Source organism: Mauremys mutica, chromosome 1, assembly GCF_020497125.1.
Source record: "Mauremys mutica isolate MM-2020 ecotype Southern chromosome 1, ASM2049712v1, whole genome shotgun sequence".
In the NCBI taxonomy this organism is placed as follows: Eukaryota; Metazoa; Chordata; order Testudines; family Geoemydidae; genus Mauremys; species Mauremys mutica.
This window is the reverse complement of record NC_059072.1, coordinates 187,009,220-187,153,398: the sequence shown is the minus strand read 5'-3', so window position 1 is coordinate 187,153,398 and position 144,179 is coordinate 187,009,220. Positions and strand designations below refer to the sequence as shown.

The 144,179-nt window shown below is 42.5% G+C and overlaps 3 protein-coding genes across 6 annotated transcripts in view; 1 reads left to right on the top strand and 2 right to left on the bottom strand.

Moving 5' to 3' along the window:
• LOC123361926 (multidrug resistance-associated protein 1-like) overlaps nt 1-44,377 on the bottom strand; it is a 56,543-nt gene extending 12,166 nt beyond the window's left edge. The window contains exons 1-20 of the mRNA XM_045002147.1: nt 44,273-44,377; nt 40,188-40,249; nt 34,592-34,733; nt 32,411-32,568; nt 28,250-28,427; nt 27,000-27,254; nt 23,968-24,033; nt 22,485-22,622; nt 21,239-21,385; nt 19,024-19,108; nt 18,829-18,895; nt 17,509-17,635; nt 15,644-15,820; nt 13,494-13,661; nt 11,696-11,882; nt 8,388-8,460; nt 7,766-7,826; nt 6,378-6,597; nt 5,661-5,815; nt 78-233 (exon numbers count right to left, since the gene is read on the bottom strand). Of these exons, the coding sequence (XP_044858082.1) occupies nt 78-233; nt 5,661-5,815; nt 6,378-6,597; nt 7,766-7,826; nt 8,388-8,460; nt 11,696-11,882; nt 13,494-13,661; nt 15,644-15,820; nt 17,509-17,635; nt 18,829-18,895; nt 19,024-19,108; nt 21,239-21,385; nt 22,485-22,622; nt 23,968-24,033; nt 27,000-27,254; nt 28,250-28,427; nt 32,411-32,568; nt 34,592-34,733; nt 40,188-40,249; nt 44,273-44,338 (2,688 nt within the window). The 5' untranslated portion in view covers nt 44,339-44,377. The remainder of the gene's footprint in view (nt 1-77; nt 234-5,660; nt 5,816-6,377; nt 6,598-7,765; nt 7,827-8,387; nt 8,461-11,695; nt 11,883-13,493; nt 13,662-15,643; nt 15,821-17,508; nt 17,636-18,828; nt 18,896-19,023; nt 19,109-21,238; nt 21,386-22,484; nt 22,623-23,967; nt 24,034-26,999; nt 27,255-28,249; nt 28,428-32,410; nt 32,569-34,591; nt 34,734-40,187; nt 40,250-44,272) is intronic.
• A 12,166-nt stretch (nt 44,378-56,543) lies between these two features.
• Nucleotides 56,544-70,063, bottom strand: RBM11 (RNA binding motif protein 11). 4 transcript variants are annotated; one of them, XM_045002142.1, is made up of 6 exons: nt 69,951-70,063; nt 65,667-65,709; nt 63,490-63,609; nt 61,035-61,113; nt 59,295-59,388; nt 56,552-57,249 (listed from the first exon to the last, which is right to left on the bottom strand). In XM_045002142.1, exons 1-6 carry the CDS (start codon nt 70,050-70,052, stop codon nt 56,917-56,919), a joined length of 771 nt encoding a protein of 256 aa, XP_044858077.1. In that variant the 5' UTR covers nt 70,053-70,063; the 3' UTR covers nt 56,552-56,916. The 4 variants fall into 4 exon arrangements, with proteins under 4 accessions (XP_044858076.1, XP_044858079.1, XP_044858077.1 ...); XM_045002143.1 differs by lacking the exon at nt 69,951-70,063 and adding an exon at nt 67,962-68,098 and having other exon boundaries at nt 56,556-57,249; XM_045002141.1 differs by lacking the exon at nt 63,490-63,609 and having other exon boundaries at nt 56,544-57,249; nt 65,547-65,709.
• A 6,615-nt stretch (nt 70,064-76,678) lies between these two features.
• On the top strand, nt 76,679-116,044 carry LIPI (lipase I). Its single transcript, XM_045002140.1, has 10 exons — nt 76,679-76,940; nt 80,409-80,785; nt 82,581-82,689; nt 85,262-85,363; nt 88,076-88,165; nt 90,340-90,507; nt 91,617-91,712; nt 101,861-101,972; nt 103,596-103,769; nt 114,940-116,044. Exons 1-10 carry the CDS (start codon nt 76,862-76,864, stop codon nt 115,025-115,027), a joined length of 1,395 nt encoding a protein of 464 aa, XP_044858075.1. The 5' UTR covers nt 76,679-76,861; the 3' UTR covers nt 115,028-116,044.
• Nucleotides 116,045-144,179: the final 28,135 nt, after the last annotated feature.

Sequence of the window (144,179 nt, the reverse complement as noted above, 5' to 3'; positions counted from 1 at the left end):
TTTGTTTCAGTCTCTCTCTCTCACACACACACACACGGAAACTACATATCTCTCGTTGTAAAGTTTAAGCAACTTACTTGGATAATAAAATACAGGTATCCAAGGGGAATAACTACCAGTATGAAGAGAGGTGAAGCAGACATGATTACTAGAATGGTTCCAATAACATCTAGTGTACAGTTTAACCAGGTCCGTAAGTAGTAATGGAAGCGCAGATCAATGATAAACACGTCCTGTGACATTACACACAAAAATTAGTTTTAATGTCTCCTTATTAAAACTGTAGACATTTCTCAAGAAGCTGTCCTTAGACTCTGAACTCAACCAACCAAAATCCTTTACTGCAGCAAAAATTGTTGGGGGAAAAGTTTTGGTGACATACTGATATACAATGGATTAATTTAACATATTGTAGTCTGTCTAATACAGGGGTCAGCAACCTATGGCATGTGTGCCAAAGGCGGCACGCGAGCCGGTTTTTAATGGCACGCTGGGGCCTGCTGGGACTCCAGTGTGCCATTAAAAATCCTGCCAGCACAGCAAGCCGCAGGGTCCGTGCTCCCGGGCTGGAGCGTCCGGCCGAGCGCAGCAAGCCATCGGCCCCTCCCCCGCCTTCCCCCCGTTCCCCTGGAGCCCTGCCGCCGCACGCGCAGCGTTCTGGGGGCTGGGGCTGTGCACTCCCACGGGGCAGCGCTTGGCTCCGTGGGGAGGGAAAGACGCTCCCCGCTCACCTGGAGCCCTGCCGCCGTGCGCGCAGCGTTCTGAGGAGCAGGGCTGCGCGCGCGGTGGCAGGGCTCCGGATGAGCGGGAAGCCTCATGGTAAGAGGTCCGAGGCTGGGGGAGCGGGGAAGTGTTGGATAAGGGGTGGGGGCAGTCAGGGAACAGGGAGCAGGGTGGGTGAGATCCCAGGGGGATGGTTAGGGGCGGGGGTCTCTGGAGGGGGCAGTCACGGGGGGTTGGATGGGGCATGGGAGTCCCAGGGTCTGTTAGGAGGTGGATAGGGGTCAGGGCAGTCAGAGGACAGGGCGCAAGGAGGGACCTGGGGGGGGCAGTTAGGGTGGGGGGGTCTCTGGAGCGGGTGGTCAGGGGACAAGGAGCTGGGGAGGTTGGATGAGTCGGGAATTCGGGGGGGGGGGGGCTGTCAGGAGGTAGGGGTGTGGAGAGGGGTTGGAGCAGGCAGGGAGCGGGAGGGGGGTTGTATGGGTCGGGATTTCTGGGGGTCCTGTCAGGGGGTGGGGAGCAGTTGGATAGGCATGGGAGTCCACGGGGTTCTGTCTGGATGTGGGGGTGTGGATAAGGGTCGGGGCAATCAGGGGACAGGTAGGGGGTAGGGTCCTAGGGGGGCAGTCAGGGGACAAGGAGCAGGGAGGCTTAGATAGGAGGTGGGGTCCTGGGGGGCAGTTAGGGGCAGGAGTCCCAAGAGGGGGTAGTTGGTACAAGGAGCAGGGGGGTTGGGGGTTCGGAGGGGGGCAGTCATCCAGCCCTCTACCTCGAGCCCTGACCCCCCCACACACCATGCCCTCTGTCCTGAGCCCTGACCCCCCCATACATACACACCCCTCTGCCCTGAGCCCTGCATCCCCACACACATCCCAGGCCCCTGCCCTGAGCCCTGTACCACCCAGTCCTCTGTTGACTCCTTCACCCCCTCCATGACCCCAGCCCTGACTCTGACACCCCCACACATACCCAGACCCCCTACCCTGACATCTGCACCCCCCTCACATGCCCTAGCCCTCTGCCCTGACTCTTGCACACCCCCACATCCCATGTACCCTGCACATCCCCATCCCCACCCGCACCCTGAGCACCAAACGGGAGCTCCTGCATCCCCCCCTCACATTCCCACCTGTACCCCTCACACCAAATGGGAGCTGCCCAGGTAAGTGCCCGCACACCCAAACCTCCTGCCCCAACCCTGAGCCCCCTCCCTCATTCTAGCTCCTGGCCAGACCCTTCACCCCCAGCCCTGTGCTCAGTGCACTCCCACCCTCAGCTCAGTGCAGAGAGGAAGAGAATGAGCCAGAACCAGGGAGAAGGTAGGTACCCACTGTATGTGGGCAGGGCCGGGACCCCAGACCGGCAGCGGGGTGAGCGGGTCCGGCAGCCGGGATCCCAGCTGGCAGGAGCCGGTGGATGGAACCCCTGAGCAGCAGTGGGCTGAGCCGCTCAGCCCACTGCCGGTCTGGGGTCCTGGCTGCCAGCCCCACACAGCCTGCTGCCAGTCTGGGGTTCTGGCTGCCAGATCCTTCCCAGCTGGGGTCCCGGCTGCAGGCCCCGCTCAGCCCACTGCCGGCCTAGGTGAACAGAACCCCAGACCAGCAGCGGGCTGAGCGGACCGGCGGCGTAAGATCAACATTTCAATTTAATTTTAAATGAAGCTTTTTAAACATTTTGAAAACCTTGTTTAATTTTACAATACAACAGTAGTTTAGTTATATAATATATAGACTTGCAGAGAGAGACCTTCTAAAAAAACATTAAAATGTATTACCGGCACGCGAAACCTTAAATTAGAGTGAATAAATGAAGACTTGGCACACCGCTTCTGAAAGGCTGCCGACCCCTGGTCTAATAGTACAAATACATATAATTCCTCACATTTCCCATCTGAGCTTTACTCAGTAGACGTTAGAAGCTTGTTGCTAAAATATCAGACTGTTCAATAGTTGGTGAGCATGCTCTGTAGCTTAACGTGCCAAACTGAACTGCCACAGACAAATTCATAGTGGCAGCTATTGCTGCTTTCCCCTCTCGAAATACCCGTATTTTTCCGTGTATAAGACGCCCCCATGTATAAGACGCCCCCACTTTTCTAACCCCAAATTCAGGTTTTTTGGTTTTTTTCCCCCCTGCTTTGCCGCTCCAGCCATGCCCCAGGTTTTTTTTGTTTTGTTTTGTTTCCCTGCTTAGCCCCTCCGGCCACGCTGCAGGTCCCTCCCCCCCGCTGCTCCGGCTGCGCTGCAGGTTTTTTTGTTTGATTGGTAGGGGTACAGGGAAGGAGGAGGGCCGTGCGCCCAGCTGGTCTCCGGCGGCGGCCCTGCCCGGTTCCTGCCGCGTCCCTCCCCGGCCGCGTGACTCCTGCCGCCCGGCTCCCCAGCTCCCCCGGTCCCCAGCCGCCCGGCTCCCCGGCTCCCCGCATCCACAGCCGCCGCAGTGCCCGGACCGCACTACCGGAGCCGGGGAGCGGGCAGCTGGGGAGCCGGGGAGCCGCCCGGCTCCCCAGCCGCCCGGCACCCCGGCTCCCCAGCCGCCCGGCACCCCGCGTCCCCGGCTCTCCCGGTCCCCAGCCGCCCGGCTCCCCGCGTCCACAGCCGCCGCAGTGCCCGGACCGCACTACCGGAGCCGGGGAGCGGGCGGCTGGGGAGCCGCCCGGCACCCCGCGTCCCCGGCCACCCGGCACCCCGCGTCCCCGGCCGCCGCAGTGCCCGGACCGCACTACCGGAGCCGGAGAGCGGGCGGCTGGGGAGCCGGGGAGCCGCCCGGCACCCCGCGTCCCCGGCAGCCCGGCACCCCGCGTCCCCGGCTGCCTGGCTCCGGTAGTGCGGTCCGGGCACTGCGGCGGCTGCGACCCCACCTACCCGGATGCCCGGCTCCGGACACTGCCTGGCCCCGTGGCTCCGGCCGCCCGGCTCCCGCCCGCAACTCCTGTCCTGGCCCCGCGCTCCCAGCTCCAGCCGCGGATGGACTGTAGCGCCGCCAGCCACGTGCAGGCAGCGCGGTAAGGGGGCAGGGAGGGGGTGTTGGAGAGAGGGCAGGGGAGTTCCGGGGTGGGGGGGTGGATAGGGGTTGGGGGGGTCAGAGGGCAGGGAACAGGGGGCTTACTTCCGTGTATAAGACTACCCTCAATTTTTAGTCTAAGGATTTTAGGAAAAAGTATAGTCTTATACACGGAAAAATACGGTACTATTAGGCAAGAGAAGGCATATGAGACTGGGAACCAGAGACCGTGAATTCAACTCTCAACTTTTCTACTCACTCCTGTTATTTCTGTTCCTTTTATAATCTGTATTATTAATCAAGGCCTCATAACCCACTGAGGTTATAAAAGCTGGGAACAAAACCCTGATTCCCATAAGGCAGATCCAAGTCTCATTTACTTAGCCACACCTCCTCTCAGAAAGAAGGTACCGAATCTAAGTATGCGGTTATGATATCTGTTTGTGCAATATGCATCCTTCACATATATACATCCTCCAGTCAACAGAAGATAGCAGCCTATCAGCAATTGCACATCATCCTTTAGCTCAAGTAGCAGACATCTATGGGCAGTGCTGAAGCTTGTGGGTTCAAACTGCAGTTATGAGAGGAACGGGGGGCATTACAGTTATATGAAATAGAATTCTTTTGTTTTTTTTAAAAATGTAAGATGTTACATACAAAAAATAAAAATTACAAATGTTGAGGTTGCAAAGTCATGCCCTCAAAAGTTAGGAAAAGTCATTCCCTGAGCACTGTCCATTCTGTGCATTGAAAGAAGTATTGGGCCGGGGCTAGATGGGATCCTAACTTTGAGAGCTTGAATTTCACACCTTAGTTTGTCTGTAATCTTTTATATCAAGTAGCAATGCATTAGCAAGATATAAAAATTATAAACTTTTAAAATCAGTGGGACATTTCATTTCATATTCTTTATGAAAATATACTTATGATATGAAAATGACATAACTGAGATATACTTTATGCAAGATGGCATATGTAAGATATCATTGGAAAGGTTATGATTTACTGAATGTGATTATCTAATTTGTATGCTTTTATCATTTCTGTATCTGATGTTAGGAATATTAACTATGTATTTCGAATCTGTTGCTTTGGGTGTCACCCCCAACCAACCTTCAGGTTCAACAATGGAAAAGCCAGACAGTAAGCAATTTCGTTAGTGAAACAAGCTTAGCTTGCATGTTTTGCTTTGTTTGCTTAGGAATCTGCTTTGTTTTGCTTTGTTCTGTCTGTTATCTCTTATATTCACTTAAAATCCACCTTCTGTAGTTAATACATTTATTTCTCATTTATAATATAACCCAGTTTATGCAAATTATAATTGGTGGGGATAAGAGGCCGTGCATACTTTTCTCCATATTGAGGGAGGTGGCAGATTTCAAAAGATACCTTTGGGTCTGTACTCCAAGGGAGGTAGACACCTGAGTGCTGGGGCAAGTCCCTTAAGCTGAGCATTCCCAGAACTGATCTCAGTGTCTGTTTCATTCTGCAGTTGGGTGTGGCCCTGCCTGTGTGTGTGCTGGAGGAGACTTAATAGCCTGGCTCAGCAAGACAGGTAAAAGAGGTGCCCAAGCTGGCATAACAGGCGGGCTCAGTGGTATCTCGGCTCATCAAATGGCATCCTAAGTGGGGCAACCTATCACAACCAGACTGAGCTCAACTCAGCTTACCACCTCTAGGTTGCAGGACTGTGCTCTGAGGAAATCACGCCCAGTGACCATGGACAAAAACAATATTAAAGGGCCTTCAGCTGATAAAAGGTACTGATGATTTTTGCAGGAAAGTATTCTGTGGCATTTGTGTAGGCTTCTTTTTATACTGAAACTGATGTCTATTATCTGGTATTACTCTTTGATTTTTAAAAGCATTACATGGCATTAAAGTTGTAGTTCTTTACTGTACATTTTCTAAAAAATGTGGACATGTTTTTCCTTTACCTTTGTGAATCTATTGATGATCTGACCTACTGGATTAGTTTCAAAGTACTGGAGGGGAAGGTGCAGCACGCTGGCTAACATGTGATTATGCAATGTCCGAGAAGCACAGAGGGATCCCCGAGTAAGCACATATGCACCATAGCAGACCAGAAGACCTTAAAAATGAATGAATACATAAATAAATAAAACAATGTCATGTGGGTTTTTTTGTCCAAAGTCATCGCACTTCAGCCTGGTAGGCCCACTATAAAGTTTTGTTTTACATAAGCATCTGTTCACATCTTATCCCTTCATAAACAAGTCTATTCTACCATTAGCAGGTGCGTGGGATTCCTGTTAACACTAGCCGTGACATGGACACTGACATCTAACCCCACAAAAATAGTAACACCTCCTTAGCTAAAATGTGCACTTGTTCATACAACAACAGTGACTTGGTTCCAAGGACAGCCGTATTACAAATTAGTCTAATCTTCCTTTTCAATCATTCCTTCTCTTTACAGCTCCCTAGCTTGATCCTTACCATTCCCCCACACCAATGTGAAGTGATTCTAGTTTGCTGCTATACACACATCTGATTACAGAATAACTAATATAGTTTGTCTTTGTATTACACATCTGCAGTCTCCATTACGGATTTAACAGGATGTAAAAGAACCCCAGGCAACTAAGTTTTGCAAATACAGAGAAAATAAAGTCTTGTATGTTTAGCCTTACCTTGTATGAATCCCAAAAGCCCATAGACACCAAGTTTATTGTTTCTTAAGTGTTTCCACTCTGTGTAATCCTTATTTTTTTCTTCTTCTGCTGACCAGGTGCTAAGCCACAGATTTTGTCCTACAGCTACTGCATTTTGTCCTAAATAAGCTGCTAGGGTTAGCCATACCCATATCCAGCCAAATGCTTGCAGGTATTTCAAAATAACTGACATTGTCATCTAAATACAAGAAAAGCACAGGAGTTACTAAAAATGTCACCATGAAAGGCAAATTACAGTAAATGAACTGAATATACTTATTTCTTCAGACATTTATATAAATATGAAATCCAATAATTTAATCACATGCAGTCATATTTTGAGTCTTCAAAAATCTATTTCTCCCAGAAATAATTTTTCCCCTTATAATAAAATTTGTCAGCTGTACAGGGAGGGATACCTTTCATATATGCTATGGAGAACATTAAAAACAAAATTAAGGTTGCAAAATCAAGCCTAAAAATGTTAGGAAATGCTAGAATTAAGGTTGTCTAAGTACCCACAACTTGCCCCCTTTCTGCGAATGCATTATAGTACAATAATTAATTACATGATCATATACTACTCTTTTCAATAGGACCCCAGTCTCATTTAGGCATACAGGATCAATGGTGCTCACTTAATAAGCAATTATTCATTTGTTTTCACCTCACTAAATAATGTGTGCTGTTGACCTTATTTACTTCAAACCCTACTCTGAATACAGAATTATGAATTTTTCTCATGGTCTTTCCTATGATGCTCGACGCTACAGAAATATTTATTGATTAATTTTGATGACACTGAGGGCATCATCCACATTTTGCAGATTGAAAACTGAGGCACAGTCAGATTCAGCTCAAAAGTATCCAATAATTTTCTGAGCCTAATTTGAGACATCTCAGACCTGATTTTCCAGACTACTTAACAAGATTTTCAGAGGCTTATAACTTGACCAAATATGGGCAGATTTTCACAGTGATTGCAAAAAGCAAATCCCTGACACAAAGACCACCCTCTTGTCAAATTTCAAGCCTCTGCTCCAAAACATGGAGGCATTAGAACTTTTCAAAGAAAGGGTCACCAGAATTATTTTTAACATGGGCAAATCGGGTTATTCTCTAGCCCTGATCTCAGAAACAGCTGAACTATTTGGCTGATTTTTTCCCAAAACATTCACCTTGAGGCAGATGCCTAGTATGGAAAATTTCAGTTAATGTTTGGCAAAGCTACCAATAACTGAAAACTGGGTCTTATAATGGGCAATGTCAGGAAATCTTAATAGGTGGTGCTACCAGCCCTGCCTATAATTGCTTTAATAGATTACATGTATATAGAAAACTACAAAGGTAATTTATCCAATGCTTACGCTGCCAGTAGTAACATTTTCTTTCTTCATTGAGAATGCTTTGGTTTCTTCAAAGGAAGAACTGCAAATAACAATGTTAAATGTAATTTAATCATAAACATGAAGTGAAACATCAAGAAAAACACATACACCGAATCAATCTTGAACAAAAAACAGGTCTGTGAATTCCTCTTCCTTGAAAATGCCACAGTGTATTTCCAAGCCCTTCCTTTTTATCATTAAAATGCTAGCATAGCCAGACACAATAACCATGACTAATGCAGTGTCTTAAGTGCACACAGCGCTTTACAAACTTGCAAATAGATGTCCGCCCCTAGGAATTTACTCAGCTATCAAACAGAACATAGAAGCAGTCTGATGTACATGAAAAAGCAAACCAAACCAATGCTAGGGAGCAGCATGAGTGCAAAGGACATTAGAACAAACAAAGCCATATTCTTATGTTGCTTATGAACGGATGGAGTGGAGATGATGCAAGCAGCCCCTCCTCTAGCCCAGATTTGCACCCAAATCTTGCACTGTGCACTCCCTAAGTGCAGGAGGCTGGAGTAGTTCTAGTATCACTTCAACTACCCTCCCCAAATCAGAGAGTGGCCATGTACTGCTTACTTTCAGTACCTACCTGTCTTTATGCCTCAGGAGCTCTTTTTGAGGCAGAGTATTGCCTTTTTGACTCTCTTTCTTTAAAGAAGACACTAGAGTGAAAAAATGGAAAATACTTTTTTCAAGTCTTTATAGTTTGTTCAGACAGCTACAATAATTAAGAAGTGAGAAATAAAAAAGGAGAGAATGCAGATGAGGTGTAAGTGGGGCTGCTCTATAACTATATATGAATACTGTATATTGACCTGGTTATTTGGATGTTTAAAGCCCTTTTGGGGGCTACCTAGTGTAAGAAATGCCTGTGTTTAGACTCCTGCAATAGTTTTGCAGAAAAGATGGAGGGCCAAATTCTCTGCTGCTCTAACTCTAGTGAAGTGAAAGGAGTTATGCTAGCAAAGAACTTGGCCCAGAGATTCCAAGAAAATACATTCTCACTTGATGAAAAATTATAATTCCTGCCCTCCACCCCACCAGCTCCCTCAAATATTAAGATGAGCCTACATCTCAAAATATTTTCATGTCATAGTCAAAGATGTTAGGCAGAGTGTTTTGTTGTTTCCCATGTTATGCTAATACACCTCTTCCCCGATATAACGTGGCCCATATAAGGCAGGTTCGCATACAAGGTGGTAAAGCTCTGACACGCTGCTCTGAGTAGCGTGTTAAGCGTGCTGGGCCAGGCCGGGGCTGAGGGGTTTGATAAGGGGCAGAGGGTCTCAGGGGCGGTCAGGGGCTCCCCCCTCAAGGTCTGGGGGACAGGAGCAGTGGAAAGGCACTTTTGGGGGCCCCACAGTCCCAGAGTGGCCCGAGGGATTAGCGGGGGGGGAGGGGGCTGGGAGCAGCCCGCTCTGCTTCCCTCACCCTGGCCCCAGCTGTGTCGCTTGGGGGAGGGGATTTGGGGGAAGGGATCCCCCCTGCACTCACCGGCGGCGGGAAGCGGAGGAGCCCGGCCCCAGCCCGCTCCACTCTGCCAGCTCCCAGACGCAGCGCTCCACTTCCTGCCGCAGGTGAGTATGGGGGGCGTCCTTTCCCCAACCTCCCAGCGCTCACCTGCAGCAGGAAACGGAGCCCTGTGGCTGGGAGGTGGCAGAATGGAGCAGGCTGGGGCTGTGTCACTCTGCTTCCCGCCGCTGGTGAGTGCGGAGGGTGTCCTTTCCCCAACCTGCCCACACTTACCGGCAGTGGGAAGCGGAGCAGCCCAGACCCAGCCAGCTCCACTCCGCCAGCTCCCAGCCGTGGTGCTCCACTTCCCACCAGGCAGGTGAGTGCAGGACCTTTCCCCAGCTGCCCCCCAGCGACATGGCTGGGGCTGGGGCAAGGAAAGCGGAGCGGGCTGGGGCCACGTCGCTCTGCTTCCCGCCGCAGGTGAGTGAAGAGGGCATCCTTTCCCCAACCTCCCCGCACTCACCGGCAGCGGGAAGCGGAGCGCCGCAGCTGGGAGATAGCAAAGTGGAGCGAGCTGGGGCTGGGCTGCTCCGCTTCCCGCCGCTGCCGGTGAGTGCCTGTCAGGGGACAGTGGATGGGGTCGGAGCAGTCAGGGGATAGGGGGGTTGAGTGGGGTCCTGGGGGTGATTAGGGACAGGGGTCTCTGGAGGAGGCGGTCAGGGAACAAGGAATGGGGGGGCCAAAGCAAGTTTGATATAACGCGGTCTCACCTATAACACAGTGAGACTTTTTGTCTCCCGAGGACAGCGTTATATCGGGGTAGAGGTGTATCAAGAAAAAAAGTAAAAAAAAATTGCAGTGATAATATGAAATTGTTTCTTTTTGGTCTTGCTGTCATTTAAGTCAATAAGCCTGTTAAAATAAAACTGTTTTCTGAATACATCTGTTGTGCTGAATTCACCTATAATTTTGTCCATATACCCTTTATATCCATTCACAGCCATGCTTCTACTGCATGCTACAAATGAACATTCAGAAAGGTATTTGCCTAGTCTAGGATATTTGTATATCTGTAATATATAGTAGCTGCTTTTTAAAGTTTATGTATTAATTATCTTTACTTACAGCTGTCAGGAGTGTCCCCTTAGAAGTCTGACAATAATCTCTCTGTTGAACCTGACCTATTTCATTATGCAAAAACTGATTTGCTTCCATCTCACTATCTTTCATAAATATATCATTACCACAGAAGTCTTGCTAACCAAAAAACATGCCAATTTACACAATAGCAGCATTTTTTGCAATCTGAGAATACAATTATTGTTTAACTACTATACAGAAATAGGAGATACAAAACAAGGAATTGTTTGTTTCTCAGCACTAGAGCAATACATTAAAATAAACAAACAATAAACTTAGAAACTTTCCATATAAAGTGTTTCCCAGCAATATTGTAAGAACTGTCAGCTAGGTAAAATGTTAAGCCTAAACATCTCTCTGAAAAGTGCAGAACACTTTCTTTGTATATTTGCAAGAGGAAAAGAAATGCTCTGAGGTTGACAATTCCTATGCCATACTTCACCATAACATGTTCCATAAACTTATGGAAATGGAGGGGGGTTTCTAATGTAACACCATGTAGATTAGTACCAGCAAGTATTACTGTAATAACTAAAAATGGCAATAAAAGTCAGAATAATTGAAGTGTCAGATAAATCAAAATGAATCTTTGACTAAAGTCAATTAGGAGTTGACAGGACAAAAAAGCATAAGCTGAAAAAACATGGAAGTTTCCCGTTCCAGGAATTACTTATATTCAGATAGAGCCTGGTCACATGAGGGCCTTTAGGTACCTGAAGTCAATGATTTACTACTTCAATAGTGCCTGAATTTTATTCCAGTTTGTAACTTGGAATCTCAGCATCTAGACCAGGGGTCGGCAACCGGTGGCTCGCGGCTCGCCAGGGTAAGCACCCTGGCGGGCCGGCCCGGTTTGTTTATCTGCCGCGTCGGGAAGTTCGGCCGATCGCGGCTCCCACTGGCCGCGATTCGCGGTCCCAGGCCAATGTGGGAGGCAGGAAGCGGCGCGAGCCGAGGGATGTTCTGGCCGCGGCTTCCTGCCTCCCGCATTGGCCTGGGACCGCGAACCGCGGCCAGTGGGAGCTGCGATCGGCCGAACTTGCCAACGCGACAGATAAACAAACCGGGCCGGCCCGCCAGGGTGCTTACCCTGGTGAGCCGCGAGCCACCGGTTGCCGACTCCTGATCTAGACCTAGCTGAATTCAAACAACTGATAGAAAGGTGAAAGGCTTTGTATCCCTTTACCAAATCCTTGTGCTATTCAATCCCCTAAGGAAAAAAATTCCTTAGCAACTGATGTAGAAAGGTAAAACTAGGTTTTAGGAAAACATGGTATATTCAAAAATATTATATGTGCTCACTTTTCATTTGAGGTGTCTCTTCACTTTTATTTTCTGCACTGAAGACTTGAAGCAGATCAGCAAAGTTAGCTCTTTCTGAGAGCAGCTCTTGGTAGGTCCCCATATGTGCTATCCTGCCGTATTCCATTACAATTATAACATCTGTCTGAGGCAGGAGTGTCAGGTTATGGGTCACTAAAATACGCGTCTGAAAAACACAAAACATTTTATTTTTTACCATATGAAAATGAAGTGTGTACAGGGTTCTTTTTTAAAAAAAGGAGAGTTGCATATGGAATTGTCTTAGGAATTTATCTAGATACCTCTTTTAAAGCAACCAACTAGATTTGAAGAAATTGTTACCATTGTTACATACTACAATACACTAATTATCAAATTACACATTATTATGCTGCTGTTGCACATGTGGTTCTTAAGGCATGTTGTATCAGCTTTACAAATAAAAATACTTCAGGTTTAGGGAAGGCTCATTTTTAATGATAACAGAAGACCATGAAAACTCGAGTTTCTTAGTAAGAGTCCCTCTAAATACAACTTAGTATCATATCTATGTTGATAGCAGCCCTGTTCATCCTGTTTAGGCATCTATCACTACTAGTGTTTTCAGTACTGGAAACTCCTTTTTCAGGTGTTTATTACCAATAAAGCAAGTGAAGAAGAGGAGGGTAAGAGGGAAGTAAAAAGAGAAACATCTTCACTTCCACCAATCCATGAATTCCATAGGTACCAGCTAGCAGTAAATAATCTGCATAAATCAGTAATATTGTGGAAATTTACTTTTCACCAAGATATTTGAATCTTTTAACAAATTTTAGATGAGAAAACTCCGTCACCTGTCCACTCTTCCTCGGGGATTCCTTTGGTCACCAGAAAACCTTTTTGCCACTCACAGTGGATGCAACTTCCTATCAAGTAAATTTGGAAGTTGAATCTAGACAAATTCAAACTAGAAATAAGGTGCAAGTTTTTAACTGGGGCAGGTGGGGGTGTAACTAACCATTGGAACAACTTCCCAAAGGTTGTGGTGGATTCTCCATCACAAGCAGTTGTTTTAAAAGATATGCGGTAATTCAAACATGAATTATTTGGGAAACTTCTATGGCCTGTGTGTGATGCAGGATAACTAGATGATCGCAGTGGCTCCTTCTTGCCTCAGAATCTGTGAACCTTAGGTCCTCCTTTCAGCCAGGTGAAGGATCAATGGTGACCACAAGGCCCTTCCTCCCTCCTCACAGATAGAATCCACAGCACTCCTAAAATCTCGGCCAGCTAATGAGCAAGGGCCAAGCTGGAAGCCCAAATATTATATGACTCTCTGTGACTGTATGGGTACATCTGTACTGCAATAAAAGACCCTTGTTGGCCAGTCAGCTGACTTAGGCTCCTGGGGCTAAAAACTGCAGTGAAGACAGTCAGGCTCAGGCTGGAGGCCAGGCTCTGAAACCCCACAAGGAAGATGGGTCTCAGAGCCTGGGCTCCAGCCCAAGCCCAAACATCTACACTGTGCTTTTTAGCCCTGAGGCCCGCACGCCTGAGTCAGTTGCCCCAGATGCTGGAACTTGGTGCCGCAGGTTTTTTATTGCAATGTAGTTGTACCCTTTGAGACTTCCAGATCAGCCCAGGTTAAGTGTTGACTGTGTCTGTGTTCATAAGCCTGCTTGATATGATTCAAACAGCACAGTCAGCGGGGCTTCTGTTTTAACAAGGTGCTCGCTCTCTTTACCGTAACAAGCCCACTCAGACACGATTGAAGATTTTCAATTTGCCTGTTGTACTATGTGAAGACTGATTTCTTTACCTTGTTTTTTAAGAGCCCCGAGGGCCCAATCAGCTTCTCGAAAAGATGCTTTCCAACATGTACATCTACAGCAGACAAGGGGTCATCCAGAAGATATAGGTCAGCATTACTGTAAACAGCTCTAGCCAGATTCACTCTCTGCTTCTGCCCCACACTTATATTCACTCCCTAGGAAAAGAAAAGCATTATTAGATCAAACCAGTCAAGAGAGACACCCATGATTTACAGTCATTCTGAACCAGCATGTCTAGCTCCTATCAGTTACACTATACCACTAAGTGAAAATAGACTGTGTAAATCACTTCCAGAGGAGATACCACATATGAAACATATTTATAGTAGTTTTAATATATGTATATAATTTATTTTACATTCTTCTTCAAGGTTATAGGGTTAAAAGTAATTGTTTACAGCTTAAAACTGCTGTTGTAAGTCAACTGTAGAGCATGAAAGTACAGACACAGCTTTACTTCAAAAGAGGAACTTTTTAGAAGTGGCTATAAATCCCCTTACAGTTTTACAAATGTCCACTTAGCTTTATTTGAAAGAGTTTACAATCATGCTTTTTCCATTCTGGTTCCCTCGCTAACTTCGATAGGAGCTCTAGCAAACTCCCAAGCTTAGAACTAGAAAAGGATATGGATGTATTTTATACAGTACATCTCCTTTGTGACAAACATATGTAACCTTTGAAAAAACAAGAGTGATTTGTGATAGGTGAAGTATCTGCATGATTGTGCACAAGTTGGGAAAAGGGGTAGAGAGAGGAAAACAACATTATGGATTAAGGAAACTCTCTCCAGCTTGATACTAGTCCTGTAATAGCTTCATGTATTTTACCTATAAATAAAATAAGAGGTCCTGGACTAGGTGTACTTCCCAACCCTGTAGTTCTAACTAATGGGAAAACATTCTACTACCATATGTTACAGGCAAAATATTGTAATTATTGTACTGCTTCTATGAAGAGTGTGTTTATCTAATACACTAAGATGGCACCTTTATGATAGTTTCTTCCTTCTCTATCTTACAAAAGATCAAAAACATTTTTGTAAAAATAGTCAGGATTGAGATAAATACAGGAGAAATAGAAATAGTTTCATAAGAGGGTGCAGTAACTTATTAGCATGCCTCTCCACTAAGCCTTAAAGGAAACCTGCAGATATAAAATGCATACACTTAAACAGTTTTTGTTTAACATGCTAAATGTCCCAGTTAACCAGATTAAGGATGTATGGGTGGCTGACGTTAGAAACATAAACTTTATCCCTGATAAGCTTCTGGCTCCTGCTCTCTGATCTCCCAGCATTTTCTATGCAAGTTATATTACAACCCAGAGATCCGAAAGAGCTGACATACAAAGAGGGATCAGCTTAGTGATTTTTTTTTTTAATAATTACCTAATTTTACAAAGTTTTTTATAGAAATATTTTTATCCTCTATAAGAGGGAAGCACTGGAAACAATTAGCAGAGTAACAGTGACAACAACAATAATTACTCCATCATTTTTTAAAGTCAGTTTCATAAAGTTTGTTTGGACATTTTTGTTTTACTTTTTTAAAGGGGCTAAAACAATTAAAATTAAAAGATTAAAGACACAACAGTGGTATCTGACAATTTTTCCGGCAACATATCCAGGCAAACAAGGTAGATTATGGAATGAATAACAAAATCCAAAACAAAATAGAGATGGAGGTTTTCAGAAGCAACCAGCATTGGCCTAAGTCTGTTCCCACTGATTTCATTTGGGGCAGAGTTAGGCCTTTCCAGTAGTTTTCATGTTTGATGTCAATTAAGCTACATCTACACTAGAGAAGTTACAGAAGCGCAGCTGTAAGATCTCTCATGTAGCCGCTCTATGCTGATGGGAGAGAGCTCTCCTGTCAACATAATTAATCCACCCCCAACGTGTGGCGGTAGCTATGTTGGCAGGAGAAGCTCTCCTGTCGACGTAGCGCTGTGCACAGTAGTGCTTATGCTGGCATAATTTATGTCACTCAGGGGGGTGGAATATTCACATCACTAAGCGACATAAGTTTTGCTGACATAAATGTAGTGTAGACATAGCCTTAGCAAACTAAATGCATTTGGAAGATATTGTGACCTAGAGCTCAGCTGAGTGACTGCATGTGATGTTACAAGTTCTTACCCTTTCTCCAATCTCTGTTTGATCCCCATTTGGTAACTGCTCCAAATCTGGTAGTAGAGCACAGGCCTCCAAAACCCTCTCATAATATGGCCTGTTCAGACCTGATCCAAAAATAATATTTTCTTGCAAAATGGAATTCTGAATCCAGGCCTGCTGGGAAACATAAGCCACTGAACCCTAAATAAAGAGAAAAGGCAAAATACTCTCATTTGGACAGTTCTACATGTGGTAGGATAGCATTTTAAGAACATCTCCTGTTCAAATTATATTTCAAAGTAAAGTCATTGGTTATTACTTCTAAATATTAGCACAGTCAAACTGTTAGAATTCTAAAAAGTCAAATGTTCCAGATCAAGCTGTTGAAGATACTGGCTGAAATACTATACATGTTATGAGCACATGTGCACACTATACTCTGTCACCCTTACACGCATTGAGTAAAATCTTACTCATTGAGTAGCCTCACTGAGAGCCATTGGACTTCTTGCATACTAAGGTATTACTCAATGCACATAAAGGTAGCAAAACTGGACCTGTACTTAGTATGTGGCAAATACAGGAAGATTATGTTTTGGTTTAACTTGCACTTTTTAAGTAAAACCAGTTTTGAAGCATTGCTCAATTGGAATAACAAGGTGAAGTACTGCTTAATTGTGGACACTCCTGTGATTAGTTACACAGTGTCTTTATGTATCACTGATGATCCAGCTGGATAAAAATGTCAACCACTAGAAACTAACATGGTTTTATGGGAAAGGAGTGATGATTTTAAGAGCTCCTGACTATATGATCATAGTGGATCCTTCTGATTTAAATGCATAAATCTATGAAAATCTATTAATTTTATTAAGAAATATGATGAGATTCATTGACATCATCCTCCACCCAATGAATCCATACTAACTCTTCAGTAGCATACTCTATATAGTTCCCTGACCCAAAGAGGGCACTCCTCACCTTTTTTTTGTTGTTTTTTTGATTTCCACTAAAATGTACTAAATTTATTCGCTTACTGTAAATTAGCAAGAGACTTCAGACTCCTCTTATTTAAACATTAGTGAATGGCAATATGATCTAATGGATTTACATAGGAATGGAAGAAAAGGACTACCAAATTCTAATCTTACTTCAAAGTGACTCAAACTCAGGAGTTACTTGACAACTCTGCACTTATCAGTATTACGGTGATTGGTTAATCTATTTACAGTGTTTGGAATGATAAATATTATTATTAGTGTGGGCTATATTGAGAGATGATCTTTCTGCATAGTTATTTTAGCCTAATATAAGCCTCTTTAAATTCTATTTTATTGTGATGGGCACTTGGACACTTCTCTCACTCTGTTCAACCACAGAAAAAGTTTATGCCAAGGGCGCTGTTATCATTCAGAGGGGCAGAATGAACTTCCTTCCATCTCTGCCCACAACTCACTTTCTCCCATTTAAATGGTTTCTCTCCTTTCTATGTGTAAGCCATTGTGAAATGGCTGACTGTCTCCTGCAAAACTATATCATTGCTCCAAATGAGTTATGGTTGTATCACTCTTCTAAACCAGCCTCTGTAGGATGTGTAGGCTTGATGCATGACCTTAATCCTAAGGATTTTTGCAATGAATAATTATAGATTTACTAAAAATGAAGACTAAATCATATTAGTTTTAGTGTAGGTGGCTGTGAATCAGTTAACTTGACAAGCAACATGAATGCCACCCAGTCATTTTTTCAAAGGATCCAATGGTCAGCATATTAAAAGAAATGCTTCCATTGTCAATATATTTTATTATATTCACAAATAAACCATCTTCTGTAAAACAGTCATATTGTAATAGTGTAACTGCAGAGACAAGAAATAAAATCAACTTTACTTTTCTTTGGACTGTTCCTTCAAACTTGTTCATTTCTCCAAGAATAGCAGAAAGGAGAGATGATTTTCCAGATCCAACCTGCCCCACAACAGCAACTAAAGAGCCTTCCGGGATCTTCATGTTCAAACTGGAAACATTTAGGAAGACAAACAACAGTTATCCTCTATAAACACTGTACTGTGTATAGAGTAGAATCCTCTTTAGTGGACACTGAATGGTAAAAATACAGCCTACTCTACTGTGATTGAGGAGGTGAATATTTCAGTTTGGATACCTGTGACTAGAGCATACTCTAGAGCCCTGAAAAGCTATGGCCGTAAGGTGACTGTAGTGTCTCTCTGAGTGTTAAAAAGTCACCATACACTATCAGTTGCAGAATCGGGGCAACAGTGCAGTAGGAAGCCATCGCACAGTACAAGATTAACTGTAAGAGACCATGTAAGTTGCAAAAGGAAAACAAAAACACCCTGTTTGATTTGTAGCTATTTTCACAAATGCTTTCAGGGGGCACAGTGGTCCGGCTCGTGCAGCTACATGGAGGTACTGGGCCATCTTGTGCCTTCACGTCCCTGTTCTGGCTACCTGCATCACGAGTAACAATGCGGTAGAAGAAGCAGGATCTGTAAGGGCTCCACATTCAGTCCCTGTGCAGGTGAGTTAATGGAGACAGAGCAGAATCTTGGCCTCCCTCTTCCCCCTACACATCTGGTCACATAGCAGTGCCAGCACCTCAGGAAGCACGCGCTGTTCTGAGTTTATTCTATTTCCTGAGTAGTGGGGAGATGGGGAATACTGTGGTCTGGGGAGTCAGTCTCTTACCTTGCTATTCTGGGACATCACAACATGCTGCACCTTGCACTAGGCAGACTGTAATGTCTTCATCTAGCCCAGGGGTCGGCAACCTCTGGCACGTGGCTTGCCAGAGTAAGCACCCTAGCGGGCCGGGCCAGTTTGTTTACCTGCCGCATCAGCAGGTTCGGCCAATTGCGGCTCCCACTGGCTGCGGTTCGCCGTCCCAGGCCAATGGGGGCGGCGGGAAGCCGCGGCCAGCACACCCCTCGCCTGCGCCACTTCCCGCTGCCCCCATTGACCTGGGAAGGAGAACCGCGGCCAGTGGAAGCCGCGATCAGCTGAACCAGCTGCGTCGGCAGGTAAACAAACTGGCCCGGCCCGCCAGGGTGCTTACCCTGGCAAGCCGCGTGCCAGAGTTTGCCGACCCCTGATCTAGCCAAAAGCTATGTAAACTCAGCCCAGCAGAATGTGATGCCTGTACAGATTCTTGTTCAAAGTTACTTCACAAACCTAAGACTTGATTCTTACTTATTTAAGACTGAAGGTCCAGTCTTCTCCCATCGGAAAGAAGCACCAATAAATCCCACAGCATGATCTGTTGCAATAAAGAGAAATCAACAATAAGTTACAGAGGCATCCTCTCAGTTGATATTGCAGGCTAATCAATTTGTTCCTGCAGACATTGAATAACAACAACAACAACAACAACAAAATCCTGCTTACTTCCACTGTAGTTTGTGTCAACGTCTTGAGGGTTAAGGTCTTCAGAATATAAAAAATCCTCTAAACGACTCAGAGAAACCTTTGTCTGTAGAATGCACAAACATTTATGCTATTTGAGTTTTTAAGCAATTCTTCATATATTCACCAATAAAGAAGCATGTCTATTAATTTATTTTGAGATGGGCAATGACGTTCTTGGCACTAAATAGAAAATGTTTTCCTTATGTACGTTCATAAAGGTAGCTGCAGATTTAGGCCAGTGGTCCCCAAATTGTGGGGCACATCCCTGTAGGGAGGCATGGAGGAATGTTCCAGGGGGCATGGCGGGGCCTAGGCCAGCCCCCAGAGGGAACAGGGAGGGAGGGCCACCCAGCCCTTCTCTGCCCCAGTATCTGCTCCAACCCCACTCCCAGCCCTGCCCCCATGCTCAACCTCAGCCCCGATTGCAGCCCCAGCCCTGACCCCAGCCAAGACTCCATTCCCAGACTTACCCCAGCTGCGGCCCCAGCCTCGGCCCCCTTACCCCTATCCATGTTCCCCCGCCCAAGCTGTGGCCCCATTCCCGGCTCCAGCGGGAACATGGACAGGAGTGTAGAGGAAAATTTACAGAGGGCCTTTAGATCTTTGGTCAAGATAGTAGGCCTGAAGTATTAGTTGAGCTTGCTTCTGTGTGTAAGGAGCATGAGGAGGCAAAGTGGAAAGGCCCCAAACACAATTAGCCATAGCCAAGCTTGTTAAATATAACTGCAATGGAAGCATTAGAAAAGTCAAACCACAGAAGAACTAGATTGGGAATAACAACAACAGGACAAGCCAAATAAGGGAGATCATTGTTTCTTTTCACTTTTGACCCGCATTAAATTTTGCAATGTATTCCAAATAAGGTAATTAATACAGAAGTATGTGTAATTAGTCTGTGGTTTTAAGCTTTAAAAGGCTTGCATGTTCCTTGAATTGGGGGGCAGCTACTGAGAGCTATTACCCCCCTGCGCTCGTAATCAATAATGGAGCCTCAGGCTGATCTGATCCAAACTCAACGTGTGGTCAATTTTCCACAACAGGGGCAAGGAGGGGCGCAATCCTGAAAAGTTTGGAGACCGCTGGTTTAGGCTGACAGCAGTATTCATTCAAACACCACACCCTGTTAGACAACATTGATGCTCATGTCCCAGTGGGAAGTAGGCTCTGCTGACTCACAAAGGTTATGTCTTCACTGACCAAAAAAAAAAAAAAAAGTGCTTTAGCTATTATTCTACTGGAAAAACATAGTGGAGACAATGCACTTTAGTTTTATTTAAGGTAAATTAAGCAAAGTCAACCACAGGTTGGGGTATAGTGCTGACCTGCTAGCTACCTTGTGGCAAACACTACGAGTGACTTGTTTCCATGCTCGTTAGTTATCTTGCTGTTTAAAAAACACCCACGTGTCAGTGGAGACAAAGTCTGAGACAGGTGGTTTGTAGATTAGCTCTCTGGAAAAGAGAGAGAACATTTAGCGTATAAACTGAGCAGTCCTAAGGCAGCAGTCAAGCTGGGGGAGATTGAGCTCAATTTTGTTATAATACTGCTAATTTCTAGGTTAATAAAAGCAAACCCCAGGTTGAGTTCTGATTCAGCATAGTTTGTTGCCCACATCTGACAACAGGATGGAGAGGGCATCTGTTTACAATGGCCTTGCCACTTTACAAGAAACTGAGCGACATACAGAAACAGTAGATAGAACACAAGTAGAAATAGGAACAGTACTCATGCCACCTGCTGGTCATTCCTTATTATAAGTTAACATACTTCAAAAGAGACTATACAGGCAAGTTGCATCTTAGGCACATTTAACATGTGCGAATTCAGCTTTGAGCAGTCAGCAAAAACAGGGGAAAAAACGAAAAACAACAATATAAAAACTGCATCTGTAGTGAGGGTGATTCTGCCCGCCATTCAACTCAACGAGTGTTTCACTATACGCAGTTTTCGCTTTATGCGCTAACCGCGGAACAGAACCCCACGTAAGATGAGACTTGCCTGTACTCTGAAACCCCTTCCAACACCAGTGCCTCTCCCGCCCCATAAAGACATGAAAATTTCAACAAAATATAACTAGAAATAATCAGGTGGTTTAACCTTCATCTAAAAATAAACCACATGACACTGGAGATTAATAAAGGGCCATAAATGTCATCCTTTTTTGACACCTATTCATATTTGGTTTAGGTTTTACCTGGGCTACGGCAGAGATCACTGTTGGCAAATCAAACAAAGGCAGTCGCAAAATATTAAACAAAGAGATAGATGTAAAAACTTTAGTTGCAGTTAGGACATTCTCTTCATCCAGCAGAAAATAGACTCCAAATGTAGCCAATGAGACCTTTAAAAAAAAAAGGGAGGGGAGGGAGGGGAGATGAGGTGATTATTTTTCCATTACTTGTCCCATCCTGCTTAGTTTTATTTTTCAATGATTCCTGCTACAAAAATATGATGGTAGCAATTAAGAGCTGGATGTTGACTACAGCTTAAAGCAATAAACTGTGCTACTATTCATGAATTAAAACTAACATACTTCTGTCTACAGACTAAATACAAGCTCTTATATCTTGTGGTATAAAATTCCATTTCATAATTAAGTTTGTACACAGATAATATTCCCATTGGATTTCCATTAGATTTCAGTCTATGTGAAGGTCTCAGTAGTCTCCATTTGTTGTTAGAACTGGGCAGGAAACTTATTTTTGGTTCTGAATTGGGACAAAAAATCAATCTCAAATATTTATGGACAGACAGTGTGAGGAAACATTACATTCAGCGCACATGAAACAAGCTAATTTATAGTAAATATAATTTAAAAATGAAAATAGTCAAAACTGATTTTGTGTCAGTTTTGACTATTTTCATTTTTAAATTTTATTTACTATAAATTAGCTTGCATTTCAAAATGAAAAGTCATTTTAAACTAAAGAAAAGGACATTTTTCTTTCAAAAATGTCAAAATTGGAAACTGGCAACTTTGAAATTTTTCCAGTTTTTTTCCCATAAGAAGTGTCAAAACTGACCCTCTCTCATGAACAGTTTTTGTTTCAATGAATCGCCACTTTCTGAAGAAAAATATTTAAGTCGACAAATTCCCAACCAGCTCGAGTTTCAGGCCCCTATCTACCTTATTAAATGGTCATGAGAGATTACCTAGGTTTTACTATTCCTAAACACATCTGACATTCTAATAAAGGCCAAATTCTCTGCAGCTTTAAATGGACAAAGCCACTGAAGTCAATGAAGCTGCAGCCAAATATATATCACCAAAGAATTTGGACATGTACACATTGCATGGGTGCTCTGAAAGTCACGTTAATTAACATAGGCATTTCACACAGAATGGGTATATTTTAAAGGCTTATGTTTTGTTAAAGATAATAAAAAGGAGAAAAAGAGTGATAGCTAGCTACAAAAATGGATATTGTTAAGTAACACACCATAAAAGGAATACAGGTTAAAGTTAGCATGGAGAAAGTTGTCAGGTACCCAGAAGACTTCAGAACATCTATTTCATGTTCTCGAATTTCCACAACCTTCTTCTGATATGAAGGTTCCCATGCATAAAGTTTAAGAATCTAAATACAAATAAATAGAAAATTACATCTTAGTAAATCAACAGCAGTGATCATGATTGTTAAAATGAGTTTAAATTCCAAAAATTTATCTGAAAATGTTGAATACAAAAGTGTAAATATCCAACACTTGCCCTTTCCAGTGGATAGCTTCTACAAATAAAATATTGTCCAAGCAAGACCCAATATAACCCAAAATGAGATTCATTATGAAGAATGCTATAGTGTAGCCACCTTGAGCTCTATACATTTCACGGTGCCCATTTTGGTGGATTACTTATTATTCCAGGTTACTACTATCAGCATTCATCCCCTATACATTTTAATTTATTAAATTTATCCACAGAGGTGCCACCATCTGACTTCATTGTAAACCTCTTCTATCACTTACTGATATGGGAAAGTATCAGTATGGTAAGCCACACACTTATTTCATGTTCCTGGTGCACAGCATGTAAGACTGATCATCTCCAGGTGATGTGCTCAGATAATATTTTTATTTAATAAGGAAGTAAATTTAAAGTGTGGCCAAAGGACTCCTAAGGACACCTGAAAACATCCTTTACTATTATCCAGAACACCAGACAGAGGAATTACATATACAAGTAGGGCCTAACCCTTTAGCTATGTGAGTAGTTTAATTGAAGCAAGTGTGCCCATAGAATCTGGAAAGAAACTCTTGGGATCCATCTACATGAAAGATACGATATAAGGTGGTAAAAGAACACAAAATGCTGAAGAGAGGGAAGGTCTCAGGCTTTGTATTGGCAAATAGCTGCCAGTCCATCATACTAGCATTTTCATGATGAAAATATTCTCTACCTTACTTGCAACCAAGAAGTAACATATTAAAGTGTATTATATACATTTTATAGCAGCACCAATGTCTATGGTTAGAAATCCACAAACTTCAGAAAAATGTAGAATTAACTGTGAATAATTTGAAGTACTGGCTAGATTTAAAAATTGAAGCAGCATAAATGACAAATAGATTTTCGGAAACAAGAACAAATTTGAAACACTCAATATTGTTCTTCAAGAAAAGTGAAGTTTTAGTGAAGATTTCCAACCATCTAATGACAAACTATCTGTGCTGATTAAAAAATAAAACAAGAGAACAAGATCAAAATATCATGGATAATCTATATTTTATAATCACATCTCTTATGTTAATAATGCTTTAAATAACCACTTTAAGTAGTTATATAACAGAACATATTTTCCCCTAAATTGTTCTTTCCTACATTATCAGCTGAAAGGTTCAGTGACAAAAACCCTACTTTTCTGAATAACATAGTCGCTCATCTTATTAGGCAGAACAATGAAACTCATTAGCTGTTTGTATTACCTTTATTCCATGCAAGATTTCATTTAGTAGCTTAACTCGTTGATCTGTATTCTTCATTTGGCTTTTCTAGTTTAAAAAAAGAGAGCAATGCTTACAATTTTTTAAAAAACATCAGAGATTCAAACATACTTTGTGTACTTCAGACAGTGAACACTGCTACTACTCGATTATTGACTCTCTTGGGAAAAAAAAATACTTGTACTTAGGGTGACCAGATGTCCCAATTGTATAAAGACAATCCCGATATTTGAGCCTTTTTTTTAATATATGGGCTCCTATTATCCCCCCATCCTCTGTCCCAATTTTTCACACTTGCTATCTGGTCATCCTACTTAAACTGTACACCTTACATTGTCAAATGTACTTCACGTTCGGTGTCTGACATGTATTATACCCAATCAAATAATCCATTATATGATAAAAGGATTGGTATGTCCTCTCTAAGGCCTGGTCTACACTGGGGGGGGGGGCGGGTCGATCTAAGGTACGCAACTTCAGCTACGTGAATAGCGTAGCTGAAGTCGAAGTACCTTAGCTTGAATTACTTACCATCCTCACGGCGCGGGATCGACGTCCGCGGCTCCCCATGTCGACTCTGTACCGCCATTCGCGTTGCTGGAGTTCCGGAGTCGACAGGAGCACATTCGGGGTTCGATATATTGCGTCTAGATGAGACGTGATATATCGAACTCCGAGAAATCGATTGCTACCCGCCGATCCGGCGGGTAGTGAAGACATACCCTAATAGCACTTTTTCTTTAAAAAAAATCATCTTGATATTTTGTAATACTTCCTGCAGCATGACTACAGTAATAACTGCATTTCTTAGATTCTAATTAAAAGCTTCATAATTAGAGTTTCAGTTTTCAGTATTCTAGAATTACAAAATAGATTAATCTTAAAAATGCTTAAACATCTAAACTATGATTTATAAAAAAAATTGTGATGTTGATTCCTTAAAGTCTTGACTAGATTATTCACCATATTTTTCCATGGAGTAGTAACCATTTACCACTTGATCTTACTTTAATAGTCACTCACAAGGAGTCAAATCCTGCTCACCTACCACATGTACGTAGTCCCAAAAAACTGATTAAACTATTTCTGTGACAAAAGCAAACAGAATTTGGCCCAGTCTGATTTGTGAGATGTGAAGGAATACTTAGGTTAAAGAGCATATTTTGAAAAATAAATTCCTTTCCTCTGTTACTGATAACATCTTTGATTAGTAAAAACTGAATTTTTAAAAAATCCTCTTCTTACTATTTATGCTATATTTAATTGTGTATTTCACTCAACTTGCACAATGAAAACATGCTAGTCAGTTTCTCTTAGCATCTTTCACTCTCTGGTTATTAGGATACTTTGGCAGAACACTTTGGGTTGCAAAGAGTGGCCAAGATCACTGCACTCTCCCTCACCTTTCTTCTTTTCCTTTCACATCACTGACAAGATCTGTATGGTGAGGGGAACTTCTGTGTAAGAATCTGCCCTCCCCCTTCCTCCTGGTGGAGGTCAGCTGCTTCTGTGGCACTGTTTTCACAGACACATAGGCCAGACCTCTCCAGAGGTCCATGGCCCTCACTGCATGAGCAGCTGGAAACAGGGTATGCTGGGGAATACAAATAGCTTCCCTTATAGCCCTGTAAAGTTTCCTTGGAAAAGATAATAGTTTGCGGTGTTTTTATTCTTTCTGTGGAGCATGGGCAGCTGTGGCCAGGGGAAGTCCATGATAAAACAGTGCCAAAGGAAATGTGGTATCAGGGAGCCAGAGAGAGGGGTTCTGGAGGTTAGGATGTTGTGGAGGCAGGATTCAGAGTGGGTCGTGCAGCCTATTCTGAGTATTGGGGGACTAATCTGCCCCCCCCCCACCTCAATGGGATGGTGTAAGTCAGAGCATGAAAGTGAAATCTCTGTGAGAGGATCCTCACAAAGGTCTCTTTCCCTCCTGCACCTTTTAGTACAGACCATGGCCGGATAATTTCATCTCTGCTGAGGAAGGTCACTTATTCCACTTCCCAACCCCCACTTTAATTAATTATAGTAATCATGGAAAGGTTTGTAAAAGCTTTTTTGTTAATTAAACCTAGATTTAGGGCCTAAATCAACTGTGTATTATTAATTAAAATGTATTGACTTACTGGCACACTCACTTCTGTGACTAACTCTTGTCAGTATTTCACACTGTAAGCAGAGCGTCTGGTTTGTGGTGTTTATCTTTAGGCATATGATTTTTTTAAAAGACCCGCTCTTTACTGACAGAAGTGAAGGCATATAACACCTAGGTCAACATCCTATGCTCCTGGGGATTAACTCCCAAAAACATATGGGCTACCTGTCCTATTTCCTTTTCCTTCTTCACCCCTAAAGACAACTGTGAACAGGGAAAAGACTTAGGCCCAAATCAGTTGCTGACTCAAAAGCGCTTCGGATGCAAATGGGAAAAATCAGGAAAGGGTGTGGGGGGGAAATAGTTGCCTATATAAGACAAAGCCCTGAATATCGGGACTATCCCTATAAATATCGGGACTATCCCTATAAATTCAGGACATCTGATCACCCTATTTAGCACTCTACATGGGTGCAGCAGGTGTAGGATGCGGACCTTTGGATTTTTGACTTCCATTTTATTTAATAATAAGCTCCTGAAAACACACCTTACTATTTTGTTGGTATTTTAGTCAGTTTTAACCTAAAACCAGAAATCCTAACTATTGCCCCAAATTTGCCAACAATGAGTTGAATAGGATGACTTGTGTGTAAAGTTAAGCACATGCATAAGTGTTTGTAGGATCAGGGCCTATAACACTTCTATAGATAAACAAAATCTCTTCTCTTTATTGTTTTTTGTTTATAGATAAAGTTTAGTGATCTAAATATTGATTGATTAGCTATCAAAAGCTCCCCCTCCAACAAAGAGAGCTGTGACTTTGGTTATTTTGTGCCTACATTAGTTTTACACTCATGTTTAAAAAATCAGCTCTTCATTGTAACACCACAATTTTGCCAGCATTTACATTCAGATTTCTTACCCTCAGCTGTTTTACTTTTGCAGCAACAAAAGCATTTATAGGTATAACCAAAACGAGCACTGCAACACCTGCTAGCACTGATGGGCCCAGTTCTTGCCAGAGAAAGACTATAGCCATCAGGATCTGAAAAGGTGCTGACCATAGAAGGTTGAGGTTTACAGTCAGTTCCATAAGTTGTTGGGCATCTGCTGACATCAAATTAACAATTTCACCAGTTGTATATTTTCTCCGTGAAGAATTAGCTAAGCTTAAAGCCTGCAACAACAGCAAGAAACCAAAGTGTACGGTTATAAAATGAAGTAAAAAGATGGAGTAAAAAAGAAAGCATCTTTGCCTCATTTGCTATCACTACAGTACAGTAAATACTTTGTAGCTCACAAACTCCACATAGACCAGCTATAAAGATAACTTCTCTATCTCCAGCTTTGAGCTTTGTTAGCACCTAAGCTCCCTTGCCCTGAATGAGACAGGGCCCACTACATGTTTTACTACAATCTGGTATTAACTATGCACATATTTGCAGAGTTCACCTAAAACATCAGGTGAAAGTTATTTTAAAAAACCACAACAGTTCCTAAACTATTGTGCATACTGCAGCTTTCAGAGTAGCACTGCTGTGCCAAACCCAATTTTCACTAAAATGCTGAAGATCTCAACTTTCTCCCCTAGAGAGGAGATTTCCTGGCCAAAATTTCAGCTTTCTGCTCCCACCACTTCAATGCTAGAGCAATTTAAGGAAAGGTTGCATAAGTAGTTCTTATTTTTAAAAAAAGAGCTAGAGATGGAGGAGAATTCAGCCTTCTTTTTGCTCAAAAATGGATGAATCATTTTTGTTCAAACTTAACACCACATACATGCAGACACAGGCACAGCCCTCCGCCTTTACACACAAACCCAGGCTGGAAAATTTCAGGTTAAAAAAAAAAAAGTTTCAGAGAACAGTAAGCAAGTGAAAAAGGGGGTAGCTCCCAATCCCGCAACCTGCCCTGCGCTGGCAGACCCCTATATCTTCACAGATTTTGCACTGATGCAGCGCTTCCCCCATTTAATTGTAGGATGGGACTCTTAGAATGGAAACATGAAATTTTAACTTCAGCTGTTGCTAGTGTTCCCGTTATAGTTCAGGCATCTTTATTAATATTCTCATTAATCTACAACATCTTTGTTTTTGTAGCACTTCTTCTATTTTTCAAAACTGAGACAGTTGCCCTTTTTAGAGGTTAGGGGATAATGTCAGAAGAAGCAGTTACCTTTTTGTATAGCAGGCCAACAGCAGCAGTCTTAATTTTGACAGCGGTGAGCATATTGAAACGCTGGTATAACTGATGGACAAGTGTCTGCAAGACAACCACGACAAGAAGAGCAGTGGCATAGCCGTATCCCTTCCAGTGTAAATCAGAGTGATTTTCAAACAAAATTATCATTTCCCTAAAAATGAAGGAATACAAAGTTTTAAAATCTGAGCATTAATCAACAATATGCATCTGGCAAACGGGTTCAGTAAAATTGATTTATTTACAATCCGTGTAGTTATTATATCCACTTTGCACAGGTCGAAATGAGTCTAAAAGGTGCAAGACAGTGGAGAACTAGGATACTCAAAATGGGGGATGGATGGAAGAGCATTCATCTGTGTGCTACTGTGCTGCCTTTGAAACAATTCTCAAATGCTGTTTCACGGAGAGGGACGTTGCTGCTGATTTCACTGGTAACGGAGCACAAATACAGGGTGGTTAAAAAAAATCTACCTTTTTTTTGTTAGAAATATAGAATAAAAAAAAATCAGTATTTGCCAAATGGAAAAGGATAACAAAAATCAGAAGTCAAAATTAAGTTTTGTTACTAGCTTGAAAACAGACTACTACTAACGGGTGTAATAAACAATACAGAGCAGTGTTTCCTAAACTTGTTCCACCACTTGTGTAGGGAAAGCCCCTGGTGGGCTGGGCCGGTTTGTTTACCTGCTGCGTCTGCAGGTCCAGCCGATCGCAGCTCCATCGGCCCGCGCCACTTCCCGCAGCTCCCATTGGCTTGGAACAGCGAACCACGGCCAGTGGGAGCTGCGATCAGCCAGACCTGCGGATGCAGCAGGTTAACAAACTGGCCCAGACTGCCAGGGGGCTTACCCTACATAAGCAGCGGAACAAGTTTGGGAAACACTAATATAGAGTAATTGACGGTGTCATTCTAACATTTCCTTTCAGACAATCGCAGATACAGCTCTCAGCCAGGTTAATTTTTAGCACAAATTGTTCCATAGCTGAGGGTGGCAGCCGCAACAGTCTAAAGGTTAACACTAATCGCTTATGTTCATAAATTCTCTGATAACCAACCAGGTGAACAACTGTGTTAAACACCTTCCCTTTGTTGATAAAAATCACTTCCTTCTCTCCCATGGCAGAGTCATTTTCAGTCTTCAATTAAACCTGAATTGTAGTTATTATATCACAAAACTTCCATGCTTTTGTGACTGAGATGTAGGTTTTTCTTTTTGTTCAGCTGCTCCAGCAAACAAGAAAAATCTACATCTAAGCAACAAAAGCATGGAAGTTCAGAGTTTTGACTCTGAATTTAAGCTAACACTTAATATGTACCTTTTGAGTTAGTCTGAGCATCAGCCTTCAATTAGCTTTGCATTTCATTTCTTTTTAGTTCTTGATTCAGATTCTAAATTTTGAAATTCTTAAACACAGATTGCACAGTTGGGCTTCCCTTCGCATTTGTCACAGTTCCTGGGCTAACCACCCCTCTGATCCCCCTCTAAGTACACTCCCTCTCAGTTCTCAAGCCCCTAGCAGTTGCCTGCCTCTTAGGATGAATCACACAGTTCTCCCACTCTCAGACCAGGCATTGCACTGCAGTTCCCTGTGTATCAACCATGATTACCTTAGGGTTCCCACCTTGGTAATATTTAAAAACCAAACACTCCAACAAGAGTGTCAGATCCTCCCCTGCTCTGCCTCTTCCCCCGAGACCCCACCCCTGCCCTGCCTCTTCCCCCAAAGCCCCGCCCCGTCCACTCCTCTTTCCCCCTCCCCCAGTCACTCACTGCTTTTCCCCTCCTACCCCCCGCCACCCGGGTCAGAAGGGACTCGCCTGTGAAGCCAGGGCTGGGAGCTGCAGCTGCCTGATGCAGGTAGGGGGCGGCCCCAGCTGAATAGGGGCTGGCGCGAGCGATGACCCAGAGCAATCCCACCGCCCCCACCTGCAATAACTGGACTTTGGGTGTCCAGTTAGTAGATGTGACCGGATACCGTCAGGTCCCCTTTTCTACCAGACTTTCCAGTCGAAAGCCGAACACATGGCCACCCCAGATTGCCTCAGCAGGTCTGATGTACCTCCAGACCCTACAATTCTGTTCCTTCCAAGAATAATGACAGATTAGATCAGACAGTTTTTTTAAAGCAGAGTATTAATTATTAGAACAATAGATTTCTCTCTGAAATGTAATGGTCAAAAAAACAAAAAAACAAAACAAAACAAAACAAAGGCTACACTCTTGCCTGTCTGTTCCTAAGGCTTAGCATTCCATGGAAATGGGGAAAGCTCCAACTCTTTCAGATTTATCCTCAAAGTCTCTCTTACTGTCAGCCTGTCTCCCCTTGGGCAGCACCTGAAAACTAACCCCTCACTTCCTCTCCAGAGAAGGACTTTATAACCGGTTTGCAGTTTGTTGGAAATAGGACACAGGATCCTTGAGGGTAACACTTTGCCCCATTGTGTTTCAAGTGCCTGGATGTTCTTGTCTGGACAGCCATTGTATTGCCTTCATGCACAGACCCCACTGAATTTTAACATTTTAGGCATACGATAAACATTCCACTACCTCCAATGTAAGTTAAATCAATTCTGACATTCAGGAAATTCTAATAAATCCATGCTAGTTACACAGTAACTTTACCTCACTGCCCAGGTCACATACAGCATTCATAAAATTGCTACATCTCAGTATTCTTAGATCATTACATAGCAGTTTCATGACTGTCACAGCATTTTCACTTCAAGCATTTTTTAAAAAAGTTACCAGTCACTTCATAACACAACTGGGTATATTACCTGAATTATTAAATTTTAAAAATATAATTTCTTAGCTTGAACAAATACATTATTAGGGAGCATTTACAGTAAATCATGCTAAGCAGTAAAGTATTGTTCATGGAGTAATTGCTATATAGTGTATCTGCTCTGATTAAGTCATATAGGGGCTGTTTACACAGCTGACCTGAAATCTACTTCAGAGTCAAGATCTTATGAGACATCCTTGTTTGAGGAAAGGCTGATGAGCCTCCTTTCAATACATGACACACTAAGCTGCTACGTACAGTAAGTACATTTTAAAAACATACTTTGGTGACTAAAATGTCTCCTTCATTTCCTCCTCCTCCCCACAATGCTCTGCATTTTTTTTTTATTTTTAATAAGACATGTACTCATTTTCTATAATAAATAATCCTTCAGAGATACAGGTTGACAGCCCTGAGTGCAGGGGGGAAATTTGGCTAACTCCATGAGCCACTCTCTTTTCTGGTGGTTTCTACCTTGTGTTCCTAGGAAAGGAAACCTTCGCCCCACCTCTCAGGAGATGAGCCACTTCGAGTGTATTTGTATTTCCTTACTTTCTTCCTTGTTGCGTTGTATGGAAAAAGATAATTTGCACCGTGATTTTTTGATTTTTTTTTAAAGCTCCTGTAACTCAAGCTTCCCCCCAACACACACACACACTTTTAAATATTTCATTGTTTTCTTTAATACAGTAATAACATCTGATATTTCAATATCAATAGCAACATGGATTTGAGTGTCATCATATTCAGCCATGTAACACCACAAAGAGAGAAATGCATCTCTGCTGTCAATAGGGTTCATAATTCATAACTAATCCACATTTTTTTCACCTTATTAGCTCCTGTACTATGGTATATTTATTGATAGAATGCTATTTAGTTCTATAGATGTAATAAACAATCAGCCAAATATTTAAGAAAATATGCATGAAGGAAATTACAGATTCAAGTTAGAACTGTCAAACGGTGACTATCAATATTTGCATTTCAATAACTTCATGGGAACGGCTGCGTATAATCTGCTAGGACATGGGCTGGGTGGAATTCAGTCAGGGACTCATTTCTTAATGACCTAACATCTCAGCCTGTAAATATCAGAAGTATCTTTTGTTTATGTTGGTCACAAACTGGCATTAAAGCATTTTTAGAGGAAGTTTGTTAATCCTTCAAAAATCTTATAAAAATATGTAACGTGGATAATTTTAAGTTACCGAAACATTTCCTCTAATAAACCTTGCCACTAAAAAGTTGTGTTAGCAGAACTAAATTTCTTGATATTGGGAATCCTTTAGCTTCATTATTATTGCTGTCCTGAACACAAAATGGAGCACATTCAAAAAAACTTACTTCATTATCTGTGGACTCATGAAGGCCAGAATATCAGCTGCAACTTTCAGAATGGCAACTTTAATCAATAAAAATCTAAATGTTTGCCATAGAGGGTAAAGCAGAGATGGTTTCTGGAAACTTGCTTTCTCTGATATCACCCCTTTGTCACAAGGAGCCTGCCAATTTACAAAAGAGAGACACAAAATTAAGACGAAGATTTTAACACGAAAATGCAGAGTGTCACCCTAGAGCAATGGGCACACCTATGGTCCTGTGGAACATACTTCTTTCAACTCAGTGAGGGGGAAGGGTAGAAATATTTCTGTGCAAAAATAATTTAGACTATCTAGTAATCCTTTACAAAAGGGGGAATAAAGGTTCTGCAATCATCTTTCAGTATCACAAAAAGGCAATTTATTACCATGGGTAGGCCTTCAACAGAAAAAGTCTTCCTCAAAAATGAGAGTTGGAATGTACAAAAATCGGTTAGACGTGTTGGAGGAAGCCTTTTGTACTGTATATAGATCCAGATAAGTAAGATAAGCAACTCCCACTTTTTGCTTTACAGTGGGAGTTGTAGCAACTGCTTTATTTAAGGTTGCCTAAGAATGTCTATTCTAACGGTGTGATGTCAGTCACTAATTAACTTTCTAAAGCTTAACCTGGCACACTGAAATTTTCCAAGCTAAGTCTCTAATCAAAAATGAATATTCTGATAAAGTCTGAGCAAAAACAAATCTGCCCATCTTGGGTATTACAAGAGTGGGGTGGAGGGGGTACTTTCCACAAATCAGCTGGGGTTAGAAAGGTGGCATCCAGAAAAGAAATGTCCCTGTAAGGTCTGAAGCCTTTGGGAACCTAACTATGGGGCACAGCCCCAAGATCAGAGCTGCCAGAGCTCAACACCCTGCCGACCATATCATGCAGAAGCCAAAGTCCCCTATGATCTGATCATGACTGGCCATCAAGAAAAGTTTGTCTGCCTTATTGGGAACGGTGAGCATTGTGTGCTCCTAAGACTCTCAGGACAGAGGCTCTTCATATAGACTTCCATGGCATTCCTGCAGTGTCTAGCCCAGGGGTTGGCAACCTTTCAGAAGTGATGTGCCGAGTCTTAATTTATTTACTCTGATTTAAGGTTTTGCGTGCCACTAATACATTTTAACTTTTTTAGAAGGTCTCTTTCTACAAGTCTATAATATATAACTAAATTATTGTTGTATGTAAAGTTTTTTAAATGTTTAAGAAGCTTTATTTAAAATTAAATAAAATGCAGAGCCCCCCGGACCAGTGGCCAGGACCCGGACAGTGTGAGTGCCACTGAAAATCAGCTTGCGTGCCACAGGTTGCCTACACTGATCTAGCCAAACACGTAAAAAAAAAAAAAAAAAAAAGAAATCCATAATATGAAACTTCAAAAATAAACAAAAAACCCACAAACATCGACCACAAAACAACAACCCAGGAAATTTCATTAAAACATTACACTGAAGCCTGCTCTACACTACAAAATCTTACTAATGGTTTTAATACACTTTGCAGCTACACACACCAGTCCTTGCAATGGTGCACAAGTGTTGCCAGAACCTTATACAATTGTTTTTTGCTTAGAGCAGTGATTTTCAACCTTATTTCATTTGTGGACTCCTAAATTTCAAATAGAGGTGCGGACTCCTTTGGAAATTCAACCAGTAGTCCGCGGACCCCTACCATAGAAGTTTTAGACTGAAAATTGACTGAACAGAATTCAACTATAAATGTTGCATGTGCTCAGCACGGCATTTGATGCAGCGTAAGAAAGGGTGCTAAACTGTGGGCATATATGGTAATGACACCACTTCCCTTTTCTGGGAGCTGAAACATTGTATTTTTATAGTCATCTTTCACAGACCCCTTTAACATAGTCTGTGCAGGGACCCGCAGACAACAGGTTGAAAACCACTGGCTTCAAGCAAGACTCATTACCATTGCTAATGGGAGCTAAACATATACACTGAAGCACTTTTGTCTAGTATTCTGAACTAGTGCACCAATCAAGGGAGGTCAGACTCTATGGAAATCTATGGGGTGCTCTGAAGATATTTGATTTAAATCTTTACAAGAATTTAATTAAGTTTTGACAAGGATTTTTTGGGATGCCTAATATAAATTTAGAAAAAGGTAATGGTTAGTGATGTTACTTATTGCTATCATCATTACCTTTAATCCTTTTGTTGCCTTTAAGAGTTCCTTCCTCCAACGCTTTTCAAAGTTAGGACATACAGTATACGGAGAGTCACTTTCATTCAATTCAAACAGGTCCTCTCTTTCCAATGGTTTCTTGTAGCCTAAAGTTATTATTCTGAAAGGAAAATAATCACTTTAACAAGTGAACTATTACAAGAAACACAAAGCAGCCAAATCAAACAGGAATCCTAACTGAGAAGCTTTATACACATAATACAATACTTATAAATAAACTCTACATTCACAATAATAAATAGAGTATGTATAATATAAAAGGCAAAATTGTGGACGCCACCTAAAGTCAACTTGATATACTGAAACTGAAATCCCCAGACCTGAACACCCTCAATGAGGAAAACCTGCATTTCAGCATCCATTTGTAGTTATGAAGTTAAGGAGAATAAAAATTTCTAGTTATTTCAACAGCAAATCTTGTTAGTGACCGTCCACTTACGATGATCTACAGAGAAAATGTTTTTCTTTATAATAGGATTCCACTCTGCTGTGACTCATCCTTAACCAGGGTACTCGGGGACAAACAGAAATTGGGTTTTAGTATAAGTCTACAATAAGCTTACAACAGATCTTGATTTGTTTACATTTTGGGCCATATTATCTCCTTTGCTGTTAGAAATAGAAGAGCTGAAATGGGTGTAAATAATGGTTGTAATCACCCTGAACCCACAGGAATCCTCTCACAAGAACAATGAAAGGAACCTGTAGGTTTTGGGGGCATGACTGGCTGGACAGGGGGTAGAGCAACCAAATGGGAAAATCTACAAAAATGAAGGCTGATGTCAAAGTCAATTAATTTTTTAAGAAAGTTCCAAAAGTCTGGAAGGCAACAGAAATGAATCAACCAGATGTCACCGCATAGGTCTACCGGGGTCCCAACATGGCAAGATTAAGGCATACATACTTTAAGTCATTGCTTAGAGTCCCAACTCCTGCAGTCACGTGGTGAGATCAGAATTTCAGCATTCATTAAAAAAAAAAAGTTTCTAGACTTCAGGTATTCAAAGAAAATTTTGAAAAAGTGACATGAATATAACGGTACCTGTCTGAGTCAGGAGAGAACCTGAAACAATACCTCTACGAGCAGTGAACTGCCACACTGGTCTCAATTCTGAATTCTGGTGCTTCCCCAAAAGACAGATGAGTCCATTGAAGGGCCCATTTTGGGTTGTGCCTAAAGCCCCAGATTGCCTTCATCTCATTCTGGGTCCCATGGAAGCATGATGAAATGTTATGAGTTAGTTATATAATAATCAGTTTGAGATTTCCCAGTTCAGACTGCAGAAGGCTAATATTATTTAATCCCTAAGTGTCCTTTACTGGAGAGACACGGTGGGTGAGGCAATATCTTTTATTGGACCAACTTCTGTTAGTCAGAGACAAGCTTTTGAGCCCCACAGAGCTCATCTTCAGGTCTGGGAAAGGAACTCCTAGCATCATAGCAAAAATGCAAGGTGGAACAGATACAGACAAACAGCTTAAACTCCCTCATAGATTTCCACCACAACTTGAACAACCACCACCTGTCCATTAAACTCTCCCTGGAACACACTCACACTAGAATCAATTTCCTGGCCACCATCATCACAGGAAATAAACAATGGAACCTTCAGATAACCATATAAAAGAAAACCACGGACCCCCACACGCACATTCATAGATCTAGTAGCCACCCCAAACACACCAATAAATCTGTTACCTACAGCCATGCACTCAGATACCACTGAATATGCTCAGAGGAGAAAGTCACAGATATAGACCTAAACACACTTAAAACCACCTCTGCCAAACAAGGACACTCCACCAGAGAAGTAGATCACATCATGGAACAGGCCACCCAAAAACCCTGCGAGAACCTGCTTCAATACAGAAATAAAATCCCCTCTGATTACACACCCCTAGTCATCACATACTACCCCACATTGGAACCCAGATGGTGTATCATCAAGCAACTACAACCCATACTCGATGGGGATCCCATCCTGAAAGAAATCTTTCCTGAATGCCCCTGCTTCTGGCTTTCAGATAACCTCCTGACCTCCCCAAGCTCATCATCAAAAGCAAGCTCCCTGCAGACCAGGACACACAAACTCAAAGCAGCACCAGACTTTGCCTGAACAGCCGATGCAAAACCTGCAGACATATCTCCACTGCTACAGTGATCAACACCCCCAACAACACACCTTTCAAGATCCAGGGATCCTATACATGCCTATCACAACATGTAGCATACCTCATCCAGTGCACTAAGTGCCCCAATAACAACTATGTGGGTGAAACCAGACAATCACTATGCCCTCAAATGAACTCACACAGGAAAATGATAAAAGACAAAAACATCCCATCACCTGTGGGTGAATACTTTTCACAAAGCGATTTCTGACCTCTCAGTTCTCATCCTCAAAGGAAAGCTCCACTACACTTTCAAAAGACGAGCCTGGGTTCTTAAATTAATTACTCTGCTAGAGACAAAAAATCATGGACTGATCAGAAACGCTGGATTTATGGCTTATTACAGTGATGGCCAAACTGTGGCTCACGAGCTGCATGCGGCTCTTTTACAGTTAAAGTGCAGCTTGCGGAGCCCTCCATGCCCCCATCCCATTTTCCACCTACCAGGCCCAGGAAGGGAGGGTGGAGGAAGCTCCAGACCTCTGCCTTGCAGCAGAGTGGTGGGGTAGGGGCTTTTGCCCAGGGAGTGTATGGGGAGACTTTGGCATACCAGTAAATGCTTGAACCACTATGGCTTATTGTTCAAGGTAGCCTAGTCAGCAAGCTGTAAATTGGCTATTCAGCAATCTCAGCTTGACCAAGGCAGGAGGGGAGGGAGTTTTGGGTGCCACGGAAAGGGCAGCTTGTCCTTCCTGATAAGAATTGTGTTGAAGTTGCTTATACATGCGTTTTCAAAGAGCAGGATATGCCCCAGGAATGTCTATTGAGGTCTCAAGGCTGCAAGTTCTGGAAAAACCATACCTGGTTATTAGGGGGAGGGATAGCTCAGTGGTTTGAGCATTGGCCTGCAGAACCCAGGGTTGTAAGTTCAATCCTTGAGGGGGCCACTTAGGGATCTGGGGCAAAAATCAGTACTTGGTCCTGCTAGTGAAGGCAGGGGGCTGGACTCAATGACCTTTCAAAGTCCCTTCTAGTTTTAGGAGATTGGTATATCTCCAATTATTTTTTTTATTATAATAATCAGAAGGAGCCTCTTGCTTGATCATTGAAACTGCTTACTTAACAAGGTTTCTTTAAGAGACATGTCATTCTATTACTAATGTATAAATAAGGGGACTCATTTGGGGACTGGTCTCTCCCTCTGGATGCATCTTCTGTTCCCCACCAGCAGACAGGCTGCCACTGTGCCACTTAAGAGCCACACTCAGCTTTGGTAATTATCAAGGGTTGGGGGTGTTTCACTAATCTTGTTGCGGGCGAGTTTAAGTGCTTGAGACTAGTAAAGTTTAGCTTTAAGTGAAAGCACTCTTGTGTCGTCCTGTTTGTGCCAGCCATCTATCAGTTGGATGGCCATGTCTCCTCTGATTTATTTCCTGACACCTCCTCGCACAGAGTAAAAGTTACCAAGTGCTTTGGGTTGAAAGAACCCCGGGTAACATGAAGAGAAGGGTCTTGGGCCTTCAACCCCACAGGACACACTTCCCGGGGCTCGGGGCTTCAGCAGGAGCAGGGGTGGAGAGGGGGCTTCAGCTTGCTCGGCCCGTCCCTGGCAACTGGGGTGGCAGCGGGCTGCCCCCCACCCAGGCCCTACTGACAGGGGCCGAGTGAGCCAGAGCCCCCCTGTACCTCCCAGCATGTTGAGCCCCTGACCCTGGCAGCTGAGCCAGGGCAGGGTGCAGGCTGCCACTGCCTCCCAGCTAGGCGCTCCCAGGCAGAAGTGGCTCCGTCCCACTCCCCACCTGGCTGCCAAGGAGAGCAGCCGAACATGCTGGGGGGGGACATGTGGGGAGAGAAGGACAGAACCTCCCCCCACAGGTAACATTGCGGGAGGAGGAGTATGGCAGCCCCGGACTGGGCACAGAGCAGGGGGTAACTTGGGGGAGGAGACACGTGGGGCGGTCACGTGTCCTCCCCTTTAGATTGTGCTCCACCAGTTTGGGGAGGCATGAGTCATCTATGCCCACCTTGTCTCTCTAATATCCTGGGACTGAGAAGACTGCAACTACACTTTACTGGAGAATAATACATGATTTATTTAAAACGTTGTCTACTAAGACAACATTTTAAATAAATCTTTTAGGGCTCTTCAGTAAGGACACTTAGAGTTTAAATTGCAACAAGTTGTGAGGAATTATTTTACAGAAATCCTAAGAAGCTCCCGCAAGGAGATTATAGCATATATGCGTGTATATAAAGCACAGGTAACCTTTTCCATCACCAAGTTTTGCAGAGGCAGACAAGAAAATCAAAACCTTAAACAAAATTTGGACCTTTCTATTTTTGAAGAAAGTTGTGAACTTAATATTCATAAGTCTATGTCTGTGATAAACAGGAGTTATAAATTTTATGCAAATTGTGTGAGAACTGAAAACTTTAACTTGCAACATTACTGTATTCAAGACCATGGATTAAATCCTGGGTCCACTGACATCAATGACAAAGCTCCCATTAACTTTAATGGAGTTAAGTTTTCACCAATGTGAAAGCTTGAAATTAGGCTAAGCAAAAAGAATCAGATACTAAAGTTTAAGAATATTACCATAGTAATGTAGAACAGAGCAAAAAGCAACTGTTACTTGTAAACTGACTTTAATCATATTATTAATATTCTTCTCTCTCAGGACTATAGGCTTACACTATACACTTACATGCCTTACTGTTTATTTTGACTGACAGTATTTCCAAACGAAGCACATGATGTAGAAGAAGTGCTAATAATGAGTAACAGTCAGGAGACAAAACATGTGAAGTTGCTTGAAATATCCTACTGAATGTTAAATGACAGTAGGCAGCCCAACCTGAAGTAGCTGAGCTTTCAGTTCATATGAAGGTATGCTATACCTAAGGAGGAGAGGGTTCTTTTAATCACTTGTTTAGAATGACACATGACTTGGAGGGAAGAAGAGAACAAACATTAAAGAAGAATACACAGGAAATTAGTCATATAACTGATTAACAGGGTTACTTGGCTAATTCTCTGTAGGTCACACTAAAATATTTACTCTTGTAATTGTATTGCCACACACAACACTGGGAAACATACGCGTCTATTTTCTAATGAAGGTGATCTTGTGATTAGCTCCCACTGACTTAGAGCACTTTATAACTGTTAATTAAAGTGCTAAACATTATCTGTTTGTTACTATTAAGAATCAGGCAACCTAAAACATTAGTATGTGTCTAGAACTACAGGACCAATACATTAGGAAGTAATTGTTAAGAAGTGACTTATAGTAATTGTAAACTCTGGCTTTAGAACACTGTTTTGATAGCACTCTCATTCTGGATTAAAATGCCAAGCTGCATGAATGGATGGAATGCTTGTATGACTTGTGCCTAAACCAACTGTGCATAAGCACTAATAAATAACTTAAATTCTCACCTGCTGTACCAGGAATATGTTATCTTACTGAAGAAGGAAGCATTTTCTTCAGGACTGCATTTCTATTAATAAAAATAAACCAAACACAATTCATGTTATTTGAAGGGCAGAGGGAAATGAATCTGTACTTCACATTTTTTCTTAGAAAATTAGGCATTAAGAGATCCATTCTCCCTTGGATCAATGTTAATGTGAGTTAAATTTATAGATCTCAGATAATAAACTCCAAGTTCAGTACACAAAGTTGTAACTAAAAATAAATTTGCTTCATATTTAATATTTCAGTGACATAACCTATATTTTCTAGGAAACACAAAAAACTAGACCTGAATACTAGAATTTATTGCTATGATTATCTGTTCATCATGACCCAGTGCCACACCTATTTCTCCTTCTCTCTTTAACACAGAAGACACATGGAATGAGAGAGAGGTTTAAGGCTACTTGATTCAATGGGCTGTACGTGCCTTTAAGCAGGAATGAGAAATGTTGAAATAAAGTTGTCAGGAAGAGAAACATTAAGGTATGGAACAATGGGTCCACTTAAGCTAATGGTGGGACATTAGCAGGAGATCGGTAAGAGTTAATAAGAAAATAACATGTGTGTGTCTAGCCCCAGGTAAACTTATCAATCTGCTCCCTTTATCTTGTTAAGTTTGCACCCTTTTCATCTGTATAAATAAAGTAGGTTAAGCCTTGCATGGCACTCACACATTATCTGGGTGTATTAGCAGAGCTCTTTGCTAATAAAACAGAGTGGTCTGACAAATTGTGAGTCCTGAATCTAACTTTTTGACACAAGCAACACCAAATAATCAATGATAATCCAAGAAACAGACTAATTAAAGATCTCCTTTTTTAAAAATATCTTCCCATATGTAATTCTCAAATAAAGAAACTCACCCTCCATAAATTGTTAATATCTGTAAAGGTTAATTAGTATTGCTGGATTATAAATATTGTACATTTATTATTCAAGTGCATGATACAAATCTGAAGTAATCAGCCTTTCTCTTACTATTGGCCCAGTCATGCTCCCATTTCTATATGTAGCAAAACTGTGATGGACCTTAACAGGAGATGCATAGGACTCCACAAGAAAACACTTAAAAGGAAGACCCACTGAGCCAAACTCTGAACTGATATTCATCCCTTCCCTTCCCATTACTTCAAAGGATGTATGTTGGAACAAATTTGCAGCACTGTCTCATACCAGTCACTAACATTTTCACTTTCTGACACTGACCCTATTTAAAAGCAATAACCTGAAATCTAATCAAGTTAAAAGTACTTTTAGATATTACACCTGTTCCAGAGTTCCCCTGCCAATCTTTGTGCTTTTATAAGCACATTTTCCTATTTTTGTATTTTTCACCCTTCACTGTATTAAAGCCTCAAAACAATGGGAATCACTATTTTTTCAATTATAATAATATTAGGTGTTACTTTTGCTACTAGTTAATAAAAACATCTGATTTTTGTTGTTCAGTTTTGTTACACAGCATTACCATTCCTAGCTCATGGAGGTGCTCTTCAATGAGCCAAGTGATATGGTGACTTAAGCAACAAGATACCCTTTAAGCCCTATGAGTTGTTTTGAATTTTTCAAATTAGGGAATTTTTCCAATTTGGGGAGTGAGGAAGGGGAAACTGAGAGAATTATCTGAAGTGAAGGCACTTTCTGATGATGATGATTAAGGAAATGTTTCGTTGCTAACTTTTTATATTTGTAATACACATAGACCCTTAATGGGGTTGACTGAGTCTCCAAAGTTGCAGTCCAATCAAGAAAATCATTGCTCAATTAAAACTTTCTAAAAATATTTTATCTAGAGGCAACAGCACTTTTTACTAAGGAAAGAGGACATATTCTGAGTGCAGATTTTACCATAATACTAACGATTCAGTGTTATCATCAAGGTAGATTGATAATCACAGATTTAAATCATAATTTAAATCAGCAAGAAAGAAATCTTCATTTAAATAACTGATTTTAATCTTGCTTTGCATTTGTATTTTTTAGTTATTTTCCTAAAGACTGATTCTCATTGGTTGGTAACCATTAAAACATGTTGATTTGCAACTAAATATAGCCTTCACACTAAATTTGGAGCTTCTTTTTGTTAACCAGGAGGACACACTATATCTATACACTTATTTGAGGAATTATATAATTTAATTTATTTTTATTTAGATTCTTAAATATTACATTTATTATTTGATAAACTGGTGAGTGATGCTTTTTTCTTTTTACTAGATGATGTTTAATTTTTTCTCGTATGTGATTTGTGTCAAGCTGTAAATTACAATTTAATCAGAAATGCACAAAAACACCATTGAAAATGTTTCAATTGTTAAATAAAATTACCGGTACCTTAAATGAGCTGGATAAATAAGAAAAAAGTTTATCAACGTTTATTAAATCATGCTTGTCATTTAAAACTAAATGATTTCTTAAACAACCAAAGTAGTATCTGTAGTCAGTGAATTGAACTGACATGTTCTTCAAGATTTTAGAACCAGTAGATCACATCCTCATGCACCTAGTTTTTATTCAAAGAATGGAAGAGGAAAACAAGCTTTGCATTTTCAACTCCCAGCTGGTTTCTTAATTTTTTAAGTGAACTAGTCATTGAATTTAACAGGTTGAATAAAGTGAAATAAGGAAAATATACTTTGCCCCTGAAAAAAAGCTACTGCTGTCAAAAGCTAGTTAGCTTTACAAACTCTGGTTGCAGGTGTTTCTCCAGTGACTTACACCATGCCAATGGTTTGATTTTCTTTACAATGTGGCAGTCAACAGGTACTGCTTATTTTTTTAAAATTTAATTTAAATTATTTTAATGTATTATAATGTTTTAGGCCATAACATATGCATTCATTTCACACCAGTCTCTCACTTCAGCCTGCACATCCTTTTACATGTGTACCACTCAGGCCCTGATACTATAATTCTAATCTAAGAGTGTAAAGTGTTGTTGTTTTTTTCTTCCATATTAAAGTATCACCTCAGGTCCCATTGTGTTAAGCACTGTTCAAACATGTAGTGAGAGACCATCTCTTCCCAAAAAGGCTTACAATTATACAAACAATACAGAAAAGGGATGAGAAGGGAAAGAAACACAGAAATGAAGCATCCTCTTGTTGATTTCTCTCACTCTGAAATCAATTTACATTCTGTTCATGGGATTTTACTTATTCTAATACTAACCTGAGGGAGAAACAAAGAGAATGTACGGGGAGGAAAGAAAATACACAGGACAGGGAGAATCCTAAAAAGAGTGAGAGCAGGAAAGATTTATCAAAGTGGAGGAAGCAAGAAGTGCAAGGTTCCTAGCATGTTTTGTTTTGTTTTTTTGGAGGGAGGGGGTTAGGGTACAGGGGTGGAATGTTACAAGGCCTCCCAAAGAAAGGTGATTGGAGTTATCAGAGTGAAGGGAGCAAGAAGTGCAAAGTACCTCGGATAAACAACTGCCAGAAGAAAGAGGATGTGAGACTCACTTGGACCTGACACAGTCCTAACCCCTATTTCCAAGCCGGTATACTTAACTAAGCCACATTTTAAAGAGCCCTCAGAAGATTGTCCCTATCGCACGATCACCTTTCTCCTACCCCCGCCCCCCCCCCATTCTTTTAACTCTTGATTAGGACCTTTTTACTTCCGCGCACTCCCCCTCCCCAGTTTGATCTTCTAAAACGACCAGGTTTCCGTTTAAAAATGGGACCACGAAGCCCGAGATCCTGCCTCCAGCAGTGATTGCATGTAACTGCTCCAAGGAAACCGCTCGACCAAGCAGCCATCAGGTGACTTTAGCCGGCCGGCTGGGACACGCTCAGACCCGGGGCAGGCAGTGGGAGGGGCGGGTCTGTGCACCGTACACAGCAGCTGCCAGGCGAGCGGACGGAGGGGAGCAGCCCAGGCCAGGCGGCTTTCGCACAAGCTCCCCGCCCTGTCCGCTGCCCGCCGCCGGGCCCCATCCCTGCCCGGGGAGAGCGGGGCTCAGTCTCCAGCCGGGCTCGCCATGGACCCCCCCATCCAGCGGCGCCCGGCCGGGCCCCCCGCCAGCCCGGCGGGGCCGCGTTACCTTCTGGCTGAGCGGAGGGAGGCGCTCGTAGGAGCCGCCCCCTGCCCCGCGCAGGGCCGCCGGCATGATCCCAGCGCGCCCCGCCAGCCCGCGGGCGCTCGCGGTGTCCCCTGGGCGCGGGGCAGGGCGGCGGCAGCAGCAGCCGGGGCCGGAGGCAGCTCGGGGAACCTGGGAGGAGCTGCCCGCAGGCACCGCCCAGCCCCGCGGCTTGGCCCCAGCCCCGCGCAAAGCCGTCGCCGCACTCCGCCCGCAAGCGACGGAAGGGTCAGGTCGGGTCAGGGGGCGGAAAGCAGCCGCCGCCGCCGCCTGTTCCCGTGTCCCCGGGGCTGAGAGGCAGAGCCCCGAGCCCCTGGGAGGGAATGGGAGCGCTGGGCATTAGCAGCGGGTGCCCCTGCCTAGAGCCGGGTGCTGGCTGGCTGCGCGGGGGGAGCACAGGCAGGGTTTAGAGGCTAACTGATTACCATCCACTTTTGTATATGAGGGGTAGCCGTGTTAGTCTGGTTCTGTAGAAGCAGCAAAGAATCCTGTGGCACCTTATAGACTAACAGACGTTTTGCAGCATGAGCTTTCGTGGGTGAATACCCACTTCTTCAGATGCAAGAAGAAGAAGTGGGTATTCACCCACGAAAGCTCATGCTGCAAAACGTCTGTTAGTCTATAAGGTGCCACAGGATTCTTTGCTACTTTTGTATATGACACCCAAACAAGACTTGTATGCCAAAGCCTTTACCAGCTGTATCCACCCCAGGTTTACTTGATGAGTGATCTGTATTAGTGGGTGATTCGTAGCAAATAATAAGCTCTTTACCAATGGCATTTTGTCCGATTGCCACTTACCACAGCAAAGTGGAAGCACCATCCATGTTGCTGGCAGATGACACTGAAACCTCAGGGCTCTAGTGTTAATATGGGTGCCATCTGATATTGTTAGATCTATGGAATCCACTCAGCACACAGGTAGTCATATTACATTTAGACATATGAATTTGCTTATGGAGATGATAATAATGTTAACACTCACATTACTCAACCTTCTGAAAGAAATGTGTGATAAAGACCCAGTTGAAGAGAGACAAAAAATATTTATGCAAGAAACTTAAAACAATGGATTGTTTTAATGTAAATAACTTCCTATAATCCCAGTTTCATAACACCAAATTTGTGTGGAAAATGGGTACTTTTAGGACTAAACTGAGTGATGTCCCTCAAAATGAGATGTTTGACATATATTTCCACTACTTAGAAGGAACTCTTGAGCTGTTTTTCTGCAAATGTCTTCACATTCTTCAGATGTATTGTACAGTGCACTATGATTCTGTTTGAACACTTACTTTTTACCTAAACATACTCTCTTTTGGGACACACGTTTGGGTATGCAGGCCCATCAAACTAGACATATGATAAAAATATCATCACATACTGTTTTGCATGCAAATCTTGTTCCCAAACAAACATTTTGTCTTTTCATGAGACTGGCTGTCTCCGCAGGCATGATTTGATGTGTGATTTTTTTATATTGAAGTCCTTTATTAAAGTGCCTAGCAGCTATATTTAGCCAGCTTTGTACAAGAGAAGAGAATATTAGAAGTAAAACTGAGGGGAGCAGAGTGGCAATTGGAGATGTTATCTCACGACATACAGCAAAAGGTTCCAAAAACATACCACTTCATGGTATCAAATAAAAGCAGCTAAAGAAAATAAACAACTGTTTATATGAAATGAAATTACAAACACAGTCCCCATGATAAAAAAAATACATTTAAATGAATCTTCTCTAGGTGCATATTTTAGGGTATTGACATTTTTACAAATACAAATCACTTATGTTGGTAAATTTCCTTCATTTTAGCACTGTACTTTTAGGGTGAGACTCTGTGCTCGAGCTCTAAGTTTTGGTCAAATTAACTACTTATTAAGTGGAAGGCACTGTTTTAGATATGTCACTAGGTAGCTTCAATTTAAATATTAAGTGTGGGATTTTGACAAACACGTGAGCCTGGTCTACACTACGAGTTTAGGTTGAATTTAGCAGCGTTAAATCGAATTAACCCTGCACCCATCCACACAACGAAGCCATTTACTTTGACATAAAGGGCTCTTAAAATCGATTTCTGTGCTCCACCCCGACGAGGGGAGTAGCGCTGAAATCGACATTGCTGATTCGAATTAGGGTTAGTGTGGACGCAATTTGACAATATTGGACTCTGGGAGCTATCCCACAGTGCACCACTGTGACCAATCTGGACAGCAATCTGAACTTGGTTGTACTGGCCAGGTAGACAGGAAAAGCCCCATGAACTTTTGAATTTAATTTCCTGTTTGCCCAGCGTGGAGAGCTGATCAGCACAGGTGACCATGCAGAGCTCATCAGCACAGGTAACCATGCAGTCCGAGAATTGAAAAAGAGCTCCAGCATGGACTGTATGGGAGGTACTGGATCTGATCGCTGTATGGGGAGACGATTCCATACTAGCAGAACTACGTTCCAAAAGACAAAATGCCAAAACATTTGAAAAAATCTCCAAGGGCATGATGGAGAGAGGCCACAATAGGGACTCAATACAGTGCTGTGTGAAAGTTAAGGAGCTCAGAAAATCAAAGAAGCAAACGGACACTCTGGGGCAGAGCCACAGACATGCCACTTCAATGCTGAGCTGCATGCAATTCTAGGGGAGGCTGCCACCACTACCCCACCCCTGACTGTGGATTTCGAGGAGGGGGTACTCTCAGCCATGCCTAAGGATTTTGCAGACAGGGAAGATGAGGAGGAGGAGGAGGACGAGCTTGAGGAGAGCACACAGCACACCATTCTCCCCAACAGCCAGGATCTTTTTCTCACCCTGACTGAAATAGCCTCCCAACCCTCCCAAGGCAGTATCCCAGACCATGAAGCCAGAGAAGGGACCTCTGGTGAATGCACCTTTGTATATATAAAACATGGTTTAAAAGCATGCGTTTTTTAATGATTAATTTGCCCTGAGGACTTGGGATGCATTTGCAGCCAGTACAGCTACTTGAAAAGTCTGTTAACATGTCTGGGGATGGAGCGGAAATCCTCTAGGGACATCTCCATGAAGCTCTCCTGGAGGTACTCCAAAAGCCTTTGCAGAAGGTTTCTGGGCAGGGCAGCCTTATTCCATCCTCCATGGTAGGACACTTTACCACACCATGCATGTAGCAAGTAATCTGGTATCATTGCGTGACAAAGCCTGGCAGCGTATGGTCCCGGTGTTTGCTGGCATTCAAGCAACATCCGTTATTTATCTCACTGTGTTATCCTCAGGAGAGTGATATTGTTCACGGTAACCTGGTTGAAATACAGGAATTTAATTAAGGGGACATTCAGAAGTGGCCGTTCCTATTGGGCTGTTTGCCTGTGGCTGAAAAGAAATCCTCCCCGCAGTTAGCAAAGCTGGGATTGGGGGGTGGGGATTGGCACTGAGCTGTTCGCCTTTGGCTAGCAGGGATCTTCCCTGATACCAGCCATGCGGTGGGGGGAGGGGTAAAGCGATCATCCCAGAGTATTGGATGGGGGGGTTAGTTTGGTTTCTGCTGCTGCACGTTAACACAAAAACCGCAGCACTCAACGGGCTTTGCTTGGTATGGGAAAGGAGGGCGCTGCTTTTATGAAGGTTGCAGAAGCCGAAAGACTATGGCTTACCATGGCCACATGCAAGCTGAATTCTGTTGCCCGGCCCTGCGTCTGTGATCTCTAACACCAAAGCCACATGCACTCAATATTAAGATGCAAAATGCGACCTTGTACCAAAATCACATGTGCTATGTAATGCGAATAGTGTTGTTCACCGTGAAAGAGTATACCCATTGTTCTGTAAAATGTATCTTTTTAAATACTTCTCTCCCTTTTTTCCCTCCTGCAGCTGCAAATTTTTCAAGCCTCCCTCCTCCATCCTGGAGGCTATATCAAATAAGGCAGTGAAAAAAACACATGAAATGTTCTCTGAGATCATGCAGCCAACCCGCAATGAAAGAGCTCATCTGAATGAGTGGAAGGACACAGTATCACAGTACAGGAAAGCGGCCAATGAACGTGAGGACAGGAGGGATGAACATGAGGACAGAAGGGACGATCGAGATGAGAGGTGGTGTTAGGAAGATCAGAGCAGGCAGGGTGCAACGCTGGGGCTACTGCTGGATCAAACGGACATGCTCTGGCATCTCGTGGAGCTTCAGGAACGGCAGCAGGATCACAGAGTGCCGCTGCAGCCCCTGTTTAACCACCCTCCCCCCTTCCCAAGTTCCACAGCCTCCTCACCCAGACACCCAAGAACACGGAGGGTGGGGGAGGCTCTGTGCACCCTGCCACTCCACCCCAGTGGACAGCTCAAGCAACAGAAGGCTGTCATTCAACAAGTTTTGAAGTGGCCTTTATCTTCTCTCCTCCCATACCCCACCCTGGGCTACCTTGTCAGTTCTCTCCCTATTTTTATAATCAGTTAATAAAGAATAGATGGATTTTAAATGATAGTGACTTTATTTCCTTTGAAAGCAAGCTGTGATCGAAGGGGGGAGGGTGGGTGGCTTACAGGGAATGAGTCAACCAAGGGGGCGGGTTTTCATTAAGGAGAAACAAACAGAACTGTCACACCATAGCCTGGCCAGTCATGAAACTGGTTTTCCAAGCTTCTCTGATGCGCAGCGCTTCCTGGTGTTCTCTTCTAATCACCCTGGTGTCTGGCTGCGTGTAATCTGTGGCCAGGCAATTTGCCTCAACCTCCCACTCCACCATAAACATCTCCCCCTTACTCTCATAGAGATTGTGGAGCACACAGCAAGCAGCAATAACAATGGGGATATTGGTTTGGCTGAGGTCTGAGCAAGTCAGTAAAGTGCACTAGTGACCCTTTAAATGTCCAAATACACATTCTACCACCATTCTGCACTTGCTCAGCCTATAGCTGAACAGCTCCTGACTACTGTCCAGGCTGCCTGTGTACGGCTTCATGAGCCATGGCATTAAGGGGTAGGCTGGGTCCCCAAGGATAACTATAGGCATTTCAACATCCCCAACGGTTATTTTCTGGTCTGGGAAGTAAATCTCTTGCTGCAGCTGTTTAAACAGACTAGTGTTCCTGAAGACGCGAGCGTCATGAACCCTTCCTGGCCATCCCACGTGGATGTTGGTGAAACGTCCCTTGTGATTCACCAGTGCTTGCAGCACCATTGAAAAGTACCCCTTTCGGTTTATGTACTGGCTGTCCTGGTGGTCTGGTGCCAAGATAGGGATATGGGTTCCCTCTATCGCCCCACCACAGTTAGGAAATCCCATTGCAGCAAAGCCATCCACTATGACCTGCACATTTCCCAGAGTCACAACCTTTCGTAGCAGCAGCTTAATGATTGCTTTGCCTACTTGCATCACAGTAGCCTCCACAGTAGATCTGCCCACTCCAAATTGATTCCCGACTGACCGGTAGCTGTCTGGCATTGCAAGCTTCCAGAGGGCTATTGCCACTCGCTTCTCAACTGTGAGGGCTGCTCTCATCTTGGTATTCTTGTGCTTCAGGGCAGGGGAAAGCAAATCACAATATTCCATGAAAGTGCCCTTACGCATGCAAAAGTTTTGCAGCCACTGGGAATCGTCCCACACCTGCAGCACTATGCGGTCTCACCACACTGTGCTTGTTTCCTGGGCCCAGAATCTGCATTCCACAGCATGAACCTGCCCCATTAACATCATGATCTCCAAAGCACCAGGGCCCACGCTTTGAGAGAATTCTGTGTCCATGTCCTCATCACTCTCGTCGCTGCACTGCTGTCGCCTTCTCCTCGCCTGGTGTTCCAGGTTCTGGTTCAGCATAAACTGCACGATAATGCGCAAGGCGTTTACAATGTTCATGACTGCTGCATTGAGCTGAGCGGGCTCCATGCTTGCCGTGGTATGGTGTCTGCACTGAAAAAAGGCGTGAAACGATTGTCTGATGGAGGGAGGGGCGACTGACGACATGGAAATTAAAATCCACAAAGGTGGAGGCTTTGCATCAAGGAGAAACACAAACAACTGTTAAAGAATGGCCCCCTCAAGGATTGAACTCAAAAGCCTGGGTTTAGCAGGCTGTTGATTTCACAGAGGGAGCGGGGAGCAAATGAATACAAAACAAATCTGGTCTATTTCTTGTTTTGATCCACTCCATCTATCTTTTACAGCTTAGGCTGGCAGCAGACGGTGCAGAACAACTGATAGCCATCATCATCTCCTGGGTGCTCGGCAGAAGATGGGAAATGACCTGGCTGAGTCACTCCCATCTCTGTATGATGACGATGGCTTTCAGTCCTAATGCACTGTCTGCTGCCAAAAGGCAATGAGCTGCTGCGGTGTAGCAATGCAGTCCCACGTCTGCCAGCACCTGAGACATACGATGACGGTCAGCTGTGCGGGCTCCAGGCTTGCTGTGGTATGGCGTCTGCACAGGTAACCCAGGAAAAAAAGGCACAAAACGGTTGTCTGCCATTGCTTTCATGGAGAGAGGGAGGGAGGGAGAGGGGGGCCTGACGACATGTACCCAGAACCACCCACGACAATGTTTTTTGCCCCATCAGGCATTGGGATCTCAACCCAGAATTCCAATGAGTAGGGGAGACTGTGGGAACTATGGTATAGCTACCCACAGTGCAACGCTCCGGAAGTCGACACTAGCCTCAGTACTATGGACGCACACTGCTGAATTAATGTGCTTAGTATGGCCGCATGCACTTGACTTTATGCAATCTGTTGCCAAAAATCGAATTATGTAAAATCAGAGTAATTTCGTAGTGTGGACATATCCTTGGTGTTTGCCTAACTCTGCTCCTGTTTGAAGTCAATGGTAAAGCTCCCCTGACTTCCATGCAAGCAGAATTAGGACAGCACTGAGAACTTTTGATAATCACACCCTAAACCTTTTGGAAAAGGTTTTAACTTCCTTTACCCATAACCCAAGCACACTTTTTCACTTGTTCTCCCCATGAACAGGGATCATATAGAACATGATTGCAAACAAGGTCCTGTAGTGGCACCAAATCTTGTATAAAGGGGGTCAAATAAGGTGTCTAGGACAAGGTTATGGGTTGCTGGTTATGATTATGCTGTCTATATGTGTGTGTCATTTTTGTAGTTGAAGTTATGAATGTTGACTCTATACTGTCTGTATTTCAAACTTATGCTATGCTTCTGGGTGACACCCCAGACAAGTTGGTGTCAGCTCTGCCTAGCCTGCTTGATGGCCCATTAAGGATCATCAGCTACACAATTGACCCATTGAGAGAAGGCAAATATGCCTTGTGACTCAGGAAAGTATGCAGGGACTTGCCCATTTGACTCCAAACTCCATTTTGCTGTAATTTTCAACAGTAAGAACAAAGAGGTGTTCTTACACCTGGAAAAGACTATAAAACGCTGATGCCTCATCTCCATCTCGTCTTCAATCCTGCTTCATACCTCTGGAGGGACTTTGCTATAAACGGAAGCTCTGAACAAAGGATTGATGACCCATCCCAGCTGGGGATGTACTCCAGAGACTTAATTTGAACCTGCAGTTTATTCACTGCTATAAGCCTGAACCAACAACTTTGCCATTACTGTATGCAATTGATTCCATTTAACCAATTCTAGCTCTCATCTATATTTTTTCCTTTTATGAATAAACCTTTAGATTTTAGATTCTAAAGGATCGGCAACAGCGTGATTTGTGGGTAAGATCTGATTTGTATATTGACTTGGGTCTGGGGCTTGGTCGTTTGGGATTGGGAGAACCTTTTTTCTTTTATTGGGGTATTGGTTTTCATAACCATCTGTTCCCATAACGAGTGGTACTGGTGGTGATACTGGGAAACTGGAGTGTCTAAGGGAATTGCTTGTATGACTTGTGGTTAACCAGTGGGGTAAAACAAAGTCTTCTCTGTTTGGCTGGTTTAGTTTGCCTTAGTGGTGGAAAAACCCCAGACTTGGGCTGTAACTGACCTGTTTTAAGCAATTTGTCCTGAATTGACTCTCTCAGTTGGGTCCCGCCAGAACCAGCATTGTTACAACTTCCTTTACCGATAACCCAAGCACACTTTTTCACTTGTTCTCCCCATGTCTTGATTCATACAGTTCCTTGTTAGTTCATTATCATTTGAATGCAAAGGAAGTTAGACGTAGTAACAAAACCAGGATTTCACTTACTGTTATAGTTCCTGTGATCATAACTTTTCCTGTACAGTAATGGAATTTTTGCATACATTCATGAAGCATCATATCTTAGCATTGCTCTGTGGAGTATCAATATTGTATTTTTCCATCTCCTGTTTCATTCACTACTTCTTTTGAGGTCCCATGTCTCCTTATGTTAGAATTTGAACTGCAGAGATACATTTTTGCTCAGGGCCTGATAGATGATGATAGAAGTCGAATGTGTAAGATGTAGGGCCCAATGCAGTCTAATTAAGGAAACTAAGTCTAATGGCAGACAACTTGTCTTCGGAACTACCATATCTGAATTGTTTATTGCAAGACTTCTGAGAGAACAGATGTGACTTATGCTTGAGTTAGCCTGGCCAGGAAATAGCATGAGAGAGAAAAGAAGACTAGAGCAAAATAATAACGTAATGGTAAAAACAATACAGAAGGCGCCAATCAGGGCCGGCTCCAGACCCCAGCGCGCCAAGAGCGCGCTTGGGGCAGCATGCCGCGGTAGGGCGGCAGGCAGCTCCGGTGGACCTCCCGCAGACATGCCTGCGGACAGTCCGCTGGTACCACAGCTCCGGTGGACCTCCCGCAGACATGCCTGCGGAGGGTCCGCTGGTCCCGCCGCTTCGGTGGAGCATCCGCAGGCGTGCCTGCGGGAGGTCCACCGGAGCCGCGGGACCAGCGGACCCTCCGCAGGCACGTCTGCAGGAGGTCCACCGGAGCCGCGGGACTGGCGACCGCCAGAGCGCCCCCCGTGGCGTGCCGCCCTGCTTGGGGTGGCGCAATTCCTAGAGCCGCCCCTGGCCCTAATGTTTAATTTTCAGAGAATGAAAATGACCAGTATCGATTCAGATAAATGAACAAATATTTGTTCATCAAGACAGTCTTTTAGAACCCCTTTTTTTTCACTAGTTATTAATGAGGTCTTCATTGGGCTAAAACATACAGAAGAGTTTTAATAATGACTAATGCCTCTCTTTAAGTCCAAGCTGCTTGAATAAATCTCTTGTATGTCTTAATTTCTATACTGTTTTGTCACAAAGTTGCCAGCTGAGAAAGAACATTTCCATTGGTTTCTTCCCATTTCTTTCTTCGTTTTACACTGTTATGTAGTGATCTAGTTTAGTGGTTTAGGTTTCAATCCATTAATTTATTTTGCCTTACATATGCACACTATTTTCTTTCACCTCACTTGAGACAGTAGAAATGCCATAGTGAACTGATATTTGTAACTAATCCCTTTGTTATATATGGGAGAAAAAATGTGTATCAGCACCAAATTTACTATCTAATTGTAGAGTGAAGATTGCATTTTCCAGAAAGCCTGAAAAAATCTGTTTAACAATTAAAGAGCTAAAAAGACTTTTTTTGAAATTAGATTTGCAGTCAAATGTTTTCTTCATACACTGCTAGCTCATGTGGCTGTGTTGTAACATACATATCTAGGCATACGTTCAGTCTAGACTAAATTATATATACAGTCATATATAAACGCCACAAAAATAAGTATTGGCATTATTCATAACTGTTTGTATTTATACCAAGGGAACCTAAGAGAGAGCGAGCCTTTTTTGTAAAGACAGCCTGCTTCGAGGACAGATAATGAAGTGCTGAAGCAAGAGTATTTCACTGCCTATGTTGGCTTCAGTTGCCAAGAATAATTTCCTAGGCCCTAACCAACCTTTTAAGGTTCACGAGGAGACATAAGGTTGGTCAGACTGGGGATGCTCTCTAGCAGACTATAGCAGGTACACCATCCAGAGGAAGTGGCAGTCTACTAGAACTACAGTTTCTGCTTCCTAGGAAAGTTATGGTGAAAGTCTGCCGCTCTCTCTGTCCACTTCCATGTCCTCAATAGTAGAGAGGGTCAGGGACAGAGGAAGACTTACACCATGGAATTTCCTAGAAAGCAAAATTTGTAGTTATGCTAAAGAGATGCTTTCTCTGGCTGGCAAACTTACCAGCCCTGCTCCAAGTCTTGCCCTACTCCAGCGCCAAGCTCTGCCCTTAATCCCCTGCATGTTCCCCTACCTCATTGGATCTCCCTTTAGACCCATCCCTCCATGCCCACCCACTCCCCTGAGCCCATTCCACTTTTAAAAGTTTGAAAATGTAAAGATTTATGGGCCTGAGTCTCAGTTACACTAAGACTTATCCCACCCTGACAATGCAGAAAGACCAAAGTGGGTATAAGTTACATTTACACTCACTTTAAGGTCCCTTAACATTCCCAGAGTTATGTAAACAGGTCTTAGTATAAATGAAAATCAGGCCCCTATACCTATACATATGCACAGATGATTCACGTTTCCTTAACTAGTGACTTCCTAGATTTTTAGTAATTGTGTTGATGAAAAAAATAATTGAGTAAATTTAAATGTAAAGCAAGGCAATTTGGGGAGTAGGAACTTTTCCGGGCTATGAATTATGACTCACAAGACAGAACTGTTTAATCTTAAGTAATGTTCTCTCCACTTAACCAAGATAGGTGAAGTTAAACTTTGTACACAGTGTTTTGTGCTGGGTGCAGTATTTTCCTTATGTGTATACTAAATAAGATGTTATGGAAATTTTGTGCTTTACAATACATATAATGCACTGACTCAAACAGTACTCAGAATTCTTTTTCCTACTTCACTGATTCTAACCTGAATGCAGGTTGTGTAGCATACACAGTTCAGGGACCCAGAAAAGTTGTATTAATTTTCCATTAGGTCTATCTTGTCTGGCAGTAGCATACCTTGTAGTTCTAGTTAAATGGACATTGGCGGGTTACAGGTAGCATCCTTAAAAAACAAGTTTACTTACCAGTGATATACGATCAAATAGAAATATTTACAACTCTCAATTTTCTCTTCATCTATGCTGTTTACTCTTTCCATCTCATTCAATTTGGATACTAGAAATAATCAATTCTAATCAATTTGAATACGGTTTCTTTGCATTAATAAAATGTTGCACTATTTGCCTCACAAATAATCCAAAGTGATATTTACAGCTAAACGAACTGGGTCAATTTAAAAAAGGAGAAGATAATATTTCTATTACTACTAGTTTTTTTAACAGTCTACATTGAGTCTAAATTTTTTGTAATAGAAAATTTTCAAAACAAAGTCATCCTTTCTACTCAATAGGATTATAGTAGTATTTCTGTTGCCCTTGCACAAAACCACAGCACTGTACATTTCTGTTTGTTACTGTAATGAGTTATACTTTGTTGCAAATAATATTATAAGCAAGGCAGTGAAAAATAGGAAACATAATTATTTCTTCTTGCGTTATTTTGATTTTTCACAGTTTTGTGACAGTGATGTTTTTCCTTTGTTAGATAGTGGAATAGTTGTCTTCTTTTCATACAATTGCTGTACTAATTCACTTGAGTCTTGCTGTTAGGTTACAAATTAGCATTCCAGTAAAAAATTAAAAGCTACTTGCACAGACAATAACACCACTTAGGTGATCTTTTGACCCACTGTTCACAAAGCTTGCATTCCTGATTTTAAAGCAAACAAATAATATACTGAAAGATAAATTTATGGAAGGGTGACATCCTTTTTGTGGGTTACAATCACACCCACAAAAAGTGCATACAATCATAATTATTACTACATATGAGTAATCGTGGGCACAAATCACTTAGCTACAAGTTAAATGACTCAGATTTGCACCCCAAATTATTTTGCAAGTCAAAACTGTACCAATAACTATGGAAGGCCAGATCTTAGCCCAGCTGAAAATATACCCTGGGGTAAAAAAATTAAATCAAAGCAGACTCTGACACCTGAAAAATTTTGTTACAGTTTTTGATACCTTAGTCCAAAACAAAGCTATGGTATGAAATCTTGAATCTTTAATACTGCTCAGCTTGAACAATTCTTTTAAAGTATCAGAGTTGTAGCCGTGTTAGTCTGGATCTGTAAAAGCAGCAAAGAGTCCTGTGGCACCTTATAGACTAACAGACGTATTGGAGCATGAGCTTTCATGGGTGAATACGATGAAGTGGGTATTCACCCATGAAAGCTCATGCTCCAATACGTCTGTTGGTCTATAAGGTGCCACAGGACTCTTTGCTGCTTTTACAATTCTTTTAAAGCTACCCTACAGAGTTCTTACTCCAACACACATCTGTAATACCCTTGAATGACTAAAGTTGAAAACTTCATGTATTAGTGGAATAACAGTTGTCATTGCTTCATGAAAAAATAAGGGAAACAATAGTGCTTTTGTCCTTTATTAGGAAAAGTTCAACTTTTACAATACTTTTCCTATACCTTTTTAGAAGGATTTCTTCCTCCAAATATGTTAAGATTAACTGCAATGTCAGGATACTTTACACATACTACATTTCAAAAATAATAGTCATGAATCTTGTGAATCCATTTTTGTAAAGTGCAAAAATGAGAGAGATGCTCACTCTCAAATAAAAAGAACAAATAAAAGTGCAATTAAAAAAAACTGTGAACTCAGTCACACAGTATTAGTGCCTTTTTTTCTTGATTTTACACTTACGGTATTTTTGGCCATGTTCTCTTTGTTTTTTTCTGTCATTTTCCATGCTACTGTCACTATCACTAGTTTGCTGCTCTCTTTTTCTTTTACAAGCATTTTCATTAGCCAGGTATGATTCACAGTCGCTCAGCTGTGGAGGAACCCACTCAAAAGAGCTTTGCCCAGCTTTAAAATCCTCAACAGGATTCATATAGGGTGGCATGGGAAAAACTGAAGATGGTGGTGGAGTCATCTGATAGTAAGGAAGCTGCTGTTCCATTGGACTGTAAACAGCATACTGCTGGGTTAAAAAATGGCTCATCTGAAAAAACAAAAACTCAGTTATTAGGGCTGTCAAACAACTAAAAAAATCACAATTAATTGAGAGATTAAAAAATAGTTACAATTAATCACAGTTTTAATTGCACTGTTAAACAATAGAATACCAATTTAAATTTATTATAAATATTTTGGATATTTTTCTACATTTTCAAATATACTTATTTCAATTACTACACAGAATACAAAGTGTACAGTGTTCATGTTATATTATTTTTTATTACAAATATTTGCACTGTAAAAAAGGTTAAAATAGACCATGCTTCAACTTGTGGATCGCAGTAAGAGGCATACTAACATTTAGCATATCTGGCACATAAATACCTTGCAACACTGGCTATAACAATGCCATGTGAATGCCTGGTCTCACTTTTAGGTGACATTGTAAATAAGAAGCGGGCTGCATTATCTCCCATAAATGTAAACAAACTTGTTTGTCTTAGCGATTGGCTGAACAAGAAGTAGGACTGAGTGGACTTGTTTCACCTTACTTTGGTTTTGAGTGCAGTTATGTAAAAAAAATTCTACATTTGTAAGTTGCACTTTCATGATAAAGAGAGTACACTATAGTACATGTATGAGGTGAACTGAAAAATACAATTTCTTTTGTTTCTTTCTTACAGTGCAAATTTTGTAATAAAAAATAATAATATAAAGTGAGCACCATACCTTTTGTATTCTGTGTTGTAATTGAAATCAATATATTTGAAAATGTGGAAAAATATCCAAAAATATTTATAATAAATTTAAATTGGTATTCTATGGATTAACAGTATGATTAAAACTATGATTAATCGTGACTATTTTTTAATCTAGTTAATTTGTTTTGTGTTAATCGCTTGAGTTAACTGCGATAAATTGATAGTCCTACATATTAGACTATGTTCCAACAAGACAAATCTTAATTTTTCATGCACCACTGCATCTATAATGAAAATGTTAGCACCATTTTACAACTATAAGTTATTACCCTTATATAACGCTTTTCCATCTTCAAAGAGCTACAAAAATATTAAGTAATTCTATACCTTTGTAATATCTCCATTTTACAGACAGGAAAATTAAAGCAAATGTTAGACTCAATACGTCAGATTCTCTACTCTAGATAAGCAGGAACAGGGATGACAATACAAATTATAAATGTGTGTGTGTGGGGAAAGGGCTTGGAGCAGAAAAGTGGGTTTATGTCATCTTTGTGCCTTCCCAAATTCTAACTTTGGCCTTTGACTAAGTTAGGGCATCTCCAACGTATCTCCAGTTTATGCCAGGGGCCGTTGTGGCAGCTGGACTGCAGCGATGTTTCAGCCACGCTCTCCTAGCTATAGGATCATAAAATATCAAGGTTGGAAGGGACCTCAGAAGGTCATCTGGTCCAACCCCCTGCTCAGAGCAGGACCAACCTCAGACAGATTTTTACCCCAGATCCCTAGATGGCCCCCTCAAGGACTGAACTCTCAACCCTGGGTTTAGCAGGCCAATGCTCAAACCACTGAGCTATCCCTCCCCAATACTTTCAGCCTACCTCTTGTCTCATCTAGAGAAGCACTAGAAGTATTCCCTAGTTTAGCAGATCTACTGTCTTTAACATTGGCAGCCTAATTGGACCACAGGGCAACACAGAATCCAGCCCACAATGTTTGCTGCCTAAAGTTGAGCACTAAAATCTATATCCAGGCACCAAAATAAGCAACCTTATTTTTCAGAAGAATTTGAGGGAGCCAATGTCAGAATAGGATTAAAATTTTGGACTGGTAGCCAGGCACTCAAATTCTGATCAGGCTTCCATATTAATGTATTGCACAAGCACCATGTCAGAAAACAACATATCCGATTTTTATACTCCCTGGTATGCTAAGAATTTGTAACTACTATACAGACATACCTCTGTTATTTGGACATGGTGACTAGGAATTCAGATAATATACTCTTTAATACATGAATTATGTTGTCTTTCATTTCACACAAGTCATTTTGCTTTAATGGAAGGAACAACTATTAACCAGATTTGTAACATTTATGCAAACTTACCATCTTTTGAAAGACTGAATATTCCTGAGGTAAACTATTGTTCATTGGAAAAGGAGTAATGGGAAATGGAGGACTGCCATAAGGCTCTTGATTCCTGTGAAAACAAGCATAAATATGTGAAGATGACTCTTGTCAAAGATTCCCTTTTTAAAAAAAATCAATTATTTGAATTTTGGGGTATCACATGCAGCCGACTGGATGGATGGATATGTTAAAAGCTGAATAAACTTCTGTTTTAAGAGCTGAAGCTCCATGACAAAATTGTGTCAACTAAAGGAACTAGAAGAGAGGATTCAGCAAAGGCCTGTTCCTGAAGGCCTGTTCCCAAAGTCAACTGAAGTCCATGGAAAGACTTATACAGACTCTAAATGACATTGTATCAAGCCCTGAGAGCTTAATTTCCCTTAATAGTTCTGCCAGAGTTTTAAACAAACGTGTTAAAGATCTAGGCTGGGTTTTCAGAGGTAAGCTCCATTATGATGATTTATGCTTTTGTATTCTTATGTCATTTGTACATGCATACAAACTTGGAGTTTTAAAATTATTCCATTATCATTGACTGTTTTTTTTCTAAAACATGTAGTTCTAGAGGGTTTTTGTGAAAAAAAAAAAGCTCTGAAATAATTTTACAACATTTATACTTTCTTGTGGCGGAAATGAGGCATGTAAAATTCATTCTGTCTGGTCATTTTGGATTGACATAGTATCCATTCTAATCACCCAAATGTTTAAAATAATAGGATTCAGGCCCAACCACACTGGTCTAAAAAACAAGCTTGCTGACCTGTGACTAGGCAGAGGTAACATGGTCCCCAACAGCTTGACCAGCTAGCAGGGATGGAGTCAGAATACACTACAACTGTTTGTATACGTGGTATGTACACACTGATCTCAGACTCTAGTATGGGTTACAACTTTTAAAATAAAAGATGTTTCACACCAAAAGACCCCCACCCCCAATATAATACAGTAGAACCTGAGAGTTAACAAACACCTCGGAATGGAGGCTGTTTGTAATTTTGATATGTTCGTAACTCAGAACAAAACATTATGGTTCTTTCAAAAGTTTACAACTGAACATTGACTTAATACAATTTTGAAACTTTACTATGCAGAAAAAAAATGGCGCTTTCCCTTTTTTTTAGTAGTTTACATTTAACACAGTACAGTACTGTACTGTATTTTTTTTTTTGTCTCTGCTGCTGCCTGATTGTGTATTTCCAGTTCCAAATGAGGTGTGTGGTTGACTGGTCAGTTCGTAACTCTGGTATTTGTAACTTTGAGGTTCTACTGTAGAACCATTCAGGGTTTGGCAAATAATCAGAGACACTGAGAATTCCATGTACCATCAAACTCAGGCACAGCAACATAAACTGTATGTGTGGGGCAAAAAAAATATACCATGGCCATCATTTTACAAGGTGAAATTTACTATATTAGGCATTTGTTTCCTTGAAATACTTGAAAAAGGATCCTTGTATTAAAGTGTCTCTTGCTTTACTTCTATGAAGGCCTAATGCTGTTTCCACATACCACAATGTAAATAGGCTTGGGCCTGCAGTACTTTAAAAATACATGTGAGGTTTTTTTTGGTGAAAGCTATTTCAACTCCTTTTTCTCCTACCCATTGATTGCATTATCTCATTAGGCAGATTTCAATTAAATGTTAAATTAAATTTAAATTAAAATAATGTAATATCTTGAACACCTTGCAATATTTTCACAAATGTTCTCCATTACCTATACGTTGGTGAATACATGTCAATCCAGTTCTCAAAACCTTGGCTAGGGCTGTTTAACTCTGGTGAGTGGGAACTCCCTGTAAACAAAATAAAAATGGTAACATTTATTCTGTTTTACATGAAGACTATTACCTTAACTTGTTAAAAATAAAGAAACTGTCCTAAATCAGTTGGGGGAGACACAAAGCTGGGTTGTTTTTTTTTTAATAGCAAAGCACTTGTAGATGTAAAACACCATTCTACAGCAGATTAAAATTCCAGAGCCTGATTGTGACCACATGAAAACATTTGCTGAACGTTCATGTGGCCCCACTTATTACAGTGGAGTTACTTCTGATTTAACATTGGTGTAACTGAAAGCAGAATCTGGCCACTTTGTTGTAGAAGGTATTTCCTTAACTCATGGGTAAGTTTTTCAAAAGTGGCTAAGAGAATCAGGAGCCTAAGTCCCTTTTCAAAAGAGACGTAGGCACTTAGAAGCTTAAATCTAATTGAAAATCAATGGGACTTAAGCTCCTAAAACACTCATGCTACCCTATGCCAACAGAAAATGCTACCCTATGCCAGCAGAACAGACTAGAAATCCTATAGCTTATATTTAGTACACAACACAAATTATTGCCATAGTATATTTACATAATCCCACAATGTTTAAATAACATTAAGGATTCAATTTAAAGGGACAGACTTTCAACAATTAAGAATCATATTTTCTTCTCTTCACTTTTTGTAAATACTCTTAGTAGCTTGAAAATTAGATTTCTCTAACTAATATTTCGCTTTCTTTTTTGCCAATTATTTATTTTCTCTTTCCTGTGCTCTTTCTGGGGCTAAAAAAAAATATTTTTGTTTAATTTAAGGTAAACTTCACCACAGCTTTCAGAATAGCTTAACTGTAGTACTAAAGAGTCAGGACACTGTGTTCTTAAAGTGAACTGTGTTGGTTGTTTCTTTTTGGTGACTCACTCAGAAGATGACTCAGTGACAGATTTTGAGTTTTCTAGAAAGACATATAGCTTATGGGGGACATTCTCTGAGACAAATTTTAATGGACTGATTAATTTTGGAAATAAACTGTTGGAAAGTGTTCATCTTAAAAAAAGTACAATCTGAAATGCCATTCTTAACTCATCATTGGGATAGTTCTCTGACTGAGACTCAGGGGACATGGAGACCAAATCCTGATCTCACTGAAGTCAATGGCAAACTTCAGTGGGACCAATCCAAGTACCCATGCACTGATGAAAAAATATGGGAAGAGGGTAGGAAGGAGAAATCACACCCAGTACAGTACTTCAGCATATTTTTGTTGTTGTTTAGTCTGGCAGGCCATTATTGAGATATAAAGATAATTAATAATACATTATAATTGTATATCACATATATAAATGGTTATATTTTACTGTGATATTAAAGGAAAATTATCATTTTCTATTTTTGAAAGCACTTACCTATGTATTTTAGTGCATTCTCTCTTCAGATTATTAAATTTCACCATTTGAATGTCAAGTTTATTTTCTACCATTTATGACAGACTGACTTTCCATTCACAGTGAATTGTATCCGACAGAATTAAGTAATAAATGATTTTACTGTGTACAATACCTTTAGATTTTAGATTCTGTATGAATAAATGGCTAGCAGAGACTGCATCTACATTAGCAAACTTTATCACTGTAACACACCAATGGTAAGGAACGGTGTAGGCTGTAGTGTCAACAGGATGCCCAGGTTAATAGTGCAATGTTTGGGTTGCAAACACCGCAGGGAAATTCTTATTTGTTTTGTAATTGTTTGAAGTGAAGTTATTTTCATATATGTTAGTGAAATCTACTAGTCACAAGTCTACAAAAGTTTGGGTTTTATTTTCTTAAATTGGGTTAAAATTTTGATTCTGTGTTTGACAGTACCCTTTTAACCACATTATTTTCTATTTTTTTTAAAAAAGTAAAACCAAGCATATGCTAGCAGTCCACACATCTCTTTTCTAACTCAGAAAAAAACTTGGCAAGCAAACATGTGATAAAATACTCTACTGTAAACATTCTCAGCCAAGTTCTACTTTCAGTTACACTGGTGTAAATTCAGAGTGACTCTATTGTCTCCAAATTTACATTGGTGTGATCAGAATTTTTTGCCATCTTGTTGTCCTCACTGTATTCTCTCTGATACCTTACAAGTTATGTTCTGAATCCCCTGGCCTTCCTTTCTTATTAAACTTAAAAACACAAATATTTGATCTTGCTATATGAATATGGACAAAGTATTTCTTCTTAAGAGAACAGATTGTGCTTTGCTCACTTGTGACCCACCTCTCAAAAAGACTACAGTAAATCAAGAATTTGCATGTCACATAACTGCTAAATCCTTTCTACGACAGAGCAGAGCCAGAATTTCACACTGAAGGAAAACTAAAGTTGTTAATTCAATAGTTTTGGAATTACTAAACCTACCAAATCGATACTGTACTTTAATTGGTCTTCCATATAAACGGATTCCATTCAGCAAAGCTATAGCATAAGGCACTGATTCTGTGTGCTTAAAGCAGACAAATCCAAAAGACTTGGGTTTTCCTAAAACACTCATGCTACCCTATGCCAACAGAAAATGCTACCCTATGCCAGCAGAACAGACTAGAAATCCTATAGCTTATATTTAGTACACAACACAAATTATTGCCATAGTATATTTACATAATCCCACAATGTTTAAATAACATTAAGGATTCAATTTAAAGGGACAGACTTTCAACAATTAAGAATCATATTTTCTTCTCTTCACTTTTTGTAAATACTCTTAGTAGCTTGAAAATTAGATTTCTCTAACTAATATTTCGCTTTCTTTTTTGCCAATTATTTATTTTCTCTTTCCTGTGCTCTTTCTGGGGCTAAAAAAAAATATTTTTGTTTAATTTACGGTAAACTTCACCACAGCTTTCAGAATAGCTTAACTGTAGTACTAAAGAGTCAGGACACTGTGTTCTTAAAGTGAACTGTGTTGGTTGTTTCTTTTTGGTGACTCACTCAGAAGATGACTCAGTGACAGATTTTGAGTTTTCTAGAAAGACATATAGCTTATGGGGGACATTCTCTGAGACAAATTTTAATGGACTGATTAATTTTGGAAATAAACTGTTGGAAAGTGTTCATCTTAAAAAAAGTACAATCTGAAATGCCATTCTTAACTCATCATTGGGATAGTTCTCTGACTGAGACTCAGGGGACATGGAGACCAAATCCTGATCTCACTGAAGTCAATGGCAAACTTCAGTGGGACCAATCCAAGTACCCATGCACTGATGAAAAAATATGGGAAGAGGGTAGGAAGGAGAAATCACACCCAGTACAGTACTTCAGCATATTTTTGTTGTTGTTTAGTCTGGCAGGCCATTATTGAGATATAAAGATAATTAATAATACATTATAATTGTATATCACATATATAAATGGTTATATTTTACTGTGATATTAAAGGAAAATTATCATTTTCTATTTTTGAAAGCACTTACCTATGTATTTTAGTGCATTCTCTCTTCAGATTATTAAATTTCACCATTTGAATGTCAAGTTTATTTTCTACCATTTATGACAGACTGACTTTCCATTCACAGTGAATTGTATCCGACAGAATTAAGTAATAAATGATTTTACTGTGTACAATACCTTTAGATTTTAGATTCTGTATGAATAAATGGCTAGCAGAGACTGCATCTACATTAGCAAACTTTATCACTGTAACACACCAATGGTAAGGAACGGTGTAGGCTGTAGTGTCAACAGGATGCCCAGGTTAATAGTGCAATGTTTGGGTTGCAAACACCGCAGGGAAATTCTTATTTGTTTTGTAATTGTTTGAAGTGAAGTTATTTTCATATATGTTAGTGAAATCTACTAGTCACAAGTCTACAAAAGTTTGGGTTTTATTTTCTTAAATTGGGTTAAAATTTTGATTCTGTGTTTGACAGTACCCTTTTAACCACATTATTTTCTATTTTTTTTAAAAAAGTAAAACCAAGCATATGCTAGCAGTCCACACATCTCTTTTCTAACTCAGAAAAAAACTTGGCAAGCAAACATGTGATAAAATACTCTACTGTAAACATTCTCAGCCAAGTTCTACTTTCAGTTACACTGGTGTAAATTCAGAGTGACTCTATTGTCTCCAAATTTACATTGGTGTGATCAGAATTTTTTGCCATCTTGTTGTCCTCACTGTATTCTCTCTGATACCTTACAAGTTATGTTCTGAATCCCCTGGCCTTCCTTTCTTATTAAACTTAAAAACACAAATATTTGATCTTGCTATATGAATATGGACAAAGTATTTCTTCTTAAGAGAACAGATTGTGCTTTGCTCACTTGTGACCCACCTCTCAAAAAGACTACAGTAAATCAAGAATTTGCATGTCACATAACTGCTAAATCCTTTCTACGACAGAGCAGAGCCAGAATTTCACACTGAAGGAAAACTAAAGTTGTTAATTCAATAGTTTTGGAATTACTAAACCTACCAAATCGATACTGTACTTTAATTGGTCTTCCATATAAACGGATTCCATTCAGCAAAGCTATAGCATAAGGCACTGATTCTGTGTGCTTAAAGCAGACAAATCCAAAAGACTTGGGTTTTCCTTCTTTGTCCTTACATATGGTCACATTGGTTAATGGTCCAGCCTGCAAGAAACTTAAATTATTTTCTCATAAATCCTTAGTAGAGAATAGCTTTTCATTTTGTTTTGAATGTTTATTTCACTCATGAATATTTAGTAATGGTCAGACCGACGCAAAATGCAAGCATGTGATATTTAAGATTCCCTACATCATTTTGACTATGCACGTCATTCTTTACTGACTGAATCCATATAGCTCCAGACCTGGGGCTCTTGCAAGTAAAGGTCAGCTGTGCATGTGTTTGAAGGTAACAAAACATCTAATTCAGTGGTCCCCAACGTGGTGCCCGCGGGCACCATGGCGCTCACCAGGGCATTTATGTGCGCCCGCCTAGTGCCCAGCAGGGGAGAGAAGCCGCGACCTCGCACCTGACGAGGACAGAGAACTCAGGCTGCAAGCGCGGTGTTCTCTGTTCCCAGCAGGTGCGGGGCCCGCCTAGTGCCCAGCAGGGGTGAGAAGCTGCGGCCCCACACCTACCGGGGACAGAGAACTCCGGGGCTGCAGGCGCCGGTGTTCTCTGTCCTCGCAGCCTCTCTCTGGCTTCTCTCTTCTCTCTGGATTCATATATTATATTATATTAAATATGATGTTTTTTGTATTATTTAATGTACAAATACAAAATAAGCCTTGAAAAACTGTTGGTGCCCGCCACACACTTCTGAAAACATGAATGTGCTACTGGCCACAAAAAGGTTGGGGACCACTGATCTAATTGATGTGTGGTTATCATTGGTCCTGATCACCCCACTCACAGTTTCTCTCTTTATCTTTTTAAATTATACATTATTTGTGGCAGAAACTGTCTTATGTCTGAACACCAGCTAGCACAATCCTGATAGGAACCTTTGGTTGCCGCTAGTGCAATTCAAATCGTGAGTAATACCAGCTACATATAACTAGGTCTCCATCTATGTTGCAGCTTGCATAAGTTCAGGTAACAAGTAGCATTATTTAGTTTTAATCAGCTACTTAAAAAAAAACTGTGGTAGGAATAGCAAACTTGGGTAGGTGGCGCCACTGTTATCTGTAACTGAAACAATACAAAAAACCAATCAATCAGTTTTCACTCAAACATTGCCCACCTGTCATCACAAATATGTAACAAAGAAAAATAAGGGGTACTGACAACCATTAGGGATAAACTATAGCTTATATTAACCATTAGGCCCACATGTCTCCACAGAGAAGGGATCCATCTCTGCACCACTTGAACCATTTCAGTACTGGGTAAGCATTTTTTTAGAAGAACCAAGTTCAAAGTGATCATGCTTCAAGAAATGCTGATTCCTGAATTTCAAATAGATAGTAGTTTTCATAATACAGCATCCAAGACTATCAGCCTTCAGTACAAAAGAGAAGAATGAACTAGTATTTTAGTCACTGAATCAGCATTTCCTCCTGAGATATGCTCCACTTCTAAAATGTCGATTTGGCAGAGTGAGAGGTAATGGCAAGAGGAGCCCTCCTACCACAGGCCAGGAATGCTTAAGAGTGGTCATACTACAGTTGGCTCATTTGTAGGGGGGACACATATGTCACCCCATTGCTGTCTTGGATTGGTCAAATTGATGTTCAGTTCACTAGGTGGGGTCATGAAGCAACTAACTAGATGTCTAAATTACTGTTGTACGGCTACTGGACTTTTGGTCTTAAATGAGTGGCTTACTTGCTGGAAGTACTGATGATGAAATGAAGTTTCAGGTAAGAGCCAAAAAAAACCTCAAAAATCATGTACTACTTGAGGCCAGGTAGTATTCTATGTGCCTGGCTTTTCAGCAATTGTAAACCTGCTTTTCCTGCACAAACTGCCAGAGGCTCATATTTTCAAGTATATGCACAGGCTAAATGGAGAACACTAGAGCACAAAGAAAAATGAAATCAATCCTAGCTTTTCTGTATTTCTACTTAATGTAATACTCAGCATTTTAGATGATCATTAGCAAAAAGCAAAATCAGAATTTGTCTGTCTAGGGAATTGATCCTTTTGATTCATGGTGCTGAGCTGACAGTCATGTTATCCACTCCATATTATCACGCTGACGACATTAAGAATCCTCATTAAGGACATTAGGGATTCTTGATTAATGTAATCTGATTGCAATGCACTGTTGCCAGCTATCTATGAATTGGGACTAGATTAAATAAGATGACTGCACATACTTCTTCTGAAAATAAAGTTTAAAAATGATTTTTTTCAGAAAAAAATGGAGAACACGAAAGATGAAGGTAAATATGAAGGAACAAAAGTAATGTACCATTTTTTTCTAATTCTATTGCTGCAGAATGATGATCGAGATAGGCAGAAGATTCAGCCCAGGCTATCCTGTGCAGGGAGTCTTCAGAAAGGTGATCTTGCATCATCAAGGAAGGCACATTACAAAGTAATGGCAACTCAGCCACCAACTTTTTCAACTCTGCTTTATTTTTTCCGGAGTTGTTTGAATCTTGAAGCAATTTTTTTTCCTAATCTGAAAGTTTCCTACAAGTATCCAGTCTGCTGCTCAGGATTTGTCTAATGCAGATTATCTGGTTCTTCAAGAACTAGTAGTAACAAACCATGTGCTCTGATGATCAATCTTTTATACGTAGATCTTCCTGTTTATAAATAAAAAATAATTTTGTGCTGAGCAAAGTTACATAAATTAATAGTTATAAAAATGAAAAGAGAATAAATTGTATAACTGTTTTTTTCTACATAATTTGGTAAGAGAAAACACTATGATACAGGAAAACAGGTTTGGGAACTAAAGCCTTAGGAGTGTTTTTGGACTACGAGGTGCTACCATACTGAATTCTACAGTTTCCATGAGACAGGGGAGGACAGCATGGCAGTGGAACACATCCAGCCACAATAAAAATAAGAGTAAAGGAGCATGTATGGGGGAAGAGAGAAGGAGAATAAGGAAGAAGAAAAGACCTCCTTGAACTCTTGAGGACGTGTATGATGGAAGCCATGGCTAAATAGGTATACATTGTTAGCCAGGATCAGATGACCAGGGTAGGTCATACACAAGATTCATTTCTGGGTGAAGAACTTCATGTTGGGAGTGCCATCCTATTTTTATCCCACTGGGAGAGCATGATGGACTGTCTCACTAGGTATCATGAGTAGTACAACATGGCTTAAATGTAGGGAGCAACAACAGAATGGCTGCTAAGGGGAGATGAGATGGATGCTTTTTTTCATCTCCATCTCTGGAAAAACCTAATTAAAGGATTATGAAGTAGCAGAGACTGTTTATTGTCAGTGAGGGGAACCCTGATGCCAGTGAATTTCTGATGTGAACACTATACACATGCGTACACATGTGCGTGCGCTCACACACAGAGATAGCACAGAAACTGATCCCTACCTCAACATTTAAAAGGTAACTGGCAGGGATTTAGTGCATTTGCATATACAAGCACCAAAAACATTTTAGAGAGAAAATTTAGACAACTTGCTTTTCACTGTGAATGGATCACATGCCTCTCCTCCCTGTACTAGTTCCCGCAGACCAGGGTAGCCTAAGTGTGTCCAAAGACCCAGAAGCAACCAAAGGACTATTGTTACCAGCTCTTACAAATTCAGTGTGTCTTGCAATAGTAGTTCTTCTTAATGCCCCAGTTTCTGAAGTCAGGTGATTACACGAGAAACTTAGCTTTCTCGTAACCTTTTGTGGTTTTGTGCCTTTCTAACCTTTTCTGGTACAGAGAAATGCTGGGAAATGATTCAAAACTCAGAAAGCAAATAAAAAAACCAAAAAGTTTATTACAGTCCCATGATTTGGGGGCCAGATTTACAATTTTTGAATGTTGGAGGCTGAGAATACCAGAATAGACAATGGGACAGCGTGGCCACCCTCCTCATGGACACGAGGCAGAGAGCGAAGCGAGCCAGCGCCCCCAGCCCCAGTTTGGGGGCTAGGACAGGAGGGGAGTGACTTTGTCAACCTGCTCCGCTGGATGCAGGTGGGAGCCCTGCAACACCGGACAACACAAGAGCAGCTCCGGTGCTGACTGTAGCCCCCGCCAAGCCCCATCACAGAGACACCCCAACCTGCCCCACCCAGGGGCCCTCCCATTCCACCAGCCCCCCTCACCCTCCCACCTCCCAGGGTAGGGCCAGGCCCCCACCTTCCACCCGCCTCGCTCCCACCAGGCCCCGCCCCTGGGCCCCGCCCCCACCTGCCACCTGCCTGGCTCCTACCAAGCCCCCCCCCATTGACCCCACCCCCTTGCCAGGCCCCGCCCCCGGCCGGCACCTGCAGGAAGAGCTCGTAGAGAATCTCCTCCCGCACGCGGCTCTCCAGGTTCCCTACGAACAGGGTCCGGTCCGGCTCCCCCGCCCGCCCCGGCGCGGACATGGCGGCCCACTCAGCGCCAGCGCTCCATCAGCGCCGGCACGGGGCGGGGGGCGGGGGGCAGGGGGAGTGAACACGCACGACCGTCCGTAAAGCATCGCGCACCCGCCTCAGGAGCGCGACAGGCAGGCGGGGGTGCTTTACTGGGGTTGCTAGGAGACGAGTTCCGCGCCCTGTGGCGTCCAGACGGTTGCGTTTTCGGGCAGCGCGCAAAGGGGCGGAGCTTCACTCTTTCTAACCCCGCCTCCTGAGGGGAACGGGAACCACCCTCGCAGCCTCTCTCCTCCCCCCACCCCGCCCGCCAGTCGCACGTACAACGGCTCCCGGCCCCGCCCAGCGCAGGGACGTGTGACGTCACCGGGCCGCCGGCGGCACCGCCCCCAGGGGCTGCGCGCGGTAGCTGGGCGCAGAACGTGGCCGCGACGGGGCGGGCAGCGCCTGTGCCAAGGCCCCGGAGCCTGAGGTGGGCAGGGAGCGGCGCTGCTGCTGCAGCAGCCTGGGCCCAGGCTGGGCCGGAGTCCCGCCAGGATTGTGCTGGGGGCTCCCGGGAGGAGGAGCGGTTATGTTGGTGTGTCACAGCCCCGGAGCACGTGCACCCCAGACCGGCAGCCTGAGCCCCGCTCTCCTCGTCCTGCTGCCGCCCCTTCGTGGTGCCCGTGGGGCAATCGCAGGCTTAGCTTCCCTAGGCAAAGCAAGTGGTGCCCAGGGACTTGTTACTTCTGAATACGCTTGTCATCAAGTTGCATTAGGTGTCTTTTACTTGGTGGGCTTGGTACTGCAGCCTTGTGCAAACCGTGCTTCCAGTGGGGCCCCTCAGGGTGTAAGCACCCCCTGAAAATGGAAAAAAAAAAGAAGTCAGTTTGTGCTCCACTTGCCATCATCTGGCTCAAATAGATACTACAGTTGTTGAATAGGGTTGGTCATTGCAAATAGTGAGAGGAGCCCCATTCTTCCAGTCCTTACTAATGAACTCATATTAATGATCTCAGTCAGCAACATAATAAGAAAGCATTATAATACAATTCTAAAGAAGAAAGCTGTTTGATTTGAGATTTCTGTGTTTAATTACATTTGAAATATTGCACGTGGTACCTAGTAAGTGTCATGAGAGCAGTGGTATAGCTGAAGTTGGCATGATGGTTCCATTCAAACCATCTATTTCAGGATATACATATAGTACTTAAATAAATATGTACGTTTACCTTTATGTTGCTTCAGTGTTGTTTAACAAAATAGCATATTTCCTGAAATGATCTAAGTGATAAAAAAATCTTACTCTGATAGTCTTATAAGTACTTATGCTTTGCCCTGTTTATTAGTGGTTAAAATACCCAAATATGCAGTGGTGCTGAGAAGCAGGGGGTTCAGTTTAGCTTGGAAGATGTACTAGTGTTTTTCACTGATGTCTAGTTTATATGCTAGCAATGTGCAGTAGCTTGAGTCTTCTTGACGGTCTTGCTCGAAGTACTTTGAAAGTCAATGTGAGTTTGTGACAATGTACCTCTGTATTCACACCCTACATGCTTTTGTAATCATCTTTGTACAAAGCATGCCTTCAAAACTCATAATTTGCTGATCAGTATAGTCCTGATAAAATATGTGGCAATATAGTATATGAAATTATAAGATTACATTGTATGGTGTTGTTAATATATGTTCCAAACTGAGGTTGGCAGATAGGTCTGCCTCAAAGGAATGTGTGCTTTGCTTAGTTTGCATTTAAGCAATAATCAGAGTAATGAAGTAGGAAGCAAAACAAAGGAAGTTCAAAAAGGGGAAGAAAAGCAGCAGGGATCATCCTTCAGTATGGATACTGTCTCCTGAAACTCAGCTGGAAATGTTTTTCAAGAGGGAGACTGAAACTATAAAAAAAGAGGGACAAACACCCAAAGGCACCCCACTGTTCTCTGTCTCTGTGCCCATCAGTTCACAGCACCTGAAGGGGCAAAGGAAACAGCCATTGGACGGGAGTGGGAGGGCAGAATGGTCCTGACCTAGGAAGTTTGGTCTGTAAGACTGCTGAAAACATGTGATGAGAAAACTTTGCTTTGAATTTAACATAGTTTGTTAAGCTAGACACGAGTAGCATTTTATCTTTATTTTTCTGGTAACCATTTCTAACTTTTATGCCTCATTATTTGTACTCATTTAAAACCTCTCTGTGGAGTTAATAAACTTGTTTTGTTTTACTTAATTCAGTGTGTTTAAATTGGAGTTCTGATAAACTCCATTTCGGGAGGCAGGTTGTGCGCATATTATTCCTTTTAAAAAATAATGTATTGTATTGTCCAGGATAGGGCTGAGCAGTACATACATTTCTGGGGTAAATCTAAGACGGGGAGTGTGTTGGGGTCACCCTGCAATATAACTAAAGCTGATGAGAGCCAGAGTGTAACCCAAGTATGGCTTGCAGGCTGCAGTTACAAGTATTCAGGGTGTAGCTCGCATGTTGGAGGCTGTGAGCAACCTAGGTGGAAGCCACTTCAGCAAGACATTGTGAGGCACACACAGTTGCAGGGCACAGGTGACACAGCTGCTCATTAGCTGTGGATTGTACCTTGGATTGTACTTTGGTATATCCTAGAGCAGGGGTGGAAAGGCGGCACACGAGCTGATTTTTACTGGCACTCAGCTGCCAGCCGGGGTCCCAGCTGCCGACCATGCTCAGCCCGCTGCTTGCCTGGATGAATGGAACCCCAGGGTGGCAGCGGGCTGAGCGGGGCCGGCGGCCTGGACGCCGGCTGGCAGGAACTGGTGATGGAACCCCAGACCAGCAACAGGTTCTAGCCACCATCCCCCTGCCACCAGCCCTGCTCAGCTGCTGGCCTGGGATACCAGCCGCCAGCCCTGCTCACATTGCTGCCAGTCTGGGGTTCCAGCCGCCAGCTCCCTGTCAGCCGGGGTCCGGGCCTCCAACCCTGCTCAGCCCGCTGCCACCCTGGGGTACGGCAGCTGGCCCTGGGCTCTGCTCCTGGCCTGGGCCCAGTGCTCTGCAACCCTCCCAAGTTGTGGCCCACTGGCCCCAGCCTGGGGCAGTGAGGGGTGCAGATGGGCAAGAGGGGGCGCAGCTCAGCACCGCCATCTTAAAAATTGTTCTAGGCCACAGAGATATTTTAAAGTCCTGGTTTGCTGCTTATATCAGACCACATCTGCATTTGACCTTCTGTGTGCCCTCTGTCACCATTATTTTCCCCCACTGAGAGCTGAGGGGAGCATTTGACAAAATGGCAGCTCCTAAGAGCAAAGTTAGATGTTTGTTCATTTCAGCCTTCTTGGGCAAACATATTTGGATTTATTCAAAAGGAGGACCGTGCTGTTTGTGCTTTCTGTTGTGGAAGTGTTTGTTGCACATCAAGTGTTCAATGACATTTTGAAACGAAGCACAAGAAAACTTTTCTTGACAAAGCAGACAAAACTGAATCAATCAAAAAGGCAGTAGCAGGATATGAGAAGCAAAGCAGTGTTTTTAAAAGCTTAAGTGTGAGTAAAAATCAAGCTACAGAAGGAAGTTACACGATTGCACAGTGCATTGTGAGAAACGGAAAGCCGTTTACAGATAGGAAATATATAAAAAGTTTTCCTCAGCAGTTCAGAGATTTTGTTCAATGATTTACCAAATAAAGTTATGATCATATCTAGAATAAAATAACTGCCTGTCTCTGCCAGAACAGTTGAGAGACGCATAAGCAAAATGGCAGAAAACATTAAGGAAAAGCAGACAACTGCATTAAAAGACACAGCAGTGTTTAGCATTGCAGTGGATGAGAGCATGTTCCACTTTTGGCAGTTGTTGCAAGATATTGTGCTTCCAATGAAATCAAACAGGAACTTTGTTGTCTAAAACCCCTGTATGGCACAACAAAGAGGGAAGATATAGTGAAAAGTTTTGTAAACATTTTTTGTAAACATTTTGAAGAACGATATCAGAAAAATATTTTGTGTGACAATGGATGGTGCTCCTGCCATGGTCAGATAACAGAAAGGATTTGTAAAGTTACTTGAAGATCAAATTGGCTGCCCAACAGTCAAATTTCACTGTATCATCCATCAAGAAAACCTGTGTGCTAAAATTTCTAATTCAGAGCTTAATAATGTGACGAATAGAATGGTGCGAATTGTGAATTTCCTTGTTGCTCGATCTGCTTTGACTCACAGACAGTTTCAAGCACTGCTAAAAGACATGGACAGTGCTTATAACAACATTCCATTTCACAGCAACATTTGGTGGCTAAGTCCTACATGATGGCATGTAATGTTACTATTACATTAAGTGTTTCTTGCAAATGTCATGCATTTCTACTAAAGTGTTTAGTAAGGGTTTTGAGCATATATTTATTTCACCATTATTTATATGACAAAATATTGGAATATAAGAGAGAATCCACTGGAATGAAGTGATTGGAGAATATCAGTCTCTGCAGATAGCAATTTTTGCAGAACCTAATGCTTCAAAAGATTGAAAGTGTAAATACATCATGTGGTTTCACAGAATTGTAATTATATTATCTTATTTGTCAATAATTTGAAACATACTTAAAATAACCTATTTGCACCAAACAAAGGTTAAGGATGGGGAAGGAATGGAAAAAATAATAGCTGAGACACAGTAATGGACTATAGTGATGATGACAGTTCATATGCAGACCTGTCAGAAATAAAGGACTCAAGCTTTTTTTATTGGTCAGTTACATTGTTATAAATTTGAGGTTATTTTCAAAACTTTCTGTATCATGTCCATGTATGTAATCTAGGATATGAACATCCACAGGTAGATGCACATTGCATTGGACAAGATGCATATTTTAAAAACTGGTGCGAATATGTGCACACATCAACCTAACTTTCGGTGCCATGCAAAAATAGATGGAGAATGAGTGAAGCTACAACAAGTAGTCAAACATTTTCAGTTTTGAAAACAACTTTTGTGGGAAGCTCCTGTTAGTCTTGTTCATATTTAGACTAATGAAATAAAGGTTTGATTCTGCAAAACTTTCTTCAAGTGAATAGTCCTATTACTCCATCGCTCTCTCCACTTTACCACCAGCAGAGCTCAAAGTAAAAATGTAATGCAGCCTTAAAGGATCCCAAAGAGGCAGTTACCAGCTGTAAAAATGTGGGCAGCATCGCTCTGTTGGAGTCACCCTTTGAAGAGTGGGGGTAGTCTGTGATGAGGTGTACAAGCCCCACACTGGGAAAGGAAGGGGTAAGGAACAATTCTGGGCCCAGAAATCCCTGCCTACCCACACCTGCTGGGCATGCCCACAATGGAAGAGGAGCTCAAAAGGGAGCAGCCCAGCTCAGTCTTGGTGTACTGAACAGGAAAGGAGTTGTGTAGTACAGGCTTCTGCCGAAAAGCTGAGGCCCCACATGGCCAGGACTAGGTTCCAGTGCCAAGCTACCACAGGCCCTTCGACCCTGGAGGACTGCAATGACAAGCCTCAACGAAGGGTGGGAAACCCTCCAGACCATGACCAGGGAGGACTTCAAGGGGAGCTCAGAAATTACCCAGTGGCACCAGCAAAGGAACTGATACCAGGATAGGAAGTAGCCCAGGGAGCAGGCGCCCACCCCCCTAGGCCACTTACTTTGACATATTGTTTCATTGGGCCTAGGGTTGGAACCCGGTGGAGCAGGGAGGGCCTAGGTTTTCCTACCCTGTCTACTGACTCATCATTGGGCAACATGGCTGCAAGCAGTTACTCACTCTCGCTGTTGGGCTACACTGTCCAAAGTATCTCCACCAGGTGGTACTGCCAGACTGCGACTCAAAACACCTCCTGACAGTCCAGGAACACAAAGCCAGCCCAGATATTCTTGGTCTCTCACCTGTCCATGAGGAATGGGTCCCATATATTGTTCTGGAAAGAACATCATGAAACCACATCTCCTACCCAAGGGAACAATTGTGAAGGAATCTTTGCAAGGAAAACATCACTCAGATTTGCTCTGCCTTTTTCTACTCCTGTGGATTTTCCAACTAAGTCTCACAACACCTCTGTGAAGGTGTAGGTATTCTATTTTACACATGGGGAAACGGGCACACATTGAAGTTAAGTGATATGAGTGACTCTCAATAACACAGCAAACCAGTGACTGAATCAGAAATACAAGGCAAGAGTTCTGACTACCAGTTTTGTCCTCTATAAAATATTCCTCCCTCCCTCTGTGGGTTAAGATTAGAGGGAGAATCCTTAGGAAAATCACAAGGTCAAATCAATCCCTAGGAATGCAATGGCTTTCTTTCTAGTCCTTACAGCGGAATGATTTTATAGCCAAAATGTGTTTTTGCTGCAAGTTGCTTTTGACCATCCCAGCATTTTCTATTTCCACACTCTGCAGACCATCAGATGTATAACAGACCATCAAAAACAACCAAATAGTCTGTCTTCCTTGGCATTTCATCTGAGCAGAGAGGTCAAGCAAAATGATGTATAATTACTTCCACTCCTCCCTAAATACCACATATCTGGCAGAGCCACCAGTAACATACCACATCAACTACTCACAAGGTATAGACCCATGTTAGTTAGACCCAGTAGTTCCCAAGGAGAGAGGAAGAAGGGCAACTGGCGACTAGAGGGAAAAAAAAAGCACAAAAATAACTCTGAAAGAACTGAATCTGCATCACCAATTTAAGTACTTAAATAGGAGGAGTCATGAATTGCAAAAGCTTGAACATTGGTTTTTGCCCTATGCAAAATCACTTCCTTCTCTTCACCACACCTGTTTTATCAGCGACGTTTCATTGTCAGATCATAGTGTAAGCTAGCACACTATAAGGAAATACTAAAATCTTCTCCATTCAGTTGTGGATGTTACGTGTTGCTTTTCACCATTTCCATATGTTGAAGCTGTTTCTCTTCATCTTTTTGACATGCCGGGTGAGATCAGGTAAGAGAGCCACTAAAAGTTCCGCTTTACTTTTTCCAAGCAAAGCAAACTAACTTTTCTAATTGCAAAATGGCATGTAGATTAAACCTTATGAATCATGATTAATGTAACAAACAATTAGGTGAACTTGACTGATTTGAAATTAGGACAAAGGTTTTCAGTATAAGGTAAATAAAGAGAAAAAATGATACCTTATCTCCTTCTGCATTTTTGTCACAAACAGAAGTATGTGCACTTTGTATTGTGGAAGTGTATGAGAACTATAAAACTATTTTGCAAAAACTATTTTAAACATAAGATGAGATTATTCAGCATTAATTTACTAGGTATGAAGACTTTCAAAGTATATTTTACAAATGTATGAGTTTATTTTTTATGTACACTATAATTTGTTTATTAAAGCCCTTCAAATCAAAATGTGTGTTTATGTAAGGTTCTCTCTGTCCTAGCCTCAAAAGCCACTAAGTGAAGACAAATATAAAAGAAATTGTACAAATTGAAACAGAAAAGAATGAAATGATATATATTTACTGGAATAAATACAAACTGCCCAACTGATATTTATAATTTTCTCATCTGATAAAAGTGCATATTTGAATATTCTCATGAGGGTGTATAAAAAGCAGTGTTAGTTATACAAACATGTTAGTTATACAAATGTTAGTTATACGTTGCATTGCCCTCTTTAACACTACAAAAGTAATTTTCCCTCTCTTGATATTCACCCCTTCTTGTCAACTGTTGAAAATAGGCCACCTCCACCTTAATTGAATTGGCCTCATTAGCACTGACCCCCCACTTGGTAAGGCAACTCCCATGTTTTCATGTGCTATATATTTATAGCTGCTTACTATATTTTTCACTCCATGCATCTGATGAAGTGGGTTTTAGCTCACGAAAGCTTATGCCCAAATAAATTTGTTAGCCTCTAAGGTGCCACAAGGACTCCTCGTTGTTTTTGCTGGTACACACTAACACTGCTACCACTCTGAAACCTGAAATCAATAAATGTTGCCTCAAAAATGTGTGAAATTGAATTTGCAAAGCTTCCTGTTTGCTTAATGATTTACTGCTGAACAGTCTCAAATTATTTATAAACATTTAAAATCCATGTGAGTTTTCATCTAATTCCACAATATAAAGTATGCATAAGTTTACAAAGCAGATGCTTTGTCCTTTTTCCTGTATTTACTTTTCAGTGAACACCTTTTATACTCTATTCATACTTGAAAGTAAACATCTGAGATATGTTTAACTCTTATGTAGCATACCTTTCAGCTAATAGGTTTCACTCATCTTTGATATTTCCAACAGGATAGACCATTGTGTTTCCATTGATCTAAGTCTGATCTCTCTTACATTGGTTTTATGCCCATGTAATTCCATTGACTTGAACAGAGTTATTCCTGATTTACAATTATGTAAATGAGAGGAGAATTGAGCTTCATGAGTAGATATCAAAATAGTCCCATTAATATGAAGGAACATTTCAATATTTAAGGTATCTCAGTGTAATTCACTACACAGGTTTGAGAAATACATGGTAGTAATAATAATTTTATCTAATTGTAAGATAGGGATATCCATTTTGGATTTTCTAGAGGAAGAACAGCTGTTTCATAGTACACCGAGGAAAAATGTTGTACAGTTTAGCTGTGAATCTGAATATTTAAAATGCAATTAGATGTCTAAGTAATTTTTTTTAACTGAAACTGTCTCCAGCATGTAGTTGTGGGTGTGTGAGTGGCATGTGTGAGAGAGAATTTCTATTTTAGTTTTCTCACCTCACCTAACATTGTCATGATTTGAAAACCAGAAATTTAATTTGACAGATGATAACATTTCAGGATCTTGCCAATGTAAGACATTTAAATAGGACCTTTTGATGTTGTTAGTATGAAGATCAAAATAATTGCATCTGAATCTGAACTGTTCTTAAATTTCAGAGTTCCTCACTTTACTAAGATTCACTATATACCAATCTATTAAAGATTACAGCCATATGTGTCTTCTTTTATTAGTTATCTGATTTAAGTATCAGAGGAGTAGCTGTGTTAGTCTGGATCTGTAAAAGCAGCAAAGAGTCCTGTGGCACCTTATAGACTAACAGACGTTTTGGAGCATGAGCTTCCGTGGGTACCTACATGCATCCGACAAAGTGGGTATTCACCCACGGAAGCTCATGCTCCAAAACGTCTGTTAGTCTATAAGGTGCCACAGGACTCTTTGCTGCTTTTATCTGATTTAGTGAGTCATATTAATCCACAAAGATGTAACCTGTTAAATAAAAAGGGCAAATTAATTAAATAAAATAAAACATTTAACGCTTTTATTCAGAAAAAAATTGATATTTAATTTTAAAAGCCAGGAATTCCAAATATGTAATAATTATGGTTACAATCATTTCTAACGAGGTGACTGAATGAATGAGCAGAGAGAAATTTTGTGCCTTTCCAGATGATAGAGCAGGAAGACTCAGGACTTTTTGTAACCCTGCTCTGTCACCTTATTTTGGTTTTCATTAACCCTGCATATATCCACTGTTCTTTGCAACATCAAGTCCATTTCTTGCAGTAACCTTGCTTTGGCTTGGTTATCAATTATTCCACAAATAATTTGGCCTCTAATTATTCCGTCTGTTAATTGTTGAAATTCACATGATTTATCTTGGTTATGTAGATTTGGAACAGAGTGTTCAGAGATCTCACCTGTCAGTTGGTTTCTTGATTAAAACAATATAAAGGACCTTTCCAAGTGGTGTTCTCATGTGGATCACAGTATTCTTGATTTAAAAACAAAACAAAACACACCTTTGTCAGCTAGTTTGTAATCCCTTTCATGCTTTCACCGCAATGCACTGTGGATATCGAGGGCCTCTGGACCTGTCATGTGTAGCTGTGTGGGTGATTTAACCATGTGCACTTTCTCTGTAATGCCACTTGGTTCCAGAGAAATGTGAAAGTGCTGCAACCACTTCCTCCAATCTCTGCCAGATTCCCATTTATTTTTTTGCCTATTTATAGAATCCTCTGTAAACTGAAAACTTAGTTTAAATAACAAGCTTACATGAAAAACTACCATTTAGGAACAGAGTAGTTACTATTTCTCTTCCTACTTCAACTTTCCAAAAGAAATTGACAGTTTCTATTTTTATACTTTGTTTATATAAAGAGGCATATGACAGGAGAAACTGAGAACGGTTTGTTAAAATATTGGGGGCCCAACCTTCAGTTGGGTAAATCAGCTTTGAAGTCCATGGAGCAGTGTTGATTTACACTAGCTGTGGATCTGGCCCCAGGTTTGTGTCACAGAGTTGGAATGATCATAGGCTTTAGATGAGTTCAGAATGATAGAATAAATGGAAGTACTTCAACCTTTGTGAACAATTAGAGAAAGAAAGTGTAAAAGAATGGCCTTTTACATAGTCTAACTGATCAAACAATTGTCTAACATTTTTATATTTTTCAGATACAGAACAAAAATGTCAAGAGTTCACAGATCTTAGCATACACAATGCTTTAGCTGGGACAAATCTAAAAGTGAAACTGCTGTTGTACACAAGGACAAACCAAAACTGTGCTGAGAGTCTCAGTGAATATAATACAACAGCATCTACATATCTGGATGTGACCAAGAAAACTGTCTTTATAGTCCATGGCTTAAGACTAACAGGCTCTACACCAATATGGCTGAATAACACCAAAGAACTTCTGCTGTCTTTAGAGGACATTAACCTCATTATAGTAGATTGGAACAGGGGTGCTACGACTGTAATTTATCATAATGCTGTCTACAACACCAGAAGAGTTGCAGAAATCTTGAAGAAATATATTGACCAGATGTTGGTAAGGTAGACATTTACCCTGGAGGTAAATGATTTAAAATAGCATAGCTTTGGGTGGTAAAAAAAAAAAAAAAGTGTTCAAAATATAGTGGTCTCAGAAAGAACACAATAAATACCATACTTTGAAATGTTTGTACCAAAATGCTTACATTAGTGACTGCATGAAGTTACTACTGCATCACTCACATATCTTTGTTCCCACATCTGCTCCCATTGATGTCAAAAGCAGTTTGGGCACTTTATTTCAATGGAACCGAGATTATATTTGAATCACTTTGTCAGCAAGGAGTTTCAGATGCATTATGCAAAGAGCTGCTATCTCAGAGGAGAAAGGTCATGCAAAACTCTGACCATTACATTATTAAAAATTGTTGCATCAGCTACTCCTTTAAGTACTAAATGAGATGCAAAGAAAGCCCACTTATGAACATTTCTTATATGGAATGTTTATCAGAAATCATTGATATAAGGCAGTTAAAAACAGTTATCCATTGTACAAAATACTTTATATACTAGTGCTAATAGGAGCAGCTAAAACAATTGTTGATGAATAAAAGTCTGAGCCAAAACCCACAAAGCTGGTGGAAAGACCCACCCATGGACTTTACTAGGTTTTGGATCAGTCCTTAATGAAATGGACCAAAATAATTTAAAGTCTAATTTATTTAATTATCAATTTTATTGTTTGAATTTCTTCCATCCCCATCACTTCCCATCCTGAGCATTCTCAGAAAGTTTGAAGATTCTGTAACAAGAAAATATCTGCACAAAGATTAATAGAGAAAGAAAGTGGGTTTTGGGGGGAAGTGGTAAGAAGAGATGACAGAAGATATGGCACACCATAGCATGGCCTCTGGGATCAGCTAATGCTGATTGGGTTGTACTTGCTAATTTACAAAAATATGGTGGAAAACTGACATAAGACTAAAATAATTATAAGAATGTAGGCACAGTCCCGTACTGGGGTAGACAGGACTACATATTGCATAATCCCAGGTCCCTGATGCAGGCTACTGCTTGCCACTTACAGTAAGCAAGTAGGCTACCTAGTGGAACATTGGCTGTACCACATGCATTGAGCAGATCTTGCTCTGCTACAACTTGTGTTACAGTAAAATGTTCACGAGGGTGGTAAAAAGTGGGGGTAAAAATGTTAAGGCCCAGGACTCCAAACATCATGCTGACAAAATGATTGTCATGTAGCCATTTAGTTGTTAATTCACCTCCAGACCAGGAATAATATATCCTACCTCTAGGACTGATTGAGAGAAATTCCCAATCCCATGGCCTTGCAGGCTTTAGATCTGCTGGTATTGCCCCTGAGTCCTGCAAGAGCTACTGCATGTGGTAAGCATGGCCTCCTCTTCAGCGGTCCTGCAGATGTAGACTTGCTGAACTGGCCATGTGATATCAGAGCTTGTTATTAGTATTTTTTAATTGTATTGGGATGGGTCAGAGTTGTTTTTAGCTGATGGTTTTAGGAATTCACCTTTCTAGAGAATCTCATAACACTCTGTCTCTTCTTCAAAAAAATCAATGAGATAGCCTGGAAGAAAGGTTACCAGCTTCCTTCATACATTTTTATAACAACTGTACAGTATAACTAGTACAGAAAGTTTAATAAAAAAGACACTTGAAATCCATCATTTTTAAAAGTCAGAAAAAAACCCTAAAGTTTTAAGGAAAAGTAAATAGTAAAACTTAGTTTACTGAAGTCTATTCAGCTAACCATATTGTAAACCTTATGGTTAACATTTCTATAACCCATAATCATGCCTTTTTTTTTTAACTGACAGGCATATGGAGCCTCTCTTGACTCTATTTATATGATTGGAGTTAGCCTTGGGGCTCATATAGCTGGATTTGTTGGAGAAATGTATAATGGTAAACTTGGCAGAATTACAGGTAAGACTTTTAAACCTGCTACCCCCATTCTAGTTTATATTCCATCATTGTCTAAGTTAGCTGCATATCTAGGGTGACCATGTCCTGTTTTTAAAGGGACAGTCCTGTTTTTTGAGGACTTATTCTTATATAGGCGCCTATTACCCCTCCACCCCCTGTCCTGTTTTTTCCACAGTTGCTATCTGGTCACCCTATGCATACCACATGGGTGCCAGTGTTGAAAAATCAACACATAGCACACGATTAAATTATTTAGTAAAACAATGGATCAAATGCATCCTTGATGTAAATCCAGAGATTAATTTGACCCACTAGAACAGTAGCATAAACAGTATTTAGAAATATTACATTTTTAATTTTTTTAATCCACTACAAAAATTTGTTCTAGGATTTAAGTCATTTTGGAGGAAAAAAAAATTGTGGCCAAAATGTTCAAACCTACTTGACTAAAGTTAGAATCCTAAATGAGAGTTGCAGGTGCCTAGCACCCTCGCAGATCAGGCCACCTGCTTTAGAGGAGCTTAAATATGGATTTAAAAACCTAATTTTAGGCCTAGGGCCTGATCAAGCATTTTATGTACCATATATATTCGTTCATAAGCTGAATTTTTTTAGTAAAAAGCACCAGAGACAGGGGTTGGCTTATGAACGAGTATAGAGAGGTAGAGGTGGGGTGCAGCCCCTCCCCCCAACAGAGGGAGCAAGGAGAGGCAGCACAGCCAGCAGAGACAGAAAGGAAGAGGCGGGGCCAGAGTGTCTCCGCTTTTGGCCACGCTGCCTTCCCCCCAGTGTCCAAAGCAGCTGCAGCTCTGGGGGTGGCAGGCTGCAGCTGTGACGCTCAGCCCCGCCCCCCAGAGCAGGCTGTGGCTGCACCACCCACCCTGCCACACCGGAGCATGCTGCAGCTGTGCTGCCCAGCCCACTGGAACTTGCTGCAGCCGCGCCGCCCGGTCTGGATCACTGGACCAGGCTGCAGCCGTGCTGCCCAGCCTGCCGGAGCAGCTCCAGCCAGGCCAGAGACATCCTCCCCTGGCCTTCCCCAGATAAGGTGGGAAGGGATGGGAGGGGGAGAGTGTGGGTGTCCCGGGCTAGGGGTGGAGTCATGTGGGGGGTGGTCACAGGGGTTACTCCCCTGATCCCCAGCTTCTCCTCCCCCCAAAATTTCCCCATCAGCTGCTGTCTCGGTCCGTCAGGGTAAGCCCCTGGAGTGCCGGGATGCTTTGTTTACTTAGGTATACCTCTGTGCCTGCAGATGCGAGGTAAACAAACCATCTCGGCCCGCCAGCAGCTTATCTTGATGGCCCAGGAGCCAAAGTTTGCTGACCCCCTGAATTATAGGGTCCGCTTATGAATGGGTCATAAAAATTTTCCATTTTTACTTATCCATCTTGTGTGGGTCAGCTTATACACAAATCGGCTTATGATCGAGTATAGATGGTATTTCAGAATTCCTGTTGACTTCAGTGGGAGGTTTGGATGTATGTTAATATCAATAGAATATGGGTGCATAAAAATACAGGATGGAGACCCTACATTTGAGGGATTTGTGACAGAGATGAACAAAGCTAAGCCATTTACTTCACCAAGTTTCAAGAAACCAGCTTCTATTTTGATCCTTGTGTGTTCTGATTGGTCATTCTCTGAATTTCAGATTCACAAATACTAAATTTCACATGTAAACTCAGTCAAAACCTGACCAGCTTCACTTGGTTTTGCATTAAAAAACTGTGTTTAACCACACATTTCAGATAATTTCAACACAAATCTATAAATGGGGCATGGCTCGTTTGGAACCAGGACTGCCGCAAATGTTATACCATGTTCTTTTGGTGTCACAGTCTGGAAGTTTTGCCTGAAATAACCCACTCACTTAGCAGACATTTTTCTTCTGGGAAAGAATAAAGCAGTTCTGCTGACTCAGAACCATGGTGTAGGTGGCTTGTTACTCCCCTAGATGAAAGGGAGGTGGGAGTGGCTCTTTGGGTGTAGAGAATCTAGGATGTGGACTGAGCAGTCCTGTAGTAGGAACCCTAGGAGATACTAAGTCTGAAGTGAAGGCTTGAACTGTATTGTTTCTTAATATAGACAAACCCAGAAAGGGGTTAGTCTTTGTGCATGAACTGTGTGTTAGAGTAGAAATTGTAAAGGCATCTAGTCAAACATGGTCTCACAAGAAATTTTTTGGTGGCCTCAGAGTGTGGCCACCAACTCTTGCTGGTGGCCATTCTGACAATTTTTCCTAAAATGTTTAATTAACTTTAGGAAAAACAAATATGCACATATACACATCCAAATCATTGTAATTTCTGTAGATTTTTATTGCATACTCAGTAATAATAATGTACAGTTGTCTTATTCTTTACTGGACCCAAACAGAATAGAAACAAATAACATACTTTGCACATTCTTGTCTTTTGTTGCATCACCATCCAGGAGGCTGTGGCCACATGAAAAGCGTCTGGTGGCCACATGCAGCCACGGTGGCCGCATTTGAGAAAAATTTAGATTAAAAATTATTATTGAAATGGAGCCCTAGAAAAATAATGCCCACATGATTCTTCTTTTCTTTCAGGTCTTGACCCAGCTGGCCCTTCATTCAGTGGGAAACCACCAAATGAGAGATTGGATCATACAGATGCACAGTTTGTTGACATCATTCATACTGATATAGATGGTAATGACATAGCTTATACTTTCCTGCTTGAGTTTAGGAGGAAATATACAACATGGAATGCAGGAGTAGGAAAGAGGAGGAGAGAAAGCCAATTAGGAGCATCTAAGTAATGTTGCTCTGGTTCAGACTGATAAACAGGAGCAGTTGTTGCTATCTAAGTTGTTGTTATCTAAGGGTCTGATCCCATTGTACTCAATGGGAGTCTTTCCATTGACTTCACTGGCATTAAATAAGTCCCTGTGTGCCTGTTCAAACTGAAAATGGAATTCATTTTAGAGATGAAGGGCTCAATCCTTCTGTTCTTATATGAAGGGTTTGGTTGTCATCAGATTATTTTGAGCGACCTAATTCAGCTCTAGATCCAAAACTAATTAGTATCAGAACTTTTTTAATTTAAAAAGTCAACAAATGTGTAGGGCAGATGATTCACTCCCACACAACTCTCCTTTTGTTCATAGGACACTATTTTCTAGTAATTTATGTCTATATTATTCTAGTAAATGCACTTTGAAGGAAGAAGAATTCATGCAGTCTCCCCAGAAAATCAAAATATGTGTAAATATAATGGGTCAATTCACACTGGGTTCTTTGTAGGCTAGTTAAGCATTAAGATAATTTGTGCAATGCTCACATCATGTCCATACACACATCTAGAACTGTGAACACTTGAATTTGACCCCGTAGTATTATTCTGTCATATAGGCAACTACCACTCCCATTGACTTCTGTGGAGGATGGACTTTAACTGACGATGGATTTAGAGCACTATTGAGAATCCTCAGCAGAACCACATTAGTGTAATGCTGAAATCAAGATTTTCATCATACAAAAAAAAAATCAAGAAAGTCAGTCAGGATTTCCACAGCACCATAATTCTGCCAAGAATAGTTAGTTCAGATGATTTTTAAGAGCACAAAAAGTCTCTCATCTCTGTCCTTTGGTCATATGTATCACAATAGGGTCTCAATAATAATATTAATAATTAACATTAATGTATTGACTTACATATTAAGACATATTAAAACATTAATATTTAAAACATCTTGACCTGGTAAACTAAGATCATATGCAGTAAAATGAATAAGCATAGTAGAACCTTAGCATTATGAACACCTCGGGAATGGAGATTGTTCGTAACTCTGAAATGTTCGTAAATCTGAACAAAATGTTATGGTTGTTCTTTCAAAAGTTTATAACTGAACATTAAGTTAATACAGCTTTGAAACCTTACTATGCAGAAGAAAACCAACTTTCCCTTTATATTTTTAGTAGTTTACTTTTAACACAGTACTGCACTGTATTTACTTTTTTTTTGTCTCTGCTGCTTCCTGATTGTGTACTTTCAATTTCAAATTAGGTGTGTGGTTGACCAGTTCAGTTCAGAACGCTGGTGTTCATAACTCTGAGGTTCTACTGTATACATGTGTGTTTAAAGTATATGGATCTAATCCAAAGCCCACTAAAATCAGTGAGAGTCTCTGAGGGGGTAGGAAGGCTGGAAGGTCAGTTCCTTTCCATTCTGCTACATTGTATTCAGGTCTGCTAGTTTGTCTCAGGGCTCAGTGGTTATGAGCATAGAATGAAAATCCCTAATTGAACTAACATGGGTGCAGAATTTTGATTGCTGAGGCAAACCAGAGCTCTGAATTTCCTGATCTTTGTGCAATTAAAATCCCTACCACAACACTATGTAAACATAGGGTTCTAGTCTTCTTTCATTCCATGCATGGCAATCTCATTGGTGTCAATGGGTGTCCTGTGCAAACATCTGGTTAGCATATAGCCCACTGATTTCTGCATAGTATTACTTTTGTTTTTAAAGAAAATAACATGATTAAAAGGAAAAAAAGTGCAACTAGAAAAAAAGGAACATACTCAGTTTGTCTCAGTAGGAGTGAAGAACAAGAGGAAAATAAGCTCCAGAAACTTTTATTTACCTTTAAGACTGTTGCAGGGCAAGGACCCACCAGTGCGGTGCCTCCTGCTGGTTGTCCAGTGAATTAGCTCTTTTCCAGCTTCGGAGCTCCCTCTGCCAGCTGATGTCTCACCTGCCACTGGCCCCCAAGTCCCTCCTGGACCCTGGTGCCCTTTGCCAAGGGGTTCCACCCACCACAGTACCCCCTCTGTCTGGGTCTCCCCTCCCAGGGGAACCCCCAACCCTCTATCCCACCTTGCCGCAGTGGCTACTGCTAGTCTCCATCTAGCCCCCGCTCACTGAGGCAGACTGCAGTCTGTATACCACTCATCGGCAAGGCTGCCTTTACCTATCTCTGGGCTGCCCCCCTGCAGCCCCAATACCTTTTTGGCCTTCTTAGCAAGGCCTGCAGCCTGGGGTTTTACTAGGCTGGAGCTCCCTAGCTCCCTCTGCCCTTCCCCAGCACTGCTCCACCTCAGGTACCCTTCTCAGCTACCAGGCAGCCAGGTCCGTCTCTCTCAGGAATCTAGAGAAAGAGTGTGTGTCAGCCTCTTGCCCCTCAGCCCTCTCACAGGGCCAGCTGTGGTCTGACTGGGGCATGGCCCCACCTGTGGCTGCTTCCCCCAATCAGCCTAGCCTTTCCCCCGCTGCAGCCCTCTCCCAGAACTGTTTTAAGCCCTTCAGCGCAGGAGTGGGGTGACCCCTACAACGCCTTATTAAACATTATTGTGTAATTACAAAGTATCATTTGAAAATTCCATTCATGTATTTTATTACCTCAGATGTTTTTACTTTAGTTCTAGGCTTCAGGGAACCTTTAGGACATATCGATTTCTATCCAAATGGAGGAGCAGATCAGCCTGGCTGTCCACAAACACTGTTTAGTGGTAAATAAAGATATGTTCATTTTAATTCAGAAAAGAGCATGGCAGAAGATGTATACAGTTAATCAACTAAGGTTTGGTAAGACAAAACTGAAATCAGTGGGGCTTGCATGTATAGAACTGTTGGGATAGCTGAGCCCAGTGTATTCTTTTTCTTTCCCACTCTGCTACTGGATGAATAAGAATTAGTCCATGCACACTGCTACTAGATTTTGACCAAAATACCTGCTGTATCTTATTACTTACAATGTATACAGTGTGTGTAAGATGCTTACTATCTTTGTATATGTGTATATAGTCATGCCAGGGGAGGAATGAGAGGCTGGGGGTACAGCAGTTGTACAACGTCCTTCTCCCAGAGAGTTTACATTGAAAAGGTGATATAATGTTACAGTCTGCAGCTGTATTGCCTTTCCACAGACCCTTTCTGCAGTGGGGACCTCCCTGTTAAGAGGGATGTCTATTGGGCAGCTCTGACTAGGGAGAGTTCCTGGTAGAATGGCTACAGCAGAGCCCCACTGCCAAGAGTAATGTGGGACCACAAGGGACCAGAACTGCTGTGGCGGGCCCTGTGTGGATGGCCCTGGATACTTGAGAATCCTTTAGGATTCCTGGACATCTGCAGTGTTATGGAAAGGTCCTACAGCCTAGTTTGTGGGGAGAGAGGAACGTGCCCCCCAGAAGAACAGCATGGGGGAAATCTTGATAAGGAGATGCTCCCAGAAGGTCTTTCTCCCTGAGCTTCCTCTCATGTGGGGGGCAATTTGGCCCATTTTGACTTGGGCCTATGTTTAATCCCAATAACTCTGTAAATTTTGCAAGAGGGCTCAGTACAATACTTGTTCTATGTACACTGCCCCTTTGTTCAGCAACTGTATACTCTAGCTCCTCCTTAATTCCTCATCTTTTATTTTTGGATAGGTATAAATCCATTCCTCACCTTTGAAAGCTGGTAGCCAAATATACCACAAGTCAACCTTCTCCCTGAGCAGTAGGGAATAATTTAGTCATTGGCAAGAACTGAAATGGGATTACCATATATACTCATTCATAAACCAAATTTTTTTAGTAGAAAAGGGAAGCACCAGAGACGGGGGGTTGGCTTATGAACGAGTATAGAGAGGGAAAGGTGGGGACACAGCCCCTCGCCCCCAACAGAGGGAGCAAGGAGAGGCAGCACAGCCAGCAGAGCCAGAAGGGAAGAGGCGGGGCCAGAGTCTCTCCACTTCTGGCCACGCTGCTTTCCCCCCAGCCTCCAAAGCAGCAGCAGCTCCGCGGCTGGCAGGTTGCAGCTGTGCCACTTGGCCCCACCCCCCAGAGCAGGCTGTGGCCACACCGCCGGAGCGTGCTGCGGCCGTGCCGCCCGGCCCAGCCCACTGGAACATGCTGCAGCCGCGCCGCCCGGTCTGGCCTGCCGGAGCAGGCTGCGGCCGTGTGGCACAACCTGCCGGAGCAGCTCCAGCCAGGTCAGAGACATCCTCCCCTGGCCCTCCCCAGATAAGGTAGGAGGGGAGGGGATGGGGAGAGTGTGGGGGGGTCCCAGACTAGGGGTGGGGTCATGTGGAGGGTGGTCACAGGGGTTACTCCCCTGACTTCCAGCTTCTCCCCCCCAAAAAATGTCCCCACCAGTTGCTGCCCCGGCCCGTCAGGGTAAACAGTTGGCACGCCAGGGCACTTTGTTTACTTAGGTTTACCTCTGTGCCTGCAGACGCTCGAGGTAAACAAACCACCAGCGGCTTATCCTGATGGCCTGGGAGCCAACGTTTGCTGATCCCTGAATTATAGGGTTGGTTTATGAACAGGTTATAAAAATTTTCCATTTTTACTTATCCATCTTGTGGGGGTCAGCTTATAAACGAACTGGCTTATGATTGAGCATATATGATATTTTGTTGTGTGGCTAATATTGTTTCTCTTTAGGAAACGATATAAAATAAAATTAAAAAAATAGATGGAGATATACCTAACTCATCAAACTGAAAGGGACCCCAAAAGGTCATCGAGTCCAGCCCCCTGCCTTCACTAACAGGGCTAAGTACTGATTTTGCCCCAGATCCTTAAGTGGCCCCGTCAAGGATTGAACTCACAACCCTAAATTTAGCAGGCCAATACTCAAACCACTGAGCTATATTCAGTACATATTCCTTCCATCTTTAATTTTTCTTTTTTAATTAAAGGAGCTGAGTTTTTTAAATGTGATCATCAGAGATCTGTTTTCTTGTTCCTGTCATCCTTGAGATGGAGTTGCAACATAACAACATACCCTTGTGATTCATACTTGGATTACAAGAATGGAAAATGTGCCAACTGTGAAGCTTTTCAACCAATGCCATGTCCAGTACTGGGTAAGAGTTACATGGTGGTGTCTGTTTTGTAAGTTGGAAGGAGAAATAATGTATTGGTGACTTTTTCATAGCAGTTTCGTCATTGAAAATAGCTGTTTCTCAGGTAGTTTAGACTTTGTATCCATATTGCAGCCTTCTGTAAATATTACAGGAGACATTTACAGGATCTGTGGAAAGGGGTTGCTTGCAGAACTACCTAGCATCTAAAAATAGCCTAAAGTTTTAATGCTATGACTGCTTCTTTAAAGGCCTCTAGATTCATTGCAGGGGTTAAATCCATATAAACTTTCTTCAGTGGGCTTACTAGTCCAAAACAGAGGCAGGCAACAAAAATAATTAGAATCATGTAGAAATATAAGGTTAGGGAGAGATTGAAGAGATTGAGACAGTTTCATTTAGAGAGGAGACGAATAAGAGGGGCATGATAGAAATATGCATAATAATAAATGGTAAAGAAGTTAAATCAGGCATACTCATGTACCCTCTTTCATAGCACAAGAATAAGGAGACAATTAATGAGACTGACTGGCAACAAATTAAAAAATGGGTAAAATGGAAATACTTTTTATATTGAGTCCTAGAGTTTAATAGGATTCAGAGTGGATTAAACATTTATAAGATAAAATATCCACAAATACATTACACAGGATAAAAAACCCAACATTCTTAGGAAGCATATCAGCCCTCATAATTCAGTGATAAGATAACTGATAATTTATGGGAAGAACAGGAAGAAACTTAACCTATGGACCTTTTCCTTAATTGTTCAGTAGGAGGTTTCTTACGTCTTCCTCTGAAGCAGTTGGTAATGGCCACTTTTGGAATAAGATACTAGACAAGATGGTCCCCTGCTCTAATCCAGAATGACAATTCTTATGATCTTAGTATAGCAGGAGAAGTATGTTAAGTGGCCTACTGAAGACTGAAAGGATATATATTATCTGTTGGACTGGCTGGATTATTTTCATGTTTTCCAAATCAGTTTTCTTTCCCAATTAATGCGCTGAAAAATTATGATAAAATTTATAACCTTCAGTAATTTGCTCTTTTGTATTTGTGGCTATTTTGCTTAGTACTCTAATGTTGAATTTATAAAATTTGTATTTCAGGTTATTTTGCTGATAAGTGGAAAAACTATTTAATCCAAAAAGACCCTCCGGAGACAAGGGCTTATTTTGATACCTCAGGCCAAGAACCATTCTGCAGTAAGTGACTGACCATGCATTACTTTTTTACACTTACCAAATTTATCACTGATTATTAACTGATCCAGAAGAGATGAAATGTTCTTGATTAAATTTTGAACATTGCCACTATATGACTTGTAAAATACTATAATTAAAAGAAGCTAAACAGTCAGCGAAGTGTCAGTTTATAGAATGGGGAAAGGAGAGGGATGATCTGGCCAGAATAGTAAGCAATGAGTGAGCTGAACAGGAAAGAGAAATAAATGCAGCTGCATTGGATATGGAGAAAGATGGGCTGTTAGGAGGGAAAGGGGAGCCAGAGAGCTAGGCTAGTTAGTTACTGAGGAGAGGCTGGGTGAGAAAACTTGCTTAGGTGGGAAAGCAAGGGAACATGGTTGTACTGTACATATACAGTAATAAGCAAAACACATGTAGCGGAACAAGAAGCCCTGACACAACTGGGCACAGTAAAGTACTAATACACAAGAACCAACAGAGAAATTAGACCAATAAATGAGTCAGGAGAGCAAGGTAATTACTGAGTGAAACCTATGGTAATCCCTAGGAATTCAAAAAGGAAAAAAAGGGTACTGAGGAAACCAATAAACAAAAGAGACTATGAAATAAACAAAAGAGGTAAATCAAACTAAAAACCCAAAACACATATAGGGAAAACAAACTTAAAACATTTATATAAAGTGAGACTTGTTTTTGGAGCAAAGAATATTAAAAAATACCAAAATATACAAAACAGTTTTAATTAAATTTAGTGCTCAAAACAACCTCAAATAGTTTCTTTTCCTCTGATTATTCACACAATTGCTGTATTGGCAGCCATAATGCAATCCAATTTCCTCCAACATTCTGGCAATATACCTCAACTATTTTCCGGAAGTGTAATGCTTTACAACATTCTCATTCATTGTTTCTGGAGGCTGCCAACAAAGATGGCAGTTCGAGTCTGACCCCTCATTCCTTTGTCAGGCAGAGCTCCCACTGAAGTGAATAGAAGTTTTGGCTGAGCAATGGAATACAGGATCAAACTCTTAACAGCAATAGTGCTGGTTGTTTTGTGATGTTGATGATCTGTAATGGGGTATCCTGGCCCTTTAGGCCTAGAGGAGGCCAGAAAACCCTGTTTCAGGGACATTGGAACTAGAAAAGGAGAAGGTAGTGGTCAAAGCCAGAAGAGAGAGGAAGGAATCCCAGGGAGTTAGTAGCTGGATGGGGAAAACCCAGGACACTAAGGTATCTGGAATCAGGAGCCCTGTGGTATAGAGTGGGGCATGGTGCCCCTGTCTCCCCACAGATCCAGAGGAGCTCTCAGTAGGACAGCAGTATATATGCTGCCATCTCCCTCAGACGCTTGCAGGGGAGACGCTGGCAGGAGAAGGAAGTCAAAGCTAGAACGCTGAACTCCTAGTAGGAAAGGCTGCAAGTGGCAGACTGATGAGGAAACAGACTGAGACAGAGGAAAAGCTCCAAGTATGGTAGAAAAGCCAGAGCAGAGTATGAACTTTTAGGTAGTGGTGAAGGGTATTATTTGGGGGGGGGGGTTGAAGACTGTTGTTGGACTGTTTTTGTTAGTAAACAGGCCCCAAAGGGAGAGTGGGACTAGCCACAAAATAGATTGGGGGTATGTCTACACTACGAAATCAGGTTGATTTTATAGAAGTTGATTTTTTAGAAATCAATTTTATACAGTCAATTGTGTGGGTCCCCACTAAGTGCATTAAGTCGGCGGAGTGCGTCCACAGTAGCGAGGCTAGCATCGACTTTTGGAGCACTGGACTGTGGGTAGCTATCTCACAGTCCCTGCAGTCTCCTCTGCCCATTGGAATTCTGGGTTGAGCTCCCAATGCCTGATGGGGCAAAAACATTGTAGCGAGTGGTTTTGGGTACATGTCGTCAGGCCCCCCTCCCTCCCTCTTTCCGTGAAAGCAACGGCAAACAATTGTTTCTCGCCTTTTTTCCTGGGTTACCCATGCAGACGACATACCACGGCAAGCATGGAGCCCACTCAGCTCACTGTCACTGTACGTCTCCTGGGTGCTGCTGGCAGATGCAGTGCTATATTGCTACACAGCAGCAGCTCCTTGCCTTCACGGCAGAAGATGGTGCAGTACGACTGCTAGCCATCATGGTCATCTCGTGGGTGCTCTTGGCCGACCTTGGTGAGGTCAGGGGCACCTCGGCAAACATGGGTGCACCTGGCAGACCTCAGTGAGATCAGTCAGGTGTGCCTGGACATAAATAGGAGTGACTCCAGGTCATTCTCTTCTTTAAGTTTTGTCTCATGGAGATTCAGTCCTGCCTGAATATAATGCAAGCTGGAGGCTTCTACCTCAGGCTTCTCTCCCAGCCGGCAGCACCGTGCGGTTGCATCTACCCCAGCCTACCCCTTGCTCCCATGGCTCATGAAGCCTGGACAGTAGTAAGGAGAAGTTCAACTATAGGCTGAGCAAGTGCAGAATCATGGTAGAATGTGCCTTTGGACATTTAAAAGCTCGCTGGCGTTGTTTGCTACTACTGTTTGCAATTAGAAGAGCACAGCAAGGCGCGCTGCGTATCACAGAGGGTTTGAAAACCAATTTCATGACTGGCCAGGCTTCAGTGTGACAGTTGAGTGTGTTTCGCCTTGATGTAAACCCACTGCCTTTCTTGATTTTAATTCCCTGTAAGCCAACCTGGTAAGCCGTGTCGTCAGTCGCCCCTCCCTCCGTGAAAGCAATGGCAGACAATCGTTTCGCGCCTTTTATCCGCAGAGATGCCATACCATGGCAAGCGTGCAGCCCGCTCAGCTCAGCTGCCAATCTTGTGTCCTGGATACTGCTGGTAGCAGATAGTGCAGTAGGACTGCAAACTGTCATCTTCGAACAACCGCTTCCGCTGCCATTCTGCTCTCCTGCTCTGGCAGCAGACAGTGCAGTAGGGCTGCAAACCATCGTCATCAAATGACCGCTTCCGCTGCCACCATACCACAGCAAGCATGGAGCCCACTCAGATCACCGCAGCAGTTATGAGCACAGTAAACACCACGCGCACTATCCTGCAGTATATGCAGCACCAGAAACTTCAAAAGCAGGCGAGGAGGTGACAGCAGGGTGGTGATGAGAGTGATGAGGACAAGGACACAGACTTCTTTCAAAGCATGGGCCATGGCAATGTGGACATCATGGTGGTAATAGGGCAGGTTCATGCCGTGGAACACCGATTCTGGGCCCGGGAAACAAGCACAGACTGGTGGCACCACATAGTGTTGCAGGTGTGGGATGATTCCTAGTGGTTGCGAAACTTTTGCATGCGTAAGGGCACTTTCATGGAACTTTGTGACTTGCTTTCCCCTGCCCTGAAGCGCCAGAATACCAAGATGAGAGCAGCCCTCACAGTTCACAAGCGAGTGGCGATAGCCCTCTGGAAGCTTGCAACGCCAGACAGTTACCGGTCAGTCGGGAATAAATTTGGAGTGGGTAAATCTGCTGTGCTCCAAGTAGCCAGCATGATCACTGAGCTGCTGCTATCAAGGGTAGTGACTCTGGGAAATGTGCAGGTCATAGTGGATGGCTTTGCTGCAATGGGATTCCTTAACTGTGGTAGCGTGATAGACAGAACGCATATCCATATCTTGGGACCGGAGCACCAAGGCAGCGAATACATAAACCGAAAGGGGTACTTTTCAATGCTGCTGCAAGCATTGGTGGATCACAAGGGACATTTCACCAACATCAACGTGGGATGGTCGGGAAAGATACATGACACTCGCATCTTTAGGAACTCTGATCTGTGTGAACAGCTGCAGCAAGGGACTTACTTTCCAGACCAGAAAATAACCACTGGGGATGTTGAAATGCCTATAGTTATCCTTGGGGACCCAGCCTACCCCTTAATGCCATGGCTCATGAAGCCATACACAGGCACCCTGGACAGTAGTTAGGAGCTGTTCAACTATAAGCTGAGCAAGTGCAGAATGGTGGTAGAATGTGCATTTGGACATTTTAAAGTGTGCTGGTGCAGTGTACTGACTCGGTTAGACCTCAGCGAAACCGATATTGCCATTGTTATTACTGCTTGCTCTGTGCTCTACAATCTCTGTGAGAGTAAGGGGGAGAAGTTAATGGCGGGGTGGGAGTTTGAGGCAAATCGTCTGGCCACTGATTACGCATAGCCAGACACCAGGGCAGTTAGAAGAGCACAGCAGGGCATGCTGCGCATCAGAGAAGCTTTGAAAACCAGTTTCATGACTGGCCAGGGTACGGTGTGAAAGTTCTGTTTGTTTCTCCTTGATGAAAACCCGCCCCCTTGGTTCATTCTACTTCCCTGTAAGCCAACCGCCCTCCCCTCCCCTCTTTGATCACCGCTTGCAGAGGCAATAAAGTCATTGTTGTTTCAAATTCATGCATTCTTTATTAATTCATCACACAGATGGGGGGATAACTGCCAAGATAGCCCGGAGGGGTGGAGGAGGAGGGAAGCACCGGGTGGGGTAGTGGAGGAGGGGAGGAGGGAAGAACAAGGCCACACTGCACTTCAAAACTTATTGAATGCCAGCCTTCTGTTGCTTGGGCAGTCCTCTGGGGTGGAGCGGTTGGGTGCCCAGAGCCCCCCGCTCCACTGTGTTCTTGGGTATCTGGATGAGGAGGCTATGGAACGTGGGGAGGAGGATGGTTGGTTACACAGCGGCTGCAGCGGTGGTCTGTACTCCTGCTGCCTTTCCTTCACCTCAGCTATACACCGGAGCATATCAGTTTGATCCTTCATTAGCCTCAGCATTGCTTCCTGCCTCCTCTCATCACGCTGACGCCACCTATCATCTTGATCCCGCCACCTCTCCTCTTGCTCCTACCACCTGACCTCTCGTGCGTCCCTCCTGTCCTCGCATTCATTTTATGCTTTTCTGTACTCTGACGTTGTCTGCCTCCACGCATTCTGCTGGGCTCTTTCAGTGTGGGAGGACTACATGAGCTCAGAGAACATTTCATCACGAGTGTGTTTTTCTCGTCTTCTAATCTTCACTAGCCTCTGGGACGGAGATGATAGGGGAAGCATTGAAACATATGTAGTTGCGGGAGGAAAAAAGGGAGAGTAGTATTTAAAAAGACACATTTTAGAGAACAATGGATAGACTCTTTCACAGTGAACCAAGCTGTTAACATTACATAGAGCATGTGCTTTCTTTTCAAGGTTGCAATTACCTCTTATATTGAGAGCCTGCCGGTTTGGTGTGAGAAATCACACACGCAGGGCTGGCGGGCAACAGAATTCTGCTTGCAGGCAGACATTGTAAGCCACAGTCTTTTGGTTTCTTTAACCTTCATAACATGTGGGAATGGTTTCAAACAGCAGCACCCTCGTTTCCCATACCAAGCACCCATTGGGTTGGCCATTTAAAATGGGTTGGCCATTTAAAAGGAGGGGCTGCAGTTTTCAGGTTAACGTGCAGCACAAACCCAACTAACCCCCCCTTCCCCCCAAATCTCTGAGATGAGCGCTTCACCCCTCCCCACACCGCGTGGCTACCAGGGGGGATGATTTCTGTTCAGCCACAGGCAAACAGCCCAGCATGAATGGCCACCTCTGAATGTCCCCTTAATAAAATTCCCCTATTTCAACCAGGTGACCATGAATGATATCACTCTCCTGAGGATAACACAGAAAGATAAAGAACAGATGTTGTTTGAATGCCAGCAAACACCGGGACCATACGCTGCCATGCTTTGTTATGCAATGATTCCAGACTACGTGCTACTGGCCTGGCATGGTAAAGTGTCCTACCATGGCAGACGGAATAAGGCCACCCTCCCCAGAAACCTTTTGCAAAGGCTTTGGGATTACATCCAGGAGAGCTTCGTTGAGATGTCCCTGGAGTATTTCCGCTTCATATCCATACACATTAACAGACTTTTCTGGTAGCTGTACTGGCCGCGAATGCATCCCAAGTCTTCAGGGCAAATTAATCATTAAACACCCTTGCTTTTAAATCATGTATTATATTTACAAAGGTACACTCACCAGAGGTCCCTTCTCTGCCTCCAAGGTCCGGGAGCCCACCTTTGGTGGGTTGGGAGGGTACTGGCTCCAGGGTGATAAACAGTTCCTGGCTGTCAGGGAAAATGGTTTCTCCGCTTGCTTGTTGTGTGCTATCTTCAACCTCCTCCTCCTCATCTTCCTCGTCCCCAAAATCTGCATCCCTGTTGCGTGAGAATCTATTGACGGAGTCCATGCACAGGGGTGGGGAAGTTGTCAGGGTACCCCCTAGAATGGCATGTGGCTCATCATAGAAGCGGCATGTCTGAGCCTCTGACCCGGAATGGCTGTTTGCCTCTCTGGTTCTTTGGTAGGCTTGCCTGAGCTCCTTAAGTTTCACGTGGCACTGCAGCTGGTCCCTGTTATAGCCTCTGTCCTTCGTGCCCTTGGAGATTTTTTTAAATATTTGGGCATTTTGTCTTTTGGAATGGAGTTCTGATAGCACGGATTCCTCTCTCCATACAGTGATCAAATCCAGTACCTCCTGTCTGGTCCATCCTGGAGTACTTTTGCGATTCTGGGACTCCATGGTCACCTCTGCTGATAAGATCAGCATGGTCACCTCTGAGCTCACCACACTGGCCAAACAGGAAATGAAATTCAAAAGTTTGCAACACTTTTCCTGTCTACCCGGCCAGTGTATCTGAGTTGAGAGTGCTGTCCAGAGTGGTCACAATGGAGCACTCTGGGATAGCTCCCAGAGACCAATACCATCGAATTGCGTCCACACTACCCCAAATTCAACCCTTGTCGGGGAGGAGTACAGAAATTGATTTTAAGAGCCCTTTAAGTTGACAAAAATGGCTTCGTCATGTGTATGGATGCAGGGTTAAATCAATCTAATGTTGCTAAATTCGACCTAAACTCATAGTGTAGACCAGGGCTGGGTAAAGTTCCTAAGAGGTTCAGAGGAGGAGAAAGAGGGTATGTCTACACTACGGGATTATTCTGATTTTACAGAAACCGTTTTTTAAAACGGATTGTATAAAGTTGAGTGCACGCGGCCACACTAAGTACATTAATTCGGCGGTGTGCATCATGTACCGGAGCACACCGCCGAATTAATGTCGATTTCCGGAGCATTGCACTGTGGGTAGCTATCCCGTAGCTATCCCATAGTTCCCGCAGTCTCCCCCGTCCATTGGAATTCTGGGTTGAGATCCCAATGATGGTGGGGCAAAAACAGTGTTGCGGGTGATTCTGGGTAAATGTTGTCACTCAATCCTTCCTCCGTGAAAGCAACGGCAGACAATCATTTCACGCCCTTTTTCACCTGGATTGCCCTGGCAGACGCCATAGCATGGCAACCATGGAGCCTATTTTGCCTTTTGTCACTGTCACCGTATGTGTACTGGATGCTGCTGACAGAGGCGGTACTGCACTGCTACACAGCAGCATTCATTTGCCTTTGCAAGGTGGCAGAGACGATTACCATCCTGTAAACAGGTTGGACTCACCCCTGCGGCGCCTCCTGCTGGTGCTTCTGGGAATTAGCTCTCTGCAACGCTGGAGCGCCCTCTGCAGGCTGGTGATCCACCTGTCTTCAGGCCCCTCGTGTCCCTCCCTGGACTCGGTGCCCTTTTACAAGGGGTGCTGCCCCCAGCAGTAACCCCTTTCTCTCTGGGTCTCCCCTCCTTGGGGAACTCCTACCCTCTAGCCCCACCTTGCCTCAGTATGTGGCTACTGTCAGTCATTGTCTAGCCCCAAACCCTGGGGCAGACTGCAGTATCAGCCTATTCATCACAGGCAAGGAGGGTTTGGACCTGCTGCCTTGGCCTACCCCTGGGCTGCCCTCTGCAACCCCCAGTACCTGTTAGCCCACTGCTAGGCCGCAGCCTGGGGTTTTCTAGGCTGGAGCTCCCCAGCTCCTCAGCCTTCCCCAGCCCTGCTTCACTCAGGTATCCAGTCTCCAGCTCCTAAGCAGCCAGGCCCATCTCTCTCTGAAGGCAGAGAGAGACTGTCTCGGCTTCTGGCTTCCCTGGCCTTTTTATAAGGCCTGTGGCTCAGTTTGGGGCGTGGCCTCACCTGCAGCCACTTCCCCAATCAGCCCAGGCTAAAGGCTGTCTTCTCAAGCCCTGCCAGGCCACTTTTTAAACCCCTCACAGCAGGAGCAGGGTCCACCCTGCTACACATCCCTATTGCACCGTCTGCCATTGTAAATTGACGATGAGATGATGGTTATCAGTCATTTTGCACCGTTTGCATTTGGAAATGCAAATGGATGACGGTTATCAATCCTTTTGTACCGTCTGCTGCTGTAATGGGTGCTCCTGGCTGGCCTCGCTGAGGTCGGCCGGGGGCGCATGGACAAAAATGGGAATGACTCCCTGGGTCATTCCCTTCTTTATGTTTTGTCTAAAAATAGAGTCAGTCCTGCCTAGAATATGGGGCAAGTCTACTAGAGAACCAGAGAGCACAGCCGCTCCGTGTCAGAGCCCCAGAGATCCCGCAGAAATGATGAGCTGCATGCCATTCTAGGGGGTGCCCCTGCAACAACCCCACCCGTTGCTTCCCTCCTCCCCCAACCCTCCTGGGCTACCGTGGCAGTGTCCCCCCATTTGTGTGATGAAGTAATAAAGAATGCAGGAATAAGAAACACTGACTTTTAGTGAGATAAAATGAGGGGGAGGCAGCCTCCAGCTGCTATGATAGTCCAGGCAGGACATTAAAGGGTGGCGGGGGAGAGGAGTGCAGCATCCCGCTGCTATGATAGTCCAGGCAGTACAGAATCTTTTCTTTAGACATGAACGGGGGGGGGGGGGGGCTGATGGAGCTCAGCCCCCAGTTGCTATAATGAGGACGGTTACCAATCCTTTTGTACCATCTGCCGGGAATGACCTGGAGTCATTCCTATTTTTACCCAGGCGCCCCTGGCCGACCTCACCGAGGCCAGCCAGGAGCACTCACAGGCTGATGATGACGATGGCTACCAGTCATTTTGCACCATCTGCCACCGGGAAGGGGATGCTGGTGTTCAGCGCTGCAGCACCCCGTCTACCAGCAGCATGCAGTAGACATAGGATGACATTGAAAAAAGGCGAGAAACGATTTTTTTCCCTTTTCTTTCGGCGGGCGGGGGGAAGGCTGTAAATTGATGACATACACCCTGAAACACCCGGGAAAATGTTTTTGACCCTTCAGGCATTTGGATCTCAGCCAAGAATGCAAATGCTTTTCGGAGACTGCGGGGACTGTGGGATAGCTGGAGTCCTCAGTCCCCCATCCCTCCCTCCATGAGCGTCCGTTTGATTCTTTGGCTTTCCGTTATGCTTCTCACGCAGCACTGTACTGAGTCCCTGCTGTGGCCTCTGTCTATCATAGCCTGGAGATTTTTTCAAATGCTTTGTCATTTCGTCTTCTGTAATGGAGCTCTGATAGAACAGATTTGTCTCCCCATCCAGCGATCAGATCCAGTATCTCCTGTACAATCCATGCTGGAGCTCTTTTTGGATTTGGGACTGCATCGCCACCCGTGCTGATCAGAGCTCCACACTGGGCAAACAGGAAATGAAATTCAAAAGTTCGCGGGGCTTTTCCTGTCTACCTGGCCAGTGCATCCGAGTTCAGCTTGCTTTCCAGAGCGGTCACAATGGTGCACTGTAGGATACCACCCGGAGGCCAATACCGTCGATTTGCGGCCACACTAACCCTAATCCGACATGGCAATACCGATTTAAGCGCTACTCCTCTCGTCGGGGAGGAGTACAGAAATCGGTTTAAAAAGCCCTTTATATCGATATAAAGGGCCTCATTGTGTGGACGGGTGCAGGGTTAAATCGGTTTAACGCTGCTAAATTCGGTTTAAACGCGTAGTGTAGACCAGGCCAGTGAAACAGAGATGGAAAACCACCTCTGGGCATGAGGAGGTGCTCAGGAGGTAACCAGTCCAGTGACAGGACCCTTTCCTTCTAAGAACTGGGGGAAGCCACCAGCTCTATTCACATAACTACAAATAGCCATCATATGGAAACTACTTTACTTAATAGCCTCTTACCTCTGATTTGAACCAGTAACCTAGAGAGAGAGATAATGAGTCGTCATCCTCATCCAATGAGTATTTTTAATAGGGAGAGAACAGGAATTATATTTATGATGTTGAATTCAATCTTTGAATCTTATTATTTTCTGTTTCTATTTTGCAGTGTATTACTACTTTGTGGATTTTATTACTTGGAACAAAAGCATTAGGAGAGGTTTCATTAGAATTAAAATAACAGACAATGCTGGAAACACAACAGAATCAAAAATGAATAGGTAAGTCATGTTTTACTCAACAGGTTTTTTATCTTTTATTTATCTACAGTTGCCTTACCTTGCAACCTAATCTCTATTGGGATAGATTAAAAAAAAAGAAGAAAACCATTAAAAGTTCTGTTAATTGGGTAAATATAAGACAATCTTAGATAGTAGAGGATCAGTTGAGGTTTTTCTGCTTTCGGGTAAAAAACTTATCATGGTCCCTTTCACTAACATCTAAAATAAAAATGGAGGGCACTATCATATAGAGTCAAAGTAGTCCGAGAATTAACACACTGAGGCAGTGACTGCTTACCAGTTATTTTAAAAAGTTACTGAGCAGACTGTTTGTAGCTGTCAGTTCAATAGCAAGCTGTTTATTATTGAATGTAAAAAATGTTCTTAAAGAGTCTTTACCATTATACATGCAATAACAGTGCTGAATTAAGGCATTAGCAACTCAGATTTTGTCTTGGCTTTCACAGATTTGTTAGAACCTAAAGACACTTTCATGTAATATGTGTATATAGGCTTTTTTCTCCTGCTATCTACATAGGTGTAAATTGGGAGTAACATCATTGAAATCAGTGGAGTGACACTCAAAAAACTAGTGTGAGCTCAGAATTATGTCCTATATAAGTGACTTATATTATCTTATGCCTCACACATATAGTGTTTCTCATCCAAAAATTGCAATGAACTTTATAAACATCAATTACTTTAATCTCTCAAGGTAGGTAAATAATTATTATTTTCCCCATTTTGAAGGGGAGGAAACAGAAGCACAGAAATTATGATCCTGCTGTTCAGAATCACAGAGTATACAAAAATGCGTATATTAATATGTACCTAATTTTGTGTGCACAGTTACCATGTTCACATACATAAATTGGGTAATTGTACACCTAATGGCCAGCGAGACATGTAATTAACCATTTTGTGTATGTAATTTTACAGTTTGTATGCACAGCTGTAGAAGTTGTCTATACAAAGTAGGTACACCGTGGCTATGTTTTATTGCAAGTGTAATTGCATATACCTGGTTTTGAAATTTAGTCCCTAAAAGAGTTGCCAAAGGTCTCACAGAAGTCTTTAGCAGAAGCAGAGGCAGAATAAACTCTAGGGGCCAGATTCTGGTTCTGGCTGCTCTGCACAGGGCATAGAGTATCAAGGGTGTGTGCATGTTAAAGATCACCTTTGAATTGCACAGATCCTATTGCACCTCTGTGCAGGGCTGATGCCCATGGGCTAGGTTAAAGCAGCCTAAGGGATGCTCTAATGTACACCAAATGAAAACTGTCTCACTGAGTTGATGACTCAGCCAGGGATCAGCATGGGACAATGGTATCCTGGTCTCATCTCCTCTGGCCATACCTCTTTTTCTGAACCCTTTGCTAGCTCTGTCCTACAGGAGAATCCTCCTTACACTGTGGCGGTGGTCCCTGGTCAGTAACAGCAGGGTAAGGGCCAGTTTACACATGTAACGTGGTGTAAAGTGGATACATGTACCAAGGAATCTGGATCCAGATCTCCAGACTCCCAGTTCTCAACTTAACCACAAGTCAAGACATCTTACAAAGAGTAATTTTTTAATAACAGTGCATCTGACTCAGATAACAATGTATTATACTTTCTCTCTAGTGAAGCTGCTACATTTCAGCAGTATAGACAAGCCAGTGTCTTTGTTGGATTTTATGAGGATTTTGACAAAATATCAAGAATTTCCTTGACTTTTTCTACAAGGACTCTAATAGGCCCAAAATATAAGCTCAGGATTCTCCGAATGAGGCTAAGATCCGCTACAGATCCAGGAAGGTAAGTGGACAATTGGTAAAAAGGATACTTGAAGATTAGATTAGATTGAGGTGTTTCTGGAAATTATTTATTGGGCTGCTTGTGGAAATTTGTGTATAATGCATAGTCCTAATACAAGCATATTGTTGTCACAACAAATTATATTCTTGTCTAAGACATAATTCATCCTGTGAAACAGTTGATTTGTGCATAAATATGAAGTACACATTCCATGTGTTGAGCATACATCCATTGTATATGCAAGTTCTGGACCTATGCTGCTTACTTTGGCAGGATACTGCCATCCTTATGCAGTCACAATTAGTTCAAAGGACCACTCCTGTGAGTGAGTATGACCTGTGTCTCTAAAGTATGCAAGATTCAACCCTTTCCTGTAACAGACATTTTAAAACAGTATTTCAGCATTTTTCTGTCCTCAGCAGTATGTCTGTATATAGATTTTCTCACACGCACATACAGAACAAACCTGTTGACTTTAGTGTAGCTCCACGTGTGAGTAAGCAAATAGAGTTTGTCCCTGTTTGGATTCTACAGTACAAGAGCAAAACATGTATGCTGTGCTTACTGACACTGATAAGTATGTCTGATTTCAGTTTTAATGCTTAAATGTCATTTCCTAAGCTCCTTTAACTATTAATGTATTAATCAGTTCATAAAGCTGACAATACCCCAGTAGCCATTCATAAAATCTCCACAGATAACTGTACAGACACCATAACATTTAAACTTTGCCTTTCCGTCTTGTGAGAACAAACCATTCACTAGAATGTTGGTAGGAGGATTTTACTTCACAATTTATCCTGCATTTAATGTAGCAACATTTTTGCATTTTAATGTATTCCACACACAAATGCCAAGTGCAGCAAAGGCAGAATTTCAAACAAAATATAATATGTGTTCCCACTCCAAGAGAATGAGTACTGAATGGAAAATATATACCATTGGAATTATGAGTCACTGACAAAAGTAAACTATTATGAATTAATAACAGTCCTAAATAACATACAGCTAAGAAGTCAGAACCTTGCTAATTTACTTGGAATCCCACGGCAAATTACTCTGTGCTGTTTTTGTTCTGTGCCTCTTAGGATAGGTCTACACTGCAATTAGACACCTGTGGCTGGCCTGTGCCAGCTGATTCAGGCTTGTGGAGCTCAGGCTGAGGGGCTGTTTAATTGTGGTGTGCCCAAGCTCTAGGACCCTGCGAGGTGGGAGGATTCCAAAGCTCGGGCTGCAGCCCAAGCCTATACAGCTACACTGCAATTAAACAACATCTTGGCTTGAGCCCCGTGAGCCCTAGTCAGATGGCCTGGGCCAGCCATGGTTGTCTAATTGCAGCATAGACATACCCTTAGAGGCACAAAATAAACCTTGCAGCCCAGGAAAAGTAAGGGCAAAGGTTACTTTAAGCCCCCTTTGTACCCTCCCAATTCTGTGCTGCTCTGAGGGCTGAACCCTGGGCGTAACAGCATACCTGTGCTGCCTGTGGGTGGCGCTGCTGTCCTGAACCACTCTAGGACATAGCAGGGGAGGGGCCGGGGCAGGGGGAGACATACTCGTGGGGACGGGGGCCCCTGCAGGGCCTGGGGCAAATTGCCCCACTTGCCCCTCGCCCCCCGGTGGCCCTGGAGCTTGCAGCCCCGCCCCCTCTTACCTTGCCGGCAGCTCAAAGCAGCAGGACAACTCAGGAGCTCAGCTGAGCTGCCCAGCTGCTGGCCACACTGCAGCTCTGCGGGGGGAGACATCCTGGTGGAGCCAGGGGCCTGGGGCAAATTTCCCCACTTGCTCACCCCCCCGTGGGCCTGGAGCTCACAGCCCTCCCCCAACTTACCTTGCTGGCAGCCCAGAGCTCAGCTGAGCTGCCCAGATGCTGGCCATGCTGTGGCTCTGAGGGGTGGCGGAAACGGGGGAGGGCCTGAGGGAGACATCTTCATGGGGCCGGGGGCCCCTGCAGGGCCCGGGCCAATTGCCCGACTTGCCCCCTCTCCTCCCTTCCCCTCTGGCCAGCCCTGGAGCTTGCAGCAGCCCCCCCCCCCTTGCCGGGCCACTCAAAAAGCGGCAGCAGGAGGACTCCCGAGCTCAGCTGAGCTGCCCAGCTGGTGCCGGCGGCTGGCCACGCTGCAGCTGGGGAGAAGCGGGGGAGGGGCCGAGGGAGCCTCAGTCTCCCCAGCTGAGAATCCTGGGAGCAAGAGGATGGTCCGGCCCGCAGACCGGAGTTCTTTGCCCACCCCCCTGGCCCTTTAATAACTAGTTCTCCTCCAGTCTAATTTTAGCAATCGGTTCTTGGGAACCGGTGGGAACTGGCTCCAGCTTACCACTGGCTTCAGGGAATAAAATATGTCAAACAACATCTTGCCTGTAAAAAGAATAATGGGGATTGAAGATGAGGGTCATTTCCTGTGCGCAGATAGCAAGACAAAATGTGAAGCATGTAAGCAAAGAAATAGACAAGAAAAAAGGTTTTGATGTGCTGGCAGTTCCATGAATTTTCCAATTAAGATTTCATTTGGTGAGGTTTTGGGGAAGAGGAGAGAGGGGGAATGAGCAAGATAATTCTTATTTTCTTTGTTATGGATTCCCAGTGTCTCTATTTCTAAAGGACTGTCTACAAAGCTTTTGTACCTCTTCAGCTATACCTATTTGAAACCAGTATAGCTAAAGGTGTATAACTCCCTAAAATGGACTTAGTTATATTGGTAGAAAAGTGCTTATACTGGTACAGCCTACTCCCATAAATTTAGGGGATAAGCTATATTGGTATTAGGCACATTTATAGCAGCATAACTAACTGTATCCACACATGGGATTGTACTGATAGAACTATTTTGGTAAAAACCCCCACTTAATTGAAATAATTAAATCGGTTCAAAAACAGTGTAGACCAGGCCTAATTAGTACGATGAAGTATGTAGGGATTCTACTCTCAGTAGAGCTAGAATGATTTTACTTAAAAGCATTTATAGTGAGAGAGATTCTAAGACCTAAATTAATGTTGTAAATATTTTTCTATCCAACAACCGTAAAACAAGAGAACCATTTCATAAGGTTTATCAGCATCCAAGGGTTTTTTTAAATTGAGTAATCTGGTAGAGTAGGCAGACCATAAATAGACTGCCCAATCTCAGATAAGTAGACTTGCCTTGTGTTCTTATTTGTGGACTGCCAGAAGTTGGGACTGGATGACAGGAGGTGGATCATTGGACAAATTGCCCATTCCTTTCATTCCCATTCATTCTGGCCCTTGAACTGGCCCTTGAACTGGCCACTATCAGACAACAGGAATACTAGCTAAATGGGCGATTGGTCTGACCTAGTACGGCCATTCTTATGTTCTTGTTCATGCTTGGAACTCCCATTAATTTTACTATGAGTTGCACATGGTCCATTATTTTAATGTTAGGTTCCAATACTGTCCTGTTTTCAGATGCATATAGCTTGGCAGTGAAAGAATTATATAATCTCCTTCCTCGCCCTCCAAAAATATTTAGTGTTTTTAAGTAAAATGTAAACAACAACAACAAAATACCAAACAAAAACAAAAACAAAAGGAGCAGCAGCACAGCAGCCAGCAACAGAGCTGAACACAGGAGGGTTTGAATGGAGCTCAGTTGAAGGAGAAGGGAGGCAAGCCCCTGTTCCTTAGGGACAGTGAGTGAGTGAGTTCTTCAGAGCGAGCTTGTGGCTTGCTTGCTGATTTCTTTTCTGTTATCAGGTTGCAGAGGCTGGTAGGGGGCAATGTTCTGAGAGAGAAGCAGAGTCTTGGATCACAGCAGGGCCGTGATTAGGCGGGCAGCCAAGCAGCCAGCCAGTGTCACAGGAACAAGCAATCGGAGTTGAAAACAGAGGAGTTTGAGGGGAGAGCTGTTGGAAGGGAAGGGAGGCAAGTTCCTGTTCCTTAGAAGCAATGAGTGAGTTCTTGAGAGCTTGCTTGCTTACTTATTTGGTTGCTGGTTTGTTTTCTGTTTGTAGAGACTGACAGGAGGCAGTGTGCTCACAGTGGAGCCTTGATTAGTGGGTTTATCAAAGCAGCCAGTCAGTGGTGCAGAAGCTGCAGCACAATAGCCAGCAAACAGAGCTGAAAACAGGGGAGTTTGGGTGGGTGTTTTTAAGGGGAGTTTATGGGAGTGAGTGTGGTTGTTTGAATTTGTGGAAGTTTTTTCCCCTTGACAGGAGCTTAGGTGTAAAGGCTATCACAGTGACAGAGGCAACTGTGGTAGTGACCTAAGGAATGGAAGAGACAAAATGACTGGGTGTGGAGCCCATGCGACGTACATTATCCTGAAGTGGGCACCTGAAAGGTGCTTTGTATGAAGTGTCGCCTGATAGGGCTGATGTAAAAGAAGAGTTGAGGTTTGGAGATGCAGGTAGAAACTATGGTTGAGCTTTGAAGATGATTTGAGCACATGATGGAGGGAAGGCGAGAGAAGGCTGAAGGAAAAACACAAGACTTACAGATGTAAGCTGGACTGGAGAACTATGAGGGTATATTGCTGGATGAGGAAAGTGGTCAGTAGAAGCATGAGACTATCCGAACCAGGCAGAGGAGAACCCCTGCTATTGAAGGTGAAATAGAGCCGAGGAACAGATTTGCTGAATTGGAAAATGAAGAAGGGGTGCAGCAGGCAGTAACAGAAGGTAGGAGGGTAAGGAAGAAGAGAAGAGGGGCTAGTCATACAGAAAGAGGGGAAGAGACAGTGGAGATAGTCAGTTTGGAGACCCAGAAGGATAGAGAATGACTCGCATAAGATTGCAAGTGAGAACAAAAGACAGAAAAAACAGGAGGAGGAAGGCTGGTGCACTGCACCATCCCAAGAAAGAGGCAGGTCTATGTGATTGTGGACTCTCTTCCAAAAATGGACAGGCCTGTCACCAGAGCTGATCCAGAGAACAGAAGTGTGTGCCAGGAGTTAAGATACAGCATGTGGGCCTGAGGCTGGAGAGGATCCTATTGGGAGCAGGAAAGAATCCACTGATGTTCACACGTGAAGGACAAAATGATACTGCTAGCTTCTCACTGGAATGCATCAAGGGAGACTTGCCAGGTTGGGGAAGATGCTTAAATAAATGAAGGTTCAGATAATCTTCAGTGGGGTTCTGCCTGTCCCTAGAAGAGAAGAATTGAGGTGAGACAAGATTCTGATGATCAACAGATGACACGGGCAGTGGTGCTATAAGGAGGACTTTGGGATGTTCAACCACTGGGAGGCATTCACAAACAGAGGACTGTTCTCATGGGATGGGTTCCACGTAAGTAGGGACGGAAATAGACTTCTGGGATGGAGGCTGGCACAAATGATTAAAAGAGCTTTAAACTAGGAATTTGAGGAAGATGATTAGGAGATATTCATGTAATCTGCATGCCTGATTCTAATATTGAGCAGGAGGAAAATCAAGTAAGAGGATAGAGCAATGGAGAAAGGAACGGCAGACGGTAAGAGAATGGACATCAAGAGGAAAGATAGTGTCATTGGTATTACTGGCAGTAGAATTATTGAACCTAATCAGACAAGGAAGCTGGGTGAAGCCAAGCAGAAACAACTAAGATGTCTGTACACCAATGCAAGTTGTCTGAGTAACAAAATGAAGGAACTAGAAATACTGATGCAGGATTTGAAACCAGGTATTATAGGGATAACAGAAACATGATGGAATTGTAGTCATGACTGGAACACAGATATTGAAGGGTATGTGCGGGCCAGGAAAGACAGAAGTAAAGGTAAAGGTGATGGTGTAGCATTATATATTAATGATGAGGTAGACTGTAAAGAAATTAGAAGTGATGGAATGGATAAAATGCAGTCTGTTTGAGTCAAAATCATGTTGGTGAAGAAAGCTAAGAGAGGCCCCACTGGGATGGTGCTTGAGGTATGCTACAGACCCTCAGAATATGATTTGGGTATGGATAGAGACCTCTTTAATATTTTTAATGAAATAAATACTACTGGGAATTATGTGATTATGGGAGAGTTTAATTTCCCAGATATAGATTGGAGGATAAGTGCTACTGATAATGGTAGGGCCCAAGTATGCCTGGATATGATAGCTGACGGATTTTTTCACCAAATAGTCACTGAACCAAAAAGAGGTGATGCCATTTTAGATATAGCATTGGTAAGTAGCCAGACCTCACCGAAGAACTGGTTGTAGAGGAGAACCTTGGTTCGAGTGTTCATGAGCTAATTCCATTTAAACTAAATAGAAGGATAAAGAAAAATAGGTCTGAAATGAGGGTCCTTGATTTCAAAAGGGCAAACTTTTTTAAAAAATAAGGGAATTAGTTAGGGAAGTGGACTGGACTGAAGAAACCAAGGATCTGAATGTGAAGGATGCTTGGAATTACCTTCAGTCAAAGTTGCAGAAACTATCTGAAGCCTACATCCCAAGCAAGGGGAAAATATTCATAGGGAAGGGTTGAAGACCAAACCAGATAAGCAAGCATCTCAGACTGGTTATTCAGAAAAAGCAGAAAGAAATGAAGCATCAGATGGATTAGCAAGGAAAGCTGTCTTTTGGAGGTCACTAAGTGTAGGATAAAAGTGAGAACTGTCAAAAGCCAAGCAGAGCTGGACCCTGCAAAGGAAATTAAAACTAACAGTAAAAGGTTCATTAGCCATATAAATAAAAAGAAAACAAGGAAAGAAGTGGTACTGCTAAGCACTGAGGATGGGTGGAGATTAAAGATAATCTAGGAATGGCCCCACACCTAAACAAGTAATTTGCCTCAGTTTTTAATAAGGGTAATTAGAAGCTTAGGAGTAATGGCAGAGTGGCTAATGGAAATGAGGGTATGGAAATAGAAATTACCACATCCAAGGTGGAAGTCAAACTCAAACAGCTCAATGGGACCAAACTGGGGGACCCAGATAATTTCTATTCTAGAATATTAAAGCAACTGGCACATGATATTGAAAAGCCAATTGCAAAGATTTTTAATGAATCCATAAACTTGGGGGTCATACCTATGATTGGAGAATTGCTAATATACTACCTATTTTTAAGAAAGGGAAAAAAAGGGATCCAGGAAACTACAGACTAGTCAGTTTGACCTCAATTGTATGCATGGTCTTGGAACAAATTTTTAAAGCAAGACTAGTTAAGGACATAGAGGTAATTGAGATAAAATACAACATGGTTTTACAGAAGGTAGATCATACCAGGCCAACCTGAGTTCTTTCTTTGAGAAGACAACTGATTTTTTTTAAAGACAAAGGAAATGAAGTAGATCTTATCTACTTGGATTTCAATACATTCCACACTGGGGAAATTATTAGTTAAATTGGAGAAGATGGAGATTAATATGAGAATTGAAAGGTAGATAAGGAACTGGGTAACGGGGAGACTACCCTGGGTCATACTGAAAGGTGAACTGTCAGGCAGGAGGACGATTACTAGTGGCGTTCCTTAGGGATTGATCTTGGAATCAATCTTATTATTCGTTCATGACCTTGACACAAAAATTAGGAGTGTGCTAATAAAATTTGCAGATAGCACACAGTTGGAGGTATTGCCAATACAGAGGAAGACTGGAATATCACAGAAGATCTGAGTGATATTGAAAACTGGAATAATATAAGAGGGATGAAATTTAATAGTGCAGAGTACAAGGTCATGCACTTGGGGACTATCAACAAGAATTTTTTCTATAAGTTGGAGTGTATCAGTTGGAAGCCACAGATGAGGAGAAAGACCTGGGTGTTTTGGTCAATCACAGGATGACTATGATCTGCCAGTGCGATGTGGCTATGAAAAAAGCCAATTCAATTGTAGGTTGCATCAGGTGAAGTATTTCCAGTAGAGGTAACGAAGTTACCATTATACAAGGAACTGGTGAGACCTCATCTGGAATACTGTGTGCAGTTCTGGTCTCCCATGTTTAAGAAATATTAATTCACACTGGAATAGGTGCAGAGAAGGGCTACGAGGATGATCAGAGGAATGGAAAACCTACTTTATGGGAGGAGATTCAAGGAGCTTGGCTTGTTTAGCCTAACCAAACAAAGACGGAGAGGAGATATGATTGCTCTCTATAAATATATCAGATGGATAAATAGCAGGGAGTGAGAGGAGTTATTTAAGCTATGCGCCAATGTGAACAGAAGAACAAATGGATATAAACTGGCCATCAACAAGTTTAGGCTTGAAATTAGATGAAGGTTTTTAACCATCAGAACAGTAAAGTTCTGGAACAACCTTCCAAGGGGAGCAGTGGGGGAAAAAATCTCACTGGTGTCGATATTGAGTTTGAGACATTTATGGAGGGGATGGTATGACAAGACTGCCTACACTGGCATGTTGCCCATCTGCAACTGCTTGTAGCAAATATGCCCAATGGCCAGAGATGGGACACTAGATGAGATGGGCTCTGAGTTACTGCAGTGACTTCTTTCCTAGGTGTCTGGCTGGTGGGTCTTGCTGACATGCTCAGGGTCTAACTGATTGTCCTATTTGGGTTTGGGAAGGAATTTTCCCCTGGGTCAGATTGGCAGAGGCCCTGGGATTTTTTTTTGCCTTCCACTGCAGGATGGGGCAAGGTTCACTTGCAGGATTAAACCAGAGTAAATGGTGGATTCTCTGTAACCTGAAGTCTTTAAATCATGCTTTGAAGATTTCAGTAACTCAGCCAGAGGTTATGAGTCTACTACAGGAGTGGGTGGGTGAGGTTCTGTGGCCTGCAATGTGCAGGTCAGACTAAATGATCATGACGGTCCCTTCTGGCCTTAAAGTACGAGTCTGAAATTTCAAAATAATTTTAATACAGATTTTATGATGCTTTTATATGCTGTAATTACATAATTGCTCATGGTAATTCCATAAATTTAGAGTGACTACACATATTCACTTCATGTAGTTAGACATAATTACAATAATTACATAAATACACCATAATCAGAAAGGTCTGAAATATTCATACAGCAAAAGATTAGATTAAGAAAAAGGCACAGGTGCAGGGGGGAGAGAGACCCATGGCACTATGCTAATAGGGGGGCAGTTGTAGTCCAGGGAATATCATAGATGGGACAATTCTCACCTGAACTGCCATGATCTACACAGATGGTGTATGGACCCAGGTGTCCCTTGGGGCCACACCCAATTTTCAAGACTCTTCACCTGATCTCTCTGGTGAAGAGATCAAACTCCAATATGAAGCTTGCAGAGTAGTCTGTGTACTGTTTTCTCTCCCGTGGAAAAGAAATATGTCTTTACCAGGTAAAAATTCCACTGATGGAATGGCAGGTCACATTGGAAGAAAAGCCTATATTCACACATTTCTCTCTCTTAATCCAGCATTTGTTCCAGTATTGTACTACTGTGTACTGGTACCTACTATCTTCAGGTACATTAACATTACAGCACTATATAATTACAAGGTATATACATAATGATTTGTTGTTGCAGCTTGGTCTGGAAGCTGTTCCATGAGTTCTTTGACGCTCTCTTGTGAGGAGCTCTAGATGAATAAATTCTCAAGGCTCCAGCAGTAATATGCAGGAATTGCTTCTCCCCTGTTCCACAGAAAATTAAAGTATTATTAAAAATATATGCTTTAGCTCAACTAGAAGTTATGGCTTTGATGCAGAAACTACTGGCTGAAATTCTGCAGAACACAGCACATAGGAGGTTAGACTCATTAATAAAATCAGAGGGAACCACTATATCTATACAATCTATTAATTTGTCTTCCCTAGGGATTATTGAGTGGGGCCCAAGCTTGCTGTTCTGTACAACATATGGTAAACCACTGTTCCTTCACTCACAGATGGGTGGAGCTATAGCTGACTTGGAAACCCCACTAATAAATAATGAAATAACCAAAGAGGCCGTACATCTTTTCCCAATTTTTTAATCTTCTCCATGTCATCCGCTAAAACCCATCCTACTATGGGTCTGGATCGATTATGCCATTTAGGCACAGCTGTGAATTGGAGAGCAGTGCATAGCCACACTGCCCCAAAGGGAGCACCAGTATATAGAGGCTGCTGTAATACTCCTTTGTGGGATAATTTCTTACCCCCACACCCATCCAGCCCCTTCTATCCAGCTCTACTTACCCATGCATGAGGGCCAGGGCCATGGCCTCTCTCTGCCTCTGTGGGGCACTGTGTGCTCCTGCCTGGCTCTTATGTGGGTCTCACAAAGAGAGAGGATTCTTTATGCCCTCCTAGTGCCAGGGCCGGCTCCAGACCCCAGCGCGCCAAGCGCGCGCGTGGGGCGGCATTTTCCCGGTACGGCGGCAGGCGGCTCCGGCGGACCTTCCACAGTCATGCCTGCGGGAGGTCCAGCGGAGCCGCGGGACCAGCGGACCTCCCGCAGGCATGACTGCGAATGCTCCACCGGAGCCGCGGAACCAGCGAACCCTCCGCAGCTGCGGGAGGTCCACTGGAGCCGCGGGACCAGCAGACCCTCCGCAGTCATGCCTGCGGGAGTCCGCTGGTCCCGCAGCTCCGGTGCACCTCCCTCAGGCATGACTGCTTGGGGCGGCCAAATTCCTAGAGCCGCCCCTGCCTAGTGCGCACCCATGCTAGGACAAGGCAGAATCTGGTACTGCAGTATTGTGAGAATTTTGACTTTTCTTAATGTTGATGTGCCAAATTGACCCTCCGCTATCTACATAAACCTTCTCCTATAGGCAGCCATTGCAACAAGAAAAAGGAGGAAATGGGATGACTTGGTTTTGCATTGCTCTATTCACTTATAACAGCCACATCCCTTCCTTAGGAGAATGCTAAGGAAGGATTACATCACACATGTCTGCTAACCAGCCCCAGCTAGAAAGAGATCTTTGTACCTCAGTGGGTAGGGGATCAACAAAATAGTCAACCCTAATGGTTCCCTAGGAATTGGCTATTCTGTGCCAGAGCCAGTCAGTCCAAGAGGACAGTTTGAATGAAGACTAACTCCACCCCAGACTGAATGACAACACCAATCTTTATCGGTCAGCCTGGCAGGACACTCTTACTCCGTCCTCACAGCACCACCCAGCTTATTACCCAAGGAATAAGGAGTAAATTGAGACAAAAAGACTTATCCCCTTGTCCCGAGCATATTTTCTTAAAGGTGGTAAATGCCACCAATTTAATCATTCATATACTATAGTATTTTGAATGTGAATTAGAAATAGAAAATTCTTTTATACTAAGAGTGTGTTCTCTCCCCTTGTCTATTTATGCAGGCTGCAGATGTGCAGATATGATTTTGTACTTCTGGAAAACATCGAAACAACCTTCAAGCCTATTCCATGCCAAGAGAGGGACAAGTAAAGAGAGAGCCCCTGCTAACTTGCTTTCTTTTGTAGAAAATATCATTTTTAATTCTTTCTCAGGACTAAGGCCTGCTCTGAGGAGGGAAATGAGACAAAACAGGCTCAGTTTCTGAAGTTGGAATGATACCCACAGAAAGCAATGAAGATTATCGTAGAGTGAAATTCAACAGCCAGTTCAGTCAAATTTTGAAAACAAATGTATGATGGCAGAACACATACAGTGATCTATTAGCCATTGTTTGTAAGTAGCAAGAATATTCCAGGATTCCTCTGAATTAAATGTAACTATCTGCACTGATCATGGCAAATTAGTTGTCATGTAACATAACGTAATTATTTTTATGCTATTTTTCCTATCAAGACATAATTATCTCTCTGTGAATTTAATATGCTATCCAGATGATATACAGACCAAAGATACAGCAATTTTGGAGTATTATATTCACCGAATAAATAATTTGAATTTATTTCCTTATCTGATGCTTCTGTTTTTGGAAACCAGAAAAAATAGTTGATATTTGTGCAAATATATGTAAATTTGCTGTTTAAAGCAATTCTCTCTGATCTCCAGTGTCTTCTGTAGGTGAATATTATTGCAAACCTTTAAGTGTTTGTCTATTAATGAGAATGGACAAGGGATTGGCATGCAGGTATGAAGAAATTGGAATATCTGTTTTATGGCCTGTGTTATACAGAAAGTCAGACTGGATGATCACACAGTCTTAGAATCTATGAAGCTCTGAATATACTTACAGAGAAATTGTGTGGCATTAGGAATGGTGTCTACAATGACCAGATTTTACTGCTAGGTGGGATGAAATAGGTATAGAACTCTGGACATACATAGCTATCTGCCTACAAGTCTGTTGTACCCATCCCAGTAATGCTCACTGAATGCCTTTGTATAACTGCTGCCTTTTCTATTATTATTTGTGTAGCTCCAGTTTTGCAGAGTGCTTCAAAGACATTAGATTAAATTTAAAAATATTGTAATGAAATATAATGTAATGAAAAATAAAACTATTTTGCTTATAGTTGTGTTTTAACAGTAATGGAAGAGTCTCCAACCATTAGAAAACAGATATGTCCCAAGAGTGAACTTAGAATTTGTAATTAGCCAATATATTGTAGTAATGCCAAAGGGACCTAATTAGCACTTACTTGTAGTAATGTACTTAACATTATGTTTTAGCCATACGCTAAGTGGTTTGGGAGGTTTAATGCAGTGTTTATGTTTAGCACTTACTAATTCACAGGAGGAGAAAATTGATAAATATGACAGTTTATTGCAACTCAATTTCTGATGTCAGTTAATTTCAATGAAATTAATTGAAATATAATCTGATTTTGCTGAATCCATGTTTTCTTGTAACTATAACATTTCAAAAAAATATCATGATGACAATATAGGGAGAAACTCATTCAAAATTGGCTAGGGAATTGAGTCAGTAATCAATTTGCAGTAAAGCAAAGATTAAATATACTGAAGATATTATAATAGTTATATCACTATTATTTAAGAGTGTCTTGAAGTGTGCTAGGTTAAGAACAATTTACACACAGACATGTGAGTAACTTTGCACACATGAACTATCTCATTGCCAGGGGATGTGGTGAAGGCCAAAATTATAACAGGGTTAAAAAAAGAATTAGATAAGTTCATAGAGGACAGGTCCATCAATGGCTAGTAGCCCAGATAGTCAGGGATGCAACCCCATGCTCTGGGTGTCCCTAGCCTCTGACTGACAGAATCTGGGAGTGAATGACAGGGGATGGATCACTTGAGAATTCACTGTTCTGTTCATTCCCTCTGAAGCAGCTGACATTGTCCACTGTTGGAAGACAGGATACTGGGCTGGATGGACCATTGGTCTGACTCAGTATGGCCATTCTTATGTTCTTATCAATGAGATTATTCACCTGAGTAAAATTTAAGCATATGTGCAAATGTTTGTAGGATTGGGCCTAAATTCAGATGCAATTAGGTAGGTAAAAAGGGGCTGAAGTGGATTTGATTTTCAAGGAAAAGTAAGCCCATTTAGAAACATCTCTTCTCTTCCAGCCCAGTTATTCTAAGTATAGGGTCATAGGTTACTTTTAGGAGGGGTGTTAATTATAACAGAATAATTAACAATCACATAAGACATTGTTTTGATAGTTGTAGGTTCAGACATAAGAAAAGCACCTGAGCATTTAAATGCATGAGTTAAACAACTGCTAAATTAACCCATTTTTTAAAATTACAGTATAACTTACAACTTTGAAAGTCTCCTGCCTATCTCATGCATTTAAAACATGAAACACACTTCCTGTGTTTTAAGCTATATTATCAGATTAGACTGCCTTCTGATAAGTATATGTAAAATGTCAGCTCTTATTGCGGCAAACTGCAGCCAGTGGAAGCTGCGATCGACCGAACCTGTGGACGCAGCACGTAAACAAACCGGCCCGGCCCGCCAGGGGGTTTACCCGGGTGGGCCACGTGCCAAAGGTTGCCGATCCCTGGTCTAGCTACATATTTTCATCATGGTACTGCTATATACTCCTCAAATGTACATTATTTTCTAGTTTTCAGATACACAGTACGAGCTAGGCACAGTATGTGCCGAAGGTTGCCGATCCCTGAGATAGACTAATATCCTGCCAGACCTCAAAATGGCAACTCTCCAGAGCCTACTTAGGTGATGTCTCAGAGAAGTGGCTTGGTGATTATATTATATGTTTAATGATTTGATTGGACCAATTATGTTTCTGTGATCTGCATAGTCACATATAAATTACTCACTGTTCTGTCATTTCCAGCTCAGAGTACCTTAGCCACACTCTTGCTTAATTACCTTTATCTTTTCTCTGTTTCTTTTATAGCCTTGAATATGTGCATAGGCAAAATGGGATTTTGGTTACTGGTTGTCTGTACATATATTGCCAATAAGATGTATAGAAAGGTTGAAAGAGAAAAGGTTAGTGGTTGTGGTAGAACTAACAAAATTAATAAATTTTAGGAGAATTAAAACTGTTGTCAGAAGAGGGCAGCCTTTTCACATAAATTGTAAACAAAACAACAAGGAAAATCATGCCTTCAAATTACTTCTCTCATTGGGGTTTCATGTGCCACTAACAAATCGCCATGGAAAGGAGACTACATCAAACACAAAACTCAGACTAAAGAAAAGTAATTATCTCTTGCACTACTTGCTATTCAGTGAATGGGATTGTTTGCTTTTCTACTTTTTTCTGTTGTACACAGAAAAGATTAAAATTGTCTACAAGCTGAGTCAGGGAAATACCTTAGTTCACCTGTTAATCTTTTCCCCCCTAAAATGAAAGACAAAGATGTTTCTCAGAATCTGACAGTATGTCTTAGTCTTAAGTGTAAAGTGTACTTGCTCTGTTTAAATGGTGATCACCTTTATGGGAAATGTTCTCACAATAAAAGCTTAATGTACAGAGAGGCTATAGGTTAGTTTCAACTGAGTTAAGAGCTAAAAAAGCATTACCAGAGGAGTAAGCGCATAGTGCTGTATTCCTTTTATACTTTCATCAGATTAATCTATTTCCATATGTATTCCATATAAAATATGTAGCCATGAAAACTGTCATATTAAACTCAAATGTGTACCATGATTTGTGAACTATTAATAGTATAAATTGACTGTATAGCTACAAGTCAGTTTCACCCATAGCCATCCCATAATCTTTCCTATAGTAACCAATGTACTGCAAAGGAGAGAAAGTACAAGAAAACCAAAATTAGGATGAAAAACAAACCATATGAGATCTGGTGCAGACAGCTGTAAAGTTTTTTGTTGCTGTTGCCTTTCTTTGGAAAGACCCACATATAATGTATTTGTGGCTCTACGACTTGTGAGTAATGAGATCCTCAACAAGTCATGGTGATACATTAAATACTCTGGGTGCAATCCATGAAGCAATATAGCCACTTAAGTCCCTGGGTGTGGCACCACTGTGATACAAGATACTTCCGCTTGGCTGCAGCCTCATGCTGTATGCACCTAAACAAACTCAGTGCCTAAGTTTCTGTTGTAAAAGTTCCCTAGATGCCCAAGTTTTGGACCCTGGGGCATGCATGCTGCTGCCTCCCTCTAGATGCCCAGGAACCCATTTTCTGCCTATGCCCCTGGGCATTCACAAACCAGAGGAGGATAGGTGCTCATCCACCTCACTTGTGTGTGGGGCCTGATCTGGTAGGTGGCCTTTGAGCACACCTACTGGATTGGATCTCATTCAAAATCTGGCTGGAAGAAAAGGTGTTGGTGATGCCCACATTATAACTTTTAGCCGAGTGTTAGAGCACAGTCCTGAGATGTGGGAGCTGCAGGTTCAGTTCTCCCTTCTTTGTGAGAGGGTGAGAGGATTTGCACAGGAGGCTATGGGGGTATTCTCATGTAGAGCGTCCTCAATCTCTCCTGTAGAAGTTGTTCCACTGTGGATAAATAATAAAAGAATGATGGGAGCAGGGGAATTGGATCCATGATCTCCCATCTCCCAGCTGGGTGACCTAACCACTGGACTACAGCCATTCATTCTCTCTCTCTCTCTCTCTTTCTTCCCTCCCCCCCTACCTCTTCCCTCCCAGGACTATTAAAGTATTTATCCACAACCAGGGTTGGCTCCAGCTTTTTTGCTGCCCCAAGCAGTGAAGGGGGAAATTTTTAAAAAATAAATTAATTAATAATGCAAATCGGTGGCACTTCGGCTGCAGCTCAATTGTGCCGCTTCATTCTTCAGTGGTGGGTCCTTCACTCCCTCTCTTCCTCTTCAGTGGCAGCTCTAAGAGGAAGAGAGGGACTGAGGACCTGGACGTGCTACCCCTTTCCATTGGCCGCCCCAAGCACCTGCTTCCTTTGCTGGTGCCTGGAGCCGGCCCTGGCAGCCACTGAGCCATAGAGAGACCATCTCCCATTGGCGAGGCTGTCTGCCTAGTCTGCTGGTTTTGGTGGATTGTGTTCTAAGGCCTATCTCTCTCCGTGCATTATGTAGAGAGCATAGGTGCCTAACTCAGGCTTTGAGGATCACAATATTGTTCATATGATTTTTCCAGGCACCTAAAAGCTAGGCATTGTGATGCTTAGCCTTGTAACACCTAAGTCTTTTTTGTGGATCCCACCTCTCTGCTTATCTATCTATGTTTTTATACGGTCATCCATCACTGTGGTGTCTAAGCATCTTCCATCAAAAGTAAACACTGGAACAATATTTATCCACAGATGTATCAACAGCTATCAGCATTGGGGAAGTGCAAGCTCATTCTTATGATATAAGAACTGCTCCTCACCCAAATCTTTTCCAAAAACTTGAGTTTAACTGAACTCAAAGGGACAGATCCTCAGCTGATATACATTTGTATAGCTGCTTGGACATCTGTAGTGTGTAATTGCTGAGTTATGGATGAATATTCATTTAGCTCCAACCAGTAAAGGGAGGGGTTGGAATCTCTCTCAGAAGCTGAGAAAACTAGAATCTTCAACAAAAAGATCCTGCAGGAAAAGATCTGGAAATAGATGGAAAAAGCTTGTTGAAGAAAACTTATATGGAAATTTATGTTGTGGTGTCATTAGTTAGGTTACCGATAAGCCAAATCCCAGGAAGGGTGTAAATAAAGACTAAATACTAAGTCTATATACTCTGTTTAGAGCCAAAAATCTTTAGTAAATTAGATTCTATAGGATTTTGACACAATGTAGTCCAAATATTATGTAATTCCTGGTCGAAGTGCTTCAGGGCGCATTATGAAATTGGCACTGTGAGATGAACTGATTTTAGAGTTGAATAGCACTAGTTACCAGCTCATTGTCCCATTTAGGTTTTGGTGCTATTAATGTGAATGTATTGAATTTAGTTTGGATTAATCCATTTTACATATTTTCACTTTGCACAGAGCAGTAATATAACTGGACAGAGTGTCTGTTAATACCGTACCCTAATTCACCTTGCAGAATTACTGAATTTTTTGGAAGGCAAAAAACATTTCATACATCTGCTCATAATTTCTGCTTCATGTGGCCTTAGGAGGACCTTCTAATAGGGACAGTTGAATTATTATTATTTTTTAAAATGGGGCTTTGTAGTTAGGGAAGATGTGTCCGAGTCATGAGGGAATGTCTGGGTTTGGCTGCCTATGCATCCCAAGGAAAAAGTCAGATATTCAGGCAGTCAAAAAAAAGTTAACTGAGATGTATGTGAACCAAAACACAGGAGCCTTATTCTTCTTTCAGTTAAACCCGTGTAAATTAGGAATAACTCCACCGAAGACAATGGAGTTGTACTAATGTAAAACCAGTGTAAGCAAGAAAAGTAGGAGACATCAGATATGGCTTGTCTACACTTAAAACACTGTGGGTCTTCAGTGTAGACGTTACCTATGCCAACAGGAGGGCTCCTCCTGTTGGTGTATGTAATCCACCTCCCCAGGAGATGGTAGATAGGTCGACGGAAGAATTCTTCTGTTAACTTAGTGCTGATCTATACCAGGGCTTAGATTGGTACAGCTATGTCACTTGGATTTTTCACACCCCTAAGAGATGTAGCTATATCAAAGGAAATTCCTAGGGTAGAGTAGGCCATAGGGTCATTCAAATCTAGGTTTGAGGATGCAGACTTATCTCAGAATGGCTTACATTGGAATGCCCGATCTGAGCATCTTCTAAAGTTTGGCTGTTGATCTGAAGTATAGCTCTCAGATTTGAGATTTTGGTTTTGATCACTAAAAAGATTCAAAAGTTGGATTCAGAACTGTGGTTTGATGAAGCCCATCTCCATTTAACTGGGTTTATAGGTCCAGGTGCAGGAAAACACTTGTGTACTTATAGTCCATAGAATGTAGGCACATTTTTAAGGTTAAGCATGTACTTAAGTATGCGCATAATCCGTCCCAAATCAGTACAGCATGTATGGTTTTTTTGCTGAATTTGAACCTTAATGCTCAAAACCATCATAAAAGTTAGTGTCTCAGACTTCAGCATGCTACACAAACCCATGTTTGTTATATCCTTGGGGGGAGCCAGTTTAGGAAGAAATCAGTTGAGGCCAGACAGCAGACAGCTAACAAAACCACCATTTTATTTACAGAGACAGAGAGCTCACTCAGCCGGCTGAAGCTGGCTGAGCTAACCCATAATAATCTAACTCAGTTGACATAGCAACAAAAACCATGACAACCAAATACACAACATATTCCTCCCCCCCTAATAAGAACATCCCCTAAATAAAACACACACTAGACTAGAGAAGGAGGGTAGACTGCCTCCATTCCCGGCTAAACCCTGGGGATTATTTTGCCCCATAACCGTGGGTTCGCCCTAACTAAAGATCCAGCCGATGAGGAGGCCTTCTGTCTCTAGGTGGATTACGGTGAACTTCTGGTGTTATTGCACCCGAGAGCACTAGGGGCTCATGGTCCGCAGCACGAACGGGTGAGGAGGTGGTATCAGCTCGTGCTGGGCAAAGGGGTATCTCAGCCGCCGGCAGTAATGGAGGAGAACAGTCAGGAACAGGTGACTCGTGATTCAGTGCCTCACCAGAAGAGGTGAAGTCAGACCCCTCAACTGCAGATGGGTCCTGAGGACTGGCATGATCTGGCAACAGCTGATCTACATGTCGCCGCCAGGTAAGATTCTCTGCAGTCCGGACTGTGTAGGAAACAGGTCCTGTTTGAGTAATGACTGTGGCCGGGACCCATTTAGCTCTGGAAGTATAATTCCGAGCCAAAACTGGCTGTCCCGGGCTAAAGGTTCGGTCTTTTGCTCTGGGTGCCCGTCTGATGACTTGATATTGCTGCTGATGTTGCACAATTTGTCGGGGTTCAGAAGGTTTCAACAGATCAAAGCAAGTACGCAGCTGTCGTCCCATCATTAGAAAGGCTGGAGATGCGTGGGTCGTAGCATGAGGTGTGTTTCTGTAGGAAAGTAAAAAGGTATCCAGACGCTTTTGAATGGAGTGTTGTCCCCTTGCTGATTTCAAAGCTTTTTTCATTGTCTGCACAAATCTTTCAGCTAATCCGTTGGTGGACGGATGGTATGGTGCTGACGTGATGTGGTGTATCCCATTTGCCTTCATAAAAATGTGAAACTCCTGAGAAACGAACTGCAGTCCATTGTCGCTCACAAGTTGTTTTGGCAGACCAAAACGACTAAAGAGTCCTCGTAGTTTTTGGATAGTACTCTCTGCAGAAGTGGACTGCATTATAGAGACTTCTGGCCATTTAGAATGGGCATCTATTGCCACCAAGAACATGCTTCCTTCAAGGGGGCCAGCAAAGTCAACGTGAATACGTTGCCACGGGTTTTCAGGCCAGTCCCATGGGTGTAGGGGTGCCCACTGGGGTGCATTCCTCACACCCTGACATGACATACAAGCTTTTGCCTTCTCTTCAATAGCGCTGTCCAATCCAGGCCACCAAAAATAGCTTCGTGCAATTTCCTTCATGCGCACTATTCCACAGTGACCGGAATGTAGCTGTTCTAACATCTGTGATCTCAGTGGTGGTGGAATAATGACACGTCTCCCCCACAACAAACAACCAGATTGGACCGATAACTCCGTCCGCTTGGACATGTAGGGAACAAGGTCAGATGAGACCGGAGAGGTTTGTCGAGATTTTCCATGCATCACCAGGTCCATAACTTGGGACAATACTGGGTCAACGCGAGTTGCCTTCTTTATCTGAGTAGCAGTGATGGGTGTATTCTCTACCTGTTCAAAGTAGAAGATTTCCTTTTGGGCACTATCTTGATGTTTGACCGGCAAAGGCAACCTTGAGAGGCCATCTGCATTGCCGTGCAGAGTGGATTTCTGATATTTGATTTCATATGTGTGTGCTGAAAGTAACAATGCCCAACGTTGCATACGACTAGCAGCTAATGGGGGAATGCCTGTGTAGGGTCCAAAAATTGATGTCAGAGGTCTATGGTCTGTGAGAAGAGTAAACTTTCACCCAAACAGGTACTGATGAAACTTCCGAATTCCAAAAACAATTCCTAATGCCTCACGTTCGATTTGGGCGTAGTTAGTTTCTGCTTTGCTTAGAGTGCGTGAAGCAAAAGCAATAGGTCTCTCTTCTCCTGAAGGCATAATATGTGACACGACTGCTCCCACTCCATAAGGGGAGGCGTCGCAGGCCAATTGCAGTGGTAAGGATGGATCAAAGTGCGTTAGAACTTCAGAATTTAGCAATGCATCCTTAGCTTTGTTAAATGCAACATCACAGGCTTCAGTCCACTTCCAGGCCTTTTTCTGCCCAAGGAGCTCATGAAGTGGTTTTAGCAGTGTGGCTAACTGTGAGATGAACTTTCCATAATAGTTCAGGAGTCCTAGAAACGAGCGCAGCTGGCTTACATTTCGAGGTGGGGGAGCCTCCACAATAGCTTTAACTTTTGCAGGGGCCTTATGAAGACCTGCAGAATCAATGATGTGTCCCAAATATTCAACAGAGGGCTTGAAGAATTCACACTTGTCTTTGCGAACTCGTAGGCCATACTCTTCCAGTCTTTGTAGGGTAGCCTCTAAATTCTTTAAGTGATCGTCTTCATTTCTTCCAGTGACCAGGATATCATCCAGATAGCACTGAACTCCTGACAAGCCACACAAGATCTGGTCCATAGCCCTCTGGAACAGGGCGGGAGCAGATGTTATTCCGAAGGGTAGGCGACAGTATCGATAAAGCCCCTTATGAGTCGCAATAGTCAACAGCTCTTGGGACTTTTCATCGACGTGCATCTGTAAATATGCTTGACTCAGATCAATCTTACTGAACTTTTGTCCCCCAGCCAGGCCTGCGAAGAGGTCATCGATGCGGGGAAGCGGGTATTGCTCTGCACACAACACTGGGTTGACAGTGACTTTAAAATCACCGCAAATCCGGAGAGAGCCATCTTTCTTCACGATTGGAACGATAGGAGTGGCCCATGAGCTATGGGTAACTGGTATTAGGACTCCATTGGTGACCAGGCGCTCCAGGTCTGCTTCAACTTTTGGCCTGATGGCATATGGCACAGTTCGGGCTTTCAGATATTTTGGTGGACTGTCAGGTTTAATGTTCAATGTCACAGTGATTCCCTTCATACTTCCCAAATCATCTCCAAAAACAGCAGCATGTTTCCTTAGTATAGGGGTTAGACTTGTTTTTTCTTTAGTCATCCGGTGCACTTCTGCCCAGTTCAGCTGAATCTTCCCAAGCCAAGACCTATCCATTAGGGCTGGGTAGTTACCTCTCACCAAAAACAGTGGCAATTTAGCAGCCTGTCCATTGAGCTCCACCTTAACATCAATAGTGCCCAACATGGGCACAGCTTCTCCCGTATACGTCTTCAGAACAGTTTTTGTTGCCTTAAGCGGAAGATGCTGTAGCTTTTCTTTATACACAGTCTCTGAGACCAGCGAGACGGCTGCACCGGTGTCCAGTTCCATGCGTATAGGTTTGCCATCCAATAATGGGGTTACCCAGTATTCATGTGAGCCCATTGCCAAAGACAAAACAATGTTGTTGTTTCCAGATGAGAAACAAATAACCCAGCATACAGAAAAAGCAAAGCTGGTATATAGGCTTTGCCAATCCTCCCTCACACTGGTCCCTGCACCAAGTTCAGTTACATCAGAGGTCTGAATCTAGTCTGTAGAGTCCTTCCTTTAGGCAACTCTTGGGTAAAGGCTGTCAGCTAACCTTACCATGGCATACTGCTCAGCAGTGGGGAGCATTCTGTGTCTTTAGATAGGATACAAGGGCAAACCCTTACCCTTATGAAATGTGGTATGGGGTCTTTATTATGTAAGCAGAGCCGATGAGACTTCACTTTTTAAGTTCTTATCTAAAAGAATCTCTTGATAGTAAATTCTTTACTCTCCAGATGATTTTCCTCAGAAGTGTAGAGAGCTGAGTGAACTGTGCCAAGATTTGCACTTGTGGTTCTAAAGGGGCTGTGGCATTTTACATAGATATTGTATTTAAGGGGTGTTGTGTTTTGGATGTTTCTGTTGGAATCCATTCCCAATGTTCTCACTGGCAGAAACATGTGATATATTGTCATGTCTACATCACTGAAGAGACAAATACAAACTAATCTGGATATTTTCCATAAACAATTTGACTCCTCCTGACTGAGATCTGTCTCCTTTTCCTTCCATTACCAGATATCTGAACTAGGTTGTACCGGAGGCAGTAAACTCAGATTGACATATTGACCCAATAAAAGCTTCAATCTCCTGCTGGGTACAATTACCTATTGTAAGGGGTACTGAGGCTAGCCTTGATTCTTTATGCGTACAAGTAAATAAAAACTGTGCTATTCACTCCATTTTTAACTTTCTTTTTGAATGACTAAAAAGTGCCAGAAAACTATTCAGTCACTAAATTCCTAGGTCTGTCTTTGAAATTACTCAAGGAGTGAGAAAGAAAACATTTTTACAGTCATTTGTGAAACTAAAACCATATTTTGAACAAAAATAATAATGAACACATAAGGCCAGATTTTCAGCCAGTGTAATTTTGTATAATCCTATTAAAGACAATAGAGCTATGGCAATTTACGTCATCTGAGGATCTGGCCTGATTACTGTAACTAAAAATGTTCTTCCGGTGGTCTTCTGAATCTGACTCCATTGCTCCTTGCTGGCACTGTGGTGCTTTTTTGTTCATTTAAAAACCTGAATTTTAATTTTAATAACTGTAATAAATTGAGAGATAACAAGTATATCACTGGATCAAATTTGTACTATGTTACTAGTGATTAAGAGTTGCTGGGCATCACACAGCCGTTCAGTAGCCTATGTGAAAAGAGTTTGGTGGTCTTCATTACTTAAATTCCCAGTAAAAAGGTATCCATTAAAAAAAAATTCCAACAGGTACTAATCTTGTTGGCAGTCTTCAAGAGGCCAAGGATCGGATGGAAATGGAAACTAGACTGCTATGCCATGTACTGAAATACTCCTTCCAGGTCAGAACTGAAGGACTTTGGTAGTGTGGGGTCTGAGGAAGCTAATGCTGACCATCCCTATGCTATACTTGTTCTGTGGAGAAACAGAAGATCTCATTCTTTAAAGTTGTTATATGCAGTACCATTCACATACACCAAGGCAGGGATTGGCAACCTTTGGTGGTGGGTGGCACCGGCCAGCACATCCCTCAGCCCACGCTGCTTCCCGCAGCCCCCATTGGCCTGGAGCGGTAAACTGCGGCCAGTGGGAGTTGTGATCGACCGAACCTGTGGACACGGCAGGTAAACAAACTGTCCCGGCCCTCCAGGGGGCTTACCCTGGTGAGCCGCGTACCAAATAGGGTGACCAGATGTCCCAATTTTATAGGGACAGTCCCGATTTTGGGGTCTTTTTCTTATATAGGATCCTATTACCTCCCACCCCGTCCCGATTTTTCACATTTGCTGTCTGGTCACCCTAGTGCCAAAGGTTGCCGATCCCTGCATTTAAGTCAATTGAAAGATTCCCACCGACTACGTGTGGCTTTGGATCGTTAACTACATTCACAGAAAGAAAGAGAGATTATGTCAATATCAAATTCAAATCCAAAACCAATGAGGGGGAAAAAATCTATAAACATTTACAAAGCCAGAGAGCAAAGTTAATGAAATTTTGAAAACTCAATCCATTACAAAAATAAATAAAAACAAAGCTCCTTTAGTATTATCTACAAGACCATAAACATTACATGTCATTTCTGGTTCATGAAAGATTTTCAGAAAGCAGCTGTGCTTTACAGCATACATATTATTAGAAAAAGGATACAAGATTGAAAAAGATAAGCTTGGAGTGATTCTTTACATGAAGACAGTTTTTGCCTACAGCATTAATGCATTACACTTGGCATTTCTAAAATATAGCTGTGAAGAATCCTGTGAACCTGCTAATTAATATGACTCTTTTCCTCAGACATTTCATTAACCTAAACTTTTCTGGTTTCCTGTAGATTGACTGTATGGGTGCCTGTTTTTAACCTTTGCATGATGGCTTCTAATGTTATAATTCATTTATTCCCAAAAGCAAGAGGACAATAATGACTTATATAGGTAATTCAAAATGAGCTATACATAATTATACTGATTAATATTGTAGCATTTGCCTTTTTCTGTAACTATACTGAAGGTCTTTTTAATGGTAAAGAAATAATGATTTATGATATTAAATGTGCATCTTTTCAAGAAGTAGTTATAGAAACAAAGAAACATTTCATTTATGCGGCCTTAAACAATACACAGTAGGATATTGATCACTCGTCCATAGGAGGTTGAATACCTGCATGCAAAGTGTTTAAAATACATTATTGATTTGTTTAGATCTCTCAGTTGATTACATTTTTAATCATAATTTGTCTGCCCTTTTTATTTTCAAAAGGGAGAGAAAAGTCAAATAGTCCTAAAAAACTACTGTATTTCATGCTGATGTAGATAAATGAGCAATATACTCCTCTTTACACTGACTACCTTTTTATGCCAAGCATCCCTAACGTTTCATAATGTTTCCAATGTTTAAGGTGACATTGTCCAATACCTTTTAATAGCGTTCCATGTAGATGCTTGAAACTGAAAAGAATATTTCTTTTCCATTTATGGTAACACAAGCACTTAGGGCATGATCCTGCAAGGTGCTGGGTGGAGCTGAGCTCTGTTGGCTCCTACTGTTAATATCAATGGGAGGCGAAGGCACTTAACAGCACTACCCAGAAGGTGATCAGGAGTTCTCAAGACTGGGCTCTCAGTGCCCCCTTTTATTTGGTGTTCAAAACTAAGGAAGTTTGTGTTTGCCTCTGCCTTGTTTTTTTCCATGTTGTCAATATTGCTAATGCCATCACTTTGCGGTTTTGTTAATTTGCATTCCCTCTGCTGCTTGGCTAGCTAATTCTGCAAGAGCAAAAATACTCTCTTGAGGGCCCTCATGATGGGACTGGATGAAATTGGTGAAGGATTTTTCACTAAATAATCAGACATACAAAAGTTCACTCTTTTTTTTCATGTGGCTTTTTAAAAGTCAGACTTCTATCTTCTGTGCAGGATCTAAAACTGGACAGATCCAGGACTGAGTTCTAGGGTCTGATCCTGCACAGTGAAAAACAATGGAAGTTTTGCCATTGACTTGGGCCATGTCTACACTCAACTAGTTAGATCAAAGCTAACTCAAACAACAAAAGCAGTGAAGCTGAGGCAGCATGGGTGGAGGCATGAGCTAGTCCATACCAGGGATCCTGGGCTGGTGAGGCTAGTCCAGGCTGCCACGGCTTCACTGCTATTGTGCTGCAATCACTCTTCCCGATGGTAGTGTAGACATTACCTGTCACAGTTGCAGGGTAACTGCACCTGTATTCCCCTCTCCGTGATCCCTTGAGGACACTCACTTAAAGATTTCTGGTTCCCAGCTGTCACCTCTCCTGTGCAGGGATCTGTGTCTCACTCCCTCCAGACTGGGTTTTTAAGGCTGCAGAGCTCCCTGAGCTACACTGTCATATCACCAGGAAACCAATCTGCCTAAAACGCTATCACTTGTACTTTGCTTTCTTTCCAAAGGCTATGAACAGTGTGTTGCCAGCAGTTACAAATTACTACACAGGTCTGGCTAAGCAAGCGCATTTAATTGTAAGGTAAAAAAATTACAAATAAATCCTATAAAATCAGTAAAAGAACCACCACACATACAGAAAAGCTTACCAGAGCTCACTGTCAGCTCCAGCATAGGGCTCTGCTATACGTCAGTCCTTCAAACTCTGCAACTAGGTTTTCTCTGTGGCTACAAGTACATATCAGTCTTTACATCAGGAATCAGAACAAAGGTCTTGAGTCAGTTTAAGCTTGGGCTATTTATTTTTCTTTGTCTGTTGGTCTCTGGAGAATCCAGTTTGAGCCAGAATATACATGCCATCCTGGGAAGCGGTACCTCTCTGGCAGGGCCGGCTCTACAGTTTTCGCCGCCCCAAGCAGCACGCGGAATTGCCGCCCTGGGCGGAGGGGGGGCCAGTCCCTATGCCCTTAGGGCGGCAGGTGCGTTTCCGCGGCGGTGGCAATTCGGCAGCAGCTTCTATGTTTAGCTGAAGCCGCCCCAGACAGCTAAACATAGAAGCTGCCGCCGAATTGCCGCCACCGCAGAAACACGCATGCCGCCCTAAGGGCACACAGACTGCCCCCTGCCCGCAGCAGCAATTCGGAGCTGCTTGGGGGCAAAACAAGGGGGACTGCCGCCCCTTGCAGAATGCCGCCCCAAGCACCAGCTTGGAATGCTGATGCCTGGAGCCGGCCTTGCTCTCTGGTGGTGTTATTACCTGAATGATTTGTCTTAATCATTTCTTATTATTTTCATTTCCTGGAGGAACTCTGATAATGCTCCACCCTGTGGAGTGGCCTCCATTGGTACATAAACTATTCACACTCTTAATACAGTATGGTTTCCCATATATATTGCAAGAAGTTGCCTTATATGTCTCCCTTACTGGGTGCAGGACAGAGGCCTTAACTTGGTGGGAATACTGCAGAGGAGAATTCCACATCTGAGGAAAAGGAAGGAAACATTTGTGACAGGTGACTTTTATTTTTTTAAATTATAGTTATTTGAATCAGAGATTTGAAATGTTAGAATAAAATCTGGGGATGACAAATTAGTGGGTGGAAGATTGGTTCATCAAAGGTTCATGATAGATATTTATCACATGTATATGTATGTTAGCAAATAGGCATGTCATGGTGAACAAGACTCTCAACAAAGTGCGTCTAAGGCAAATGTAAGTTGCAGATCCCTTTCTTTGGCTTTGTCTACCCTAGCACTTTTGTTGGCAAAACTTTTGTTGGTCAGGGGTGTGAAAATAACACCCCCTTGACTGACATAAGTTTAATCGACAAAGGTGCCGGTGTGGACAGCGCTATAGCGGCGGGAGAAGCTCTCCTGCCGACATATCTATCGCCACTCATTGTGGGTGGTTTAATAATGCTAGCAGGAGAGCTCTCTCCCACCGGCACAGAGCGGCTACACAGGAAACCTTACAGCGGCACAGTTGCAGCGGGACAGCTGTGCCGCTGTAAAGTCTGTAGTGTAGACAGACACACACTATTTAAAATGTTCAGATTATACCAAGGCAGTGAGCTAAACTAGACTTTTAATTTTAAACAACTGGTTATCTGTTTGCATGGAATGCTCTTGCCCACATTTGTCCTAGATGCTGTTTCTTTTGTGGAGTGCCCTGTTCACCATGAAATGTTTGTACGATGAATTTCTTCATAGTCAGAGGGACTCAGCATTTTTCTAACCTGAGATAAATAATCTTTCAGGTATCTAGTTGTGCACATCACACTTTGAATTCATAATATTTTTCAGCATGAAGATGGCTGAGTATTTATTTGGTTTCCCTGTTTTAATATTTATTTTGTTATTCCCTCTCAGAGTGTTCTGGCTTAATTAGTGTTTATTATTTAGTGCTCTACTAATTATATGCTTGCATAATTGCAAAGTTTATGTTTTAATGCCTATTATGTGTTTATTCTACAGTTCTTTATTAATTTTTCCAGTATGCTTTTACATTCTAATCACTCCAGAGAATTTTGTAAAAAATACTGTTAATATCTTTTAACGTGTTAAGGATGACACTTAAATTTTGTTCTCTCTACAGCTTTTATTCAATAGCTTTTTTTCTGTAGCAATTTTGAAAAAATTGAATTAAAATAGTAGAGAAGCAAAAAAGAGTGAGTGAGCCAGTAATTATCTACTTCACATGCTTATGTTGTGAAATGTTCTATCATGAGCATAATAGTGTCTCTGAAAATTTGTAGCATGAGTGCCTCATCTGTAAAGTGTATTAAGGTAACAGGAACAAGTCATCTTGTGACGGTTGGGATCTGCTCCATGAAAGTCTTCAACGTCTCATCTGTTTAGTTAACTGGTGAAAAAAGGGTTTACTGTTTTCAGTCCTTCAGAGATAATTTGGATGTAGATGAGTAAACTGTATTCTATTATCTGTCTGTCTATTTTAGGCATGGGTCAGATTGTTTGGAAAAAAGGGGGCAAGCTCTGCCCACAGGCTCTTCCAAGCTCTGCCCACAATATAAGCTCCAGAAGGCCAGAATGAATGTCACTCACAGTTCAAAATGTTCAACTCAGGATGAAGTATGACACTTGGTTTCTTGAGTTGTGGCTCTCTCCCTTGAGTTGTGGCAGTGCAGGCTGAACATACCCATGGTCTGTGCTGGGCTGCTGGGGCTAGGCTGTGTCTTGATTGGGGAAAATAAGAAGTGTTGGTATCTCCCAACTGCTACCCACTTGTGGCACCAAAACGAGATGTCAGTTGCGTAGACTGTGCAGATCTGTGATCCTGCCTTTCCTTCCCTACATGAGAAATGAATAGGTTTATAGGGCTGACATTGAAATGATCACAGTGGACATCTGGATTAGTACCTAACTAAGGTAAATGGGGCACTTCACGCTTCTCAGGTTCTCTGTGGACTCATCAGTTACATTTATCCCCTTGTTTCTGGTTTCATTTGCAACCATAACAAATAGAGTCTTGCTAAACCCACTACAGGGTTGGAGCTTCGTGGGTCAGAAAGGATGTGCTGGGGGAATCCAGAGAACAGTGGTTCTGTGTGGGGGTATTTCTACTGCGAAATCTCTTTTGGCATTCATGCTTCTGGAAAAAGTATTAAGTTTCCTCCCTGGTTTCCACCTCCCTTGCCTTGCCAGGAGAGGTAGTGCACAGCTGCATGAGTCCAGTGAAGAGTATGATTAGATTCTTAAGGGAGCCATGCTGCCATGAGAAGAGCAAGTCATCCCCAGCTAAGATCTGAGAATTATGCCATTTGATTTGCAGATATTTGTGATTTGTAGAGTTTTCTAGCTATTCTACCTCCGCACTGCACAAGGGTGCAGGCTTCTTCTTGCAGGCCAGGATTGCATGCTACTAGCACAGGCCTCAGCAGACCTGCTTCCTCCGTAGTATATATTTCCTCCTCCACAGCCAGCATCCTCTCAGAGCAGCATATCCCACTTTGGATTCTGCCCGACTGGCAAATATCCTGTATTTTTGCCTGGGAAGGCCAAAGATCTCAGCATCTGAAGCACACTCTGCCCCTGAGAAAAATTCCATTAAAATGAACTGAAGTTTTGTCTCCATAAAGGAGCCTGGAAAAGGGTCTTATCTAACTGCTGTAGAATACAATTTCTTTTGAAAATATCAACACACAAAGGTATTAACAGTCATTCTTATCTTTTAACCTTCCTGAGCTGAATTTCTCCACAGCAGACTTTTTAAAACTTTAAAATAAAGCTCATAATTTTCATTCTTCAGTTATCAGAGATGCATTAGGGGGATTTTATTTTATTTTTTGGTGGGGGGGAAGTAAGTGAAATAAAAATTCTTTGAAATGAGAGCCCTTTTTATCTTTCTAAAGGTGTGTGCCATGTAAAAAACAAAAGGATTAGGAAATATAAAACAAGTTCCAAGAGACTGATCATCATAATCAGGTTTCCTGAAGCTGAAGTGGTAAAATTATCAGTGTAAGTGGTGGTTAGCTCTGATTACAGCCACTTGCATTAAGAATTCATAAGCAGCACATTTTATGAACAAGAATAATTTAACCAGGCAAGTTCAAAGCAGTGATAATGCATTTGATTCTTTGAGTTTATGTGATTTTATTACAGCTAGTAGAATCCACATGTTTTAATCAAAGATTGTTTAGGCTAGAGACCAGAGAAATGGATGATCAAGAATGCTGCAGAGCTGAAGAAGAGTTCAGAATTTGGGAGCAAAGGAAAAATACTTAACCATGGGAGTGATCACTTCTTCCTCTGGAAAACCCTGCAGACGGGCTGGGAGAGAGGAAAACTCAGCAAGGTTCCCTGTGTGGACTTTCCCCAAAATTGTTCTCTTCTCCCAAAACAGGGGAAGAATCAAGAGCATCTCTAGGAGGCAAGGGCCATCCATGAAGAGGCCCTGTATCTCTGCACCACACGTAGGTCACTTACCCTCCCTCTGGCTCCTGGGTAACTCTGATGTTACCAGGCAGCCAGAATTTCCTTCGCTGATGCCTGCCCCTAAACCTCCTCAAATGGTGTAGTTGGCTTCATAGCACAGAGGGAGGCCATGGAAAAGCTAATATAGTTTAAAATTGTATTCATTTTCAGGGTATTCTCCTATGGACCTTGTGCATCTTTCCAGGCTCTGGTTCTCTAGACTGCATGATACCTGGGCCACCAAACAGTTCTTCCAAGAGTACAGGGGAAATGGTGCTGTTGAGGAGGGACTCCCCTTATCAGGGCTGTGGTTAGATATTTTCTGTCTTCAGGGCCGGCTCTAGGCACCAGCCCTCCAAGCATGTGCTTGGGGCGGCACTTTCTAAGGGGCGGCAAACCCGCTCCCCCCCTTTTTTTTATTGCTTGGAGTGGCAAAAAGCCACTCACCTTGTCAGCGCACAAGCCGGGATCTGCGCCCCCTGCCCAGCCCAGCGGCGCCCTGCACAGCCCACTCAGGCGGGGAAACGCCGCGCCGCCCTGGGGATACTCAGAGCGGCAGTGGCAGCAGGACCCCTCTCCCCTCCCTGCATCCCAGGCCCCACTTCCCTCCCTCCCCGGATCCTCACACACTCCGGGAGCCCCTATTGCAGCCGCAGCCCGTGCTCGGCTCCAGGGCCCGGGCTGTGGCAGCGAGAGGGGCTCCCGGAGTGTGTGAGAAGCCGGGGAGGGAGGGAAGTGGGGCCTGGGTTGCAGGGAGGGGAGAGGGGTCCTGCTGCCGCTCTGAGTCTCCCCAGGGCAGTGCGGTGTTTTCCCACCCCAGTGGGCTGTACAGGGCGCTGCTGGGCTGGGCAGCGGGCACGGATCCCAGCTCATGTGCTGACAGGGCGAGGGAGGGAAGCGGGGTCCCCTGGAGCCGAGCCTGGGCTGTGGCGGCGAGAGGGGATCCTGGAGTGTGTGAGGAGCCGGGGAGGGAGGGAAGCAGGGTCCCCTGGAGCCGAGCCTGGGCTGTGGCGGCGAGAGGGGATCCTGGAGTGTGTGAGGAGGTGAGCGGCTGGCTGGGCTCGTCGGAGCTGAGCAGGTAGCCCCGCAGACGTAGATCCTTGCCTTACCACCCGACGGGGCTGGACCAGGGCGCGGTGAGGCTGAAGATCCGGGGGGCTCTCCAGGTCCTCGGCTGCCAGCATGTTGGGGGTGAGGGCGGTGAGCACGAACTGATCCACCTTGGCCACCAGCAGCACTGCGAAGCCCAGGGAGGGGGCCGTGTTCTCCGTGCCGCCCAACAGCTGCACTGCCACCTGGAAGTACTCCCGCTCCGTGCCGCCCAGCAGCTCCACCTGCATGGGGTTGGAGCCGCGGCTGGGCCAGAGCTCAGCCGCTGTGTGCTGGTAGCGGATCCCACATTTGGGGGTGGGGAGCCTAGTGCTGGGGCAGCTGGAGTGGGCGGTGGGAGAGAGCCCAGTGCTGGGGTGGCGGGGGTGGGGGGGACGGGACAGCCAAAAATTTTTTTGCTTGGGGCGGCAAAAAACCTAGAGCCGGCCCTGTCTGTCTTATATAGATTAAAGCCTCCTTCCTGAAGGTTGTCCTGGCTGGTGGGGAGGGTGAGTCCAGTCAAAACCATGCTGGTGAGGCAGCCCATATTCTTCACCACTGCTGCCGTTCCCTGGCTGGGAGGAATGTTGCAGCTTCCAGATCAGGCACTGGGTAGGGGTGGGAGTGGTTTGGCACAGCCACCTCTGAAAATTAAGCTACCTATGTGGGCTACCCCTAAGGCTGACTCTGTCCCACATACCCACCACAAGCAAAGGGAATGGTCACAATGTGTATCTAAGTGGCTAAACCTAACCTTTGGGTTTATTTTGTGTTGTTTGTCGTTTCACTTATGACAGTACATAAATAGGAAAGGAGTCTGCCATAGGAGGATGGATGGTCCAGTGGGTAGGTCACTGGCCTACTATTGAGGAGACCTGGGCTCTAGTCTCTGTTTTGTCACAGGCTTCCTGTGGGACTTTGGGCAAGCCATTTAGTCTCTCTGGCCTGGACCCACAAAGGGAAGTAAATGTTGCAATGCTCAGCATCAACAGTGCCTAACTTGTTAGGTAACTAGAAAATTATAAGAACAATGCTGTGATCCATAAAGCCTGAATTAGTTGCCTAGGTTCCTATATGATTAATGTGTAGAGATAAGCCAAGATGGGGGAGATGGCTTGTAGTCAATGCTATATCTTAGAGTAATAAAATCCTCAAAATCTAGGGCTGGAAAGGACCTCGAGAAGTCATCAAGTCCAGCCCCGCACTGTAGCAGAACCAAGTGAACCTAGAGCATCCCTGACAGGTGTTTGTCCAACTTGTTTTTAAAAGCTTCCAATGATGGGGATTCCATGGCCTCCCTTGGGAGCCTATTCTAGAACTTAATTACCCTTATAGTTAGAAAGTTTTCCCTAATATCCAACCTAAATCTCCCTTGCTGCAAAATAAAACTTGTTAGTTCTTGTCCTACCTTCAGTGAATATGGAGAACAATTGGTCACCATCCTCTTTGTAGGAGCCCTTAATATATTGGAAGACTGTTATCAGGTCCCCCCTCAGTCTTCTTTTCTCAAGACTAAACATGCCCAGTTTTTTTTAACTTTTACTCATAGGTCAGGTTTTCTAAACCTTTTATCATTTTTGTCTCTCTCCTCTGGACTCTTTCCAATTTACTCGCACCTTTCCTAAAGTGTGGTGCCCAGAATTGAACACAGTGCTCCAGCTGGGGCCTCATGAGTAGAGCAGGACAACTACCTCTTGTGTCTTACATACAACATTCTCTTACTGTTCATTTGTTAACAGAAACAAACTCCAGGGTGAGGGTCAATTATGGGAGGTGTGTGGGCTGTTTTTTGGAGAAGGTGGGAAAGATAGCTGCATACATTTGCCTTGAAAAATTCTTCAGAATAGGAAGAATTGACTTCAGTGGGACTTTTGATGAAGTAAGAATTACAGGATTTATCCTTGATGGAAAATGAGTGAAGTTTCAAAAAAGTAGAATGGATTAAAGCTTGACTAGCAATTGATAGATTCTTTCCTGAGCCAGAGGTCCACTTGGTGTGGCAGAGTGGGAATTAGAGGGACTCAGGAAGCTAGTTATGGCTCCCTGTTCCTTAGAGCTGCCATCACTGTTGTAGGATCCTTAACAGACCCTGTATCACTGGATGTTTGGTACAGGGGAACTTTTTTTCTGCCTTGCCACCCAACGTGCGCCTTCTATCCCCTGACATGCCCTCTATACAGAAAATGAGGATGGCCAGAGATGCAGCCCGGCAAAGCCTTGACTTCCAGCACAGGAATTCTGTGCTAGGAATTTGTGGACAGATAACAGCCTGTTCATGCCACCTGAGCGGCACAAAGGAACTATAATACACAAGAGTTTGGCTTTTAGAATTTTGATGTGTAGAATACATGGCTGCCTCTCAGTGAGTTGAAGCCTAATGTAGGGAGCTGTAAGTTTTGGGGGAGCACATCTAACAGGATAATGTAGCACGGGATGGTCAGGTATCCTGGGTATTTCATGTAGGAAGTCTGCAAGGGAAAAAAATTATCCTCCCTGGTCTAGGGGGCATTTACAGTGTATTTGTGGGGGAGATAAATGTTTTCACAGAGGAGTGCTTTGGAGCAAGACTCTTTTTGAGGAACGTGTGCATGTGTGGAGGCATCGCACATGGTAGCAGAAAGACACATGCTGGAACTGGGGGGGCCAGAGCCCACAATCTTGTTGCACCTGGCAGAGGAAAGGTAAGAAAGTACTACCTCCAGAATAAAAGGCCTTTGCTATAAGAGAGCTACTAGTACAGACAAACTCAACAGTCTGCCCCCCACCCCTCTGTTCTTACAGCTATAGTATGCAATGATTTGTAATCACTAACTCATGTAATTAATATGCAGTTGTATTTTATGTATTGTGTAGTGGAAATAATAACTTGGGGTTCAGTTCTCTTCTTTCAGTTATGTAACTCCATGGACTTCAGCAGGGTTATTTCTGATTTACACTAGTGTAAGTGGGAGGGGAATCAGGCCCATGGGTATTTCCATATCAGAAAAGAAAGTGATACCAAGTAATTCAGCAGCACTGCATTAGAAGGATAGTTGTTTATTGATTATCTCAGTTAGTTAAATGTTGTAATAGCATCTATCTTTTCAGTATCAATTTAAATATCATTAAAATGCTTATAAGTATAGGACAGGAAGAGTATAGGTTTAATAGCCAATAAAATTGCTAAGTCAGTACAGTTACACTGATGTAACAAGGATCAAAATTGCCTCACTACTTGTTTCCCCACTGTGTATGTCATTGGTTATTTTCCAGCAAATAGCCTAACAGTGAGTTTTGTCTGGTAATTTCACAAGGATATATTCAGCCTCCCTCTTCTTTCTAGGTAGCTGGTAGATCATGTAACTTCTAAAAGCTGTTTTTTTTCTTAGTAGTTTCAAACAGAGAAAGATAGCAGCTATCCAGGTGATATACAGTTCTCTAAATTCAATGCATCTGTAGTCTGTGAGAAATGTTTATCTACTAGCATAATGAATCAATGCATTAATGTCAAGGCTAGTATATCAGAAGACATAAGTGTAGTATATAGCAACAATCTGGCTTTGAGTTCTGACAAAGATTTAATTGCTGAGAGTCAAACAATCACGTTTGCCTACAGTGGTAGTACTTTTATATCATGTTAGCTTTCCAAATACTTTCATCAAGGGAAGATTTTTTCTTTTCTCTATAAAATGTGTATCTGAAAAGAAAAAAAGGTCGGTCCCGTTGCTTCATACATTTGGAGTTTCGGACATAAATTAAACCATTATGTATTACATGTTTGGTTCATATTATGATGGCTCCAGTATTACAGTCCTGATGCAAGGAAGTTCTCTATTAAGTCAGCAGGAATGTTGTATGACCAAGGACTTCAGGATTTTGTTTGATAAGTATGACAGCACACAGATATTTAAATCACTGCATATAATAAGATATAAATATAGGGTAGGAAGGGGTTGTCTGTGGAGGGTTGTAGCTGAGCCATTGTGCCTGGTTCATAATTGACTTAGTTTTTGCTTAAGATTATTATTTATTGAATTATTTCATGTTCAGCTTCTGTTAATGGGTGCTCAGCACAGAACAAATAAGTTTGAAAAACAAAAACATGTTGTACTGCTACACAAAATAATATCCTAATGAAACCTGACACTTTTCACAGATGTACACAAATATAAACCTGGCTTTTTTGTTTAAAATTTAAATTCTTAGAAATCTCTCATTTTAATGAGTAAGGGTCTTTTAGACTTCAATGATATAATCATAGACTTTCACACAGTACACTACTAATTTGTAGTGAGTCTTTGAAGTGTAAATTATACATTTCCCACCAATTAGTGCAAAGGATGAGAAACATCAATTCACACTATGGATAAAATATGATTCCAGTTTGTCCCAAGAAGAAAGGTTTTAAATTTGCAAGTTTCATCCACCAGATAAGGTGTTAATGAATTATATATTTTATCCAGATGGATATGTGAATTTCTTTTCAACTTGGTTACAGCACAACTACTAGAAAAAATAGCGAGGTTAGTCTCCTTGCTGTGATTTCTTAAAGTTCTTTTCCAGCTTCTGCTGCAGAAGACCTTATTTAAAGCTCGTTGGAGTCTATGGAATATTCCCTGGACTTTATACCAGGTCTATATGGCCCAGTGCTGCAAGGTACTGAGGCCCAGATCTTCAAAGGTATTGAGGGCCGAATTCCCATTGATTCAGAGTTGTGGGTGCTCGGCACTTCTCAGGACCCAGCCAATATGGCTTCCCTTAAGAAACATTAAGCAACATTTAATACACACAACACTCTTTGAATTTTTCCATATGAGTGTGCATTTCTTTTGCTGTTATCAGGCCTGATCCTGTACCACTGGAATCAATGGGAGTTTAGATATTATCTTGCATGGGAGCAGAATGAGGGCTATGTGTAGCATGACTAGCATGAGTATGACATCCTAAACATTGAAGCATTGTAGTAAACAATTATGAATCAAAGACATCACAGCCCATCAAAAAAATCTTGTATATTAAGAATTCAAAATATTGATGTAACATCAGGGATGTTGCTTTACAATCAAGGACAGCCCAGTTTCTCCTATTAACATAATAGAAAATCTAAAATATTACTCTTTTCATAGTAGTGCAACATTGCTCTTCTGTCCTTTCCAGTACCATGAGAATGTTAAGTATCTACAAATAGAAAAATGACAATAGTTTTCATTTGCATAGTACCTTCCTATGTCAGGATATTTAATAAACATTAATTCTCATATTAGATTTTCTCTTTGGAGTATGTCAGGTAAATAAATATTGTTCCAAAACAAAAACTGTGTTAAGATGGAGTTAAGGTTCAGAGTACATATTGGTAACTTACAGGTAAACAACATTACAGGGATATTGTAATTACCTCAGAATCAAGCATAAGAACATAAGAATGGCCATGCTGGGTCAGACCAAAGGTCCATCTTGCCCAGTATCCTGTCTTCCGTACCCGCCAATGCCAGGTGCCCCAGAGGGAATGAACAGGTAATCATCAAGTGACCCGTTCTCTCTTGCTCACTCCTAGCTTCTGGCAAACAGAGTTTAGGGACACCATCCATGCCTATCCTGGCTAATAGCCATTGATGGACCTATTTTCCATTAATTTACTGAGTTCTTTTTTTAACCCTGTTATAGTTTTGGCCTTCACAACATCAGCATTATGACCTAGGAAATTCAGAGTTAAGGTTATATTTAAAACGTATACAAACATGTTAAGGTGTGCACATGTGTAATTAAGAAACCCAAAGAATCTTAGTCCTGCCTTGTTCTGAACTATTATAATTAAAGAGACAAGGTGGGTGAGGTAATATCATATTGGACCAACTTCTGTTGATAAGAGAGAAAATCTTTCAAGACATTTTAGTGGTTGTAATTCCAGATTAGATTAATCTAATTTTAAAGACAAATAGTCTTTATTCATATTTGTCCCTCTGGCCCTTAATTTGCAATTGACTAATCGTTTTAGGAGGTTCTATTACAGACACTGCAGCTATGTGAAAAGAGAGGTGAAGGGAGCTCAGTGCCTGAGTCCCAATATCTCTGCACTCAGCTCCTGCCTCAATGTGCAGTAGATCTGAGGCAACAGTACCATTGGGAGCCTTGCAATCACTGATTTCCAAGCTAGTATGTAGCCATGATACCTTTAAGGAGCAGAGACAGTTGCACCAAATAATCCAAAAATGAGAAACCTTGATACATGTCCAGTCTCCCTCATACAACTGATTCATTACAACAAATATAATTGTCACATGCAAATTAGCTGTAGAGGATGGATTGTGATTGATGGAGTTAATTCTGATGTCACAATAGACATATTTAGGATCCACTGTGCTGCTGACTTGACCCTGTCTGTAGCCTATATTTGTAAGAATTAGATACATCAGACATTAATAACTTAGCTTAGTTACAACATAACTTCCTCAACTGTAGCCTATGCACAAAATTTTAATGAATTTTAATTATATGGGAAGTTTGATGAGTCTCTATTACTATGATCATTTGGGAGAGAGAGGAAAGAGACAGATGTCAAATTTCTTAATTGAACTATTTGTAACTGTACTCAAAAAGTAATTAATGGATTTACTTGTAAATTTTCAGAATATTCATTCTGTGCTCAAGGATTATCTAGTGTAACTTTTTTGGGGGGGAAGGGTATGTATAACATACCTCTTTTATGTATAACAAAGAGTCTGACTTCCTGGTTTGAGTGAAAAATGGAACTCAACTCTAACTATGGAGCAATGACCCACACTTCCATAATTACTTGGGAAAGGTCCAAATTGGTATCTCATATCTGAACCAGACCAACCTTGAGTAAATCAATATGTGGCTTCCTGTCTCAGGCTTATCACTGTGATATGCCCAAACTGGCATCCCTCCTGATACTTGGAGAGTTTGAATCTGGATCCAAACTTCAAGGCTTAGACATACATCTGATGAGCCTGAGCCATTTTACAAATGGGAAACCGAGGCACAGAGGTTGCCATTTTTTCCAGTCTATGGACTAAGTCACTGGGACAAATTCCACAAGCTGTTACAGCAGTATAAATGTAGAGCACTTCTCTGATGTCAATGGGCAACTGCAGATTTATGCTGCTGTTATTAAGAGATGACTTAACTGAAAGGTTTGCCCCAAATCTCTGTGCAGTTTCTACGTCAGTTCATGAGATAGTAATATTTATTTACTTCACAGGATTGTTGTGACAATTAACTGTGTGAAATCCTAAAACTCACCAAATGCACACATAAACTGGGTTCTGAGGGCTGCTAGGAGGGTTATTTGAATAACTGTTCCCTGCAAAACTCTTCTAAATGTTGCAAATAACCACAAGCAGAGGGGTCCACTTCTCCTGCATTGAGTTTGTGTGCATTGAGGGGGGCAGCAGAAGAAACTTAAAGGCCCCCACACAACTATCCAACTTTACGTAAAATGAGTTAATGTTTCATGTGTATGCCAAAGAATCCTCTCACTAGCCTTCTCCAGATCCTAAAATCAATTGTATAATCATGGTAGACAAGAAGAACGGGGGAAGAGGACAACAAAAAGTTATTTTGCAGGCTCTCTCAGAATCACTTAGTGCTGACTCTGATGTGGAGATGTCAAAAAAATACTAATGGATAAAACAACTAATCTGTGTTAAGGCTGTGATTCTTTCATGGAGGCAGCAGACATCACGGATTCCATGACTTTCTGCGACCTCCATGACTTCCGTAGCATCTGATGTGGCTGGTTCTGGGGACCACCCAAGCAGTGATCCTGGGGGGTGGCCCTGGGGAGTGCATGAGCCGCGATCCCAGGGGTTGCCCCAGGGCCAGCCACACTGGCGGCCACTAGAGCAGCCCCAGGGCCAGCCACACCAGCTGCTGCTGGACTGGTCTCAACGCCAGCTACACTGGCTGCTCCTGGAGCAGTCCCAGGCAGCTGGCTCCAGGGAGCGCCCGAACAGTGACCGCTGTGACTAGCTCCAGGGAGCGCTCAAGCATCGGTCCTGGGGGTGCCCTGGAGACTGCTGAAGCAGAAGCGTTCCTGGGGCAGCTGGAGCAGCAGCCCCAGAGGCACCTGGAGACCATCTGGTGGGCAGTCCCTGGGAAGCATTGGCCAGTCAAACCCCAGCACCACTGGAGCAGGACCTCCCTAGAGCAGAGGGGCCCAGAAGCAGAGATTTAGTCATGGGTATTTTTGGTAAAAGTCATGGACAGGTCACGGGCTGTGAATTTTTATTTATTGCCTGTGACCTGTCCATGACTTTTACCAAAAATACCCATGATTAAATCTTAGCCTTAATCAGTGTGCACTTAGCTCTAGTATTAAAATACTTTTACTATGACAAATATCACTATCACTGTAGCAAATTCCAATATACCAAAAATATTGCACTAATTTAACTAATAAATGTTGTACTTAAAAGTCTGTTGCTGTGTTTCTGACTTTATTTGCCCCGCAATTTATCAGATTTATAGAAATGACTGACTACTCTGCTTTATAAAAAGTACCTGCAGCACATGAATTCACAATAGTTGCCCTGTGCATCTCTTAAAATGCCATGTAAAAATGTATACTATGGACATAATTGCTTATAATGGATTTATTATAGTCTATTGTGCCATTATTTAGTTATAAATGCTGTATTAATAAGCAGTGACATTAATTCATTACTGTCATGGCTGTTATTTCTTCAGTGAATCTATTTTCCTCTCCAGATGTCTACATTATTTTACAGAGAAGGGATATAATCCCATCACCCTTACAGATTCAGTTTTGATCTCTGGTATAAGGTTCTTCACCAACACGTATCTTGTAAATTGAGCTTCTGGGTTTGGACTCATATTGCTCAACTTATAGTACAAGATAAAGGGCATGATAGCACCTGCCTCTGTTACTAAGAGCAGGATGAAGCTGTAGATCCTAAAAATGCTGGTGTGCATGTTATGAGTATGTAGCACAAATAATTATGAGACAACTAAGGGCTTGCCAATATTTTTTTCAAAAATTGTATTCATAGGTAATTTTAAGCAGGCACTTTCAATGCTGCATTGAAAGTGAATCCTTGCAAATATATAGTTAATTTTTCCCGGTACCTGAAGGATAATAAACAAAGTTTGAT

Coding starts and splice junctions, on each gene's coding strand:
- RBM11 (XM_045002141.1), bottom strand. CDS start 70,052: ATGTCCGCGCCGGGGCGGGCGGGGGAGCCGGACCGGACCCTGTTCGTA. Junction 65,710..69,950: donor TCTACGAGCTCTTCCTGCAG/GTGCCGGCCGGG, acceptor AGTTTCTTGCAG/GCTGGACCATTAACCAATGT. Junction 61,114..65,546: donor TAAAGTACAGTATCGATTTG/GTAGGTTTAGTA, acceptor TTTTGTTTACAG/GGAGTTCCCACTCACCAGAG.
- LIPI (XM_045002140.1), top strand. CDS start 76,862: ATGTTACGTGTTGCTTTTCACCATTTCCATATGTTGAAGCTGTTTCTC. Junction 90,508..91,616: donor AATGCCATGTCCAGTACTGG/GTAAGAGTTACA, acceptor TTTGTATTTCAG/GTTATTTTGCTGATAAGTGG. Junction 101,973..103,595: donor ACAGAATCAAAAATGAATAG/GTAAGTCATGTT, acceptor CTTTCTCTCTAG/TGAAGCTGCTACATTTCAGC.